The 127,150-nt window shown below is 42.2% G+C and overlaps 1 protein-coding gene and 1 pseudogene across 2 annotated transcripts; one reads left to right on the top strand and one right to left on the bottom strand.

Moving 5' to 3' along the window:
• Window positions 1-10,800: 10,800 nt before the first annotated feature.
• Rgs20 (regulator of G protein signaling 20) lies at window positions 10,801-123,953 on the top strand. Of its 2 annotated transcripts, XM_032906417.1 has the most exons (7): window positions 10,801-11,074; window positions 42,415-42,420; window positions 43,650-43,976; window positions 109,684-109,835; window positions 115,694-115,777; window positions 120,419-120,653; window positions 123,224-123,953. In XM_032906417.1, the coding sequence occupies exons 1-7, from the start codon at window positions 10,907-10,909 to the stop codon at window positions 123,410-123,412; spliced, it is 1,161 nt and encodes a 386-aa protein (XP_032762308.1). In that variant the 5' UTR covers window positions 10,801-10,906; the 3' UTR covers window positions 123,413-123,953. The 2 variants fall into 2 exon arrangements, with proteins under 2 accessions (XP_032762308.1, XP_032762300.1); XM_032906409.1 differs by lacking the exons at window positions 10,801-11,074; window positions 42,415-42,420; window positions 43,650-43,976 and adding an exon at window positions 44,884-45,396.
• On the bottom strand, window positions 18,113-26,980 carry LOC116885519 (annotated as a pseudogene).
• Window positions 123,954-127,150: the final 3,197 nt, after the last annotated feature.

Here is a 127,150-nt window from a genome sequence, read left to right as displayed (position 1 = left end):
AAAAAAAAAAAAAAAAAAACAGTATATTGTTACTTTAAAAAAAAATGAAGCATAAATTCATCGTCTTATGGTGTCTGGGTCAGAAATCCAGAAAAATGGGTATCTCCCACCAGAACTGCTTTAGGCCGGAATGCCTTTATGCTAGAGGCTCAGGAGAATCTGTTCTTCTACCCTCTGTGTTCTAAGTCACTATCACCATCACTGACCATAGCTCAAAAGAGGTATCCAAGTTTCACCTGGATAACCCAAGCAGCTCTCCTGATCCTTAACCTGTTCGTTTCTTCGGCCTTTGGTTCCCCTTTGCCCAGCAAGTTGATAGCTTCACGGGTTTAGTTTCACCGGTTCATTAGGTTAGGACATCATGGGCCCAATTTTCCGTCAGAAATTATGTGGAAGGATACACCCTGATTTAATGTAAGTTGCTGAATAAGAATACAAAGGGCAAGTTGCTAATAGAAAAGAGCCCATATCTTAGACCTTACATAATATGCCTTGTTTTTCTGAAGGAAAACTTTGTTTTTAGCCATATTGGGGATTAGACCCAGAGCCTCCATGAGTGAGACAAGCACTCCACAAACTGCTATTTCCCAACCCTGAAGTAGAACCATGTTACCTCTTTAAAACCAGATAGTTCTGAGCCATGGAAATGCTCTCCTGGTAAACAATGGCATTGTCACCAAATCCAACCATTGAGTTCAATCATCAGACCCACAAGATGGAAGGTGACAACAGGCTCTCTGAAAGTTGTCTGCTGGCATCCACTCACTCAATGTTCAGTGTGCATGCCCACAGCCATACACAATAAGTACATAAATAAAAATTTAATGTAATTTTTTTTTACTGAACACTGCAGCCTGGCGTGGTAGTGCGCACCTGTAATCTTGGAATTGGGGCAGGAGGAAATCTGGCAGATGAAAGCCAACCTGGGCATCACAACATGAACCAGGAGACAAACACATGTTTGTCTCAAAGAGACAAACAAATACTAAGTAATTGTAAGAAAATCTTTAGGCAGCATACTTGAAATTTTTCTTTCAAAATGATATTATGAATTAAGTCCCTTTGCGATGGGGGTTGTCCAGAGATTGAAACAATGCCAAACATACATTCTAGCACTGAGCTACACCCAGCCGAAAGGGTACTGTAAAAACTGTACCCTAAATTGAAGATGTGCTTACCAAGAGAATGCTAGAATTGACCCAATAACCGTGTAGTAAAATAACTCACAACAAATCTACAAGTCTCAAAGCTGTTTGCACTGACTGTCTTGCAAATGTAGTACATGTTTTGTAGGTTCTAGGAGAAGCTCTTAAGATTGAAACTGGGACTTTGAGGGTTACTATTAGAGCACGAGAGAGGGATACTGATATTTGGTACCCAGAAACCACTGAGGATGTCTGGAAGCATGTCAACAGCACCACATAAACAAGTGTCAGCTTGAAATGTCAGCAATAAGCCTGGAGGAAAAGCAACTCAGTAACCTTTTGATCAACCATTACAAATAGAGAAAACTAGGTTCTAGGCTGTGTAGGGGACATGGTCTGGCTATTATAAAGTAACATGAAGTTGTGGCTATTGCACCCCTATTATTTGATGATCCATGTAGAAACTTATCTGTCTCATGAAGTCCCACTAATAAATCATTGATCTTAGTGCCTGTGCTATCAGTGTTCTGTTCGGGAAGTCGTCTCCTGTGCCAATGAGTTCAAAACTATTCCCCACTTCCTCTTCTATCAGATTCCATGTACCTGACCTTATGTTGAGGTCTTTGATCCATTTGGATTTGAGTTTTATGTAGGGTAATACGTATAGATCTATTTACATTTGACTAGCACCATTTGTTGAAAATGCTTTTTTTTTTTTCCAGTGTGTATTTCTGGTTTCTTTATCAAAAATCACATGTTCATGGGTATTGGGTTTATATCTGGGTCTTCAATTCAACTTCATTGATCAACATGTCCACTTTTCTGATAATGCCATTCTCTTTTTATTACCATAGCTCTATAGAACAAATTAGAGATGGTGATATGTCCAGCGGCTGTTTGATTATTCAGGAACTTTTTGTAGCTATACTGGGTTTTTGTGTGTGTGTTTCCATATGAAACTGAAAACTGTCCTTTCAATTTCTGTGAGGAAATGTATTAGGATTCTGATGGAGATTGCACTGGATCTGTAGACCTCTTTAAGTAGAATGATCGTTTTCACTATACATTCTTTTATAGTAGCAAAGAAAAAATAGGAAACAAACTGCAATAGTGACATTGAATTGTCTTGGCAAAATATGGTAGACTAGGCAAACTAATCAAGAAGCAAAAATATGTTTCTCATGCTAGCCTAGAGTGCATACCTGCAGTCCCAGTACTTGGGGAGGGGGGCTGAGACAGGAGGATCTCCAATGCCAGACTCTCCTAATCTACACAGTGAGATCCTGGGGTATGTTTTGGTTTGGTTTTGTTTTGTTTTGTTTTGTTTTTTTAAGGGAGAGGTGAAAATGTGTTAATTTCCTAGAGATCTAGAAAACCAGAAGTCCAAAATTAAATTGAATTCCTGAGTTCTTACTTTTCTCTGTGCCCTGCAAGGTGACGAGAGGGCAGCTCCCTCTTGTCTTGTATGATGAGAGTTAGTTCTTCTATGGGATCAAGCCTTCACCTCTTTTTATTTAACATACTTTAAACTTAATTGCATTCATAAAGGCCCAAATTCACTCACATTAGGGGTCGGGAAGTCAACACATATACTAAGGAAGAGGAAAATAATACAATATCATGTACTAACAGCCAATAGCAAATATTCAAAGCAAATTTAGATACCACTGAAGTTTGACATAGAAGCCAGGTAGGCTGTGTTAAATGAATGAAACAGGTACTTCGCTGAAGTCTATAACCGCATGGCTTTTTGTCTAACTAGATGTTTATATATGGGTATTTATATGTGCACACTGCTCTAAAATGTAGAATGATATCCATTAGAATGTTCTCTTTTTTTACTTCTTTTTTACATTGCTAGACTTGAAAAAAAATAGAGCCACAACTGAGCTACATCCCCGGCCATTTGGAGTGTTTCTTCATATGGGTTAATTCTGGAGATTCAATATGATCTGTTCTTTTTCACTGTTTAAACACTGTTTATAACTCATGCATTTTCGCCAGCAATGAGTACTTTCATTTCCTATGGTTTTTATTTATTCTTCAATGCATATGTATTTTCATCATATTTATCTCCACCTCATTTCACAATCTCAAGAAGGCTTTTCCCCCAACATATCCCACCTACTGTGTGTCTTCTTTACTCAAACTATAACCCTCTGGGCTTTTATTCTTTCTTCCTTTGTAAATTTATTGTATTTTTAATTAAAAGTATAACTGTATGATTCCCCTCCTCCTTCCCATGTTCCTCAGCTTCCTCTTAAATTCATGGGCTCTTTCTCTTTAACCATTAGTTACTTATATTTATGTAAACATACATTCATATATGTGATAATTATTATATAAATACGACCTGCTACACTCACATAATATTGTTTGTACGCGTTAAGTTTTTAGGTCTGACCACTTGGTTTTGGATTGTCAATTAGGAAGCTCATCCCTGGTGAATTCTCACCTCTCTGCAATATTTAATTGTTTATATATCTTCATCTGGGCCACTGCCTAACCTCTACATGGTTAATCCTGAGTTTTTACTTACTACATTCTGTGTTCTATCTTGGTTGCTCTGGACCCAGAGGGCCGCACTCCAGGCTGCACTCTCCCAGCTCCTCCACATGGGGGCCATGCCTCTTTGTCCTGCACTCTTCTCAGACATGGTGTCTCTCCTCTCCTGCACATTCCCGCAGCATGGCTCTTTCTGCCTGGCCCAGCCATTGGCTGCTGGCATCTTTATTTACCAATCAGAACTAACTGGCGGCAGAGTCTTTCAGTGTCTCGCAGGTAGACCTGCAGACTCTCTCTTGAAAACAATTTGGGGAACCCAAATTAACATTAAAATACAGGCAACATTATGACAAGCTCACCTTGCCCATTAAGTAGTCAGTGATTAGTGTAGGGCCCATAACTGGTCAAAGTACCGAGGATAAGTGACAGTTGTGCTCAGTCCTAAATGGGACCTTTATCAACACTCTCTTCTCATCCAAGGCTTAGAGAATATTATGAAAAGGGGGTCATAAAGAATATAAGAGCCAGAGGATAGATTAGAGGGCTATGAAATGCTGCATTCTGTACAGGACATGGCTGTTGGATTCATGAAATCATAGCAACCTGCTTAAGACCTACATGAGAGAGGCCTTTCAACGTTCTAGCACGAATGGGGATGGACACATGAGCCTACCCTAACACTCACCTCCCCTAGCTGAGAAACTGTTGGCAGCTAATGGCTGCTAGGGAAGTGGAGTATATTTTTTTAGCGGTATAGCTACCAGTAAGTTGCCTATGATCCAAAAACAACCCCCCCACACACACACACACATGTACGTGCAAGCAATGTTAATTAAACTCAGTGGGTTCTGTGGCTAGTGAGCTCATGGTTTTTAGAGAGGAGCCTACTTCTGTCATTTTCCTAGTATAACTCTTAACTGTGTTATAAATATTCATCCTTATCCCCACAGATAGGCACAGTTCTTGCTCCTCACCAAAGGAACTTCCTTTTGTAGCATACAGAGATCATTGCAGAAAGCCCTACCTCCAGCCGACATGAAAATAAGTAAATAAACCCTCTGGGAACATCTCAGCAGAAAGATCTTAAGAGTCAGAGAACCAGAAAGTTTGCTGCAAGACTGTGATTTCTAGATAGGACAGGGAAGCTAGACATGAACTTTGAGCAATATGGCTGCTTAAATACAAGCTGAATAATGATAGCATGCCAATCAACTGTTCGAGGCATATCGAAATACAAGGCTAAATATGTGTCTTTCGTCTGGGATCACAAACCACTGAGGCAGTAGCAAACCCACTGGGATCTCATAAAAGTACTCAACGCAACTCACTTCCACAAGGGCTTCTCTGGCCAAGGCTGAGAGCAGCACTAATCTGTGTGTACAGACATAAATATTTAGAAGACAGTTTGACATGATGATTTAGCAGAATCATATGACTAACGTAGCCAAGGGCTTTCGGCCAATCAGATATAAGTTCCCTCCCATGGGTTGAGCCTCAAATCCAATCAAAATGTAGTTTCCTGTATAGCATTCACACCATTAATTCACTACTGTAGATGGTGTGTGTGTGTGTGTGTGTGTGTGTGTTTGCGTGTGTGTTTGCGTGTGTGTTTATGTTTACATACCAGCATGTGCATATGTGTAGATGGGTATATGTACCTGTGAAGGCCAGAGGTCAGCCTTGGTATAATTCCTCAGGAGACATCCCCCTTGGGTATTGTTCTTTTCACTATGGCCTGGGAGTTGCCTTGTTCATGGTGCCTGTTCACAAGCAATAAAACCCTAACTAAAACACCTATTATTAATCTGATATCTATAAAATTGATACGGAGATTGCCCTTTCCATTCCAGATATTCCTAAGGTCTCTCCACATCTTTTTCTATGTCTCTCTGTTTCTACCCTCTGTGTGTGTGTGTGTGTCTGTCTGTCTGTCTGTCTGTTTGCCTGTCTTTCTGTCTGTCTCTGCCTCTTTTTCTATTTCTGTCTTTCAAAAGCTAAGGACCAAACCCAGGGCTTAGCTACCGACTTTTATTACCGAGATTTTATTAACTTTTTCCTACATCAAACAGACCTTTTTCCTTCACTGATTGCTGAGTTTTTCTTTTCCTTTTGATTTGTTATTTCATGGATTGTCCCTGAAATTTCTCCTAAGAGCTGAACCCTGGCTTCACTCCTAGTGGGCATGGATCTGAGGTATCCCCAGCTCCTCATTATGAGGACTTGTCCTTTAAACAACCTATAAGGAGAATTAGATGATTTTAGTATCTTCCTATCTAGCCTCCACAGTTACCATTTTTAGTACTCTTTTTTCTTTTCAATTTATCCAGATCTGGAAATTTGATTATCATTTTCCCTTTGTATTAAAAGACTTCACATTGCAATTCTCATAGTTATGGTCTAATATTGACTAATTTTTGCAGCCTTTGAATGTCTAAAGACTTCTATATTTTGCCTTCATCTTTTAATATTGTTTTCAGAGGGAAACAAGTTCTCGATAACTATTTTTCTTTAAGTCGTGTAGCTTTTGTTTAAGTTCCCTACTCTCTTCCCACTGGCACTGTTTTCATGTGCAGTCCACTCAGCTCCCTAGCGAGTTCATTTCTTATTACTTTTTTTTTTAATTTTCTCTGAGTGTTTTTAAAATTTTCTCTTTGTCACCAGTTTGATTAGTTTTTTGGGATAATGTGTCTTTTCATAGTTTGATATTTCTTAAATTTCAGATTTGTTGAGATTGTCTAGTATAGAAATATTTGGGCCTTTTCTTCAGGGTGTTTTATTCTGTTTTTAATTTCTTCATTTATTCCCGTGTGCCATGACACATATATGAAGGCTAGAAAGCAATTCGTGGAGGTGGGTTCTCTCCTTCAACTACATGGGTCCCCAGGGATGAAGTTCATTTTCAGGCTTGGCAGCAAGCATCTTTGTCTGCTGGACCATCTCATTGGTCCCTTTCTCGAATACTCTGTGAACTCCATCTTCTCCACAGAGACTGACTAGACATACATAGGGATCCCATAATTCACTAATGCTCTGTTGATTTTTCCATTGCTTTTGATTTCCATATTTTGCCTTGGATAGTTTCTTTGGCCGTGTCTTCAAACTCACTGCTTAGCTCCCACGCTCAGCAACTGACTGTTTCGTCTCCAGAATTTTAATTGGGATGGCATTTGTTACAGGATATTTGATTGTTGTACATAAAAAACCTAATCTTTAGGAAAATATGAAAGCTTAAGTAGATGTTGCGTTTATCAGATGTGGTTTTTAGGTGTGTCCTGAAGAGAAGCGGTTTGAGCGAGCCTCTAAAAGACTCCTTAGATAAGAATGCTGAAGAATGGAAAGTTCCTGCTTATTTTAAGGCAAGTTGCTTGGGAGAAGTCTTGGGTTCTTTGCTCTATGAACAGAGGCACAGTCAGCTGGATAGTCTTGAGCTGCCCCTCCGTAAAGATGGAGCCCCCCACCCATAATGGTGACAAGTTTCAGACTGCCAAAGGTGTGGGGAAGGAGCTAGAGACTCCTTTTATAAACAATTGGAACTTTGATCCTGCCCCCTCCCTCCCCTCCCTTCCACCCCCCTCCCCTCTCTCTGCCTAGAACAGCCTTTATGGAAGGAGCTCCAGGTAAGAGATACTGGGCTATCAACAGAGAAGCAGCTGGCAGGACACAGGTGAAACAGTAATCTAGCAAAGAGAGCTAAAGATCCCTCTCAGGTTCAGAGGAGCTCAAAAGAAAGAGAGACTCGCTCCATCAAATGACACAGATAGGAGGAGATTTCTTAAGAGCTGGAAGTTTAGTTGTAGAATCAGTCTTATAAATAGATATTTTATATACAGTTCAGAAAATAAAGTTACCTAGCTGAGCTAGCAGGGGTTTACCCCAGTTTATGCCTCTACTAATTCTATTACCTATGCCTTTTAGGCATCAATTTCAACTGAACAGCTCATCTCTGCTATGGGTTAAATATAGCCCTGCTTGGTGGCATGTCTGGACCTTCTTAGACATCATGTCTGGTGAACACGAGTGATGGGATTTTCACTCTCAATGGATGTTAGGATTGTTATCTCTCTAAATAGTACTGAGTTTCGCTTCTGGACATACTTCTATTACCAAGAGTATGATCTTTTTTTAAAATATTATAATCGTTTTTAAAGATTTATTTATTATATTTATATGAATACAGTGTCGCTGTCTTCAGACACACCAGAAGAAGGCACTAGATCCCATTACAGATGGTTGTGAGCCACCATGTGGTTGCTGGGAATTGAACTCAGGACCTCTGGAAGAGCAGTCAGTGCTCTTAACCACTGAGCCATCTCTCCAGCACCAGAGTATGATCTTTTGTGTATGATCTTTTGTGTCTTACATAAGCTTTGTTAGAAAAAGACCAGGGCAGTGTGTCCTCTATGTTTAGTTTCTCCAATAATGAAGCAAAACTCTTCTGGGTTTTGAGTACCCAGTAAGTTATGGAGTATAAGGCCTTTGAGAACTGCTATGACCTATACCCCAGCCCTTTCTGAGTTCTAAAGATGATTTCCTGTGTTTCTGGGTGGTACACTGATAACGATGAATTGGAACCTATGAAGGTCTTGGGGTTCCCATTCTGGGTAGCTCTTCCTTTCCAGCACTCAGCCTTCTGAGCATCCAATGTCCAAGCATCAACAAGAATTCCTGCTCACCTCTTCACCTTCCACTGTCAGTCCCTTCCCCAAATCCAAACCCAAAACCTTTCTCCCAGCGTGGAGCCAGGATACAAATGGGCCTCAGTGCATTATCTTCTGTCACTTCAAATCACTGCCCTTCAGTGCTGATACTCAATATCTGGGTACCATTTTTGTTTTATAGGTATCATCAAGCCTTTTCCTTGCTTCTAGAGTAGGAAGGAAGGGTTGGGCCACTGTCATTCTGTCTTGACCAGAAGTAGAAACCTGAGTTTAAAAAAAAATCTAAGGGGATTTTTTTTATTATAGGAAAGGCATAAAGTAATTTGGTACTAGCAATGAACTAAAAAAAGAGTTAATTTTAATGTTTTAACAAGTCAAGAAGATAAGGGGTACACATACCTATAATCCCGGTGCTCCAGAGGGGAAGACAGGAGAAGCCAGTGTCCCAAGTAAGCCTTGTTTACATAGTAAACTCAAGGACACCCTGGGATTGGGACTCTGTCCAAACAAGAAAGAAAGAAAAAAAAAAAAAGGGAAGGAAGGAAGGAAGCCAGAAATTCCCCTGCCAAGAGACAGCCAAGAGACAGTCCAAGAGACAACTGACAGATGAGATTTTCTTCTAAATCTACTCAGGATCTTTGCTCTCAGAACAATTCCCTGCAGGCCTTGGTCAGCATCTTCCATTTTCCAGCATCATCTGCACCCTATGTTTAGCGAGAGAACTAATCTCGTCTACTGAGAGTTTAATACTCTGGTTGTTTCGACTGCTAAGAGTCCTGGTGAGTGATTTTACAACAAAGAGCAGATTCAGATGACAAGGATGTGAGCATCCTACTGAGAACCAGTAAAGAGATCCAGCAGGCTCGACCACGGCAACCGCAAGCCCGAGCATGGCGAACATAGCAATAACAGGTTTGCCTTATACCTTAAACCATTCCTAAAGCTAGACCACAAGGTCCAGTCCCTTATTTGACTAGTGAGTCATTCCTAAGACTGATCGCCAAGACCCACTATCAAAACATCATGCTCCAGGAATCAAAATTCATTATTTTGACTACTGTCCTATCAGAACTTACCAACATGTCCTAGCTCAGTCTAATACAGACCTCCCCCCCTTTCCCTCTTATAATCAAAACCTGTAAAGTTATGTGCTGCTGTTTCTATGTGACTTGGATTCAGCTGCTCTTTGCCTCGCTTTATAAAGGATCTCTTTGCATTTGTTTTTATGCTTGGAAATTGGTGTTTGTGTATGGTCTGTGCCTAACCTAGGGTGCAGAGGGGAGCACCCCACAGTACAAGGGTCCCTTCAATCATAAGATGTCAAAGCTATCTATCTGAAGAGAGGATGGAGATTTGAAGCCAACACCTGAAAAGCCAAATATGGAAATCCTTTCTTCCTACAACTTCCATTAATAACTTAGCAGTTATGGCCTGTGGGTTGAATATGAAAGAGGGTGAGATTGAAAGAGATGTTCTTATATTTCCAAATGTTCCTCTGCGCCACCCACGTGAAGTTTCTTTCATAACTCGGTTTGAATTCAAGCCTTGCCTGTTATATGACTATCACACAAAAAGCATGTATATATAATATTGTCTGTTTAAGCAAAATCTGAGTTACTGTTCGCCGCGCGCCCTTAAGTCTACAGCAGCGGAAAGCGAGAAGAGCAGGACATGAAGAACACGCAGTTTGCGAGGAAAGGACTGAGTGGCTCAGGGTTGCGGGCAAGGATAGTACACGAAAGCTGTACGATGGTAACATCCTCTCTCTGACACCATTTAGAATCATGTAGATGGACCCTTGGCATGTCTGAGAGAGAGGCATTCTAAATTGGGCTAACTGAAACGGGAAGACTCATCCTACATGTGGCCGATACTGTAACATGGCCAGGAGTGAAGAGCTAATTATTGTTCAGCCTCAGGACTGACTGCTATTCAGCCAGGTTTTTGGACACAGGCAGGTACAGTCAGTTCGTTGTCTGCCGTTCTCCAGCAATATCCACAGTCAGCCATTCGAGCTTAGCTGCTTCCTAGTCTAAACCTTTAGTGCTTCCCTCCCTGTGGACAAAGCCACCAAGCAGTTCCCTCCCTATACCGACAAAGCACGGAATAGCGGCCACGGAAGAGCAGCAGCATTGCTTCCACGGAGCTCTGGAGGGCTTTGCTTTCATAAAGGCACAAAGGCATGGGCCAAAATCCGAACAGTACTATGAATACAAGGGGGGCTGCCTCAAAGGTTCCCTCAGATGGTTTTCACAACGCATCCATTTGTCATAGGGGCAGCTTGTTCTAACTCGAGACACTGAGCATTACAGCCAAGTGACTTATAAAGAAGAAACTTTCTTACTCACCTACAGAGGGCAGTCTTGGCATACACACTCAGTGGGCAGCTCTATCTGGAACGGAATGCTAAAATAGGTAGATAAGCCACTACTGATCCAGAGAAGGGATCAGCCTTTTACTTTGCTTAGAATAACATTGGAAGAAGGTCCCAGCAGACTCAGACATGGGCCAGCATTAGCCAGCCAAAGAACAGAGACGATACCCGGATGTTGGTAAAACCCGATGACAAGATTCCGGTAGGGCATTTGTTAGTAAAACATGCCCAGCCTTCCCCAAGGAAACCAAGGCTACCTGGAGGAGCATCTTTCCAGGCAGGCTGCGCAGGCACAGTTGCTGCCCCTGATCAGAGCAGAGAAAGATTCCAATTCCAGTATTCCCCAAGACCCAGAAAATAAAGGGGACTCTCAGGCTGTGACTGGTGTCAAGGTAAGATGATCGTCACAATCCCCACTGTCTTTGGCCGGGCAAAGGTTAACCCCTGAAGAATATAAAGCCAGTAGCCAATTTTATCGCAGTAGACTATGGGTGATTTATCAAGAATACTTTTGGAATAATTTACAGAAAACCTAAAAATTTGAAAACTACCTGGTGTCCAGTTTTCTCCACCCTAAACAGCTCTCTTTCACCATTGCTTTTTTTGTTGTTGCTGTGTTTTTGTTTTTTTAATGGTTTGTGGTTGTTCGTTTATTTGCTATGCTTTTGTGCTAGAGACTGAAGCCTTGGCCTCAGGCACACTGAGCGGGCACTCAATCACTGAGCTACGTCCACAGAGTTATGGCTGTTTGTTTTTGGGGTTTTTTTTTTTGTTGTTGTTGTTGTTGTTTTGTTTTTTCTTTTCTTTTTTTCGGAGCTGGTGACTGAACCCAGGGCCTTTTGCACTTGCTAGGCAAGCGCTCTACCACTGAGCTAAATCCCCAACCCCGGCTGTTTGTTTTTTAGGTGATATTTTTTTTTTTTCTTAAGCAGGAAATTTAGCTTCTTTAGCTGTTGCTACTAGTTCTTGAATGTTTTTCTCTGATAGAAATTGTGAAAGAAAATTAGACTTCTTTCTAAAAATATTATTACAAAATAATGAGAAGCTTCTATAGGAACGTGAACATTAAAGACGTTAAATGTGTAGCTTCCTAAAGTGAGCTTCCCAAGTGTGAGTTTCTGACATTGATCATTTCTCCTATCCGGGGTTGTATGTTTCTTGGCAGAATGTACAGTGTGAGATGGCAAATTCTCTTAACTATTAATAAAGCACAACTGTTAATAAAAGGTTACAGTATGGAGAGGAATGGGCTCGTGTCTGTGTTAAAGAAATAATTATCAGAGTTCAGAACTAAATGATGCAAAAGCAGACCACAGAAAACCTGCCCAAGGGAGTCAGTTAGTGCTGGAAGCCACAGTTGTTCCTGAGCCGCGGCCTACATCCTGATACTGATCGTTATATGGAACTCTGCACTTAATTCTCTAGACCTGCCCTGTGATGGTATTTCAACTAATCCGTATGAGCAGAGGAAGGGTTAAAAGAAAATGAAAAATAAGTTTATTGTGAGTCTTTTTTTCTGTGGAAATAACTTTAATTTTCTGATATATGTGAGTACATCGTGAATCTGCCACTCCAATTATTGTCGCCAACTAAGTACAGGACTTTATCTGATCAGCGGCTCATTCTCGAAGTTCTCAGATGAGAGTTTCGTTGTGTCCCTAAAACTGGCCTCAAACTCAAAATCCTACTGTCTTAGTCTCCCAGGTACTGTAGTTAAAAATGTGTGCCACAACCAGCTAAGCATTAAGTCGCCAAATTGAAACTAAAAGGAAAGATGTCATGATTAGGAGATCCTTATGCATTTTGAATATTTTAATTATCAATGCCTCCCTTAACTCCTCCCAGATCCACACCCAGCTCCAGTTTTGTGTCTTCTTTTTCTATTTAATAACCCACCTACTAGGAGATCTTTATTAGCAAATATCTAAAAGCGAATAATATTCAAAAGAGATTTCTACAAGCTAAAAATTGGACATTATTCTTAAAAAATAGACAGCAATGAAAGAGTGTGTGTGTGTGTGTGTGTGTGTGTGTGTGTGTGTGTGTGTTTCCATGTGTATTCAAGGAGATTGGTTAGTTGTAATACCCATCTGATATGAAAACCATCAGTTAGTTATTTAAATAGTGAAGTATTAGCACAATGTATGCACATCCTCCCGTACATTAGTGATCATATCTAAATTATCTATAATAAAAATAATTTAATATACTTATTAAATAATTATAATATATTAAACTAATACAATTTATAATAAAATGATAAAAATATTATTCAAATATTTATTCTTAATTCTTTAGACATAACAAGAAAAAATCTGTACATGTCCAGTATAGATGTGATTTAATATACATTTTTTATAGAATACATATGTGTATAATTCTCAGTGTATGCTTGTTTGAATACAAGTATGCAGATCTGGTGGATATGGAATCCTTAGATAAAGAAAGCCAACTGTGTATGCAGTTGAATATGTGCACAACTTTATATAACTGTATAATACAGACTATAATTTTATATATGTGTGTGTTTTATTAATTTTTAGATGTGTGACAGGTATGCTTTACTTGGAATCACATGAAAATAGAAATTTAAGAATAACCAGGATACCTTCAGACAGCATTCTGGAACCACTGCATTTTGTTGGTCCTGGGTAGTCCAATCTGGTATCTTGACCTTGACTTGTTACCCCAAATAAGCAGGTTCCAGCCTGCACAGCAACCACTGAGAATAGCAGGCAGTGGTCCAGTTTGGATGCTACTATTCCTTTAGGCCCTTTTTATCTTTAGAGAAAACTTTACATACTGCATTTGAATGTACAAATGATACATGTCTCTACCTAACGATTAAAAGTTTGGTGATATGCAATTATTTGGATTCTACAAATCAATGAACTGTTGTTATCTGCAAAACCTTGGACTAGTTGTTAAAAAAAATTAGTAGAGAAAAACAGGCTACCTCTTTCCTGGTGATTTACAGTATATTGCAAAGACAAAAAAACACTGTGATATTATTAGCATTGCTCCAGAGTAATATAGAATACATATGTGATTACATTCTTTCAAATAGGTAGAGAGGTAAAACTATGAAGGATAGGCTATCATCTGTCTTAGTCAGGGGTTTTACTGCTGTGTAGAGACACCACGGCCTCTTAACTCTTTAACTCTTTTAAAGGAAAACATTTCACTGGGTCTGGGTTGCGGTTTCGGAGGTTTAGTCCACTATCATCCTGGAAAGATACATGATGGCATGGAGGTAGATATGGTTTTGGAGAAGGAGCAAAGAGCTCTACATCTTCATCTGCAGGCAGCAGCAGAAGATTGTGAGCCATACTGGGTATAACTTGAGCATAGGAGACCTTAAAGCCTGCCCAACAGTTACTCACTTTCTCAAGCAAGGTCACACCCACTCCAACAAGGCCACATCTCCTAATAGTGCCACTCCCTACAGACCTATAGGGACTATTTGACTATTTTATTTCAAGCCACCACATCATCAATCAGGGTAAAATGACTGCAAAAGTTTTAAGAGAGAGAGAGAGAGAGAGAGAGAGAGAGAGAGAGAGAGAGAGGAAGAAAGGAAGGAAGGAAGGAGAAATATTAAAATGTACATAAATAATCTAAAAATTGATAGAAAAACAGTAAGAATTTGTACAAATAGTAAAAGAGAACATAGGCTAAAATGTGTCTCAATGCCAAGGGATCGTCAATAAAACCCTTCAAAGTTCTTCAAGCTCACCCCTACACCTCAGAAAACTGATCAAAATGGACCACAAGTGACTATATAGAAAACAACTATACATGTATGAGAAAATACAGCATTAAGCAAAGAATACACACACATCAAAAACAGTTTATTTTTTAAAAAGTCAATAAGCTGTACCTTATCAGGATGTTTAAAGCTTGTTCCACAAAAACCCCTATTAAGATTATGAAAGATGAAATTTAAAATGGCAAGAAGAATCTGCTAACCTATTGAATTGGAAACTTTTCTTATTGTGATGACAAAAGCAATTAATACAGATGTATTCTGTCTCTTAGCTTGAGGGGACACAGTCTACCATTGAGGGGAAGGCATGCAACTCCAAAATTACAGGACTGTGCAGCTTGGACTTTTAACATCCTCACATCTTGGCAGAACCAATGGGACATGATGACAGGCTACACACCTTCAAGACCCACCCCTAGTTACCACACTTCTTCTAGTAAACCTTCATCTCTTAAATGTTCAACAACCTTCCAAAACAAGTTTGTCATGTGGGGACCACATATTCAAACACATAAGGCCAAGGAATAGCCTTTCACAAACCACTACCTTGAATCTATTAGAACCCTCATGTCTTAGTTAGGGTTTTACTGCTGTGAACAGACACCATGACCAAGTCAACTCTTATAAGGACAACACTGAATCAGGGCTGGCTTACAGGTTCAGAGGTTCAGTTCACTATCATCAAGGTAGAAGCATGGCAACATCCAGACAGGCATGGTGCAAGAGGAGCTGAGAGTTCTACCTCTTCATCTGAAGGCTGCTGGGAGAAGACTGGTTTCCAGGAAGCTAGGACTAGGGTCCTAAGGGCCGTGCCCACACTTGCTCCAACAAAGCCACACCTATTCCAACAAAGCCACACCTCCAAATAGTGCCACTCCCTGGGCCAAGCATTTTCAACTACCACACCTTGAGTCAAGTAGATTTAAAGGGAAAAAACTCAGAAAAATAAAACAACCTAATTAGAATAGGGGCAAAAGTCATAGATTAGCATATAAAGATGACAGATTAACACAGGTAAAGATATCCAACAGCATCAGCAACAATGAAATTTTAAAACAGTATACAGTATATTAGCAGAATGGAAAAAATAACTATAAAAATATTAGTAGACAAAAAGAATGCCTAAAAAGCCATCAGGAATCAAACTATTAACAATTTACAAAAACAAAATAAAGACACCAAAATCTATAATGCATGGAATTCAGTGTATATACAGTTATAATGAACTTTTCTTACCTAGGATGATGATGGTCCCTCCAAGAGTCAAAGATCACCTAACATGACATGACACATCCACTTTTAAGTTATTGGCCAGGGATGTCTAAAAGACTCCCAAAACATACAGTGTATTGCTGTTGCCCTTACTCACCCTCACCCCCAGCAGAGGAACCTAAGTCCCTATTGCTGGAGACACCATGAACTTCAGAAATGGGAACCAGAAACCCCTACCTGTATCCCCTACCTGAGGACTAGTTTTCATTGTACCAGAAGGAGCCATGCAAGACTCCAAAGGAGGGAAGCAACAAACATTCTTACTCAGCTATGATACCTGTGAACCACATTTACAATTATCATAGCACAATGTTGTGGTAAATATTAAAAATAGGTAACCTTTTATCCCGTCACCAGCACCTGTAGGGCCACATGGCACTGTGGGGACCATCTCAGACCCAAACAGTGCGTGAGCCACTCCAGCATGGCAAGGTATCATGCTGGTCCCTAGAGTTAGTTCCAGCACCGGAGGGCCCTCTGGAACTAACCATAATTTATCTCTGATCAGTATCTCTCCCGGTGGCTCTCTGCTATCCTCCAACTCTCTGGTTCCAGCTACCCAGTAAAATCAGGGCTCTAGAAGTCCAGTGTGGGCTGGCCTATCGCAGCTCCCTGCCACAAACTCTGCTCACACTCCCAATGACTGCCCCCTGGTAATTAAGGTATAAACTCCCAACTGCCCAGTGAAGTCAGGACTCAATAAACTATAACTTATCAATCAGATTTATATGTTAAAATCTCAGTCCACAGTACAACCACTCAATAAACTCACAACCAATTAATATAGATATAAACAGCCCACCAAGATAAGATAAGTTGACCTATAGAAACCCATCCCTTAAGAAATATTCATAACAACCTGTATCTATGTAGAAATACACGGCGAGGATAATTTATGTCTGCCTCCATGTTGGCTCTCCTCTCTCTTCTGTTTCTCCCTCTCCTTCTAAAACGTCTGCCCTCGCCTTCCTTCCTTCTCGTCCAATGACAGGCCTCATTTTATCTTGTGTCTGCCTTCACCTGCATAATGACATTAACCTTCAACAACCCCATGGGTGTAGGAGTGGCACACGTACCTTGACAGTAACTAACAACTCTCTAATTGCACTTAAGACCCATTCAGCAGGAGGATACCATGCCTGGTACTGGAAATCTAGTTAACCGCTGAGTACAAGTGAAGTCATGATGTTGGAAAATCTACAACCACTAATTTACTAAACCAGCACAATCCTTAAGAACAATGTATAACCTTCTGTGTTTGCACACTCACAGATAAGTGTAGTCTCTCTACCCCCTAAAAGAGAAACTTCTCATTGCAACATATGGAGACCATTACAGAAGAGGCACAACCAATCAAAGTACAGAGTTGTGGAACCCAATCCCATTGATACATCTACAAAACACTCCTGCACCTAAGGCTCAGGGAACATTTTGGAAGAGTGGACAGATTGTAAGATCAAGGAGTTTGATATGAGATTGTATCTCTTAGTAATATTAATAGGTTCCTCCATAAAGTCTCATCAACATAATTGTCCAAATGTGAACTCAACAAGGATAGTCTTAGACTCCTATACATAGTTGGTCCTTTGAACCAGAATGTCCTCCATAGGCTCATATGATTGAATGTTTGGTTCCAAGTTGTAAGAACATTTGGGGAGGATTAGGAAGTGTGGCCTTGTTGGATATGGTGTGTCACTGAGGGCGTGCTTTGAAGTTTCCAAAACCAAGACCAGGCTTGGTATCTCTCTGCCTATGGATCAGACTGTAAAGCTCTCAGGTACACAATGCTGGCCGGCTTCTCACCACAATGATCATGGACTAAACCTGTAAGCAAGCCTCCAACTGAATGCTTTCTTATAAAAAACACCTTGGTCATAGTGTCTCTTCACAGAAAGAGAAAAGCAACTAAGACAACATACAAATACAGAGGCATGTAATAACAATTAGTGAAAAAAAGAGGCCATGGATTTGAAGAACAGGAAGGAATATGTGGAATGTCTTGGAAAGTGGAAAGGAAATGGAGAAGTATTGTTATTAAATTATAATCTCAACAAAATAGTAATAACTAGAATATATAAAAGGTGTCACTTTCTAATGTTGCCAAGAATGCAGAGAAACTGAGTCTTTCCCACATGGCTATGAGGACATAATATGGTACAGCCAATATAGAAAGATGAGCATGCCTCTTCCTACATGTTCACTATTGCGAATGTATTCCATAGAGATGAAAATCCACATTCATACATATCTTGTACAACTCTACAGCAGCTTTATTTGTAATATTCCAAAAATCCCTCAAAAATGAATGCAGGGACAGGCTGTGGTACGTCAGGACACACGTCTGAGAATATTGTGAAGCAGCCAGAAGGAATCAACTTTCATTCTCAAACCTTTAAACAAAGGGGATTCATGTCACTGCAATTTCTGCTGTAGTTAACAAGGAGGCCACCCCAGCAGCATCTTACAACCTTTGTTGTAAAGCAGCTCTTACAACCTTTGTTGGATCAATGATTCCTCTTTCCACCGTGTAGCATCATAACCAACTTCTGCAGAACTTTGCCGAATTTCCTCAACAATCGAAGTTCCTTCAACAACTGCATTCTTAGCAATAGTCGTTGCAGACATTTTGGGTGCTCTTTGAGTAATTTCTACACCTATTTTTTATCTTTAATTTCAGGCTTTAATGAGTCCAAGGATAGAATGATCCAAAACAGTGTTTGTATACACATGCGTGCACACACACACGCGTGTGCGCACGCGCGCACACACACACACACACACACACACACACACACACAAACAGTACCTTCTTCACCAGCTGCTCTTGAAGCATTCAGAGTATCCATGACAGTCTTTCTCCTCATTTCCTTCAGCATCACTTGACCCTCCAACCTTCAGCACAGCTGCTCCATCTGAAGCTTTCATCAGCCACTCATAGCTTTTTCTTTTCACACTCACTAGTCGTGACTAACAGTTTGGTGATTTCTTGAATATGGTTTTCAATCTGAGTGTGTCACCTTTGTTTTCAAAAGCATGACATCATCTTTGGAGACAACTTCCTAAGTCATGAGCTTGAACATCTTTTAGGTTTGAATTCCACTCCCTTTCCTTAAGCACAGCACCACCAGGAGTAACAGCCATGTCTTTAGTCTGGTTCTTCCTATTGCCCCCAAACCCTGGACTCTTGGCTGTTATAACCTGAATGCCAACTATTAGCCTATTTAAACCCGCTGAGCTTAGAGCATCTGAGAACGAAGTGCAATGGACTGAGCACTAGAGATATTCTTTTCTTTGAACAGAATATAGGCATCTTGGAATTCACATTTGACTTTTTCATATACTATTGAAATATCAAGAAATATACCCCCTATCAAATTTCACTCCTTCAATAATTTCTAATTCACCATTTGGGAACTTTTCCGTCCTTCATGCTCGTTCTTCCAACCATTTTCATTGCATCACAAATGATGTTTCCAATGTCTTCATCTCCATTTGCTGAAATCATAGCAACCTGCATGATTTCTTCAGGGACTGTCACTGGTCAAGAATCTTTTTGTAAGTTCTACAGTTACAGCATCAAGAGCCAATATCACATCTCTTGAGATTTCCATTGGCTTAGACCCTTTGCTAATCTCCTCAAAGCCCTCCATGACAGAGGAGTAGCAATGGGGCTGCCACTCCCCAGCCTCTTCATTTGTGTTATTGGCAACATCTTGAACAAGTTTGGCTTCTAAATGTGTGTGTCTGTTCTTTATGTTGATTAACTTGAAACAGTGACCCCATCTTTTGTTACTATGGGACTTCTCCAACTCTACTCAGTAATCGCTAGTTCTCTTCTTTGAATGACAGCTACAACATTGGCTGAAAGGTCTACTCCATGAAAGATTAAGGCTCAGGCATCTGCAGCAAATTTTACATCTTTGGCCTAGGAATGCATGCAATGAGGAGCCCGTACCCAGGTCAGTGGGTCAAAGGATAGTTGGTAGTGGAAGTATTTCTGTGAGGTTGTGGTGGGACAAAGTGCAAGAAACCATAAGTGTCAAAAAATGGAAGAAAGCAAGTGTTGATCTACAACTCTAATAAATCTCAAGGAAATGCTTAATGAAAAAAAAAAAAAAAAAAAAAAAACAACAACAACAACAAAAAACGAATCCCCAAAGATCATACTGTATGATTCCACCTACATACCATTCCGGAAATAAAACCATGGTGATGGAGAATAGATTACTTTTTGTTCAACATTAGAAATGAAGAGAAAGTGGTGGCTATAGCTAGAAAGAGGTAAACGGATGGTTTGGTAGGAGCCTTGGAGGGGCACATCCTAATTGTGGTGACTGGCCCACAAGTCTAGGCATGTGATAAAACCTCCCATAGCTACACACGTGCATTCACAAGCATACAAGTGCGTGAAATACATGGGAACTCCGAGTAGCCAATATGAATCGTACCAATGATGATCTCCTGGTTTTGATACCGGACTATAGTTGTGCAATCTCCGTAGGGCTAAACTCAATGTCTACAACACACTGATTTCCTTTTAGCGATTTCCCGTGAGTTTTTACTGGTTGCAGAATGCATGCTAAAATATCGCACAGACAGGTTAGATTGGTGTTACTGACATGCTAATTGCCCACATTTATTATCATGGCACTTCTGGTTGTTCCTTTCATTTGGATTCTTGGCCAACTTCATTAAGTCAGTAGATTGAAGCTGTCAAACAAGGTTTAGACATGAAAAACAAGTTTTGAAATACTGCTGACTACATATGGGATGTTGGAAATCAGCTGAGCAGTGACATGAGTCTGGGTTTTCTGACCATCTCTGTGCTAAACTGATAGTTGCCAGGAGCAATTTAGAAAATGGACTATGACTGGGAAGATGGGTCAATGAGGAAAAGTGCTTGATGTACAAGCATGAAAGCTTGCATTTGAATACCTAGCATATACATAGGAGCAGAACGTGGTTCCATGTGCCTGTGACCTCATCATTAGGTGGCAGAGATGGGCAGATTCCAGGAATTCACTGGCCAGACAGCCTAGCTGAAACAGATGAGCGTCCTGTTCAGTAATAGACCCTGTCTCAGAGGAATGAAGTACAGAGTAGTTGATATCCTCCTTTGGCCTCCATAACACAGGCACCCACTCACTCATGGGCATTCATCACATATATACATACACAACAAAATACTTTCAACATACACAAAAGAAAAAAGCTCTATACCCATTATGTGACACTATTCCTGGAGAAATGCAAGACCCTCAGATAAGAAACAGAGCAAAGTCATGGTATCACCAAAGTCCAATCTGATGGACCAACGAGTTTATTGGGGATACTTATAGAATTATTGATGAAGGGATGCTTACCGAAGCAGGACTAACTCAACAGCAATGGCAGCAAAAGTCCAGCATAGGTGACAGCTTATGAAATCTGGACCCCCTCCAGATTACATCAGGACTTTCAGAAAGCTGAACAGGTTGGAGAGTAAATTTCAGGTATTTCCCTAAGACTTCTGAGATTTTTCTTCCAGGATTCTAAAAAAAAAAAAAAAATTTTTTTTTTAAAAATGTATTTAGTGTATGAGTGTTCTGCTGCATGTACATCTGCGGGCCAGAAGAGGACATCAGATGCTGTAATAGATGGTTGTGAGGGGCCATGTGGTTGCTGGGGATTGAATTTGAGGCCTATGAAGAGCAGCCAGTGGTCTTAGCTGCTGAGACAAATCATTGACCCTTCTTCCAGTATAATAAAGAAACTTCCTTCAGGATTTCCAGGGTCCTTTTCTTTTCTCTTTGCTTTGCTTTGCTTTTTCTTTCTTCCTCATCCCCCTTTACCTCCCCCTCCTCTTCCTCCTCCTCTTTCTCTTTTTCCTTCTCCTTTTCCTCCTGCTCCTTCTCCTCCTCCTCCTCTTCTTTCTAAAGAAGGTCTTACTGTGTAGCACGGAATGGCCTGAAACTCACTGTGTACACCAGAGTAGCCTTGAACTCGTTAAATGTCTGCCTATTTCTGCCTCCTGAGTACTATAAGCAAAGGTGTGGGGTCCCATGCCTGGCCAACTACCAAGATCTTAGAGCCTCGGAGAAAAATGCTAAACAATTGCGAAGCCAGCACTTGCTAAAGCTGGAGGCAGGCAGGAGGTCAAGATCAGCCTTGGCTACTATGAGAGTCAAGGTTATGTTTCAAGTTTTAATTACTGTGTCTAAGAGATCCATGAAGCAAAATTACCTGTAAGCCCCTTGCCCAAGGACAGAATCTTCCTGAGATGCTGGGGGCTATTGTTTTATGGGCGATAATGAGCCATGTTTTCATTCTCCTATACAAGTGTGCCTTACCCAATGGTACAGGATGTACTTGATCACATGTGGGCAGGACGTACATGAGTAGGAACTACATCAGGATGTATGCTTGTCCTTGATTGAATGTAGGCAGGGGACATGTAGGCAGGAAGTATGTCGAGATATATGTTTGCCCCTGATTGGACCTGATGGGAAATGTATGGCCCTATGGGGTTTCCCTTTTAAACGTCTGCAAAATGTGACCTATGGCCACTTTCTGGGAAGCCAGAGTTTATTATCCTGCCAATATCTAATTAAAGCTTGCTTCAAATTTGGCTCAAATTTGAGACAGTAGTCTTATTCTTACCTGAGGGGATTAACACTACATAACTCTGTCTCAAAAGAAGAAAACTAAAATGTGGTCTTATACTTTTAAACACAGCATTCTTTTGTTTGTGTATTTTAAATTATTATTAAATTTATTTATTTGTTTATTCATTTTACATACCAATATCAGATCCCCTTCCTCTCAGTACCCCCTCATGCAGCTATACCCTCCATTTTCCCCTCCCCTTCTTTTTTGAGAAGGGAGATCCATATCTAGCTATCACTAACCCCCTCCACTTCCCCATCGCACCCCATCCTACCCCACCCCACTCCTGGCACATCAAGTCATTGCAGGACTAGGCAAGTCCTCTTCCACTGAGCCCAGACAAAGCAACTCAATTAGGGGAATGGGATCCACAGGAAGGCAGGTAACAGATTCGGGGACAGCCCATTCTCCTGCTGTTGGAGGACCTGCATGAAGACCAAGCTACATATGGAGCACAACACTCTTAGTGAATCTTTCTTCACAAATTAATTACAAATATTCTAACATGACACTACCTTACGAATACTCATCCAGTGTACAGACACACTTCTTCATATTCTTATCTTCATCAGATTTTTTTCTTCATTAGTATCTTTATTTCCTTTCATAACAAAGTATATAAATAGGGTGGGGGTGGGACCAATATATCCTGGGTCAGCAGTCTTCCAGGATAGGAGACATGAGAGAGACATCAGCCAGTCTAGTGAGACTTCAGTATCTGACTATAGATGTCTTCTTTCCCAGTGATGTCAGGGATGAGACAGGAGAGCTGTCTTTTGTTTTTGTTTTTGTTTTTGTTTTTGTTTTTGTTTTTGTTTTCACCTCACTCCAGTGCCAAAGCCTTTCCAGGACTGTGGTCCATCTGTCTTACAGCAATGTGTGATCCTTTGAACAGCTGATTGATAAAATACTTACTTTGAAATTTTAAGCAGTGAGTAGAGAAAAATAAATTTCAAGGACTTTAAAGACAACTACTAAACCATCGTGTTTTGTGTAAGGAAAGTATTAAAGAAAGAAGACAGGAAAACTACCTCAGCAAGAAAGCAATCACTCTTGTGGCATCCAGGAACTCACTGGTGGTTAACACGTTCTTCTTTTTTTTTTTTTTTTTTTTTTTTTTTTTTTTTGGTTCTTTTTTTTCAGAGCTGGGGACCGAACCCAGGGCCTTGCGCTTCCTAGGCAAGCGGCTCTACCACTGAGCCAAATCCCCAACCCCTGTTAACACGTTCTTAATGGATTCAAACTACATTCTACTTCTTGAGAAAATGTGTTAACTAAGCCCACAGTTCTGTCTTTTCTTTCTAAAAGTCTTCTGAAAAGAACTTCACAGCAATTAATTTAAGTCTTCTGTCATTCTTGAAGCCATTTAGAAAGGACTCATTTTGAGTTTTGTCAGATTCTGTCTGCCAGAAGTAGCATGCATGGGTTCAAGTAGTCCAGGACTTACTGTAAGGCCTTTCCGACTGAGGCAGAGGTGGATCTGTTCAACAGGCTGCAGACCCAGGGCCTCGAGCAGTCTGTAACCATGTTTACCTGGTTTTCCTCACATGGGAAGCAAAAACAAAAGCTTAAGAAAAAAATGGCCTTCAGTTATTCACTTTCTAGCTCACAGAACCCAGGACATACCACGAAGAACAAATAAGTCTAGGGAAGAGAAAAAGTGTTGGCCAAAAGGCGCTATGCCTTAGACCAGGGAAATGGGTCTTGTTTTGTTACATAGTAGGTGACTACATTAATAATCATAAATTGTTTGTTTCAAAGTTACTAAAGAGTTTTGAAGATTTTCTATCCCCCCAAAACCATGAGTAGGTAAGATGAAGCATGATAATAAGCTTGGCGATTTAATTATTTACATGTGTTTATGTACCAAAACATTACTCCACACCACCTCATAATTGCACAAAATTGCTATATTTCAATGTAAACTAAAAATAAAAAACAAGGGTTCTAAGGATGGAACAAGTTAAAGTCAAATAATACTTCAGTTGGTCATAAAAAAATTCTTGTTATATCTCTTGCTGTATCCCCAGAGCTATGTAGACAGTTCTTTGAGTGGACGTGATATCCAATGTGCCACCAGCCAATGCCTTTGCTGTAGTAAGTGAACTATTTGAAGCGCACGGCAGATAACGACCTGCACAATGCCGCCTAACATTTCGTAAGTGGTTTTGTCATGAATCAACATGAGATTTCGCCTTTACTGACAAACAACCCAGATGTTAAATCTTGAAGTCAGCTGGTTGCTGTGGTTTGGCTGTGTTCCCCAAACTACATGCTTGATCCACAGGGTGACAGTATTTGGACACAGGTCTTAACAGGAAAGGGTTGGTCATGAGGATGTAGCCATCACCAAGTAATATCCTGTGACAGGAGTGAGTTGATAATTATCACAACAGAGGTTTGTCACAATAGTGTCTTTGGCTCCCCTCTGCCCTCACTTGTTAATGCCCTCTCATCTCTCCACCTTTCACAGCATATAGTACAGCACAGCACAGCACAGCACAGCACAGCACAGCACAGCACAGCACAGCAGGTGCCTGTGCCATGTCCTTGAACTTGCTAGCCTCTGATACAGTGAGCCAAGTAAAGGTCCTTTCTTTTTACATTGTCTAGTCTATAGTACTCTGTGGTAATGCTTTTATATCTGAGTGGGTCAGGAAATGAAACATAGTCAGGGTATCGCCCCACACAGACAGCCTGGGAGGCTATATTGTGCTACAATGACAAACAAGACCTTAGATAACAGATGGAGGTGAATAATCCTATGGCTTCACTCCTATACACCATGGTCAGAACTAGGCCCAGAGCCAATCTAATTGTAGAAGGGACTGGAAATGCAGAGGAGGCCAAGCTACCAGTAGAATACACATAAACATGCACCACACCCTCCAAGGAAACCACCATCAGAATATCTGTAATTCCCATTTGAAATTCTAATTGGGTCACTGTGATGGTAATCTTCACTATCAGTTTGTCTAGACTTAGACTCACCAAAGAGACACATCTTCGTGTTTGTCTGGAGAGGGTTCCAGAAAAGATTAACTGGTTGTGTGATAATATCCTGTGTGCGGAGAGTCCAAACGCGCACACACACACACACACACACACACACACACACACACACACACACACACACACACACACACATGGAAAAGAAAGGAAAGGAAAAGAAAAGAGAAAAGAAAAGATAAGATAAGGCCAGCTGAGTGCCAGCACTCTCTTTTCTCTGCATCCTGGCCCCCTTAGATCCATCTTGGCCACCCCTGCCTGGGGAGACTTCATCATGCCTTCCCCACTGTACCAGACAGCACTGGAAAACTATGAACCGAAACAAAGAAGCCTGGAAATATAATTCCCTGGTAGAGTGCCTGTCTAGAAGCCTTTAGATTCAATTTTACAATAAAATCATTATAAAAACCTTTAAAAAGTGCCCCATGTGATATAGACAAATGTTTACTGGGAACTTAATGAGTAAATTTGATATGGGCTACAGAGAAAACCACTTTCTTTCATTCCGCGAATAAACATAATTCAGATCAAACTTAATTCACTTGGGAGTTTACTTTAAAAAAAATTCTGCAGGATACTTTAGCAGTGAGCCTTGTAGCCCAGGCTGGCCTTGAATTCTCCAAGTCACTAAAAATGTTCTGCTCTTGCTCCTTCAGTTTCCCAAGTGCTGAGATGCCAGATATATGCCACATTCTAGATACGGGATGATTTGTAAAGCAACTTTATTAAAATAACTAGGACAGCAATTTTTAATGGGAGGCAAATATGTTGTCAAATTATATACATAATGAAACCCAAAATCATGGGCAATATCATTGGTTTAATATGGCATTGCTTTTGTACCAAACCATGTTTTTCAATAAAAATATTTTTTGCTTATATGAGTTTTGAATTTGCAACAATAAAGATTTTCAGGATTCATTCTCAACTGACAGACCTATCTAAGGATATTTATTTAAAATAAAACTGCGAATAAACTCAAATCCTACATGTAGAATATGGATGTATTTTTAGTCACCTATTTAAAATGCATGCGGATAGCACGGCAAGGTGGTGCACACCTTCAATCCTGCCACCCGGGAGGCAAGGCAAGTGATCTCTGGGCCTCTGTGGCCACCCTGGTCTATACAACAAGTTTTAGGCCAATGAGGACTGTGGAATGAGACCTTGTATTTAAAAAAAAAAAAAAGTTCATATGACTAGGAGATAAAGATGATGAACACGGTCACAAAAGGCTCGTGGCTCCAGTCCTGAATTCGTGAGTATGTAGACGTGCTCAAAAGACACCAAAAAAGCTCCAATATTCTCAGCTCAGATTCCCAGGAGAGAAAATCTGGCCCAGAGGGAAGTCCCAGTTCAAGTATTCCTTCCCATTTCTACACATTTTGAGATCCTTAAAATTGTCTTGCTCGTATCACACCAAGTTCTGGCTTGGATATTTGGTATCTTTATTTTGATTCCATTGTATATAAGTTTCATAATCGTAACTAAAAGAAAAAACCCATGTCTTCCTTGTCTATCCTGTATTTGGCAGACTGTGTGTCTGGGTCCTCTCCCAACTAAGGCCTAGGGTCATAGACCAGGCATTCCTTACCTCATAGGACATGGATGGGTTATGGAGATTTTGTGTTTGCTTTTCTGTTCTCTTATGGAAGGTAGATCCAGCAGGATACGTAAACACACAAGTACATAGATACATGTCGAACAATGTCGAGCTGTTTTCAGCCCTTATTCAGAACCCTACTCCACTCTACTCAAGTCTCAGCTGCACCTTTCAGAAAAAGTGTGAAGTTGGTATCAAATACTTGAACCTCTCATTCGAGCAATGTGTTATATTTTACTGGTCATAATTTACTTAACTATTTTTACACAACTTCATAGTCTTCACATGTTATTGATAATGTCTGCTACTTCCTCTTTCAGAAGAGAAAGCTTGGTGATCCTGTGGCATCCTTTGCAAGCAGTCTCCACCAAAAGCCAAGTTACAGCTCTGCCTGTCTCGTCTGACAGAAATGAGCTGTCACATATATGAAATCATAAGACAAATCAAAGAGCGGATGCTTCAGGGTGTTAGAAAATTGGGAGTGGGGCAGAGACCGCACTACATTTTCAAGTTCCTCCTCCCCGAATCAAGATCCAACCTCAGTTGCTGCTGTTTGGAACACAGCTCCGAGCATCATGCCAGTGCAATCATGGCTTCCAGGAGCCAGAGCCACTTCGGCCCTTTACTAAAGTTAGGGTTACGGGGAGGAGGGGAGGGTAGCAAATGGCGACACCTGGTGGAAGTTCCGGTATGGTGTGATTCCCCTCTAGTAAAACCCCAAAGTCCATAGTCACTCACTAAAGTCTGATTACTTGAAAACACCTTTTTATTGAGCACCTAAAGAGCTGTATAATTAGCGTCCTCTTGATACAAACTGCAGCAAAGAAGAAAGACTACATGTGGAATAATGTCTTTGAAAGTGCAAAGACTGGGGTTTTTTTCTTATTCAGGTCTAGGTTGGGTTCAATTCCTTGACTCTTGGCTTTATCATCTATAAAAATTAAGGCATTAAGGACACCCACATGTAAACTTTAACGTGTTGTTTTGACAAAGAATCAAACGAGGTAAGTATGTCAAAATGTCGGGGTCGGGGTATGGCTCGGTTGCATAATACTTGCCTAGCGTGCCCGTGGCCCTGGATTACATGGCCAGCCCTGGAGGGGAATCAGCATGGTAATCTTTAAAGATGAAGACTCTTAAAATAGGATGTTTTGACGTTTGTAAGGAACCTGCATCTATATGTCCAGGTTCCCATGAATTCCCAGGAACCCCTGGGAGCCCATGTATGTGTTTTGTAGGCGGTTTCTATCCACCTACTGGTGATAGAAACTGGTGTAGCTGCTGATATTGCTACAAGTGGCTCTCATGCTTAGTAGAAACATAGTAGGAATCCAATCAATATTGATTGATCAATATATTAGTAGGTAAAAAAAATGTTTTCCTGGTTCATCACCATAAGACAGTTTTGTTTTTTCTTGACTTCTTCAAATTAAAATTGTTAAAAAAAAAAAAAAGTCTTCTTTTAGACACTCATGCACCCTAGAAGAAATTGATGTAAGTTATGAATCCTGAGTGGCTCTTAAGATCATTTCAAAACAGTGTAGTCTTCCACTTCACCAAGAAAAACAACCCTTTCAAAATGCTAAGCAAAGCAGTCTAATTCAGTCACATCCAACTCGAAGAAATCAAGGACTGCTTACAAATTTTTCTAGCAGCTGGGCTGGAAGAGGAAGAAAACCAGAGAATACTGAGCCTTTGCATGGCCAAGTAAGGCTTCACAAAGCTCACTTCATTAGAAACTACTGGAAAAACTACAAAGCCCAGACAACCTTTCCGAGCCCCGCTGCAAACTGCCCACTTCGCACACAATGACTTCCTTTGTCCTTGCCATCTTGTTTGTTGATGTTCTGGATCCACAGAACTAAGTGGGGGAGATCTGGCCTGAGACCATGGGGACACAGAGGTGTTAATTTTGGCATCAGGACTTTTCTGAATACCCGTCATGATAAACCGTGGACACGTGAGGCTCGCTCACGCAACTGTGAGAGCAACTATGACTGTGTTATCTAGTCAGATCTCTGATGTGCTGCAATTGAGGAAAAGATGAAATACACGGCTTTTAAAAATCACAGGCATGTTGGGGCACGCCTATAATCCAAGTACTCTTTTTTTTTTTTTTTTTTTTCTTTTTTTTCTTTTTTTCGGAGCTGGGGACCAAACCCAGGGCCTTGCGTTTGCTAGGCAAGCGCTCTACCACTGAGCTAAATCCCCAACCCCAATCCAAGTACTCTTGACGCTGAGGCAGAGGACAGTGAGTGTGATTCCAGGCTGAGTTATGTGGTGAGTCTCTCTCTCTCCTCTCTCTCCTTTCTCTCTCTCTCTTCCTCTTCTCTCTCTCTCTTCCTCTCTCCCTCTCTCTCTCTTGTCTCTCTCTCTTGTCTCTCTCAAACAGAGGGCTAGTAAGATGGCTCAATTAGTGAAATACTTGCTATACAAACATGAGGACCTGTGCTTACATCCCAGTTCCCATGTAAAGAAAAGACACAGTAGGCCCTCTTGGACCATTCCTGTATTCATATCATTGAGAAGTGAAGGCAGAAGGATCCCTAGGACTCACTGGCCAGCCAACCTAGCCAACGGGTGAGTTCCAGACTCAGAGAGAGACTCTGTCTCAAAAATAAGGTAGAGAAGTAACTGTGGAGAGTACTCAGTGCATACACACAAACACATAGAAGTGTGGAACAGTTTTCAGCATAATGTTTATTATTCTGACCAACAATTATCAACTCCATATCACATCATTTCTAAATTCAATCAGTTAATGAACATTCTATACATACATAGTTCAGGACCAGAGCCTCTTTCTTATACATACCTGGACCAAATCCTTGAATAATAATAGGTAAAGAGAAATAAGAGGAAATCAAGGTAGAAGGCACAAAATATTTTTGTTTTTTAAAGACTTATTTTTTTTCTTAAGGGAAAGAATGTATTTATTTATTTCTATTATTTATTTATCTAGTATACATATTTAAATTTTTTATATTTTATAAATTACATATTATATAGAAGATCTATAAAGCATATAAATTATAATTTAGATAAATAATTTTATTTTTTATTTAAAATTTTCTCAATTTTTTTTATCTTTTTTTTATCTTTATTAACTTGAGTGAAATTTATTTACATTTTGATTGTTATTCCCTTTCCCGGTTTCTGGGCCAACATCCCCCTAACCCCTCCCCCTCCCCTTCTATATGGGTGTTCCCCTCTCCATCCTACCCCCATTACCGCCCTCCCCCCAACAATCACCTTCACTGGGGGTTCAGTCTTGGCAGAACCAAGGGCTTCCTCTTCCACTGGTGCTCTTACTAGGCTATTCATTGCTACCTATGAGATTGGAGCCCAGGGTCAGTCCATGTATAGTTAAAGACTTATTTTTAATGCGTTTTATGTGCATGAATGTTCTGCCTTCATGAACATCAGAACAGGGAATCAGATCCTATTATAGAAGGTTATTAGCCACCATGTATGTGATCGCTGGAAATTGAACTCAGGATCTCTGGAAGAGCACTCAAGTGCTTTTAACCATTAAGTGTTCTCTCCAGCCCCTACAAAAAACATTTTTAATAAAATCATACAAAAAATGTTCTCTAACTTATTGAGATATCTATGAGGGTAAAAGATGCATACAGAATACCAAATAGCACCAGAAAAGAAATTCCCCATGATACATAATCAAAATGTACAAAAGAAAGAATATTAAAAGTAGGAAGTGAGAAACACCAAGGTTCATATAACCATTAAGTTACATAACCATTAGAATATCATTCACCATCTCAATGGAGAGTCTGAAAGCCAGAAGAGCCTGGACAGATGTTCTACAAACATTAAGGGACCACAGAAGCCAGCCCAAACTACTATACCCAGCAAAAGTATCAATCACAAAAGACAGAGAAAACAAAATTCCACAATAAAAATAAAGTTAAGCAATTTCTGTTTTCCAATCTACCTCTACAGAAGGCATGTAATGGATATCTTTTTTAAGATTTTATTTATTTTATGTATGTCAGTACACTGTTGCTGTCTTCAGAAGCCAGACGAAGGCGTCAGATCCCATTACAGATGGTTGTGAGCCACCATGTGGTTGCTGGGAATTGAACTCGGGACCTCTGGAAGAGCAGCCAGTGCTCTTAACCACTGAGACATCTCTCCAGCTCCGTAATGGCTACTCTCGGTTACCAACTTGACTACATCTGGAAAAAAAAAATGAAAGGTAGAGCTGTAAGAGATTCTTGCTTAATTTGAAGTAGGAAGATCTACTCCTAACCCAGATCTTCGAGTTAGGAAGATGCACCTTGAATCCAGATCATTTGAGCTGGGAAAACCCACCTCTAACCTGGACCACAGCTTCTGCTGGGATTCTCTACAAGGATACAAAAGAAGGAAGATTTGCTCTGTGTCTGCTTGCTCTCTCACCTTGCTAACAAGTCCATTCCTTCACTGGCACCAGAGCCTACTTCTTCAGGGTTCCAGTGAACACTGAAGCCCAGCCGAGGCATCCAGCCTCATGGACTGAAAAACAAACGGATTCTTAGACTTTCCATTCATAGTCAGACATTGCTAAATTAGCTGGACAGCATCCTGAGTCATTGTAGATGAAAAACTAGGGGTTAGCTTTATCAAAGAGGACACAAAGAATAAATAGTAAGTAAAGTTTCAAAAAGAAGGGATTCCATATCACAACAACAAAATAGCAAGACTTGATAAACACTGCTCATTAACAATTCCCAGTATTAATATTCTCATTTCCCCAATATATACAGACTTACAGAATGGATTAGAAAGTAGATCTATACTGCTGCTTCATCCAAGAAACACACATTGCCATCAATATCTTAGGATAAAAGGATGGAAGCAAATAGACACAAAAAGCAAGCAGGTATATCATTTGAATAGCTGAAAAATAGACTTTGAACCAAAACTAAACAGAATAGATAGAGAAGGACACTACTGAAGGAAAAACCTACCATGAAGATATTAAAATTCTTTTTTTAAAAAAATATTTATTTATGTATATGACTACAGTGTCCATTTCTTCAGACACACCAGAAGAGGACATCAGATCTTATTACAGATGAAGGCATCAGATTCCATTATAGATGGTTGTGAGCCACCATGTGGTTGCTCAGGACCTCTGGAATAGCAGTCAGTGCTCTTAACCATTAAGCTATCTCAGCCCCGATATTAAAATTCTTAACATTCATGTGCCAAACAAAAGATACCCAAGTGCACAAAAGAAACACAAGTATAGCAAAAAAAAAATCACATATGGATCCTTACACACGCATAGTGAGTGGCTTGAATAACCCATTCTCACCAAAAGACAGGTCATTCAGACAAAAACAGATAAAGCTGGAGGTAAATAGCATCATAAACTAATTGGACCTAACAGAACATTCCACCCAAACACTAAACAAAACATACTTTCTTCTCATCAGTCCATGAAACTTTTTCCAAAATTAGACAAACCTTAGGACACAAAGCAAATTCTCAAAAGATATGAGAAAATTAAAATACCCCCTCACCCTGCATCATTTCTGATCACCATGGATTAAAGGTGCTTATTGACAGAGAAAGGAACATAAAGTACACAAACGTGTAGAAACTAAACAACTTACCAATAAATGAAAATTGGGTCAATCCAGAAACTAAGAAGGTAATTAAAAACCATTTAAAATTGAATGGAACTTAAAACACAGCACACGAAAATCAGTGGGACACAATGAAGGTAGTTCTGTGAGGCAAACTCACGTTGCACTAAGTGCTTACAGTAAAAAGAAAGAAAAAACTCCTGGCGAGATCTCATATTAGAACAATACATATGACACCTCTAACAAAGAATAAGAAATAATTTTCAAAAGAGTAGAAAGGAAGAGATAGTCAAACTCAGGGCTAAAGTCATTAAAACAGAAACAAACAATCAAACAAAAGCAACAGAAATCAATGAATCAATGAGTTGGTTCTTAGAGAAAATGAAGAAGACTGACAAACTCATTTGTAATCAGCCATTAAGAAAAATGAATTTTTGAAATTTGCAGGTAAATGAATTGAGCTAAAAAAAATAATCACCCTACGTGAGGTAAACCATACCCCAATACACAAATATTGCATGTTTTCTTTTATGATAGCTTTTAACATTTTTGCTATCTGATATAATCCACGTAACCACAAAGGCTAGGTACCTAGTAAGGGACCACCCTTGCAAGGAAAGGGAAAAACAATTTAGTATTATGGAAAGATAAAGGGGAAACTAGGAGTATTAAATGGAAAGGGTGAAAGGAGAGAAGGATAAAGGAGGGAAAAGGTGGGTGAAGGGACAACTAGCACTGAAGGTCATTAGTTTTTGATGCATACACAAGGTGTATGGATGATGGATTACTATGAGACTGTTGACATCCCAGAGATAGGCCAGGCTTCCCCAGGTGAGGGTGGTATAACCTTTCCTAGGTTTGTAGTGTTTGACAAATTCTTGGGCCTGGTTTCCTTGATATAAATATATATCAGGAAAATACATGAATTCATATATATATAAATATTCAACATGCTCTCCTCTCTTTATTCTCCAGGGGCAATGGCTTTCAATAATGTGTGTGTGTGTGTGTGTGTGTGTGTGTGTGTGTGTGTGAATGTGTGTATACATGTATGTATATATATATGTCTATATGTTTTTCCTGTTCAGTTCATATAGCATTACTTATATGCGTATGCTTAAAACTGACCTGGACAAGGATAAGACCAGTAGACATGCTAATGTGGAGGGGGGAAAGCTCAAGAGACCTCAATCCTAGACAGAACTACATACAGGCCACTAAGGAAAGCTGCGAATGGGAGAAATAGTCTTCTTCAGGATTTGTAAGCCCACTCTTGAACCCTCTTAAACTTTGCTATTGCTATAGCTTCTCCTATTCATTTCATAAACTACACACACACACACACACACACACACACACACACACACACACACACACACACACACACGGGTGGTGGGAAGGGGACTAAAAGTACCTGCATTGACCTTGTCCAGGTTACTAAGTTAGGGAGGACAATCTGGTGACTACTGCCATTATAATTACTGCACTTTGTGAATGTATTGTTATTCAATAAATTCTAACATTGTAAAAAGACTACCATTGCCACTTCACAGGGCCAGTATACTTTCTAGCTGTGTTCTAAATATGCATCCTCATATCCACGGATAAGCATAGCTCTCACTTCTCACCAAAGCAGCTTCTTTTTATTAGCAGACAGAGATTTATAGGAACCCACAACTTAGTAAAATGCATAGTAAACTGACCATGAGATGTCCAGTCCTTTCTGATACATATGCATCGCATCATCAAGAAAGAGAGGGCAGCAAGAAAATATGGTCCAGAGGACTGGGAACGATATCCCCTGTGAGATAATATCCTTTCTATACGAAAGAGAAGCTTCACCTAGGAAATCTCAACAATATGATTGCCTAAACAAGACTTAAAAATTGAAAATACCAATTATTATGGCAATGCGGATGGAAGAATTCTTTTAAGACTTTACCCTTTAGGAGAAGAGATACAGGCAATTAATTAATGGTTGCTGAAAGAGGGAAGAATCACAATCAATCTTCTGCAGTGATGACCCCCCCGATAGGGTAGTCAAACCTGAGGTCATTCTACTTATAATCAGTGATAAATGATTTCAGCGTAAAAATTGCAGAAAGACTCAAACATATCCATCGATGTTTCCTGCATAAGTCAATGTGAACACCTCTTCACTTATTCCCAGACATTTAACATTTTGGATCAGGTCATGATCACCTCAAAAAGTCATTGCAACAGCCTCCTGTCTGGTGTCTTTTCCCCCAAGCATGTCTGTCTCTAAGTAACAGCAGAAGAGAAAAGAGATCCTTCTAAAATACAGTCATGATCACAATTCCTTCCTGATAAGGTGTATCAATGGTTCATTTGTAGCTGCACATCCTTCAGGCTCCGAGGGCTGACACAGTGGGTTTGTGCCTCCTTCACTTTCCCATCACACTCTCTGGAGGAATGGCTTTCAATACTCTTTAGTGCCCGTGACACATTTATACCTCCTTCCTCCCAGGGTTCTACTTTGAGCTCAAATCTCTCTTGGGGAAAACTTCTTGACATTTCCCTTTGCGTGAGTCATAGGCATCTGTAAAACCTGTTGTTCTTAATTTCTTCGTTTTGGCAAGTCACTCAACTGTTCAAGAGAGGACAGAAACTCTAGAAATCAATTTTAATTCCCCATAGGCTGGTATCCACATCATAATGCAAAATGAATTCAGTCTAAATTCAAATATCCCCATATTCTATAAATCTCAACACTGTTTAAAAGTCCCAAGTCCAAATTCTTTTCTGAGACTCATGGCAGTCTCTTAACTGTAACCCCCTATAAAATAAAAATTAAAGAGCAGATCACATACTTACAATATGCAATGGCATATGATATACATTACTGTTCCACAGAAGAGGTGAGGAAATCCTGGACCAACGCAAAATTGAAAGCATCTGTGCAAACGCCAAACTATCCATTTCCATATCAGATGTCACAGTGCCCATCAGATCTCCGACTCCTTCCAGCTTTGTTGACTGCAAAACACTTTTCTCTCTTGGACTGTTCCAAATCCTGTTAGCAGGCCTCTTTGACAGATACCCCATGACTCTAGTATTTTCAACATCTTGGGGTCTTCACTTTTACAGTTTTACACGATGGCCTCTGTGAGCCTCTGTGTAGGGACACCCTGACACATGAATGACTTCAGTGGCTTTCCCTAGCCATGGTGTGAGATTCCACAATGTCTTTCTTGTATCCTTGACTCTAAAGCCAGAACTACAGGGCCATGGCTGCCAAATTCTGCTGCTTACAGGGACTGTTACACAGACCCTCATTCAATTACATCTGTACCAGGTCTCTCTTTTCAATGTCTTCCTTAACTGCTTACGCTTTTCCTTAATCCCTTTTCCTTATTTGGAAGCTTAGCTGGGTGGGCACTTTCCCTGAGTCCCTTTATTCCATTTAGCATCAGACCCTTCTTTAAGCTTTTTATCTCCTTGAGTTCTTGACTTAGCTCCATTAGACTTCCTGGTGCCTCCTTTTATCTTCAAACTGTAGATTTTGTGTTTGTCCTTGCTCAGGCTGCTCCTTTTCCTCATAGATCTTCGTAAGAGTGATCACTAATAAGCCCATGACAGAGTCCATACGAGGCAGTCTGGAAATCTCTTCTGCCAGGGCCATCAATCCAAAACTCTTCAACTTAGCCTCAGGCAGAATTCTTGAACCAAGGCAGGAAGAAGCTACATTGGTCACCAAAATATCAAATAAACAATCTCTAGGCCACTTACAAATATTCTCCTCTAAAAACTCTTGGAGCAAACGTGATAATTTACATTGCTCTCAACACCACTGTGTTCCATGCTCCTATGGTATGATTCATTAAGCCCTTCTTAACTCATTCAACTGTTTTCCTAATCCAGAGTCCTAAAGTCCACAAATTCCACTCCCTGGTACCAATTTCTCTCTTTGTTGGTGTTCTATTGTTGTGAAGAGACACGATGATGGCGGCACCTCTTATAAAGAAAAGCATGTACACTTCAGAGGTTTAGTTCATTATCAATATGGAGGGAAGCCTAGTGGTACACAGGCAGATATGGTGCTGGAGGAGATGAGGATTCAACATTTGAATCACAGGGAGAGAGAGAGAGAGAGAGAGAGAGAGAGAGAGAGAGAGAGAGAGAGAGAGAGAGAACCTGGCTTAAACTTTGAAACCTCAAATCCCACCCTAGTGACACACTTCCTCCAACAAGGCCACATCTCCTAACCCTTTCAAATAGTGCCGCTCCCTAAGCATTCAAATATAGGATCCTATGGGAGCCATTCTTTTTTTTTAATCTTTTTTTTTTAAGATTTTATTGATTTATTTATTTTATGTATGTGAGTACACTGTCACTGTCTTCAGACGCACCAGAGGAAGGTATTACAGATGGTTGTGAGCCACCATGTGGTTGCTAAGAATTGAACTCAGGACCTCTGGAAGAGCAGTCGATGCTCTTAACTGCTGAGCCATCTCTCCAGCCTCTACGGGGCCCATTCTTATTCACTTATTCAAACCATCACACCTTGATATTTTAAAAATAAATGTAGAAAAGTGTAGTAACTTGAAATGCCCTTCTACCCTTCTTACCCAGTCCCTGCTTCTGTCTCAGATATGTTTCTACTTCTTGGTGCTAAAATTTACCCTTCAGTAAATACTAGGAGAGGACATATGCTAGGCAGTGTGTACCTTACAAACACTCTGAATGATGACAGCATACACAAAAGCCAGAGAATCCGAGTGAAAACTCTGAGAGAAGGAGCAGCCATCTTGCTGTACCCTCCCTTTGTCCTCAGTGGTCAGGAGGCTGATGCCTGCAAGAGTGTGTTTGTTCCCTTGCTTCTTTGTATTTTCAAGTCTAGGAATGTATTTGGGACTTGGCACATCCTAGCAAGTGCTCTACCATTGAGTTTATCTCCATCCCCTTGCAGTTTAGAGGTGATTTTGTTCATTGCAATGAAATAGAAACAACATACAACTCACAATATTAGCCACTTAGCTGTGTGATTAGTGGCACTAGGTTCATTTATCATGTTTTGTACACATTACCACTATCTACTTGTAGATCTTTTTTCTTTCCAGGCAGAAATTCTATGACCATCCAACACTAGCTTCATTCTCCCCTCTCTCCAGTCCCTAGGACCCTCTATTCTACTTTCTGTCTCTGTTTCTTCTTGGTAGCTCATACAAATGGATTCTTGCAATATTTGTCTTCCTATATTTCTCTCACTTAGCATAAGATGTTCAAGATTCATCTATATGGTAGCATATGTAACAATCTTGTGCCCTCTCTGGCTGAATAATTTTTATTTATTTGTAGCTAATTTGATCATTAGCTATTTATTGGTCCCTTTGTCAAGGGCCAAGCATTGTTTTCAGAACTTTTAAGAGAGCAATAAACATAAAACAAGGTTCTTACTAACTTCTTTTACAGTACTTAAATATTTATATGTGGATATATGTGAGGGGTGTGTGTGTGTGTATGTGTGTGTGTGTTTTTATTGTAAAATAAAAAAGTTTTATTTTAACTTTAGAAAGTTAAGAACACTGACAAAACTAAAGTCTGGGAAACGTGACAACAGCTTGAAAAATTCAAGAACTGACTGTGCTGTCTTGACTCTGAAATCTGCAGGACAGGACAAGCACGCCACAAACTCAGTCAGGGTTTCTGTGTTGCAATCTGGAGGCCAAATTCCTATTGAGGGAGAACCTGTCCTAGGCCTCTTCTTCTGAGCTCTAGTGTTTGCTAAGAATCTCTGACTTTGCTTGGGCTACAGACACAACATTCTGACCTCTATCTTCATGCCTATACAACATTCTTCCCATGTGCAAAGGTAGGTCCACATTTCCCCCATAAAGAAAGCACTCAGCAGAAAGGCCATCTTTCTCTGGCATGACCTCACCTTGACTAATAACATTTGAAACAACTCTGCTTCCAAACAAGGCCATACCCTGACGTGTCCAATTCAAGCTTTCAGATGTAAATTGGAAAGGGTCAAGTCAGCTGTTAAAACAGCTAGTGATCTGTGAAAACGAGGAGTTATTAGACAGTGAATTTTAATAAGCAACAGCCAGGGGACAGGGTAAGGCTCAATGGTAGAGTGCTTGTATAGCATTAACACGCCTTGTGTTCAGTTTCTAGCATCCAGGATGTAGAGGGAGGAACTGAACATTGAACAAAATAATCAAGTTGTGGAGACTCTTCCTTGAGAAACCCACACCAGTGCTCTTGGGTCTGCCTTTCTCTTTCCTAAGTAAAGCCTCTGATTCTAGTAACAACTGTTTTAAAGTCTGTTAAAAATGCTTCTTTAAATAAACTTCAACTCTGCTTCAAAAAATAATAACCAGGTTGACGATTACTGATCTGATAAAGACTGAGAAGGAGAAGAGGGTTTACTTTTGGATCTTTTCTTCCTCTTCTGATTTCCATTACAAAATAAAGAGTAGACATTTATTGGCAACTGAAAAGTCCAGAGGCAAAGTCCCAGCATTTGCACTGCATCTAATAAGAATCTCCCTGATGCATTATGACTGCAGGGCATCACATGACAGGGTAGAGTAAGTAACTTAGAGAGAACTCGGTTTTGTAAGTCAGCCAATCTAGAAATAGCAGAATGAACATGATCAAACCACAGTAGATATGACAAATACTCAAGCAAAGGCCCACTTTCACTCCTGAGCCCTTTACTTGATGATTCAGATGAGTCCTGCCACCTCTGACAGAACCAGGAAGGAGGAGCTTTGAGTGTCGTTTGCCCCGACTTAAGTGGCTCCTGAGTAGCTGACTTCTGTCCCACTCTACTCTGTCCTTGGCTCCTCCTTTCTCATCATCATTACTTCCATTGTACAGTGTTTCTACAACTTCTCCACACAGGTCTCAGGCATAGTACATGCTAAAAGTCATTAAATAATTAGTCAGAACTAAGTGTGAGCTGTAAAAATATTATTTCAAATCATTGTGCTTCCAGAATGAAAATGTTCTTAGTAAATGCATGTTATTAATAGGTGGGTGGTACTCAAATTAATAATACTCTGTGGTTCTATTAGCCATGTTCTACTTCAGATATCACCTCCTCATTTGCCCAGTTTAGATCACTGCAGGCAAAATCTGCCTTTCTACTTCTCGATTGCTGTCTACTGGATCCTCGGGTCCTAGAAAAAGAATGATGTTGATGTTTTCAATAGCAAAACATTTAAAAATGCAATATGGCTAAGCCACAACAAAATAGTATTTTAAAACATAAGGTTTCAGAGAAAACAGATCAGTTCATAAAATTAAAACTAATCTGTCTCAGCTCTACAGGTGTTCAGCCTGTTTGGGAAAGGGGTGGTTTAATTGGCACTTGGCACTCTGCGTAGTGCTACTGTTTAAATGCAAATGAAGAATCTCAGTTTGCCTGGGAAGCAAGGCTGTGTTATTTACTTTGATTTGAGTGTGTCTTTTCTACTTGTGCAGAAAGTCATTTTGATTGTCTTCAACGGACAATGTGATTAATTAGGGAGGTCGACATTCAATCAGCATAGTGCTGATATAAAGACTTCCAGGAGTGGGGATTGCATGACGAATTCACTTTTTGACTAATGTTACTAACACCTCAGATGGCAGACTGGGAAAGACAGGGCCTCTGCAGTACAGAGGAGTTGAAAGTTGGGGTCTGGGACCAGACAACTGATGGTATTTTCTGTTATAACTTTTCTTAGATCAAATTTTGTGGCTGCATCAATACTCCATGGCTTCCTTTGTCCTTGTTATTGGGGCATCTAGATCATTACTATACCACATCCACCAGACTTATGCCTGGGGTCCCACCCAGGCTTCCAGGGCCAAGAACTGTCTAGGGAGCCTAAATGGTGCATGTCTCCACATGAGCAAATGAGTATAAACTTTGTTTCTGGAATCTGCTAGGTTTTTTTTTCTTCCTGAACACTTCACAGCTCCCTCAAAAGACTCTCTGTGTTGAAGCAGAGGACCGGAACTAAATGCCTAATGAAGCATACCCAAAGAAGGGGCTTGAGAAAGACTGGGAAGACTGGGAATGGGGGAGGAAAAAGGAAGGTCGAGTTTTCACACGGCAGGAGCTGATGATACCAAAGGCGGGGATCTACAAAATTCCCTAAGCTTCTTCAGGCTCCTTGGATGCGGTCCAAATTCTTGAGTCTCGGAAGTGTGCAGGGCGCTGTCAGCATTTTCACTGCATTCTAATTTCCCTGTGTGTGGGCGAGTAGCAATGGCTGAGGCTGGGCACAGTCCGGGTGTAGGTCTCTGGAAAGGAGCCAGTCCTGTTTTAACTCCGTAGCTTCACCCAGTGGCTGGCGTCCTGCACAGGTTGGCGGCGGGTTCTGGGACCGCCGCTGCCAAGTGGCTACTCTGCACCTGGGTGGGGCTCAAAAGCCAGGAGCAGGTGTGGCCCAGACCGGTGGTCCGGGTAGTTGAACCCATAAGAACCCGCCCAGGTCCGGCTCTTCAGTGCAGCCAAGTGTGTTGGCATGAGTTGAACACTCCTCCCCCAACACACAGGCACACGCACATGCACACGCGCGAACACACACACACACACACACACACACACACACACAGATGGAGGGCTACCACTGCCCCCTCCCAGGGCAAGGCGACCCTCGGTCTGTAAGTGAGGTGGCCGATCTGAGTTTTCCAAATGGCTCCCTTGCCCTCCACAAGTGAGCTGTTGGCACATCTCCAGGAACCTCTAGCATTCACAGCTTCCTCTGCTAAACTAAGAGCACCGTGGCAAAGGCAGGTGCGAGGGCCTGTGAACCTGGAGAATGAAAATTCTAAATGGCCCTATTGCCCAAGAAACAGTATTGAAGGAAAACAACACAGTACGTACGCGGAAATGCAAACCCAGATCAACTCTCTCCCGCGCATACAAACGACAGTGACAAAATCAGCCAGGGCTCGGCAGCTTCCCAGAAAAGGCCTCATGAATGAGAATGGGTTGCTAGGTTTCCCTTCCCCCATCTCCACTCCGCGACAATCCCTTCCCACAAGGTTTTCACAGCCTAAAGAAAACAGGCAGGCCGGGTGACTACCAAGTCCGGGAACCTAGCCAGGCCCAGGAGAGCCCGCGGTCGCTCCTGCCGTCAGGACCCTGGAGAGTGCCCGCGCCTCGCCCCTTTGGGACCCGAGCCCAGCTCTCCCTGGTGCTCTCCCCTCCGGAGCCCAAGCCCGGACACACTGTCACTTTTATTCGTGGCTTCCCGCCTCCCCCTTCATTTTTCTTGGCAAGCGCTACTCTTTTATTCACAGACAGATTGAAATGTTTTTGTGTTTTGTTTGAGGGAGGTGTTTGTATTGGCAGTGTTAGGTTCCAGTTTGTAACTACACTAAATGTAAGTGCCCAAGAAGCTAAGACAGGCTTAAAGATGGAAGCCGTGGCCTTCAAAGAGCACTAAGGCGCAGGCTGGCACATACCTCTAAACAGTAAGCTAAGGCCAGAGAATGGAAATCTTAAGACTAGCCTGAGGTACTCAGCAAGGCATTGTCTCAACAGCAGCAACAACAAAACAAACAACAAAATTTTAAAAACAGTAAAAAATGTATTTGAAGAAATTTCTTTTGGCAACTCTACCTCTCCTCCTCCTCCTCCTCCTCCCTCCTCCTCCTCCTCCTCCTCCCTCCTCCTCCTCCCCATCACCTCCTCCGTCTCCTCCTCATCTTGCTTGAGACAGGTTCTGAGATTCCTAGGTAGCTTATGCTGACCTCAAATTCATTAAGTCAAAGATGGCTTTTCCTGCGCCACCCAGTGCTGGGCTTCCTGTCCCTTGGGCACCACCTCCAGTGAGAGATTGCTGTCACATGGACAGTTTGCTGTGCAGAACCTAGAGCTTCATGCAAGGGAAGCAAGACTCTCTCAAACGAGCTTCATTCCCAACCTCGCATTGCATCTTAATTCTCCCACTAAGTTAAACGTTGCTTTGAGTGGTAGGGGGGTGTGTGTGTGTGTGTGTGTGTGTGTGTGTGTGTGTGTGTGTGTGTGTGTGCAAACAAGGTCTATCTGTGCTTTCTACATAGTCCTGGCTGTCCTGGGACTTCCTATGTAAACCAGGATGACCTTGAACTCTCAGAGCTCTGCCTGCCCAAGTGCTGTCATTAAAAGCATGTGCCATCCCTCACTCCCACTCTTTTTAAAGACTAACTTCCTTCTTTAATTTTAGCAAAAGTAGAATAAATTTGGACATTAAAGTGTCACCCCCACAGTTGGGGGTTGTTAGTGAACAGGCTATTTCTAGGACCCTGGGCTCCTGACTACTACACGAAACAGGCCCAAGAATGATAGCTTTTTAACTTTCCAAGAAAAAGAAAAGGCACGTTCACTCTCATCCTTTTCCATGCTTAAGTTTCCTAGGAATACATTTCAGGAAGCAGAAGAACTCTGAAAATAAGATGTACACATGGAGTTCAAAAAAGAGGCCTGCAGTAAGAATGCTTAAGGAAACTGTTTCTCCACTCCACTGAATGCTAAAACCAAATTGGCCACTTCCTCCCCCTCCCCCTCCCCCTCCCCCTCCCCCGCCTCCCAGCGTAAGGTAGGTCTGGCATTGTTCCTGAGAACCATCCAAGTCTTACTTAACAGCTACCCCAGTTTGGTAACCAAGTCTATTTTGACTTCAGGTAGATAGTGGTCTACTGGAGAAGGACGGAGGGAGGAGGAGGATTCTGATGAGGGAAGGTAAGAGGAAAATTTGCAAAAATGAATAGACGATGGCGCCTACTATGTTTAATGTGCACACAGATTACATGGGGGTGTAAGTGTGCAGGTTCTGATGAACTAAACAGAAAGTGGGAAAGGGACACAAATTTTGCATTCCGATGGAACGGCTGGGTACTGACTAATGGCAACAGCTGCTGGTTCAGAGACCACAGCGTTGAGCAATGTAGTTTTAAAGGTGGGAAGAAACTAACCTAGTGCTTTTTCTTTTCGCTTCCACCGACCTTCTCTTGTACCCCCAAAGTAAATTCTCAAAATGCTTCGGCAAAGTCGGAAATAGGTGACTGGACAAGATCGTAATGATGTGCTGGTTTTGTTTCTTTTTTTCCTACACACCCTTCCCGCCGACCGCCCTGCACAGCTCCCAGACTCGCCCAACGCGCCCACTCTACTTCGCCACCTTTCTAGCCTGCTTTCCAGCCACACGAGATTGTTCTTGTGTCTTCTGCGGCGACCCCCTCCCGCGGCTCGCCTGCGACCCTGGGACTTTCCTTCTCAGCCAAGCTCCTGGCATACGGCCTGGCTCTCTCCAGTGCCCCGCCGCCTCCTGTTTCTACTTGTGGCCTCAATGGCACTGCCAGGACGACCTCCGAGGGGTCGTCGTCTGAAGCTGGCAAGTCCGAGCCAGGAGCTCAGAGAAGAGGACGCCTGTACTGGGAAGAGTTCGCCGGAATCTGTGAGTACTGGGGACTCCACCAAACCCACCCTCGGCTTCCGGAGGCCCCCGCCTTTCCCACTCGCTCTAACCCTGACTGACCCAGCCCACCCCGTGCTGGCACCCGGATACTGAAAGGTTGGCGCAGGGCTGGGCACACTGGAGGAAAGGGCACCTGCGGCTCCCGGACACTCCCACCTCCGCGGAGGCACTAGAAGCTATTCTCTCCCAAGCGATTTATTCTGTTTCTACCATCCTAGGAAGCAGGAGGAAGTCCTCTGGCGCCTCCGAGGATCTTTTCCAACTGTAGTTGCAGCTCCCCTTCGAGCCTCCCCAAGCATCCCCGCGCGTTGTCACCGCTCACAGCAGCATTCGCGACCCTATTCCTCTGCCCTTTCCCAGGAAGAGGGAAGAAATGGCATGATGTTATTTTTGTGTCAGGTCACTTTGCTGCTTGAGTTTAGCCCTCCAAGTTCAAGCCCAGTGCCCGGGGGGGGCCTACTCCAAGGGTTACTCCACTAGCCGCGGTGATCCGGACACCTCGCGTCCTCACAGATAGGCGCCAGGTTCTGCTGCTGCGCGGGGCTTCCCCTCCCACCTCTGAGTCTCCAGAGAAAGGGAGAGGAGACTGTAGAAGGACTGCGGTTGGTCAACCGAAGTCCAGGATTAGGTTTTCCTACACTCCATCCTGCCATCCCAGTCACCATCCGACTCTGGCTGGCCCGGACTGAGTAGGACCACTGTCTAGAGTAGGAAAACAGATCTATAGGGAAGCTGCACCGAGAGTGTTGGGGACGGAGGTTAGTGGCGCTAGAGTCAAAAGGGACAGTGGGGATTGCCCTGCAGGGGCGGGCAGTTAGCAGGCGCGACCCGAGGTACAAAGCACCAGCTCCTCTCGCGACCTCTCCCTTACCCCCACGCTGGCCCCCTAGCATCGCTTCATTCACAAGGTCCTAGCATTCATTCATGCGCTCTGGAAACTCCCCCATACACCCCCGCAAGCTAAAGCCAGGGAATAAAGAGAGAGAGCCTTGCATCAAAGCTCGCTCCCGCCGCACCCCCTATTTCGCTGCGATTAGAAGAGAGGAGCCAATATCGGGGCTCCGCTGGCCCGCATTAGGACTAGGGAGTACCCCTAGCCTCCGAGTGCTGCGCGCCGCCGCCAGAAGGAGGCGAGCCGGGGAATTGCCCTGCCCTAGGAAAGCGGGCGCGGGGGCGGAGAGGAGTCACAGGAGGGAAAGGAGGAGGAAGAGAGAAGAGCTCCGGAGCTTAGACCCAGAAACGTAGGAAAGGGCGGGAGGCAGAGAGCCAGCGCGGGCGGAGTAGGAACCGCGCTTACAAGTGTAAGAAAACTAAGGCACACTCTGGACGCATGCGCACGGCCAACGGAGGCCCGAGGGCCGGAGCTTCCCCTTCGGCTAGTCCAGAGGACCCTAACCTGGTAAGTACCTGGCGTCCACCCCCTCTTCCTCTCTGACCCTGGACCCGGCTGTAGAAGGAGCTCGAGGACCTGGGACGCCAATCCCTTCTTGTCCAGTGTTGCAATCCCTGGCTGGCCATCGCCCTCTGGGTTAGTCATTTGTGACGAGTGGATTGTGGGTTCGGGGCATATCATTGTCTGAAGGAGGGCTCCGAACCATCGTGATCAGCTATTATTAGACCCACCAACCAGGTGGTCCCGAGTCCGAGACCGTGGGGGACGAAAAATGTCATTGAGATCTAAAGTGCAGATCAGCCATGCCAACCACTTGGGAAAGCCCGAGCGAGTGGAAGCGCCCCAGCTCTCTTTGAGTTGGGGGAAGGATGCGCCCTGGGCTGAGGACCCGAGGCGGGCAGTTTGAGCGCAGGTGGGAAGGAGGTGACACTCCCGGAACGCACTACCTCCCTTTCAGAGAAGCGCATCACAGGCCGGCTGGTGGAGCTGAAGTAGGTGGTGGAAGTAGGCGCTCAGACCGCACCCCAAGCGCTGAGGGCAGCAGGCACCGGACAACTGAGTAGACAGGACAGTCACTTAAGGGACAGGCGCTGGGGATTGTCCTTACCGAGCCGGAGAGCTAATTCCCACACTCAGAGTGTTTCCGGACGTTGGAACCAGCGGGGGTGCCCAGGCTGCAGCTACTGAAGGTTGGGTAGGAGGCAGAGAGGCTGCGCGGAGGTGAGCGATGGGGAGTCGGGTCTTTGTACACTGGTGCCTTCAGACTTGGGGAAATTGGACTGACAAGGGGCCTTAAGGGAGACAACTCCCTGGGACAAGGGTGGGCTTTTTCGGAGATCTGGGTGTTTGTGGCTATCCCCGCCTACTGTTTCAGGGGAGTGGGTAAGGCCCGGGAAGAGGCATCGCGCGGGGGTGGGGTGGGTGTTTGGGGAGGTGTTTCAATGAGCTGCAGGATTTCCACACATAGGGAGTGGGCGACCGGAGGTGGGCGTTCACGGAGGGGTGTGCGGGCGCTGCGACCTACCCTTTGCGCGCGGATCTGGAGGTGGGGCGCTGGGAGAGGTGGCTCTCTGAGGCTTGGATGGGTCAGGATCTTCCTGGATTCCATAAACAGCAAGGATAACCTGGGCAAGAACAACACACACACACACACACACACACACACACACACACACACACACACACACACACACACAGCCGCTGGTAGACGTGGGATGAAAACGGGTTTGGGGCCGTGTTAAGGCGGGTAAGGGGGTTCTGGCAGGAGCCACTTGCTGCCTCTGCGCCCCCAGGTGGAGAACAGCGCCACAGCGTGAACAAAGTGGTGGTGCAGGAGAGTTTCGGGCCTGTCGGAGAGTGCTGGAAAGAAAATCCCTCTCCCTTCCAGAGGCTGTGGTGAAGGCCACCCTCTGGTGGGTTTCCAAGACTTCACAGCCAGATAGCTGGCTGGAATGGCCTTGGTGGCCAGTTGCTGCTACAGGTTAACACAGCACAATTTCTGAGTTTGTGCTCTGCAAAAACTAGTCAAAGCGCTGGAGAGACAGATGGCTCATGGGTTAAAAGAAAGTATAGCTCTTCTTATAGAAGACATGAGTTGAGCTCCCAGCCCGCTCTCAACAACCTATCACCTTAGTGCTAGGGGATCCAGTATCCTCTTGCCTCAGCAGGCACTTGGCACTTGTGGTGTACCCACATACATGCAGGCACTCATGCATAGACATAAAGTAAAAGAAATATTTCTTTGAAAAGCTATTCATACTGTTATATTGATACAATACTGGCCAAGTGGAGTTCAAAACCCAAAGACATGAGCGTATAAGTATGCGTGCAACACTAGCCCCAGCTCTTCCGAGGCTGGAGAAGAAAATATAGACCTTAAGGCCAAGTGCTACATATTGCCAATCTTCCTCAAAAATAAATAAATAAATAAAAGAATATAAAGCCCGGGAGCATGGGACCTATTTTCAGATGCTGTAAACAGTAAAAAGGGTTTCGTTGTCAAAACCATGAAGCAGTAAATGTTTTCTCTCAATACCTAAATTTAAAAAATAGTTCATTTCTCTATCACTGGACCCTTCCATTGTGGATAATTAAGAAATATTTGCCTACAAGCATCTAACATAATTTAAAGAGAAGTTTTTCTCTTTAAACGAGTTGGGTTTGGTAAGATGTTACAGCAGGTAAAGGCCCTTAGTATGCAAGCCTGAGGGCCTAGATTTAAGCCCAGGCACCCCAAAACACACGTAAAGGTGGAAGGAGATAACTGACTGCACAAAACTCTCCTCTGACCTCAGCATGAACCATGTCTTCAGCACACCTCCAATATTTGGGGATACATAAAAACAAACAAACAAGCACCCAGTAGTAATAAATAAATGTTTTGAAGAGTTGGGTTTCTGGGGGCTGGACATTTATCTCAGTTGGTAGAGCACTTGCCTAAAAGCACAAAGCCCCAGGTTCCAGCCCCAGGTTCCAGCGTCAGCACTGTGTAAACCCCTGTGGTGTCCATGGAGGTAATCCCAGCACACAAGAGGATCAGAAGCTCAAGCCATTCTCCCTTACATAGTTAATTCAGAGCTAGCCTAGGCTACATGAGACCTTGTCTCAAACAGAAAAAGAGTTCCCTTCGTTAAACATGTTTAAAGGATTATATATTAAATCACAGTATTTATAAAAAAGCCAATATTAATATTGAATTAAGGTTCTTGATCTTTTATTTAAGAAAGTTTGGAGACTTGCTATATGAGATAGGCTAACATTTTAAAGAATAATAAACATTTTAAAGAAAACTAAAAAAATATAGGATGATTATAATTAACCTAATTACTTATTCAAAATTCTTTGTTTTACCAGCGAGGAAACATTCAGAGAGTTTAGGATTTCAGCTATTGGTGGTCTGAAGGAAGATTAGAATTCTGACTCTTTCCTTAGAGCTCTGACAAACTACACTGAGGATCTGTGACTCCTTTCACAACCGGGAAGCTCGGGTGTGCATAGAAGGATGAACTATACAGTGTGTGTTAGTTTCAACACCAAGAAAGACAAGGCGTTGTGGCCATGGCAGTTGGTATTATAAAGACACGACCACAAAGGTCTTAGGACAAACTGATACCATACTAGCTTCAGAATTAAGGTCCCAGAAGGGGGATGCATTCAGGTGCATATTCTATTAATACCTTTGAGAAGTTTTATATTAGAAAACAGTTTCAAGCTGTTTTAAAAATCTCTTTCCTACTTGTCTGAAAGTTATTCCCATGAGAAAGTCTTTTAGGAAAGCTTTTAAAATCATACAGGAGAATTTTATTCTTTCAGATCTTGTGAACTGGCAAGTTAAAGAGAAAAATCTTGCCTATCTGAATAAAGGAACTTTGCTAGGGATGTCCAATTCCAGCTCTTAAAATCTTCCTGTGCATCCCTACTTGAGCATTCAAGTCTGTCTTTCTGTGGAGCCATATTCACCGTCTCTGAGGAAGACAGCTTAAGTTAGCAGCCCTCACTGGGACAGCTAAGCAACTAGATGGTGGGAACAGCTGGAGTGCAGGGTTGTGTCTGCCCTCACAGGGTTATTTTAAGAAGCAGGGTGTTTTCTGGGGAAAGTATTTCTAGGAATTGTGCTGCACCCTTGAAGAAGAAGACCATGGTTCTCCCTTGTATGTATGCAGAATGGATGTGTAACCCTTGATTTTGCATCTCAGGATGGTTTTTTTTTTTCTAGAAATATTGGGCATTTAGCAGGGAGTAACTTTCTAGGCTAATCCCAAGCCAGTTCCACAGACATGGATTTTGAAATGATGACATGTGTCAGTCAAGTCAGGTCGAAGTGCGATCGATTATCATGGGAATCACTGTCCAAGGGGAAATCTGAAGGATGGTTCTTCACAGCACCACCAGGTGACTCACAATGCGAGCTTCTATTCAAATAAGCCCAGTGTCATTCAACAGCTAATAGATTCACTCTGAGTCACAGTTTAGCATGCAGCACAATAGGTGTGTGAGTCACTGACTACCAGCACTGTCTGAGATGTCCCCTGAATGTCGTTACCTTGAACGGAGAGTTTGAGTGTTCAGACACAGCTGCAGGGGTCCCAGTACAATTGAGTGGGCACTAGCAGAAGCCATTCATAATCAACTTTGATGGCCCTCCAGACGGAATGTTCAAGGTGATATTCCATTATTAGGAATTTGTGAAAGAGACTACCTAGATTCTAGTCTGCTGGCTTGATTCTATTTGTGCCAGGGATCCTCTGTGAAACATGGGTAAGGTGCTACCTTGTCCCAGCAGTGTTATTTCATCTCAGTTATCTCCCAAGTTATTAAAGCCAACCGACCATCCTGATTTGTAGTTATAAAATCCATTCAAGTCCATGTTACTACATGTACTTAAGACCAAGGCATATGATGCACAATCGCACAGCTATTTGACCTGAGGAGAGCTGGGTGGTGTCCTGTGCTTTTCTGTCTAACAGTGAGGAAGCAAAGGCCTGGGATCTGGCTTGCCTTTTCCTAATGCCCCAGAGTGAACAGCTCAGAGTTAGATCACACGTCTTGCACTGCTACAGCGAGGATAACACCTGGGTGGCACAGTGGGTGTGTGTGTGTGTGTGTGTGTGTGTGTGTGTGTGTGTGTGTGTGTGTGTGTGTGGAATCTACATGTACTTTCAGGCTTGGGATGAACACTGAAGGCCTCAGATATCCATCTGTGATCATAACTAAACTACACCCCAGCTTCAAATATAAAGCACATGTAACTCCTTTAGGGCTGTACGGCCAGATTCAAAGACAGTAGAAATAATCATGTTCCATTCTGACCCTATAAATGACTGGCGGCTGATTATGGGTGGTAGAGAGATTTAATGAAATAGAAGGTTTATTAATTTCAGTAAAAGTTTTGTTGATAATTAGTGATGACGAAAACAAGATAGACTGTTGTTTAAAAGTTCATGTAAGGGTATTCACCTACCAAGCCCAAAGCCCTGAATTTGATTCCCAGCACAGAAAAGAATATGAACATACACATATATTTTCTTTAGTCATCCTATTCCGATTTTTAAACCACAGAATCTAAAGTTTGTGATCCTCCTGACTTGGTGTCCTGAGTATTGAGATTACAGGCCTATAACACTATGCCTGACTTCTTCATCTATCTCTAGTGCTTACAAGAGAAATGTAGATGCACAAGCTGTGCATGTTAGTCTTTTTATGAAGAAAGAGGCTCTCAACTGAAACATAGGCATAGCATCTTCTAATCCCACTTAGGTCAGGGCTCCCAATCTCAGGGCTCCCTGCATTTGGCTGAATAGCTGCTTTCTGTGTAAGATTTTTTTCAGTGAGATACACAACATTATTCCCAACACCTCCCGGTGGGTGTCTGTAAAGACCTCCCTAAGACATGGCAATGCAAAATGTCTCTAGGTATTGACAGGTTCCCCTGGGGGTGGGCAATACATCACCTCTGCTCAAGGTCATAATATAGAATATTTTTCAGTTCCCCACACTTTAGGTGCAGACTTGCTTTTTCTAAGTCTGCATTCCTACAGCTAATCACTTCCATTGACTCTTATGTCAGTTGTGCTGAATTCTGAATTTCACGTGGAAATTCCAAATAATCAACTATGAAAAGTTTATATTCTCTGCATCAGCTTCCTGACTTTATGCCCTGTTCCCGAGATTCACTCATTATCTGGACTGTTACTTATAGTGAGACTTTGACAGACTTGCCAGCTATATAAATAATGGCAGAGTCCTTTGCATATTTTAAAGCTTAGGCCTTAGCAGTCTCCTGACTAATCCTAGCCTATGCTCTGCCACGAGGCCAGGTCTACCTCTCTGCTCCTCTCTGCTCTGCTCCTGTCCATCTGTCTACTTCTGAGTCCATCAGCAAAACTGCTGCCTGTCAATTCTTCTCCCAGAGTCTCTCTGCCCAGAAGGGCCACTTCCCACTTCCTGGCCTGCTACTGGTCATTAGATCTTTATTAAGCCAATCAGATACAATTCTCATTTCCTTAGGCAGGTGAGGAAGGAACAAATATTTACAAAGTATGAAACCTGTGAGGAGCTGTGGAAATAATTATACCAGATCCCACCAGCATTTAGCTCTTTGAGGATACAGAATTAACAATTGAATACACAAAGATACAACTTCACACAATGTATCCCAACAGTTATTTTTCAGTGCTGGGCAGTGCTCCTTTTTATATTGGTCCAATCCACTACTGAAGGGTATTGAAGGTGTTTCTAGTGTGGGCTACTTTGAGTTAACAGCCATATTGAACTTCTTGACCAAGTCTGTTGGCAGAGATGCATCTCTGTTGGCTGTGTGAGCAGGGGCGAAATTGCTAGGACATAGGCCCAGGATATTTAGCTTAGTAGATACTGTCAAACTGTTCCAAACACCAAATCAATTTACTAGCAACATATATCGTGCTTGACAACCTCATTGTACTTGGTGCTGCTTGCCATGTCATGTTGATGGCTGTGCAGTGCCAGCTCTTTGTGGCTTCACTCATCTTCCCTGATAACTAATGTTAACCATCTTTTCATATTTTTTGACCATCTCAGTAATGTAAATTGAAAAATGTTCCTTGAAGTCTTCCTCACTTTTGCATACCAACTGTTAGTATTGTTGTTATTAATTTGTAGGAAGTCTTGGTATATTCCTAATATAGATGTCTTTCAAAAAATGGATGTCTATGTTTGTATGAATATATCTGCTTCTCTAGTCCAAAGTCTTCATATTCTTCCTAAAACAACATGGGAGACATTCTTCACCGAAACAACCCATTCTCTGATATCAACTTCTGAAGTAGTTGCTTTTCTGCTGCTGCGATAAAAATACCACGACCAAAAGCAACTTACAGAAGAGAGAGTTTATTTTGACTTATGGATCCAGGGGTATAAGAATGCATCATGGTAAGGAAGCATGGTAGGAGCAAGAGGCTGAAAGCTGCCTCTTCAAATACAAGCACAAAAACAGAGAGCAAACTGGATGTAGGGCAAAGCTGTGTGCTCTTAAGGCCTGTTCTCAGTGACATGCTTTTTCCAGCAAGACTGCACACCCCCTAAACTTCTACAAACAGGTCTATCAACTAGAAGCCAAGTGTTCTAATTCCCAAGCTTCTGTGACACATTCTTTTTTTTTAATTGGATTTTTTTATTTACATTTCAAATGTTATCCCCTTTCCCAGTTTCCATCCATAAACCCCTCTATCGAATCTCCCCTCCCCCTTCTTCTATGAGGGTGTTCTCTCACCTACCCCTTTTCACCACCCCACCCTGACATTCCATTACACTGGGAGGTTAAGCCTTGGCAGGACCAAGGGCTTCTCTTCCCATTGGTGTCCAACAAGGCCATCCTCTGCTACATATGCAGCTGGAGCCATGTGTCTGTCCATGTGTAGTCTTTGGGTAGTGGATTAGTCCCTGGGAGCTCTGGTTGGTTGGTACTGTTGTTCTTATGGGGTTGCAAGCACTTTCAGCTCTGTCAAACCTTTCTCTAACTCCTCCATTGGGGACCCTGTTCTCAGTTCAATGGTTTGCTGAGATCATTTGCTTCTGTATTTGTCACGCTCTGGCAAAGCCTATCAGGAGACAGCTATATCAGGCTCCTGTCAGCATGCACTTCTTGGCATCAGCAATATTGTCTGGGTTTGGTGACTGTATATGGGCTGGATCCTAGGGTGGGACAGTCTCTGGATGCCCTTACCTTCAGTCTCTGATCCAAACTTTGTCTCCATATCTCCTCCTATTAATATTTTAGTTCCCCCTTATAAGAAGGACTGAAGCATCCACACTTTGGTCTTCCATCTTCTTGAGTTTCATGTGGTCTGTGGATTGTATCTTGGGTACTCTGAGCTTTTGGGCTAACATTCACTTATCAGAGAGTACGTTCATGTGTGTGTGTGTTTTTTTGTGATTGGGTTACCTCACTCAGAATGATATTTTCTAGTTCCTTCCATTTTCATATGAATTTCATGAAGTCATTGTTTTTCATAGCTGAGTAGTATTCCATTGTGTAGATGTACCACATTTTCTGTATCCATTCCTCTGTTAAGGGACATCTGGGTTCTTTCCAGCTTCTGCTATTATAAATAAGGCTGCTATGAACATAGTGGAGCACGTGTCTTTTTTATATGTTGGGGCATCTTTTGGGTGTTTACCCAGGAGTGGTATAGCTGTGTCCTTAGGTAGCACTATGTCCAATTTACTGAAGAACCATGAGACTGATTTCCAGAGTCTGATTACCAGACTGATTACCAGCTTGCAGTCCCACCAACAATGGAGGAGTGTTCCTCTTTCTCCACATCCTTGCCAGCATCTGTTGTCACTTGAGTTTTTTTATCTTAACCATTATGACTGGTGTGAGGTGGTAATCAGGGTTGTTTTGATTTGCATTGCCCTGATGACTAAGGATGTTGAATATGTCTTTAGGTGCTTCTCAGCCATTCGATATTCCTCAGTTGAGAATTCTTTGTTCAGTTCTGTACCTACCCCATTTTTTAAATATGTTTATTTGATTCTCTGGAGTCTAACTTCTCGAGTTCTTTGTATATATTGGATATTAGCCCTCTATCGGATGTAGGAATGATAAAAATCTTTTCCCAACCTGTTGGTTTCCATTTTGTCCTAATGACAGTGTCCTTTGTATTATGGAAGCTTTGCAATTTTATGAGGCCCCATTTGTCGATTCTTGATAAACCATTGGTGTTCTGTTCAGGAAATTTTCCCCAGTGCCCACGTGTTCGAGGCTTTTCCCCACTTTTTTCTTCTATTAGCTTGAGTGTATCTGGTTTTATCTGGAGGTCCTTGATCCTCTTGGACTTGAACTTTTTACAGGGTGATGAGAATGGATCGATCTGCATTCTTCTACATGTTGACCTCCAGTTGAACCAGCACCATTTGCTGAAAATGCTATCTTTTTTTTCTTCACTGGATGGTTTTAGCTACTTTGTCAAAGATCAAGTGACCATAGGTGTGTGGGTTCATTTCTGGGTTTTCAATTCTATTCTATTGATCTACCTTACATTTTAATTCAAACCACCACAATAACTCAGTTGGTAGGGTCCTTTCTGAAGCCTGTAGGAAACCCTGGATTTGGTCCCAGCACCACATAAGCCAGATGGGGTGGCAAAATGCCTGTTATTCCAGTAATTGAGAGCTGGATGTAGGATGATTAGAAATTTATGGTCCCCTCAACTAAGTACCAAGTTCAATGCCAGCATGGACTACATAAAAATAAACAAATGAATAAATCAAAGATTTTTCCTCTTTGCTTTTGGCTTGCCACAGTGGTAACACCACACGTAGGCATCTTTTTTTTTCCACCTCTGCTTTGGCTTCACTGTGCTTCTCGTATCTGTGGATTGATGTCTCTCACCAGCCTTGGAAGTTTTTCACTCAGTACCTCATAGTGGGTTTTGCTTTGCCTTGTTTTGTTTTCTTCAACATCTCTTCAAATTTTCCATTTGTACTACTTTTTCTTCTCTCTTCTGTTTCTGTAATCCAAACTATACATTTAAGATGATTTTCATCCCCTCCCATCATGTCTCTCGCTGTTTTGGTCATGTGTTTCTTTGGTCCTGTGTGTATGTACATGTGCAAGCTTGCTTTAATTTGATTGTCTATTTACCTGTGATTTGATTTCCTATGCCTGTACTCTTTTATTCCTAATATTCTCCAAAACCACATAGCAACTTATTAATTTTAGAATTCATTTTGTTCTATGTTAAATGTAGTGTATCTATTGGATACTTTTATGCAAATAAAAGTTACTTGGTGGAATTAATCTTTTCATCACCCCTGTGCATTTAATTATCTGCTAAGTTTAATATTAAAACTATGCATCTATATCTACTGTTATAAAAAACCTATCAGTTGTGTTCTTTTGTCCCTAGTACTTCTCCCCAGAGGTGTATCTACTATAGGAATAATGGCCCGATGATGCCAGGCCTAACAGATTTCGTGGGCTGAATCTGCTTTCAGCTTTAACAAACCACAGCTTACTTCTGTTCATTCCTGTCTCTTGAGCTTTCATTTGGGCTTTGTTTGGATCCAGAGCCTTTTAAGAAACTTAGTCTTGAAAGATCCCCATTTGATATTAGTGCAGCCATTTCTTAAGAATGAGAATCTTTTAAGCTGGCCCTTGCTTAGCCCCTAGATGTTAGCCAATAGACCAGAAAGTACAGAAAGCACATTCCCACCCTCTTTCTAGGAAACTGCCCGACCATAAGAACAGATGGTATAGAACATATTTACTGCAGGGCAATTACAAGACAGGAAACATCTCTGGGAAGCTAACTGACCACTATAGAAGTAAGATGTCCTTGGTACTGAATGCAGCTGTGCTGACGTAGCTACAGCCTTGTCCTAGGAACTCCAGAAGAGAAACACCTGCCAAGACAGATATCCTTGGTCCTTGTCCTGGGAACCCCAGGATGAGAAAACATATATCAAGTCAGACGTCCCTGGTACTGAAATAGCTTCATTGATGTGGTTACGGCCTTATCCCAGGAATTCCAGGACGAGAAACATCTGCCTAGTTATCCTTGGCACCGAAATAGCTGAGCTAATGAAACTGTGTGACCTTAAATGACTATTTAAGCTTACATTTCTGTTGTTCGAGGCTCTTTACATCCCTCCTGCATGAGGACCGTGTCGAGCCCCAATGCATTGGTATCCCAAAGTAAACCTCTTGTTTTTACATCAAGACTGAGTCCCGTGTGTTCGTGGGGTGGTGATTGTCCTCAGGACTGGAGCGAGAGTCTCCTCTGTCTGAGGGTCTCTCAGTCTCACTTGAGAGGTTTCCAGCTCCAGTCTTCCCTCCAGTCCTCCATGTGACTTCTAGGCTCAGAGGCAAGAAAGACCTCAGGGACGAAGGCAGGCCATTCTGCTTGGGTGACCCTTCAGGCTCGGCAATTTTACTTTGATGAATCCCTGTTGCTTCCGCAGAACACTCAACTTCCTCAGAAGTGGGACGTTAGCTGTTTATTTGGTTTTTCGGGCTGTTGTGTAAGAACAGCAATCATCTTTGACCTCCTGATGCTTTTAAGTTTTTTCTTCTGTCCCGGAGTCACGATACATCTTAATCTTTCTATTATATCACTTGTTTTCCGTGGAACTCGGAAAACGTACACTGCATACCTGTAATATTTACACTATGCAAATATGTCTGTGATTTTAAAATTTAGAGAGACATAATCTTGGCAGCTCTTGAGCTTCAGATTGTACCTCTGTGATCAAAAATACGAGCGCTGGATGAAAGAAAATTGAGCTTCTAATTGGCCTTATTTCCTTGCAAACCTCTGAGTCTGAACACACAGAATGCTCATAACAATTTGCCACAGTGAGCATTCAGACCATGGTTCAAGAAAGGAATTAAAGACTCATTAGTTCTCCAGCACGTACCCATCATCATTTTGGTGTTGGACCATGCATGACTTAAGTATTTGTGCTTAAGTATTTGTGCTTAGACTTAATGCTGCTTGATGAAATGCTTAAACTTCATACCATTTAAACATGATTTTGAAGAAAGCTTTTCAGATATAAAAGTCTGTACCCATGACCAGATATCAAGGAAAGTGTTATTGAATACATTAATGAATTTACATTTTGCCAAATCTTTTGGTCATTTATAAAATTTTAAAATTGCCCGCCTGAACCTGAAGAATTCAGTTAAAATTTAGTAGTGGGGAATTACACTGAAAATAGTCTCTCTCTGCTGTTGTATGACAAAACTTTTCCTGGAGAAATGCAATACACATGTCTCTCACCCCAGAGAGGGAGTCTGTGACGGGCCAAATTATGGGTAACACCAAAGTTCATTTTGGTGACCCGGGAGTTTTAATTGGGCTACTTATAGGAATATGGGTGAGGGGTTGCTTACAGGAGCAGAAATGACTCAAAGACAGTTGCATCACCAAGGCTCACCCCAGCACGAGCGACAGCTCACATAAGCTGGGAACATGGAGCACACTGTACATCCTGCAGACAGTTCAACAGGTTGAGGAGTGTAGCATATAATTTTAAAATGCACTCTTGCTCCTTTCCTGATGCCAGCAATGGCCATCTCACCTAGCTTCACCAAGTCTCTAACAACCTCCCAGTCAGTTCCCTTTCTCTGGTCCACCTGAGTCACTGTGGATGGAAAACACCAGGCAGCCTTTATATTTTAAAACTAGCCAGATAATTCAATGGCTGGGCAAAGAATATCTTGCCCCATCCTCCTTAGCCTCCACTGGCGGCTGCGGAGGCTAAAAACTATTGGTCTGCGAGGGTTACATGTCTGCTACTTCCTATTCACTCCACAACCTGGTTTGATTCAGTCTGAATCCCTCTCCCTCTCTCCTCTTCCTCCTGGGACTTGAAAATCCCACCTTATCCTTGGGCCAGCAATTGGTTTCTGCTGTCTTTATTGACCAGTTAAAATGGGGGAAAGGTTCACATGGAAACCTGAGTACAAGATCGTCCAGGCAGCCCCTCTTGAGGAAGCAGAACTAGCATCAAATTACAAACAGCATCCAGACATCCACAACAGAGGAGTCTCTATTGGTCTAAACCTGTTTTAGGCAGTGTGTCTAGTTTTTGCTATGTAGCTTTGCTTGCCTAAGAATCATTTTTGCAGCTTTTATTGCTAAATCTGGCAGGGTGGCGCCTAGTGAATCTGGTCAGTTTCAGGGACTTCCTAAAGCTCTTTTGAGTTGTTTACCTTTCTGATTAAGGCCTTCTTCTTAGCATGGAATGTTTCAATCTCAGAGAAGACTGTTACACAACATCAGCAAAGCCTACTTGTTACTACTGCTTCGTGTTATAACCCCAGTGGGGTGATTATAAGAAAACAGAATTAAGAAACATGAAGAAAACACTAATTATATTTTCTGTAAATGACTTTTTTTTTGTCATTTACAAAGAAGCATCTGTGGGCTCTGTGAGTTATTTCAACATTATCTCTACTAATGATTTAAATGCAATTAATTTGTATATTCAATTTCCTGTAACCAAGGGTATTTTTATTCTGACTTTATCATTCATTTGCATGTTTGTGTGTGGGGGGTCTAGATACTACTTTGAATCTGAGATGAAAACAGGAACCTGAAGGCAGACAGTAGGTAGAGCTGTCTCAGCTGGAGCAATGACAATGGCTTCTCCTCTGTGTCCCCAAGGCCTGGACACATCACCCTCTTCGTTTCTGCAGCCTGAGCACTCCCTTCATTGTTCTAGCACATTCAAGGAGGCCTGAACTCCATACAACTGTTGGCAGATGTCAAGGGGTCTGTCATAGTTAGGGTTTTACTGCTGCGAAGAGACACCATGACCAAGGCAACTCTTGTAAGGACAACATTTAATTGGGGCTGGCTTACAGGATCAGAGGTTCAGTCCATTATCATCAAGGTGGGAACATGGCAGCATCCAGGCAGACATAGTACAGGAGAAGCTGAGAGTTCTACATCTTCATCTAAAGGCTACTAGGAGAAGACTGGCTTCCAGGCAGCTAAGGTGAGGGTCTTAAGCCCACACGCATAGTGACACACCTACTCCAACAAGACCACAGCTTCTAATAATGCCACTCCCTGGGCCAAGCATATACAAACCATCACAGGGGCCTATTACACACCAATCTGGAATTTAACAGATTTTCACTAGAGCAAAGCTCTGCAAATGATTCACTTTTGGTCCATTGAATAAATTTTAAAGCTATACTGTTCTTTTAGGGAAATGACATTTAAAAAAAGAACAGGAAAAAAAGAATAGAAAAAGAAAACACCATGGTATCATGTCTCAACCCTACAAATAAATTTGGGATATAAAATAAGGAAGTGTGAAAAGAATAACATTGTATAAAATCAAAAGAATTGAAAACAACCAGTTAATCTAAACTAAACAAATCTATGTTGAGTAAATATCTGTCACAGATTAAGTAAAAGACTTTTTTCTTTTCTTCATTTTCTAGTTTCTAGTTTCTAAAGTTATAAAAGCTTGAAAACTGGGGTTGGGGATTTAGCTCAGTGGTAGAGCGCTTGCCTAGCAAGTGCAAGACCCTGGGTTCGGTCCTCAGCTCCAGAAAAAAAGAAAAAAAAAAGAAAAGAAAAAAAGAAAAAGCTTGAAAACTGTAATTACTGGTTTAGAGAATATATTTACTTAATTTATATGAAATCTGTTCCCAAGAATCAAAATACTGTATTTTAAATGAATTTTTGGTTACTATGCCAAGAAAATGTTTCATTATGACATTTTTCATGCGTGTGAGTATCTGTGGCTCTTATAAAGAACCTGGGATGGGTTCACATGGTGATTTGCAACATCTGTAACTCCAGGTCCAGGGAATAGAATGCTCTTTTCTTGTCTTCCTGGGCACACATAGGTAATGCACACACAAAGCAAAACTCCCATTGTCTTAGTCACTGTTCTATTGCTGTGAAGAGACACCATGACCAACGAAGCTTTTAGGAACGAAAATGTTTAATTGAGGCTTGCTTACAGTTTCAGAGCTTTGAGCCATATCATCCGGGTGGGAAGCATGGAGGAATTCAGGTAGGCATAGTGTTGAAGAAATAGCTAGGGGCTTTACATCCTGATCCACAGACAGCAGAAAAAGCAACAGACACTAGCCAGGGCACAGGCTTTTGAAAACTCGAAGCCCACTCACAGTGACACGCCTCCTCCAACAAGGACACGCCTCCCCCAACAAGGACACACCTCCTAATCCTTCCAAACAAGTTCATCGACTGGGGTTTGAACAAACAACTATGTGAGCTATGAGAGCTATTCTCATTCAAAGCACCACACATAAAATAAATCTTAAAATTTATTTGAAAGAAAGGGGGGAACTAAAGCAGAAAGAGAAAATATTGCCCAATAATAAAAAAGAATGAGGACATTTAAATGGATGTATGAAGGAGAAAAAGAGATTATAAACAATTTTTAATATGACAAAGTAAAAGTGACAGTGTAACAAAAAACCAAGCATGAACATATGGTTGAAAAAGAGAAAATAAAGGGGAAAATGGAAAACAATGAAGTGTTGCAACACTTTCTCTAGGTCCTAGAAAATTGGAGACTGACTGGCTTATGGTAGGAGGGGGCAGCTGAACTGTGAACTCTTTCCAATGTCTTTTTCTGCTGTTGAGTCTCTACTGAACAAGTGCTCAGTGCCTACCAGCATTGCTTTCACTCATGGGACCACCGCTGGCCACACTCCACTTCCCAGCGTGTAGGCTGGGCAGGTTGCTTCCCACATGCACTGAGGTTAGGGGAAGCAACATATGTATGGGTAAGCCTGTCTTTCTACTTTCAAAAACCCACTTGCTTTAACTGTGGGGTCACTCCTGCATATTTCCAAACCTCCTCTTCTTGGTCTTTAAAATAGAATCTACTCTGTCTTATCCCGATGCTAATCACCTAATCACACAAGGCAGTTTTCAGTCTTCTCTCTTAGAACCATCACAAAAGGAAAGGATGTTAAATTTAGTTTAACTGGCCGTGAGTCTTTTTACTTACCCTTTGATACAGCTCTTGTGTTCAACTCTTGGGGCCCAGCTGGTGGTTCTATTTTGGGAGATGTTTGACATGTTAAATGGAACTTACCTACAGGAATTAGGCCCCTGGGGGTGGGTCTCTGGGGGTGGGGAGGTACCCTCCAGCAGGTCCTCTCAGTTTACTTACCATCTGCCATGAGGTGAGTGCCACCTACTTTAGCCATCATGATGCTCCTCCTCCTCATGCACCCAGAAGACCAGCAAAATAAATAATTCTCTTTAACTGCATCTCCAGGATTTCACTACAACAAAGGCCATGACAAGATTTTCTTCTTGAACCTCATGTCTTATAAGTGTCTTGTTTCCCTCTCCCTCTCCCTCTCCCTCTCCTTCTCCTCCCTCCCCTTCCCCCTCCCCCTTCCCGTTCCTCTCATACACACTGGCAACAGACAGGCATACAAACTTCTTAAAACAAGGGGGTCCAAAATGAATAACCACTAAACATTTCAATTCTTTTCCATTTCTCATTTTTATTCAGCTTATTTAAGATGTTTTTCTACCTGTTTAGCACTTTATACCTAGGGTGCAGGGCACTAAAGAGTGGTGCATATTTTGGTTCGATGTGTAGAAAATGAAAGTGTCAGGGAACAAAGGCTATTTCCTGTACTCCCTTGGCACATCAAACCAGAACATTCCATTAGCTCAGTCCACAGAGATTGTCTTGGGAACAATAAGGCTGTGGGAGGGTAAGAATACACTGGGGATTTCCATCCTCCAGTTCTGATCAACTGCACATCTGCTGAGGAAAGGACTCTATGGGTACTCATTGGGAGCCATCCAAACCGAACCCAAATCCGTCCGTGACCAGTGTGTACCTGTGGTATGACCAGCATAGCTCTGTGAGGTAGTGATGAACTTCCAAACATGAAGCTGAGATACCCAGATTCAGGTCTTCTTGTTGAATGATTTATAGACCCCAGGGACCTTGTGGAGTTCTTTGAGTCTGAGTTTCTCCAGTGATTAAAAGAAGTGAGGGGGGCGGGGTATCTTAAAATCTCCATAAAATTATCTAAAAATAAGATGTGAGTAAGGTGTCTGTCTTAGAATTCCTTTGCTGTGAGAAAACACTGATCAAAAGCAACTAAGGGAGGAAAGGGTTTATTTGTCATCTGTATCCCAGGACACAGTTCATTGAGGGAAGTCAAGGTAGGAACCTAGAGGCAGGAACTGAACCAGCAGCCACAGAGGAACACAGAAGCTTGCTTAGTCTGCTTTCTTCTACAACCCAGGCCCAACTGCCCAGAGATGGCACCACCTACAGTAATCTAGGCCCTCTGAGATCAATCATTAATCAAGAAGATGCAGTTAGTCCTAGAGTACTGGAGTTTACAACTAACTGACCGTAACCAGATTTCTTTGCTAAGTGTGGTGCCACACACTTTTAATCTCAGCACTCAGGAAGCAGAAGCTGCTCTGTGAGTTTGAGGCCAGTCTGATCTACATAGTGAGTTCTAGGATAGCCAGAGAGACCCTGTCTCACAAAGAAAGAAAGAAAGAAAGAAAGAAAGAAAGAAAGAAAGAAAGAAAGAAAGAAAGAAAGAAAGGAAGGAAGGAAGGAAGGAAGGAAGGAAGGAAGGAAGGAAGGAAGGAAGGAAGAAAGAAAGAAAGAAAGGAAGAAAGGAAGGAAGAAAGGAAGGAAGAAAGGAAGGAAGGAAGAAAGAGGAAGAAGAAGAGGGAAGGAAAGGAAGGAAAGGAAAGGAAAGGAAAGGAAAGGAAAGGAAAGGAAAAGAAAAGAAAGGAAAGGAAGAGAAGAGAAGAGAAAAGAAAAGAAGAGAAAAGAAAAGATATTACCCCCAAAATTTGCCTACAGGCCAACCTGATGGAGATGTTTTGCCAAGTCTTCCCAAATAACCGTAGATTGTGTTAGTGACAGACTCTAACCACAGTATAATACACTTGGTCTTGTAGTCAAAAAAGCGTGTGTATGTGGAGAGTAGTTCATTCATTGGAAATTGCTAGTGGGAAAAACAGAGACTTTGATAAGAAATGTAGATTGATTGTAGTGTCAGGGGTTGCCACTGGAGGCCCTAAATTTTTAATATGCTTTGCATACCATTGTTCTTTCATTAGCACATGCTGTGCCATGAAATATGTGAGGCAGCATAACTATGAAGAAAAAGGTGAATTTAGCTCATAGTTCTCTGGAGGTTCAAGAGCACAGTGCTGGCTGACATTGGTTGAGGTCTGGGGAGGCCTTCTTAGCTGCATTGTGTCACAGTAGAGACACACACGTGTGGAGGAACTACATCATGTATACTGCTTAGTTTTTGTCACCCTGTCACAAACTGTAGTCCCCTGGGAAGAAAGGCTCTCAAATGAGTAATTAGCACCATTAGATTGGCCTGTTGGGGTGTCTCTGGGGGAGGGGGTTCTTAATTTGTGATGCTTGAGGGAAGACCCAGCTCACTGTGGAGGGTGGCATCCCTGCCTAGGTGGGTGATTCAGACTGTAGAAGAAAGCAAGCAGAGCGACTAACAGAGAGTGAGCCAGTAAAGAGTGCTCTTCCGAGGCCTCTGCCTCGCTTCCTGTCTCAAGGTCCTGCCTTGAGGTCCTGCCCTGACTTCCATTAGTGTTGGATTGTAACCTGGGAGTAGTATGGTGAAACAAACCTTTTATTTTTTTTCCACCAAATTGGTTTTCATCCGAATTTTTCACAGCAACAGAAAGCAAGCTGAGACAGAAAGCAGGGGGAAAACTGGACTCTCATAATCTTTTTAAAGACACTGGCCTAGGTGAACGAACCACGGGCCCCTTATTGCATCACATTTGTTCTTGTTTTATGTATGTGTGTGTGCATATTTCTTTTCTTTCCTTGAAAATAGATTATTTTCCTCATATAATATGTTCTGATTACAGTTTTCCATCCTAGTCCTCCCAGTTCCTCCCCACCTCCACCCCCTCTGACTCATCTCCTTTCTGCCTCATATTAGAACCCACAGAAAGCTACCTGCCTCTGCCTCTGGAGTGCAGGGATTAAAGGTGTGCATCAAGATGCTCCGCTGTACTCCGCTTTTTAAATTGGGTTATTTGTTTCCTTAATATCTAGTTTTTTGGGTTCTTTATATATTGTGGGGATTAGCTCTCTGTCAGATGTGTAGTTGGCAAAAACTTGCCATATGTGGTAGCCTGGCCCTTTGTTCAATGGTGGTGTCCTTTGCCATGCAGAAGCCTCTTAGGCTCATTTATCAATGATTAATTATTAGTTATTAATCAGTATATGTAATAAAACATTCTATTCAGAAAGTCTTCTCCTGTGCCAATGAGTTCAAAGCTATTCCCCTCTTTCTCATCTATTAGGTCTGGGTTATCTGGTTTTAGGTTGAAGTCCTTGATCCATTTGGAGTTGAGTTTTGTCCAGGAAAGATAAGCATGAATTTATTTGCATTCTTCTACATGCACCCATCCGGTCTGATCAGCCCCATTTGTTAAAGATATTTTCTTTTATCCAGGATGTATTTCTGGCTTCCTTATTTAAACAACAACCACAGACAGGTGTTCATAAGTGTGCGGGTTTATTTCTGGGGCTTCAATTTGATTCTGTTGATCAATTGTGCCAATACCATGCTGTTTTTATTACTATATCTCTGTAGTACAGCTTGAAATCAGGGATGGCGATACCCCCATCAGTTCTTTAATTATTCAAGATTGTTTTATCTATCCAGGATTTTCCATGGTTTCATATGAAGCTAGCTGAAAGTTGTCTTTTCAAGATCTGTGAAGAATTATGTTGGAATTTTGATGGGGAGTTCATCGAATTTGTAGAATGCTTTTGGTAGAATAACCATATTTTGCTATCTTTAATTTTACCGATCCACGCATGGGAGATCTTTTCATCTTCTGATATCTTATTCAATTTTCTTTCTTCAGTGTCCCATTTCTTAAAGAAGCAGTTACCTCACAATGCTACATCCTGCAGCCAAACTATAAACGATTGCCTCTTAGAGAAAGCAGTCTAAGCCTAGTAACTTTATAAGGTGATTACTTAACTCTGCCACTGTAGCTGGAAATCTGTGGAGAATAAAAACGAGTGAGTGTAGTAGGTTTTCATTATAATAGTGTAGGCAAGAAACAGGTCCCACCTAAGCTAGGGATGGGACAGAAGGGATGGGATGTGCAGACCATATACACACTTTTGAAATATAGCCGCCCGCTGGTCACTGGGTGAGACACAAAAGAGAATCGTTGCAGCTCCTTCCATGTGGGTAGACTGCCACTGTGTGTCTAGCCATGAAGGTAACAGAAGGGGGAGCAGAAAAATGACTCTGGAGTCGGTTTTAGATCCTGATGTCAGTGACCCTCACTGAAGCTCCAGATTCGGGCATCAAGTAGGCAGCTATACATGTTCGAACGATTTCATGCTCTCCCTCCTGTCCCTCCCAGCAAAAATTCAGCTGACCCTGATCTATTACACACATAAAGCTACAGAATGTTACAAGGCTCCGGAATCGTGGATGTGTAGTTCAAACAATATTCCCTTTTACAGAGATAGCATGCTTTCAAACAAGTGGTTGTTCACTTTGTTGTTTTCCCAGTCCAGGCATGAAGGCGCATGCCTTTGCTCTCTGCACTCAAGAGGCAGAGACAGACAGTTCTCTGTGAATTAGAGGCCAGCCTAACGTAAAACGCCAGTCAAGGATACAAAATTAAACCCTGTCTCAAAAAAAGTTTTTTTTTTTCAGAAAGACAGACTACAGGCTTGCGAGAGGGCTTGGTGGTTGAGTATTTCTTCTCCAGTGGAGGACCTGAGCTTAGCTCTCATCACACACTTTAGGCAAGTTACAATTGCCCATAACTCCAGTTCCAAAAGGATCCAATGTCTTCTGACTTCTACAAGCACTACATGCACATGGTGCCCAGACAGATAAGCCACTACACGGACACTTGACAAAAATTAATGCTAAGTTTTTTAAAAGACAACTTTTTCTTGTCTACTTGACACAGCCTTGACTCGGGTAAGAGGAAAGCCTTGGTTAAAGAATTGCCGAGATGCGATTAACTTGCGGACGACATGTCCTGATTACTAATTGATGCGAGTGTCCAGCTTATGGTGGGGCGCACCATCCCTAGGCAAATGGTTCTGAATTGATAAGGAAGCTAGAGCCAAGCATGAGCCTCGGAGCAAGCCAGGGAGGAAGTCACCAAGCCTTGTAACCCCATGGCTGCCACCTTATGCTCCTGCTTGAAGCCCTTTCCTAAATTCCTCAGTGATGGTCTGCGATCTCTGGATTTGCAAGCCAGATAAATGTTTTCTTTCCTGAAGTTGCTTTTTGGTCAGAGTGTTTTACTTTAGCAACAGAAAGGAAACTAAAACGAAGATCAAAATTCTAAGTAAGGACTGGAAATAAAAATCAAAGGTGCCCAAACTTTCCTTTGAGAATCCACAGTTTCAACACTCGAGATTTTTATATTAGCAGGAAAACCTAATGGCTATTAACAAATCCCAAAAGGACTAATGAAGAAGGACCACAGGGAAACAATATACATGGAGATGTTGTACATAAGAGCTCAAACAGCTTTCAGAGGAGCAAATTACAGCCTGGGAGCTCTAAATAGGCTAGTAGTTGATTATTTCTTAGCATCTGTAACAGAATCATGTTTGATGGTAGAACAATCTAATGGTGGAGGTAATGCCAACTTAGAAGAGCCACGCTACTATCCATAGGGATCCCAGAGGGTTTTCTGTGGGGATTAGTACCATTTGTGGTAAAACCAATATAAAGACAGCTAGTTATTAAAGCTTCATGTATATTTTATTGTGATATATTACTATGGAACATAACAAATTTCACAATCCCTCTGCCACAAGTCATGGAGAACTTCTTCTACAGAACAGACAGGTCACCAACATAGTGACCCAAAAAGGTGTCTTCCTGCAGAACAAGCAAGACGACTTGCACGGTGACCAAACAAGGGAGCCTTATTCATGAGCTCCCTTGCTTTGGGCTGTAACTAGGACAGTGACAGAGCTATCATTACAAATGTCGTTCTTTTAAGACAGGTTTTTAAAACTGTAGTTGTTAAGAAATATCATAACCTGGTTGAGGATGTAGCCCCACTAGCGGTCTGCTTGCCTAACATGGACAAAGCCCTAGGCTTAATGCATAGCATTGCACAAACTGCGCTTGATGGTATACGCCTGTAATCCCGCTCTCAGGAGCTGGGGGTGAAAGCAGGAAGAACAGAAGCTGCAAGTCATCATCCTCGGTTAGCTTCTAAGTTCAAGGGCAGCCTGGGATACAGGAGCCCTAGTCTCAAACAAACAAACAAATAGGCAAGCATAACGACCTCCTACGTTGTAAGCCAATTTAAAATGTAAGTCTTTAAAAGAGAGTATTGAGAGAAAACTATTCTGTACATCTGGATAGTGCTACTCCTGAAAGCCCTAAGTTATTAAATAAAAATGCCCAGTATGTGACACCTCCTATGACTTACCAGTGAGGGAGGCTCCAGATGCCCCAAACCAGTACAGACTATTATTCTTCTATAATATGCACCTTGTTTGCAAAACAAGTCAATTTGTCCCGAGCCGGAAGCTTCTTTGTGCCTAGCTTTCATGGTGCTCTAAAGGAACTATACAGGTTGTTCGGGAAGAAAGGTATGGAGAGTCTTATCTAGCTGTGCACCCTGTGAAGTATAATGTCAACCTTGCAAGTAAGATGTATTGACGGGTACAAATGGTGGCTCAACTGTTATGGGAGTAACCACCTGCTTTCTGGTTAGATATGAGACCTGTTCCATGTGGGAATTCATGCCTGCTATTATAAACCTAAAACACTAAGGAACATAAAAGCATATAGTTGAGGCAGTCTTAGGCCTATGAACAAACTTACTACTGTTGTTTAGCTAAATTCTCATCGTACCAGACTGTCTTCTAAATATATGTATATCCATAAATTTACTCCCAGTCTTCATGAGAGAAGCTTGTCTTTGCAATGAATTTAGAAACATATAACTGCTCACAGTGCTAGAAGTAACTGACAGTTGAGTGATAAGACATTTATATCATTCCCTTTAAGCCTCAAGGATCATTGTGGAAGAGGTAATAGAAAAAAATGTAAGAGATAGAAGACAGGGAGAAGGGCTATTGTACTGGCTGGTTTTGTGTCAACTTGACACAAGCTGAAGATATCACAGAGAGAGGAGCCTCAGTTGAGAAAATGCCTCTATGAGACCCAGCTATAAGGCATTTTCTCAACTAGTGATCAAGGGGGAAGGACAAAGGCCATTGTGGGTGGTGCCATCCCTGGGCTGATAGTCTTGGGTTCTATAAGAAAGCAAGCTGAGCAATCCAGGAGAAGCAAGCCAGTTAGCAACACCCCTCCATGGCCTCTGCATCAGTTCCTGCTTTCTGACCTGCTTGAGTTCCAGACCTGACTTCCTTTGGTGATGAACAGTAGTGTGGAAGTGTAAGCTAAATAAACCCTTTCCTCCCCAACTTGCTTCTTGGTCATGATATTTGTGCAAGAAGAGAAATCCTGACAAAGACAGCTATGAAATGCTGTCTTCTGGACATAGGTCAGACAATGTAGTCATGACTTCACAGCTCCTGTGACTACCTACACCAGTCACGACCAAAACTGGGTCTATATAACAGTCAGTCATGGATCAGAGAGAGGCTCACAGGGATCTTATCATTCCTGCTGAACTATTGGCTACTGATGGATTTAAGGAAGCAGTTTTTGTCTTCAGTTGTCTTCTCACTGAGGAGGCCACCAGGCTCCAATGGATAGTTCTAAACTCAATTAACAATATAGATTCTAGATAAACTCAATGAAGACATGAATGTAGGAAAGTGAAGGGGTAATTAGGGTGGGAGGAAGATTGGGGGGAAACCACAGTACATACATGTATAAAATTGTCAAAGAGCAAATTCGATAAAATATGTTTTGCAAAAAGAACTATGAGTCTATGATATATTATTTTAATAATAATGTCCTTATAGAGCTGCAATACCTTTGTGATATCCAGTAAAGTTAATGACTAGTTAGTCTAGAACAATGTCACGGTTAGTTTTGTGTCATGTCACATTCTTTCTCAGACCTTTTGGTATTTTTCTCTATCTCCCCATCTTCTTTTTCACCTAGCAGCTCTGCCCCAGAGAGTTTTCTCCTACTTTCAATCTATTTGCTGCTTCCTTGTGGTGCTGACTTTCTCTATTCCCTATTCCTGCAAACTAGATGTTAGATCCAAAGTTCCAGGACATTTAGGGTCAGCAACTGGCTGAGAAGCTCCATGCTGCATCGACAGGAAGAACATAGTGTCTTCATAGTGCCCTTTTAGTTGCATACAGAGCTTTATTCCCAAGATCTGAGTGAGTGCAGCAACTGGCTGAGAAGCTCCATGCTGCATCGACAGGAAGAACATAGTGTCTTCATAGTGCCCTTTTAGTTGCATACAGAGCTTTATTCCCAAGATCTGAGTGCATCAATTCAGCAGTGACTGAAGGACTGACAGGTCTAAGATGCACTGCAAAGATGGTGGCAATAACCTTCCAGGCTGCCCTTGGAAGCCCTGACCTTCAGTAGGCCTAGGGGAGAGGTTCCACACCCTCCCTTTGTTTTACCATAAGATATCATTCTCTGTTCCCCTGGTTGTAACTCCCTGCAGGCAGGGTTGAGAAAAAGGTGGTAGTGGTGATGATGACACCTACATATTAATTTGGAAAATGCTGTAGGTAAGGACAATATGTCATATCTTGAGAAACATATCTGTGAGTTGCAGATGTGCCTGGCCCCTTGCCCTGAGTACCGAGTAGGCATAGGAACTTGTATAGCAATTACAGAGCTTGGAAGATCTTTATCTTTCTTGTCTTGAAAGGCTGTGCCCCTTGCAGCACTTCAGAACTGGAGAAGACGCTGGCTCTATTGCCTTCATCACCACTCCAAGCACTTTATTAGAAGTGGGGGTTTGGGGAGGATTTAATTTCACACCAAACTTCAATTTTCGTTCTTGGGGTGATATGAACCATGCATAATACATAATAGCCCGTGAACTCTAGATTTACCTAAACTTCAAAACCAGAGATGGAAAGGAAATGCACACACCATGGAAAAGAATCATGCAACATTAATTGCATATATTCATGGTCTTTTTTACTGAATAAAACCTGACGTGTAATTAGTTCTGCTTTATGCACTGTTCTCTCCAAGTGCATTGTGGGTATCCACTTCTACCCTAGTACGTGTAGGAAAGGCTGAATGCCACCACTCTCTAACTGGCAAGCGTGTCAAGTGCTTTTCTCCAAGAAAAGAGCTTATAGTTCCTCATCTTTGCAGACAGAGAAGTAAAGAAAGGGCTAAAATGGCAGTGTGATGCTCAGCAAAAGTATTTCCCACGCATACTTTTTGCCAAATACAAAAATTTAAGAATCTGCTAAATATTAAGAACAGGCCATCATCCTATTCTTGAGGTCTTGAGTTGCATTTCCTTCTGAGTTGGGCCTCTCCTCTCCACCTGAGTGAAAAGAGCAGAAGATGCTCTCAGGTGCTGATGTGAGACACTCTGTGTGTGTGTGTGTGTGTGTGTGTGTGTGTCTTTTGTATGTACATGTCTGTTTACGTGTGTTATCTCTGTGTGTGCATGTGTATTGTCTGTGTTTGTCTGTGTGTATGCCTGTGTGTGTGTCTGTTTACATGTGTTATCTCTGTGTGTGTACACGTGTGTTGTCTCTGTGTATGTCTGTGTGTATGCGTGTGTATTGTCTATGCGTGTGTGTCTGTGTGTGTGTGTGTGTGTGTGTCACAGACAGAAAGACAGAGGCAGAGACAGAGAGGTATGTGGTGTGTGTGTGTGTGTGTGTGTGTGTGTGTGTGTGTACTTGTGTGTGTGCATGTCAGCATTTAGATGTAATTGCTAGTACCGGCACATGTGGAAGCAAGAGATTGGACTCCAGAGTCAGGAAAGACCCACATGGGGTTTTTAATTTAAACAGTTACAGTCTCGGTCATTATCATTTTTTAAAAATAGTTCTTCCATGATGCTTCCTAGTCCTTTGACCACAGGGTCAAAACCATTGCTGGGATAAAGTAAACAAGTAAAATCTTGAAAAGATGTTTAAATGTGGGAAATGAGGCAATCGAGTGTTTAACTTGTGAAGGGTAGGCTGTTAGAGTCCTGACAGGACAGTTCACCCGCTTTTTTGGTCCTGTGAACATCACAGGTGATGGTGACCAGGCAACGAAAGCAACCTAATCTTTGTTAAGCTCATTCCACAATGGTAGCACGTCTTATTCCAGTCTTGCCATTTACACTGAGCTTTTAAAAGAATGCATATGATATGTGACAAAGAAGTGTCTGTGCAGTTGGTACCTTTTATACCTTAATAAAAATAAATGGAAACATCTGCATAAAAGCATCCAAATCAAGTACCCAGAATCCTCCACCATGGGTGTGATGGTTAATTTGACATTGACTTGACACAGGTTAGAGTGATTTGGGAAGAGGGATTCACAGGTTAGGAAATGCCTCCTTAAGTTTTCCCTGTAGGCAAATCCATAGTACATGATTGATGTTGGAGGGCCAAGGACACTGAGTTGTGTCGTCCCTGGAATCATGGTCCTGTTTCTACACAAAAGCAGGCTGAGGAGGATGGAGAGATGGCTCAGCATTCAGAGCTCTGCCTACTCTTTCAGAGGACCTGGATTTAATTCCCAGCACTTGCATGGCAGCTTAAAACAGTTCCAGACTCTGGACACCCTCACACAGATATACACTTAAGCAAAACACCAATGCACATTTTTAATAGGGCAGGCTGAACAAGCCCTAGGGATGACTCCAGTAGTAAGCAGGATTCCTTTATGGTTCCTGCTTCAGTTCCTACCTTTGGGTCCCTTCCTTGAGTTTCTACCCTGACTTTCCTTTGTGATGGATTATAATTGAGACATAAATGGAAATAAATCTTCCCAGCTCTGAGCTGTCTGTTGCCATGCTATCTGTCACAGCAGTAGAAACACCAAGAGCAGTGATCTGACTTTGAACAGCAGAAAGAGCTTTGCCAGGTTCTATGTTTTCTTGAAACAGAGCATACAGCATGCACTCATGTGCATCTTGTTACCGTGTGGTTGCTGGATGCATGGGAATAAGCACTGTGCATGCTGATTATGGCCGAATCGACTGACATCTGCTCAGTATTGTTGATGAGATTCACCCACCTACTAAGATCACTGTAGGTCTCAGCCGTTGGTGCCAAACGCTCGTCTACTGAAGGCTGTACCGCCATTACATTTTGCCCTTCTCCAGACCTTCTCCCATTGGCTTTGTCAGACCCTTGCAGGTCAGTACACTGCAGGCTTTTGAATGTTTTGGTGCAAACCTCCTGGAGAGTTTACTCCAAAGACTGCAGTGGCTATATTATAAGATGTGCATATGGTCAGTTTTAACATATTCTTCGAGTGTGACAAAGTCATTGCACCAATTCATTATAGATTGCTACCAGGAAAGCGAGAGCTCCAATCACCTACTGTCCTTGCTGCCACTGGAGTTTTCCTATTTGAGCCGTTGTGGCTCAGGTGTGGCTGGGTATTCAGGTATGCGTGGGCACCGTACTCTGTGTATTGATGGTTCTCTCTTCACACCAGTGCTGTTTACTGTTGGTCTATACTTACTGCTCTGGAGAATAAGAAAGAGAAAAGACTAACTACGGAAGAAAATGACTGAGTTTGATGTTTTCTTCTGGGTATCAAATGACATATTTTAAAAGATAATTCTCTTCCCTCTAAATCAGAATGAACAGACTGATTTATGAAGCAGACATGTATCAACATTATGCATGTATGAACGGATACCTGTACTTATATAAATACACACATTTGCACACATACCTGGCTCACTTCACCCAGTATTTCAGGTGACTACTACATGAAAGTCCTGACCTACCACCACAAAAGGCAGCACTGCCTCAGTGTTTACATGTATGTCTCTTTTTTATTTTGAACAAAGACTGAGATCCTCACCAGTTACTACAGGAGAAGTTCACACTTAGAGAAATATACCAGAGTGACTAATCTAGAGTACTAGAGACCTAGTCCCAGAGTTTGCTCTCATCCTACTGTGGCTACATTGGTCCCGAGCTAACCACATTCCCCAGGGGCATCTCTATAAACACTACAAGAAACAGAAAAACTGACTGCTTGCTTCCCATAATGTAGCCAGCCCCTTTCAACTCTGGGACTGGGTTAGACCACCCAGCCAACTGGATGCTTCTTCCCTGAATACAGAATCTAAGCAAATCAATGTAGGGGAGACTGTCCTTTCCCCCAGCCCTTACCTTCCGTGATACCCACAATGAAAGGTGCTTCTCAGTCAGCATACACTTGCCCCAAAATCAATAACCTTTCTACATAAGTCCCATTTCTGCTGCTTCAGAGGGAGGAAGACTGAGTACAATGCTCTCAAAGATCAACGTATTTTACATTTTCTTTAATTATTCAAAGAAAGAGCAGAGACAGAATTGTAGAGAAATTCCCATCAAAATCTAGGTCCAAGGCATGGAGCTAAGACAAACACAAAAGACCTCTGAGATATAGAAACATCAGTTGGTTTTCCTGAATTAGAAGTGGAGAAGCTGAAGGTAAGTAACTCTCTCTCTCTCTCTCTCTCTCTCTCTCTCTCTCTCTCTCTCAGTCTCTGTCTCTCTCCCCCCTACCCCCCCCTTTTTTTGAAACAGGGTCTAATTATATAAATCAGGCTAATTTTGAACTCAAGAAGAGCCTGCCTCAGCGAATCCTGAGAGATCACACATACTCGCCACCATGGCTGGCAACTTTTTCTTGAACTACTGGACAATGGTAAAAGAACAATGTCTTTTACCAAGGCAGGAAAAAAGCCTGAGAAAGGGTATTCCAGTGAGATGCTATGTGATTTTACAAAATGATTTTTCCATGTTGTAAGAATCTTGTCCTATTTTTAATATATATGTTAAATTTATGTATATGTATGTATATTTGCAGTGGGTATTCTACGGTTTTCAAAGGAGAGTCCTTCCCTTGATAGGAACCTAAAAAGCTGGTAGACATTCTCACACAAAACATTAAGGTCTACCTGGAACGGTCTTCAGAAGACAGCTGAGGAGCCCCAAGGCTCTCCCTCAGTCCAAAAGTTTAGTAAGTGCTAAATGCCTTCAGAAGTACCCTAGGCTAGCATGTCCCTGAAGACGCTAGCTACCTGCATCCATCACAAGAAATTCCCATAATTCCTGGGATAGAGAAAGCAAGGCGGGGTTCATTCAGTGTTGGCAAGCTCCTTGGTCATGTGATGCTGCTAAGATAAGTAGCCAGTTGCTAGCTCATGCCTAGAACTCGAAAGGTAAAAGGAGGAAAGGAGCTGAGGGCTAACATCAGCTGGGCTTCATGAAACTCTGCCTCAAAACACAAGGTAAAAAAGAAAAGAAAAATTGCACAATTTGTTAATTTCCTCCAGATAATAGTCTTATTTCTGATGTTCCCTCCAAATAACAGCAGGAGATGTCTCATATAATATTTCCTTTGTATGAGCAGAAGAGGAAAGAGAACTGTTACAGCCTTAGAGCTTCCTGTGGCTTCAGACCTGCAGTGACTTACAAATTTGGCGATAGCTATCTAAACAAAAACTGTATAAATTCCCATCTAAGTCCCTGCAATACTGTAGCATGCGTAAGTGGCTTTTCAGAAGCCGGAGACACCATGGAGCAACCATCGGAAAGTGACTGGAACTTAGAGCATCCTTTGATTACTTCGATGTCAGCAGGCTTCTACTTGAGTAACAGTGAGCCAGCCTTTGCTTCATATTGACCCCGAATTATTCAGACAATAAATCCAAAAGGACACCACTTTAAAAAAATCCATTGCAATGTTATTGCATACAGAGGGGCCACTAATACCCACTCATTACCAAGGGCGTCCATCTTGCAGGATAATATGAAGTAAACAGCAAAGCCTTTATTAGCTTTTGTGGTGTGCATCTTCTGAAGCCCATTTCATCTAGATTTTCGTGAATATTCACGAGCTGGAACTAAATGGGCGTGTTAACGGCGATGGTTACCCTGCAGGATAATGTACCAACATCCAATCAAACTTAGAAATCAGTTCATTTCAGCGCCCTTCTAAACAAAGTAGAAACCACTGCTGGTCTGGGGTCGCTTATTTCCCAGCAGCTAATAGCAGGTGGCAGCCTTGGGCTGGCAGAGTGCCTCTTGGCCTGTTGGTGACTTAATTAGCATCAGGTGATCCAGCATTCCGCTGGGAGGATGTGATTCACTGAGCGGCTTTCACCTGTTGCTATTTTGAGAGTCGGCAGCTAAACCCAGAGAGAGCTTAGCATGCAATGTGCCCTGGCAGGTTTATAACCTTTCGTGTGGATTCTTGAATGAGAGAAAAATGTGAAACCCATAAAAGACTTCGTATGGATTGAACTGCCTGGACACCAACATTTTTTTGGACCTTTCCTTGGGCTCTAGAAACTAATGGCCATGCATCTGATGTACCTCCCTCAACCCGTTTCAGTCTCCTGTCCTGGGGCAAGTTGGTTTTTCCTTCCTTTTCTGACTCCTGTTTCTCTGATCAAATGAAAGACAGGGGCTAAGAGAGGTGGCATTGCAGGGTCCTTCCCTCACCCCCAAGAGCACTCAGTTTTAGCCATACATGAAGCTCACGCCCGACCCTCTGCCACTCCATATTTTTCTGCTTTCTTACCTTTCATTCACATCAGGATGTACTAACAATTGTGTTTTCTGTGAGAAAGCACGCTGCACTAAGGGCAAAAACAACAGGAAGGGCCTTCCAAGGACAAAGCAAACCTAGAAGGCAGGAAGACCAACAGGAGGTGAAATTAGGAGTAAATTGGAACATATTGTGCTAAATTACTCAGAAATGTAGCTTCAGAGGACAAGAGAACGGGGGTGTCTTTGAAGGCCACAGGATGGGATGTTCCTGGAATATTCCTGTGCTTCTCACGCAGAGGTACCTCAGTCCCCAGGGCCTCTCTAAGCAGGAAAATTAACGAGGATGGGACCCAGGAGGAATGAAGCCTTGTTTCTAATAGGGAACAGCAACAAACACTGATAATTGGAACCCACTCAAAACCCAGCAGCACTGAGGAAGTGAGGGAAAATGATAGCATCCTGCCCAGGCTCTAGAAAAGTCACCCTCTGACGAGGTGGCAGGAGCCTGTTGGCTTGCAGCTAGAGCTCTTGTTAGAAAACAACAATCCCTGAAAATACAGCTATGAAAGTGAGACGGTTGTTTGGTTTTGCTTCCTAGAAAGGAGAGGTCTTGAGTGTGTGAGCCTCCTGCCTCTGCTCTCATGGCCCCAAGCCAGCTCAGAAGCGGCTTTAAAGAAAGCAGACCCGTGTGGAATGGTAGGAAGCAGAGCTGCAATCAGTGAAAGTCTCACTTGACAAAAATTAAGGGTGACCCACACGACATAGGGCAGTTCTGTGCAAATAAGGGCCAGGAGTGAGTTGTGGCACATGGCCAGAGATGGGAACACAATGTGGGCAGGTTTACAGCAATGTATTTGGAACTCTCACATAGAATTGACACTTTTCCAAGAAAATATGTTTAAAATGTTATAGCTTGGGAGCTATAGTTTAGTGGTAGAATGCTTGCCTACATTCCCAAGGTCTTGGCTTCAGTTCCAATAAACACACACACACACACACACACACACACACACACACACACACACACACACAAACACACACACACACACAGCCAAAACCAACACAACAGAAAGAAACTGTGAGTTCTATCAAAGTTGGAAATCCTTAATTACATGAAAGTATTGTACAGATAAATTGAAAGGATGTTGTTTTAATAACCACTCTCATAGGTAAATATGTAACAGAACAACATAGCGGCAGAAAGATCCCTTTGGACTCAGGTTTCTCACGGCAAGAAAGGTGTAGCTAGGGCTCTTCACCTCTGCAGGGGCCAGAAAGCACAGAATGCAGTCAGACCCAGAAGTGGTCATCACCTTGAAGGCTGCCTCCAACAACCCACTTCTGCTAGATATTATTCTGACTCAAGGGGGGAGGGGGTGGCCCCAAAAGGCAATACTAATTAAGGACTAAATGTTCAAACAAGCCCATAGGTCATTTCACATCTAAATCATAACAAGAATTCAGAAATCCGACCTTAGGAAAAGCATCGGACTGGGAGGAACCCATGGGTTCCACCATATCTTCAAAGAACAGTTGATTCCAATGTCCCACAATACAAAGACTAAACCTTCTAACCGCAGTTTGTCCCAGACAGAAGGAAAAGATTTAATTAAGCTATGGGTGGCCCAAACAATAAAATTCACGAAGAAACATCCTATTCATACAAGCCGCTGAACTCAAAAGATAGCAATTCCTGAACATAGGAATAACTGCTTGGCACACCTTTATTGAGTGCCCCTGTAGGTTACCAGCACAATCCGGTTCCTGCACTGGTACGTTTACACTTCATTCTTACCTCCCGAGTTCTGTGACAAGAGAAGCAGATCTCCAGAGATTGAAAATTTCAGGTGATCTGCCTGGAAACTGGAATTTTAATCACCTTCCTCAAATCCTAATTTTTATCAATGTGTGGTTGATTTTTTAAATTTTATCTTTGTTTACTTTTTATAAATCTGACAGGTAAAATGTGATCCCTGGTTTAAATTGTAATCCTCCACATTCCATAACATTTCTGTATAGATTTTATATCTTATACTTTAATCCTGTATATTTCTTTCTTTTCCATCACTAAAACCTAGGCAAGCCTTTAGAGCATACACTTCGACTCTCTCCAGTGGGTTCATCCTGTTAGGTGCTGGGGATGCCAAGAGCCTCGCAAATCTGGCAAAACTAACCTTCTTTTATAGGTGATTTAATCACACACACACACACACACACACACACACACACACACACACACACACACAAACAGTTGCTGTCCATGTGGGAAATGTAGGGTGAAAATATGACTTGCCCCCTGATTTCCTAGCTTTTGTAGTCATTTGGTTCCCTAAAACCTTCTAGAAATAGTGATGAGATTCATTAGAATTATTCGATGCATTGTTGCTAATGTATACTTTTAAATTTTTTATGTACATATGTATTTAGCTTGTATCTATGTCTATACACCATGTGTATGCCCAGTGCCTTCAGAGAGCAAAAGAGAGCATTCGATCCCCTGGAAGTGGTGCTTATGAGCCATGCTGTGTGTGCCATGACTTGAACCAGGTCCTCCGAAACAGTAGCCAGTGCTCTTAACCACTAGACCATCTCTCCAGACCCAGGAATAATTGTGCTTAGGTTTGCCCATTCTTGATCAGCACCAGCCTTTTTTGTATTATCTATTTTGCATTAGAAGTTTAGCATTGGGTTGGGGATTTAGCTCAGTGGTAGAACGCTTGCCTAGCAAGCTCAAGGCCCTGGGTTCAGTCCCCAGGTCCGAAAAAAAGAAAAAAAAAAAAAAAAGAAGTTTAGCATTTACATACAATGAGTCTGCCCCTTTATTACCTATGGCCACTGGGAGCCATTAAACATGTTTACTATTTATATTAAAACATCTTAAGTATAAAATACTACCCAGCTATTAAAATAAATGCAGCAAAGCTATACAAACCATTAAAGAAGATTTTTGAGTAATTTTGAAAAGAAAAGCAAGCAAGGACTGAGGTGGTAGAGTGTTTGGAGGTGTCAGGTCTACTCTTCACTACCACCAGAACAAAGGTACCATAAATATATCCATGTGTGTTGGAAATAAGTGTGAGGTCAAAGGGAAAAGATCACCACGTTAACTACAGTGTCTCCACAGATTAAATTTTACCTCTCATCAGAACTATGTACTACATTCAAAACGCAGAAGATCAACCACACTGGGGCAGGACGTGGACCTGGTTTTTGTTCTCCATCAAGTGGTGACTGTGTCTTCCCCCATTGGCTGAGGGCCAGCCTCATGGCCTTTCAAGACTGGCTAACTTTAAAAGAACAAGCCTAGAGGCAAAGAAGGGAGGGGCAACTGCCTGCCATCTAAGTCACTTAAGATCAGAGAGCAGCAGGGCACTGTGGAAACAAAAGTACACATGCAAATACTCTAATAACTGCCCTAAATCTGTTTTAAACTGAGGCGAAGTTTTTTTTCTTTTATTGGATTTTTTTTATTTACATTTCAAATGTTATTCCCTTTCCCGGTCTCCCAGATATAAATGCCCTATCCCATCCCCCCTTCTTCTATAAGGGTGTTCTCCCTCCCCATCCACCTCCTCTTCCTGCTCCCCACCACCACATTCCCCTACACTGGGGGTCCAACCTTGGCAGTACCAAGGGCTTCTCCTTCCATTGGTGCCCAACAAGGCCATCATCTGCTACATATGCAGCTGGAGCTATGGGTCTGTCCATGTCTTTGGGTAATGATTTGGTCCCTGGGAGCTCTGGTTGGTTGGGATTGTTGTTCCTATGGGATTGAAAGCCCCTTCATCTCTTTCAATCCTTTCTCTAACTCCTACAACGGGGATCCCATTCTCAGTTCAATGGTTTGCTGCTAAATTTTGCCTCTGTATTTGACATATTCTGACTGAGCCTCTCAGGAGACAGCTATATCAGGCTCCTATCAGCATGCACTTCTTGGCTTCATCAATATTGTCTAGTTTGAGTGGCTGTATATAAATGGGCTGTATACCCAGGTGGGGCAGGCTCTGAATAGCTGTTCCTTCAGTCTCTGCTCTAACATTTGCCTCCATGTCCCCTCCTATGAATATTTTTGTTCCCCCTTCTAAGAAGAAGTGAAGCATCTGCACTTTGGTTATCCTTTTTCTTGAGCTTCATGTTGTCTGTGGATTGTATCTTGGGTAATTCGAGATTTTGGGCTAATAGCCACTTATCAATGAGTGCATACCATGTGTGTTTTTTTGTGATTGGGTTACCTCATTCAGGATGATATTTTCTAGTTCAATCCACTTGCCTATGAATTTCATAAAGTCATTTTTTGATAGCTGAGTAATATTCCATTGTGTAGATATACCACATTTTCTGTAGCCATTCCTCTGTTGAAGGACATCTGGGTTCTTTCCAGCTTCTGGCTATTATAAATAATGCTGCTATGAACATAGTGGAGCACGTGTCTTTGTTGTATGTTGGGGCATCTTTTGGGTATATGCCCAGGAGAGGTATAGCTGGGTCCGCAGGTAGTGGAATGTCCAATTTTTTGAGGAACCTCCAGACTTATTATCAGACTGGTTGTACCAGCTTGCAATCCCACCAACGATGGAGGAGTGTTCCTCTTTCTCCATATCCTTGCCAGCATCTGTTGTCACCTGAGTTTTTGATTTTAGCCATTCTGACTGGTGTGAGGTGAAATCTCAGGGTTGTTTTGATTTGCATTTCTCTAATGATCAAGGATGTTGAACATTTCTTTAAGTGCTTCTCAGCCATTCGATGTTCCTCAGCTGAGACTTTTTTGTTTAGCTCTGTACCCCATTCTTTAATAGAGTTATTTGGCTCTCTGGAATCTAACTTCTTGAGTTCTTTGTATATTTTGGATATTAGCCCTCTATCAGATGTAGGATTGGTAAAGATCTTTTCCCAATCTGTTGGTTGCCATTTTGTCCTAACAACAGTGTCCTTTGCCTTACAGAAGCTTTGTAGTTTTATGAAATCCCATTTGTCGATTCTTGATCTTAGAGCATAAGTCATTGGTGTTTTGTTCAGGAAATTTTCCCCAGTGCCCATGTGTTCGAGGTTCTTCCCCAACCTTTTTCTTCTATTAGGTTTTTTTTTTAAATCTTTTTTTATTGAATATTTTTTATTTACATTTCAAATGTTATCCCCTTTCCCGGGTTTCCCAGACATAACCCCTCAATTCCATCCCCCTCCCCTTCTTCTATAAAAGTGTTCCCCTCCCCAACCAACCCCCCCAACATTCCCCTATACTGGGGGATCCAGCCTTGGCAGGACCAAAGGCTTCTCCTTCCATTGGTGCCCAAAAAGACCATCCTCTGTTACATACGCAGCTGGAGCCACAGAGGCGAATGCTAGCAGCAAACCATTTAACTGAGAAGGGGTCCCCGTTGGAGGAAGTTTTTAGATTTATAAAAATTACTCTGGAAAGATTTACATTAAAACCTTAATGTTACTACTTTTGGGGCTAAAAAAGGCATTAGTAAATGTTTGGGGCAAAAGAATGATTAATGTTAAGCACCATGCATTACATTTGGGATGTTTGAATTCTTGCTCTTTTTTAACTCAAATGTATTTCAGTATTTATTTATTGTACATGCATAGGTGGGGGCAGGGGGTGGTCAGAGAAGACCATGCAGGCGTCAGTTCTTTCCTTCCGCAACATGGGTCCTGGGATTAAACTTAGATCATCAGGCTTGGCAGCAAGTGTGTTTATTAGCTGAGCCATCTCACCAGCCCCAAACCCAAGTTTAAATAGTTTTTTCTTTGAATAGATCTTAAACCTATCAATTTCATCTGGTTTCTGTATTTGAGACAAAACAAATGTCAAAACTTGGCTAGAGTATGAAAGGACAGAAGTTCATGTTAATGTTTATAAAAACTTGAAGTTTCATGGGAAACTAATGTTTGAAAAAGAGAATGATATATAAGAGTATGTATATGGTGGAAGTGAGTAAGTCTATAGAATTGTAATCTCACATATACTTTTGACTAGTTGTGTGACTAGCATCAAGCCCTTTGAACTTCCTTGGCCTAAGGGAGTTCTGCTGTGGTGACACACATTACCAATACTTGAGTTCAATGCCAGCCTGGGCTACAGGTCAAGGTCCTCTCTCAAAGCTGAGCATAACAGTGGATGCCCTTAATTTCAGCACTGAAGAGGCAGAGACAGGTAGATCTCCATGACTTTAGAAAAGCCTGGTCTACAAAGAGTTCTAGGGGGTTGGGGATTTAGCTCAGCGGTAGAGCGCTTGCCTAGCAAACGCAAGGCCCTGGATTCGGTCCCCAGCTCTGAAAAAAAGAAAAGAAAAAAAAAAGAGTTCTAGGACAGCTATGCAGAAAGAGCCTGTTTCAACCCTTGTCCACACCAGAAGAGAAGGACTGTCTTAAAACAATGAAACAAAGGACTCACCTAGACTACAAAAATAATCACTAGACTCTTAAATAAAAGGAACTCTTAGCGCATGAGTGTTTGAAGGTGAATGTGTCTACAATAAGCCAGTGAGCTGGATGAAAACAAACATTTGACAGCTGTGATTGATGACAAAGTTAAAGGCAGGCTGTGTCACATCAGGGAGATGAGTTATGCCTAGTTGATCCTTGGTTTCTTCTTGTGAATGGCGAAGCATCCACAGTCATATTTAAGACTCCTACGAAGGGCAAAGTGAGATAACACATAAAATTTTCTTGTAATCTACAAAAGCATAACATATAAAGTATTATTTCTTTGAATCAGGCTTGAAGGTTGCTCATCAAGTTGAGGCCCTCAAATAATATTAATATTATAAGATTGAAGCAGAGAGAGCTAACTTTAAATATCAAGAACCTTTTGAAACCTCCAAGTCTGAGCCTAGTGACATACCTCCAACAAGGCCATACCTCCTAATCCTTCCCAAACATGTCCACCACCAACTGGGGACCAAGTATTTAAACATATGAGCCTATGGGAGCCATTCTTATTCAAATTATCACATTCCATTCCCTATTCTTCATATACTCTTAGCTATATTGTAATGCAAAATGCAACTTCAAAAATCTCCCTAGTCTTTTACAGTCACAACACTTTTAAAGTTCAAAATTGAGATCTCTTTTGAGCAATCTTTGAGGAATAAGCCAAGAAGCAGTGTCCCTCCATGTTCTCTACTTCAGTTCCTGCTTCTATGTTCCTGGTCAAGTTCCTGAACTGACTTCCCTTCTTGATGTACTCTAATCAGTAAAATTAAATAAACCCTCTTCTCCCCAAGTTGGTTTTATTAAAGTTTTATCAAAGAGAAATCAAACTAGGACAACTGAGGTCTTGGAACATATCCGACCACAGGTTGAAGTTCTGACCCTAATAACTGAATTTCACCAGTTTGGAAATAGGGTCAAGTATAAAATAAAATGAGGCCATGCTAGGTGAAGGTGGGCCTAATTATCCAACAACTATTTCCTTGTAAGAAAACAGTTTTAAAGATATAGACAGATGGGTATGAGGAGACCCTGTATAGAAGAGAAAACAGATTATGTTCATGTTGCCATATACTATCTCATAGAAAACTCATCTATCTATGTGCCAAGCATGCTAGGCAGAAGTGCTACCAACTGAACTACACTTCCAGCTCTGGGATAAGTTGTTTATACAACATTACTTTTCTTCTCATTCTCGCCAAATACCTCATAGGAAGCAAGTTATGGGAGAATTAGTTTATTTGAGCTCACGGGGAGAGGAAAGGGATGATGGTTGAGACTGTGATGGGTAACAAGAACTTGCACAATCAACAAGCAGATGTCAGAACAAGGTCAGGCTATAAGTCATAAGCCTCACCAGTAAGGCTCCACTCTCCCTGATAGGCACTGTGTAAAAGGCTCCACACCTCCCAAAACAGTCCTACCAGCTGGAAACCAAGTGTCCAAAGACAAGAGCCTGCGGGGGACATTTTATATTGAAACTGTAATACACACTGTGAAGTTCACTTTGTGCAGCCATCATGATTATATATGTTTAGAACATTTTCATCAAAGGCAGCTTGTACCTATTAATAGTCCTTCCCACTCAACCACCAACCTGTTCCGGGTCTCTCTAGGTTTCCTTATGGACACCATGTAATTGGTGTTATACAATATGTGCCTCTTAGGGTCTTATCTTTTCATTTAGGACAACATTTTCAAGATTTAGTTATGACTTGAAATGAATTATGTTGTTCCTTTAAACCTCATGACTTAAATTGTTTACATTCATTGAATTGTGTGTGTGCGCACATGTGTCATAATGTGGGGGTTGGGGAAAGGGGTACCAGAGAACAACTTGTAAGAATCAGCTCTCTCCTACTACCTTGTGAGTCCCAGGGATCAAACTCAAGTTGTCAGGCTTGGTTCACAGCAGGCAACCTTACCTGCTGAGTCATCTTACTGGCCCAAACTTCAGCATTTTAAAGTGTACAATATGTAGGTTTTAGTACTATTATAAACTTGTGAAACAGTCATTTTTTTTTTAAATTCCAGAACATTTTCCTGGCCCCAGGAGAAACTCTACATACTCATTAAGTATCGCTCCCAAATTCCACTCCCCCCAGCACCTGGCAACTGATGATTTATTTTCAGCCCCTGTAGATATGCCTAACAAGCACGTCTTGTAAAGACAATTTTGAAATGCAGTCTTTTGTACCTACCTTTAGTCATTGACCATATGTTCTATTGCTTGTAAGAGACACCATGACCAAGGCAGCTAATTTAAAAAAGAGCACTTAATTGGGGGCTTTCTTCCAGTTTTAGAAGGTTAGCATCCATGATCAGCATGGCGGCAGGGTGTGGTACTGGAGGCAAAAATGAGCGCTCACCTCTGATTCAAAAGTTGCAGACATGGGTGGGGAAAACACTGGGCTTGGCATGGACTTTTGAAACCTCAAAGTCCACCTCTAGTGACACCTCCACCAACAAGGCCACGCCCCTAATCCTTCCTAAACAGTCTACCAACTGGGAACCAAACATTCACATTCATAAGCCTGTGGGAACCATCCTTATTCAAACCACCACACCCTATTTTCAGTGTAGCAGTGTCCACTACTTCGTTGCTGTTTACAGATGAGTGCTGTAAATACTGGTAGAATCACACTTGTTGGACCATCAACAGTTGGTAGATATGGGGTTTTCTATGTTTAAGTTCTTGTGAACAATGTGAGCTTTTGTGTACAAGTTTCTGTGTGAGCTTGTTTTCAGTCTCCTTGGGTATGTGTAGGAGTGGGATTGATGGATTATTTAGAAACTCGGTATTTTACACTTTGAGAACCTACCCATCTGTTTTCCAAAGTTGCAAAGGCATTTTACATCCCCACCTGTAATAAATGAGGATTCTAGCTTCAACGCATTCTGATTAACACTAATTATGCTGTCCTTTTTTAATTTTACCCATCCTAGAAAGAAGTGGTATTTTCACTAAGTTTTGTATTCCACTTTGTCAAAGATGATGATGGTAACCTTCTTCCCATGTGTGTATTGGCATAAATATCTTCAACATATTGTTTGGAGAGAGATGTAGTCAAATTCTTTCTTAAAATTGTGTGTGTGTTTATGTGTGTGCACACACGTGTGCGTGCATATGCACAGATCTTTCTATATTCTATGCACAAATTCTTTTTTTTTTTTTTTTTTTTTATTAACTTGAGTATTTCTTATGTACATTTCGAGTGTTATTCCTTTCCGGTTTCGGGCAAACATCCCCCTTCCCCCCTTCCTTATGGGTATTCCTCCCCCCTCCCCCCATTGCCGCCTCCCCCCGACAGTCTAGTTCACTGGGGGTTCAGTCTTAGCAGGACCCAGGGCTTCCCTTCCACTGGTGCTCTTACTAGGATATTCATTGCTACCTACGAGGTCAGAGTCCAGGGTCAGTCCATGTATAGTCTTTAGGTAGTGGCTTAGTCCCTGGAAGCTCTGGTTGCTTGGCATTATTGTACATATGGGGTCTCAAGCCCCTTCAAGCTCTTCCAGTTCTTTCTCTGATTCCTTCAACGGGGGGTCCTGTTCTCAGTTCAGTGGTTTGCTGCTGGCATTCGCCTTGTATTTGCTGTATTCTGGCTGTGTCTCTCAGGATCGATCTACATCCGGCTCCTGTCGGTCTGCACTTTTTGCTTCATCCATCTTGTCTAATTGGGTGGCTCTATATGTATGGGCCACATGTGGGGCAGGCTCTGAATGGGTGTTCCTTCAGTCTCTGTTTTAATCTTTGCCTCTCTCTTCCCTGCCAAGGGTATTCTTGTTCCCCTTTTAAAGAAGGAGTGAAGCCTTCACATTTTGATCATCCGTCTTGAGTTTCATTTGTTCTAGGCAACTAGGGTAATTCAAGCATTTGGGCTAATAGCCACTTATCAGTGAGTGCATACCATGTATGTCTTTCTGTGATTGGGTTAGCTCACTCAGGATGATATTTTCCAGGTCCAACCATTTGCCTACGAATTTCATAAAGTCGTTGTTTTTGATAGCTGAGTAATATTCCATTGTGTAAATGTACCACATTTTCTGTATCCATTCCTCTGTTGAAGGGCATCTGGGTTCTTTCCAGCTTCTGGCTATTATAAATAAGGCTGCGATGAACATAGTGGAGCACGTGTCTTTTTTATATGTTGGGGCATCTTTTGGGTATATGCCCAAGAGAGGTATAGCTGGATCCTCAGGCAGTTCAATGTCCAATTTTCTGAGGAACCTCCAGACTGATTTCCAGAATGGTTGTACCAGTCTGCAATCCCACCAACAATGGAGGAGTGTTCCTCTTTCTCCGCATCCTCGCCAGCATTTGCTGTCACCTGAGTTTTGATATTAGCCATTCTCACTGGTGTGAGGTGAAATCTCAGGGTTGTTTTGATTTGCTATGCACAAATTCTTTACCTGACATATGACTTCTAAATAATTCTCCCACCTGTAGGCTGTTTTTCACACTCTCAGTGATGTCCTTTGAAACCTGAGTTAAATTTTATTAGTCCAACCTATCAAATTTTTCTTTTAAACATTTTTGTTACCTCTTTGTTTGCTCACTTATTCATTTTCTGGAGGGGTCAGCACACATGTGGAAAGCAAAGAACAAGTTATGGTACTTGATTCCCTCGAGGTTTGAATATGCTTGGCCCAGGGAGTGGTACTATTAGGAAGTGTGGCCTTGTTGGAGGAAGTGCGTCACTTTGGGTTCGTCTTTGAGACCCTCCTTTTAGCTGCCTGGAAACTCAGTCTCCTCCCAACTGCCTTCAATTCAAGATGTAGAACTCTTGGCTTCTTTTCCAGCACCTTGTGTGGAACACTGGTGGAACAAGGACACTGTCTTGTTTCTGGCCATGATGAGAATAGACTGAACCTCTGAAGCTGTAAGCCAGCCCCAATTAAATGTTGTTCCTTATAAGAATTGCCGTGGCCATGGTGTCTCTTCACAGCAACAGAACCCCTAACTAACACAACCACCTTCCACCCTAACGATCAAATTGGGCCTTTAGGCTTGACAGTAAGCACCTTTATCCACTGAGCTATCTTCCCATCCCCAAATCTTTTACTATTTGTGCTTTTGGTCCATATCTATTCCTGAGTTTTCTTCTAAATAGTTTTACTTTCCACTCTTGGATTCAGATCCGGTCTGCTTGGGTTAATTTTTGTGCGTGGTGTGAGGAAGGGGTTTGATTTCATTCTTTCGCATGTGTCTGTTCGTTTGTGTTCTCAGCGTTTGTTAAAGACTCTGCCATTGACTTGCTTTTGCCTTTTGTCAATCATCAGTTCACCTTGGGTGCCAGCATTCACCTCTGAACTTGCAGATGATGGTTGTGTCTGCTCTTACTATTACACCGCCTTGATGTCTGTCACCTTGTCAGAAAGATTTGAAATCAGGAAGTGGCCTTCACCAATATTCCTGTTTTTCCAAAGTTTAATTGTTCTGGGTCTCACTTATGTCCATATGAATTTTAGGGTCAACGTGGCAATTTCTAAAAAACAAAAAACAAAACAAAAATAAACAAACAAACAGTTGACTGGGCTTTCTTTTTTGTAAAGATTTATTTGTTTTATGTATGTGAGTAGTATACTGTAGCTGTCTTCAGGCACACCAGCAGAGGGCGTTAGATTCTATTACAGATGGTTGTGAGCTACTATGTGGTTGCTGGAAATTGAATTCAGGACCCCTGGAAGAGCAGTCAGTGCTCTTAATTGCTGAACCATTGCTCCGTCCATGGTTAGACTTTCAATAGGAACTGTATTGCATCTATAAATCAACTTGGAAAATATTTTAATCTTAATATTAAAAATGTCCAGTTTATGACAATGAGATTGTTTCCCATATATTTAGGTCATCATGTTCAGCCATGTTTTGTAATTTTTAGAAGATAAATCTTGTACATTTATTAAACTTGGTCCAGTTATTTTATTCCTTTTCATAGTGTTATAATTCAAATGAATACTACATTATTTATCATATTAATATATTATTTATTACAACATTATATATTGATGTCATAACTGGTTTGCAGAAATAGAACTGCTGTCTTTATTTGTTGTTTCATTTCGGTTTGGATTGGTTCGGTTTGGCTTGGTTTGAGATAAGATCTCCTATAGCTGACTGACCTAGAATTTGCTTTGTATCCCAGGCTGGTCTAGAATTCATAATTCTTCTGATCCATTCTTCTGAGTGTGGGGATTATAGAGACACACCACCACACCTGGCTTTACATATTCACTTTGTACCTTCTAACTTTCCTGAACTTATTAGGGCTTTTATTTTCCCCTAGCAGGCTTCTTAGGACTTCTTATTTAAGACCATGTCACTTGCTTAGTTTCGCTTAGAGGCTGGAAGATGGCTAAGTGGATAAAGTGCTTTCTACACAAACAACTAGAGTTCAAATCCCCAGCACTCCTATTCAGCGAAATCTGTAGCTACAGCAGTGAGGCTGTTGAGGTTACAGATCTCTGGAACTTGCTGACTGGACGGGCTGGCCAATAGTGAGTTTTTGATTCCACGAGAGAACCTGACTCAAAAATGAATGTGGAGAGCTATCCCAACAGGCCTCTCACTTGACCCTCTGGCCTCCATGCATGCACACATATACACGTACTTCATTTCCAATTCCAGTGCCTTTCGTTCATTCTTCTCATCTCAGCACCCTAGATAGAATCCCAATGCTGAGTAAAAGTCATAAGAGTTGATATTCTTTTCCTACTCTAGGTCTTAGAAACAAAGCTGCAGCCTTTCAGTGTTTGAGGGAATAATAATAGTAGTGTTTGTTAATGATCTTGATCACTTTGGTTGTATGCTTTTATCACAAAGTATAAAGAATGTTATTAAATTTGTATTGAAATGATGTTTGTCCTTTATTCTATTAATATAATTCGTGATGTTTTATGTGCACATTAAGTCATGCTTTATTCTTTCTTTCTTTCTTTTTTTTTTTTTTTTTTTTTCTGAGTTGGGGACCGAACCCAGGGCCTTGCGCTTGCTAGGCAAGAGCTCTACCACTGAGCTAAATCCCCAACCCCAAGTCATGCTTTATGATCCATTCCATGTGTCGTTGATTCAGTGTGCTAGGATTCTGATGAAAAGACTTGCAAGGATGTTTATAACAATGACTGTGATGTGTCTGTATCTGGTTTTGGTGTTGATATACTGTTGGTCTCAGAGAATGCACTTGGAATTATTTGTTTTCCTTCCATTTTCTAAAAGCTTTTAACAGATAGATCCTTCTTGCTAACTGTGCACCAGTGACAGCATTTTGGTCTGTGCTTTTCTTTAGGGGAGTTTTCTTTCTTATTTTCATAAATTCAATCTCTTGTTAAACTTATATTCTGGTGGGGGTTTTTGCTGTCTGTTTTTGTGTTATTGATTGTGATTGCTTATAACTCTCCAGAAACTTCCCTTTTGTCTAAGTAGACTGATTTGTTGACCTAGAGTCATTCACAGCATTCCTTTAACCCTTTGTATTTCTATAACATTGGTTGTAATATCTAATCTCTGATTCATGATTTCAATTGAGGCCTCCCCCTTTCATGCTGAAGCCACTCAAGGCTTGCTAGTTTTGTTGGTTTAAACAAAAAATAATCAAATGGTGTTTTCATGATGTAACGGGCCTCCATACAAGTTAGAAACACCAAGGCACCATTCTGACCTAAGAGCCCAGCACGTAGACCCCAATTCCTGCCAAATCGAGAAGAAAGAGCCAAGCCGTCATAGTCCTTTGCTCTGGGGAGGTCCCTAAATGCAGTAACCTTGCATGTTGGCTTCTGTAACTCTCAGTAGTAACTATTCTTGATGAATGGCATGTGCCCACTTGTTTATGGTTTTTGTGCATAAAAATCCAAGAACAGTAAGGCTCATGTCTACCACTCTTTGGGCAAGTGCCCATGTAGCCCCCTGGCTAACAAATAAAACCTTTCTGTTGGCTTCTTGCCTAGGTGGTCTCACCTGCATGGATACAGTTGCCTGGATAATTGCTGGATTGCTCATGTTTGGTTGTTGAAAAACTGTATAACATTTAAACTCCCCCGAGATTTTTCCCTTTGGCTGTGCCCTTGCTCCATCTGCTATATATAATTTTCAAAAACTATAAAATACAGCAAAAGCCACTTGTGGTGGTACATATAGCAGTTAGGAAGCAGAGGCAGGTGGATCTGTATGAGTCTGAGACAAGCATAGTCCATAGATTGAGTTCTAGGACAGCCAGAGCTACAAAGAGACACGTCTGGAAAACAAGCAGGACAGCAACAAAGTATACTCTTTATTAGCATAGCCACTGTAGGGCAAGCTGAATTTTTGCTATTTTCTTTAACTTTCTGTAGTTTGAATCTACAGTGACGCCTGTTTTTATCCTAATTTATATCCTTACCTTTGAGCTAAGCTACTGTTTTGATGCCACACTGATAAGATTGGATTTCCTCCACACTTCCCTTGTATTTTTGTGTATTTTGTGACTGTCTGCTGTTTTACATTCTTTTTGTATAACTCCCTCTCTTAAGTTTATGTGTTATAACTTCTTCTTTTTCTTCTTCCTCCTCCTTTTTTAATTTTTGAACTTTGCATTTTGAAACAGGGCCTCAATTTCTCCTGTTTCAGCCTCAGAATTGCTGCTTCTGCAGACATTGGACACATTCCTTTTCTTCCTCCTCCCTTCCTATCTCTCTCTCTCTCTCTCTCTCTCTCTCTCTTTCTCTCTCTCTCTCCCTCCCTCCCTCCCTCTCGTTCTTCTCTCTTTCTTTCTGGGGCTGGAGAGATGACCCAGTGGTTAAGAGCACTGACTGCTCTTCCAGAGGTCCCGAGTTCAAATTCCCAGCAACCACAGGGTGGCTCACAACCACCTGTAATGGGATCTGATGCCCTCTTTCTGGTGTGTCTGAAGACTGCATTGGTGTAGTCACATAAAATAAATCTTTAAATAAAAATAAAGAATTTCTGGCGTGTGTGTGTGTGTGTGTGTACAGGTACACATGTGTGTGGATATACACCTGTGTGCCAGTGAAAATGAAAGCCAGAGGACAACCTCATATATCATTCCTCAGGGACTGCCCATCTTTTGTTTGTTTTTGAAACATGATTTTCTCATTGACTTGGAACTCACTAAGTAGGGAAGAAGAGCTGGCCAGCAAGCCCCAGGGGTCTGCCTCTCTCCATTTCACCAGCTCTAAAACTACAAACTCAGGATACCGAACCCAGATTGTGCATGCACATGTGCATCCATGCGAGTTTATGATTGCATGCATGCGTGTGTGTGTGCACAAGCCTGTGTGTGTGTGTGTGTGTGTGTGTGTGTGTGTGTGTGTGTGTGTGTGTGTGTGCGAGCGCACATGTGGCTGTGTTCTGGGAAGTGAACTTGGGATCTTAAGCTTGCAGAACCAGCACTTTTTGACTGAGCTATCTTCCTAGTCCCAGCTCACCATATTCTTTAGTGACTTATCTCACCATATTTTATACTAAACTTGATAATGACTTGTAGTGTACGATATCATGAATCAGAATCGACTCGGGAAATTGAAACCTTAAAACTCCCTTCCCACCTTCTCTTTTTGGTGCTGTTATGCTGTATGTATTAACCTTGGGCGGATTTCAATTGAAGCCAAGAAAACGTTATTGTAATTTTAGTTTTTATAGCCCTTTAAAGAAGCAAGGAAAAGAAAGAAGAGTAATAATGGAGGTACAAAGTCTAGCAAAAACAAAAACAAATCAACCTTCTGTCTTCAGGAGGCAGGAGTTAGAGGATCGTGAATTTGAGGCAATTAGGTCTGTATGGAGAGTTCCGTGCCAACCGTGCCCTCTGTATAAAGAGGAGGAAGAGGAGGAAGAGAAAGTAAAAGAGAAGAGTTCAGCCTCTTGGTCACCATTCCTGGGCGTTTTTCCTCCTCTCCTTCTGCTGCTGCTTCATTGCCCTAGGGTCCTGGCTACCTCCCTCCTCCCTGTCAGTGTTGTGTGTCAGCGCTTTATATGTTAGTTCAGCAGTGCAATTTCATGGATACCATTTATCCCATTGCTTTTCTAATCATGTGGAAATAGAAACATATAATCACACTATCTCTTATCTTTATCTAGGTAATTATATGGACTGTAGTTTCTGTGAGAGAGCAATGGATAGATAGATAGATAGATAGGTAGATAGATAGATAGATAGATAGATAGATAGATAGATAGATAATCAATGGATAGACAGACAAATGATAGACAGATGACAGAAAGATGATAGATGATAGATAGACAGATGATACATAATCAATAGATAGACAAACAGATGATAGATGACAGAGAGATGACAGATGATAGATAGATAGATAGGTAGATAGATAGATAGGTAGATAGATAGATAGATAGATAGATAGATAGATAGATAATCAATGGATAGACAGACAGATGATAGACAGATGACAGAAAGATGATAGATGATAGATAGACAGATGATAGATAATCAATAGATAGACAGACAGATGATAGATGACAGAGAGATGACAGATAATAGATAGATAGATGATAGATAGATAGATAGGTAGATAGATAGATAGATAGATAGATAGATAATCAATGGATAGACAGACAAATGATAGACAGATGACAGAAAGATGATAGATGATAGATAGACAGATGATACATAATCAATAGATAGACAAACAGATGATAGATGACAGAGAGATGACAGATGATAGATAGATAGATGATAGATAGATAGATAGATAGATAATCAATGGATAGACAGACAAATGATAGACAGATGACAGAAAGATGATAGATGATAGACAGATGATAGATAATCAATAGATAGACAGACAGATGATAGATGACAGAGAGATGACAGATGATAGATAGATAGATGATAGATAGATAGATAGATAGATAGATAGATAGATAGATAGATAGATAGATGAATAGATATTGAGAGATTTACTGTCTCGTGTCATTTCCTTTGAAAAAATGTCCTTCGTTTTTCCTGTAAGACTTCACTGCTTGAAACAAATACTTTTAACTTACCTGGAAATACATTTGTTTTGACTTCCTTTTTTTAAAGGTAGACTTACTGAACATAGATTTTTAGTTGACAGTTTTACCTTTCATCAATTTGAATATGCTGCCCCACTGTTTCCTGGTATATTGTTTGTGACCCCCAAAAATCAGCTTTTAACCTTCTTATGATTTATTTGTTCATGAGTCCTTTTTTTCTGTTCTTTTCTCTCCTCCCTCTGTTTTGACTTTCATGTACAGTTCATTGTTCCTGTAGGAAATGTATGTTAGTGGTCTTCATGACTATTGGAAATGCAACAGCCATTATTTCTACTGTTTGTTTGTTGAGATGGGGGTCTCACTACGTAGACCAGGCTACCTTGGAAGTTACAGAGATCCACCTGCCTCTGCCTCCAGAGTGCTGGGACTAAAGGTGTGTGCCACCATGTCCAGTCAAATATTCTTTTCTGTCCCGGTATTGAAATTAATTAATTAACCCAGCAAGCTGTAGGTTGCTATCTTTAGAATCTTTCCAGTTCTGCTTGCAATACTGGCTCCTGTCTGGCATCTGGGGACTTGGCTTTCAGTGTTTTTAGTCAACAGTTAGTTCTTCCCTGGAGTATTATACAAGCAATGTGTTGTGTGCTGAACACCTGCCTTCACTTTAGGAGTCTGGAATTTTGTTTGTTAGCCAGAATCTGCCAGAGTTGCACTGGTTTTGGCATAGAAAATTAACATTTCCTTTACTGTGTGTGAGAGCATCCTACCAAGAGCCTGGTGAGAAGGGTTGGGGATTTAGCCCAGGGGTAGGGCGCTTGCCTAGCAAGCGCAAGGCCCTGGGTTCGGTCCCCAGCTCCGGAAAAAAAAAAAAAAAAAGATGGTGCTAAGAGCCTGGTGAGGTAACAGGAGCTGTTAGGGTCAGACACTGGGCTCTTGCAGCTCTAATAAGCCAACAGACCAGTTAAAGAGACAGAACAACAGTAGATATCACTAAGATGAGATTTATTGATACAGATACATTGGCAAGAGGAAAAGGAGGTCTGGCAAACCCCCCGAAGTCCATTTTGAGATGTAAACATTAGGTTTAGGATTAGATGCGAGAGGTCTGCCTAGGTAAGCAGTACTGTCATCACATAGAGCTCTTGATGGGGTTCTCTTTTCTGCTAGCCAGAGAATTAAAGGGCAGGAAAAATCGTGAGTACAGAAGGTAGAAGCACAGGAAATATTGAGTCTGCAGCCAGCAGTGGATAGAAGGAACACGCAGAGAAAGGCACACAGAGAGAAGCATGGGACCCCGGAGACTGAAGCCTCGCCTCTCCTTGAGGGCTGGGGGAGTCATTGAGGGGTCTTCCTCCCCTAATTTAGGGTTTGTCCGTTTGAACAAATAGAAGCCTATCAAGGCTTTCAATTTGGGGGTAAATAGGTTGTAAGCAGGCCTTGAATTCATAGGGCCAGTTCATCAGCAGTTGGTCCCTAGCAGCAGAAGGAAAAGGCACCCCCCTCTTTGTTTTAAGCCATCAGACTTTTATCTCAGGTCAGGAAGGAGCCAGAGGTTTGCCATTCTGGAAGCTCACCATCTTTACTACCCCGGGATGGCACCTCTGTTAGCTTATCAGGGATCTCTCTAACTTTGGTCCCTACGTCCTGCTCAAGGCATACTATCACTCTCACTGCCTAGGTCCACACTCTCCAGCAAGGTGGACTGGCCAATTCATCAGCACTGTGTGGAGTGTCCTGCTGGTAGACAGCCCTGACAGGCACCAGGGCCCCCAGCCTTTTCTTTCTCCCAGTCTGCAAGAAATTCTAATTCCACTGCCTATATTGTCGCAATAGTCTGATAGCCAAAGGAAGGGACACACACGTCTCTTTCGTATGTCACATTCCTGCCAGCTAGGTAACAAAGAACAATTCAGAATTCTGGCCCATGCAATACTGGGCTATGAATGATTAACTGCAACCTCAGCTCATTCTTCCCAACATGCCACACATAGGGGCAGTAGAGACCAGCCATTGTTGTTTCCATCAAGCTTTGTCCATACACAAAAGAAGAGTCTGTAGCTAGAATGGCAAAGTTTATGCTGCCTGTCACCTCAAACACCAATGAGCAGGAACTGCAATTGAATCATTAAGCCATAAAGTATTCAGAAAGGAGACAACCTGGGAAAACAGAATTACCACCCCCAAAAAAAATCTGCCTTTCCCCTCCCCCGTCTGAAACACTTCCAGGAATTGGGCAAAGGCAGCTACTCATTTCAATGACTGCTCTTCTCTGATCAGGTGGTCAGCCTCGTCTTTGAGATTCGTGGGGCTGATGTGTCTCCTTTGGAAGGTGGTCATTCTGCCTTCACACCTTTAAGGGACCAAAATTTCAGAGCAGAAAATGAGGAAGGCTAGAGAGAAAGGGGAAATTTGGGGGACAGAAGATGAAAAAGGAGCCTCCTGGCCAGTCGAAGCCTTTGCCAGCTGCTAGCTGAGAATTCCAGAGACACAGTTACCAAGTGCTTCAGGTCTCCAGGAATCTCGCCTGCAGCCCATGTATGGGCAGAGGGTGTGCACTAACCCACTCTGCAAACTCAGCAACTCCTGGCTTCACCTTATCTGATTTTGATTCTGTCTAAGGCATCTTCAGAGCCACCACACTTATCAAATGAGGATGGGGGGGGGGTGTTTCCTAACAACTGTTTGGTCATCAAGCAGTATATACGGCTGACACTAATGACGAATTGCTTTCTTCCTGAGAAGCTCACACACCACACTAGAATGTCTCTTGCTTTCTACAGCTCATTCATGTTTTATTATTTCTTGTTTTAAATTAATTTATTTATCATGTACATAGCATTCTGCCTGCATGTATGCCTGCAGGCCGGAAGAGGGCACCAAATGGTTATGAGCCACCATGTGTTTGCTAGGAATCGAACTCAGGACCTCTGGAAGAGAGTCATCTCTTAACTTCAGAGGCTCTCAACCCCTGAGCCATCTCTCCAGCCCTCTACAGCTCATTCTTTGAGAAGCCCACACTCATATTCTCTGGGTGGCTGACTGTTCTGAGAACGTCTCTTCCTCTTGGCTCCCACACTTAAGCCTACGTTAAAATATTTTAATAAAACCTCCAACTCTGCTTCATAAACTGTCATCATGTCAGAAGTGAAGCGATGAATCCAGGTGCTGAGTAAAGGTCCGTAAAAGTCTATGGGGACTCACAGGGCTGATGAAGAGACAGTGCTTTGTCTGTCCCTTCACTTCTGACATTTTCTGTGCTATGGGGTTCTCTCACTCACTCCTCCCCAAGTACAGCCTAGGTCAAAGGTTAACTGAGAACAGACAGGATATTAGCAATGTATACTGAGCTTGCAGTACACATGCACCTTTATCTTTTGGAATGTAAGTGCTGTTAACCTTTCTTCCTGTCGCAGACCAACCCTTTCTTGCTGTTGTTGTTGTTGTTGTTGTTGTTGTTGTTGTTGCTGTTGTTGTAGTTGTTGTTGCTGTTGTTACTGCTGTTGTTGTTGCTGTTGTTGCTGCTGCTGTTGCTGTTGTTGCTGTTGCTGTTGTTGCTGTTGCTGTTGTTGTTGCTGTTGCTGTTGCTGTTGTTGTTGCTGTTGCTGTTGTTGTTGTTGCTGTTGTTATTGCTGCTGCTGTTGTTGTTGCTATTGCTGCTGTTGTTGTTATTGCTGCTGTTGTTGTTATTGCTGCTGTTGTCTGTTGTTGTTGCTGTTGCTGTTGTTGTTGTTGCTGTTGTTGTTGTTGCTGTTGTTGTTGTTTCTGTTGTTGTTGTTGCTGCTGTTATTGTTGTTGTTTGAAGCAGGGTCTCATGTAACCCAAACAGGCACTGAACCTACCTTTACTTCTTCCTGCCTTCATTTCCTTAATGCTGGGATTACAGGTGCTCCGCCATGCCTAGATTTTACATGGTACTGGGAATTGAATGAAATCAGGCTTCTTGCATGTTAACTAAGCACTATACTCCCAACTCCCCTCTTTGCATTTAAAAACAGTGAACCCACCTCCAGACCTCATTTGACCTGCACTCACTTTAATTCCATTTACCATCTGGAGCAACGTTCTCCATGCTTCTTACTTGGACTGAAAGCCAAGGAGACCCACTGCTATACCAGCTAATGATTGATATTCCATTGCCTCAGACAGACATTAACTTTATTAACTCAGCCATATGTCTACATTTTTGGCTGGATGCACTGGGTAATCAGAGTAAAACTGGGAACCTCAGCTTGATTAGACTCCCCAGTCCAGCTGAAATATGGATTTAAAAACTTTAGATTTCTAGGCTTTCATGTGTCTATCTACAGCATTTCTCAATAATTTTCTGGATGGATAGTGATATATCGACAGGACACAGGAGCCAGGAGTGGAAGATCTAGGAACAGATTTTTTTTTAAGGTTTATTTGTTTATTTTATGTATATACAAGGGCTCTATCCACCTGTACACCTGGGCAGCTCTGACAAAAAAAAAAAGAAGAGGGCATCAGATCCCATTACAGATGGTTGTGAGCCACCATGTGGTTGCTGGGAATTGAACTCAGGACCTCTGGAAGAGCACCCAGTGCTCTTAAGTGTTAAGCCATCTCTCCAGCCTGTAGAAACAGAATTTTTTTTTTCAAAATCCAATGAAGAGTTTATTTTACACACATAACCCAACACAACTTACTGGGTCACACCTATTTTTTTGGCAATATTTTATTTTATTTTATTTTATTTTATTTTATTAACTTGAGTATTTATTATTTACATTTCGAGTGTTATTCCCTTTCCCGGTTTACGGGACAACATTCCCCTAATCCCTCCCCCTCCCCTTCTTTATGGGTGTTCCTCTCCCCACCCTCCCCCCATTGCCACCCTCCTCCCAACAATCACGTTCACTGGGGGTTCAGTCTTAGCAGGACCAAGGGCTTCCCCTTAGGAACAGAATTTAATCCAACTAACAGCAAAGCCTGTGGCCAAAGAACATGAATCAGAATTCTGGGCAGAATAAGAAAATAACAAGTAATAATAAGAAAATATTAAAAGTAAAATTAAAAGTAAAAACAATAATAATTTTAAAACTGAATAAGACGTGTCAAAAAACAAAGTTACAAAGAGTTGGTGTAAAGATCTTCATTGGAAATCTATATCTGTAATCCTAGACTCATTCTGTGAAATGGAATTAGCATTCCCACCAGACAGAGTAAAGGAGTCAGGTTTACAGATAGGAAAGGGCAAAGAAAAAGAGAAAAAGAGCCCCAAAACAAAATCAGTTAGCTCTATCAAAGTTCCTTCTCCTGTAAAGGCCCACACAGACGGATCGTCTCTTGTGGTCAAAGAATTGACCTAATTGTTAACTTGGCCACCATTCCTCTTTCTCCTGACCCCTCTGAGCAAGAATATCCCAGCTTTCCCATGGTGGGGCAGGGCTTCAGCAGGAGTGAATTGAGATCCATTTGGCCTGTTGGGCCTGCTGTCAGAGCTTGGTTCCAACCATTGAGCAAATGTCAGAGGTCCCTGCCTGGGGCTAGTAACAGAGGGAGTACTTGCAAATCCTCTGAGTACCTGTACTTCCTCCTGGCACATTTTTAGCTGAGACCCTGCTGTGCAAGCAGCCACAGGCTAGCAGAGCCGCGGTGCAACAAAGCTAAAGTAACTCAGAGATGCTACAAGTGGGTTTGTGGTTTGGGTCTTCCTGGGACTTATCCTTTCCAATGGCTTTATATGCTGGTCCAAAGCTGGGAGCACCTCTGGAAGGTAGGATCCTGTTTCTGGGGGTCTTTGAGTCTCTGCCCTTTCAGATGCTTCCCTTCACTGGGACCTCATCTATAATTCAATATCCTCATGAAACAAGAACCTGTGTCTTGCTGGGTGTGATGGCACATGCCACTAGTCCCAGCCCTTGGGAGGCAGAGGCAGGTGAGTTTCTGTGAGTTTGAGGCCAGTCTAGTGTACAAAGTGAGTGCAGACAGCCAGGGCTCTGTTACTCAGAGAAACCCCATCTTAAAAGACAAAAACAAAATTCAAGAGCTGCTTTTCCCTCTATAGCCCTTTATTTTATTCTATTCAGTATATTCTCAGTGTGTGATTTAACAGTGGCAAAATTGAAAACTGTAATAGCTATTGTTGAGTTTTATAAAAAAAGAAAAAGAAGCCAGGGATACACTTGTAGAGGCAAGGTGGGATGTGGGGGTGGGGGTGCCTTTGCAGGCCCATGCTGGGGCATCCCTTCCCCTTGAGGTAATAGTAGCCTCAGGAGGGAAGGAGGGAAGAAGAAAGTGGGGGGGGGACTGGAGAGAGGGGGAAAAGGAGTGGGGAGAGAAGGGACACAGAGAGATGGAGAGAAGAGAGGAAGAAAAGAGAGCAAGAGCAAGAGAGTGAGGAGGGGGCAAGCAGCCCCTTTTATAATGAGTCAGGATACCTGGCTGTTGCCAGGTAACTGTGGGGCAGAGCCTAGATGAAATGCTAACAGCCATCATGAAAATAGCTACTGAAATAAAGCCATCCATCAGAAAGTTCAAAATAACTTTACTGAGCTAATTATAGCGGAATATTCTTCTGACTAGTGACACTACTTTTAATTCAAATTAATAAAAGAATGTAATCGAGACTAAGTGTGGGCTGACTAGAGGGCTCATCAAGTAAAGACACTTGTCTCCCCCTTTTCCCCATGACACATACCCCACATACCTAAATCATATATAGGCATACCATTCATACACACATACATTATATGTACATATATCACACACATATATTATATACAGGCATACCATCTCTCTCACACATACACACGCATACACACGCATACACACGCATACACACACACATACACACACACACACTGCCTCACCTATAGAAGATAAATAATATTTTTTAATTAAGAGTTTGCTCTGGCATTTAGACAAACTTTTGAAATATCCCCTTAAATGTCAGGTTCCTAGGAATTTTCAGACTCTTTTAAAACCTCGGATTATCTCTTAATTGAGATCCGAAATAATAAGACACCATCCGTCATAGTTCCATTTCCCCAGGTTGGTTTTATGTCCAGGTGTCCCTGGAAACACTACAGCTATCAGAGAAACAATCCAAGTGAACAAGAAAGAAGTCTGGCTCAGCACAACTTAGTTAGCAAGTGCTGACATATTGGAGCATTGTACAACTTTGGGAAAAAAAGTTTTCTCATAACAATTTTCACGACAAAGCTTAAGACTCGACATTGAAATTCCTTTGCAAAATACATGTCTTTTGCAAACTATCTGTGAACTCTTCCATAAGACTGGGTTCTATTCACTGAGAAACAACGTTCAGGGTAAAGGTCTGGGCAGGAAGAGCCTGGAATGGCCATCACAGTAGACTCATTTGCAAACTGTGTGGGACATCCTGGAAACAATGCTCAGGAGTCTGGGGAATTTTGAAAATTCTGGCTCTAGATCTCCAGGTTATTAACTATATCAAATCCTAGCTTTCTGGGCAAAAAGAGGTGTTGAAGAGAAAGGCCTAGATGTTTAACTTTTCCAGTGCCCCTTGTGAGCACAAGGACCTCGTGCCTTCTGTAGTTCTGTAACACCATAAGAATAAGTAAATCGTCTGAGATCATCAACACGGAGTTTTCACTCATCCAACTAACGACTCAGATGCTGGACTCCTAGGCTCATGGGCCAGTACGTGAGGGAAGCTGCCTGGAACATGCAGGGTCGCATTCCTAGGAATTTGCTGTCCAGTAGATGGAAAAATGACACCAAGCATACAGGGAAGGAGAAATAGAATACCTGGCAGGTAGCACTGTTTCTGTGAGACTGAGAAAGAATGAAGCGGTGGATAGAGCATTCTTGCAGATATGATGACGCCAAAGGCATACAAAGTTAGTGTGGTTAATGTGGTTTGAATAAGAATGCCCTATAGGTATGCATTTTAGTGCTTAGTCATTAGAGACTAGAGCTCCTTGAAAGGATTAGAAGGATTGGGAGGTGTGACCTCGTTGGAAGAAGTTTGAGTGGGATGGGCTTTCAGGATTCAAAAGCAAGTCCATGCCAGGCCCGGTGCCTCTCTCTCTTCCTGCTGCCTATGGATCCAGAGGTAGAAGTCTCAGGTACCTCTCCAGCGCCATGTCTGCCTGTGTGCCACCACCATGATGATAATGAACAAAAACCCTAAAACTATAAGCAAGTCCTGATTAAATACTTTCTTTAATAAGAGTTGCCTTGGTTATGGTGTCTCTTCACTTAGACAGTTATCTAAGTTATCTGTGGGTTGGTAAAAGGCCTCAGCGGTTAAGAACACTGACTGCTCTTCAGAGATCCAGAGTTCAATTTCCAGCAACCACATGGTGGCTCACGACCATCTAGAAAGGAATCTGATGCCCTCTTCTGGCACCCAGGTAGGTATGCAGACAAAGCATTTCTACATGTAAAAAATATGTTCATAAATAAGTAAATTCCTTTAAAAGTTAAAAGAAGATAGTTAATCAATATCATACAGTAATCTCCAAGACAACAAGCTATTAGTAATCCCCAAAAGAACAAATAGCTTATTAGTAATACCTTATAAATATGTAAAGTTTAATACATGCTATTAAACCTCATATTCACAACTAACTCATTGAAAATATATACTCTTTACCCAAATTATTGACATTAAAATGCAACTCAGCTAAGCATAGTGCCATATACCTGTGATGTAGGAAACTGAGGAAGAAGGGTGATGTGTTCAAGGCCAGCCTAGACCAACAAGAATCTATGATATTAAAAAATATTAATATTAAAAATAAACTAGCAAAAGAGCAAGTACAAAGAAAAAGGCATGGCCTGCAGAGCTGGCTCAGTGGTGAAGAGTGCTTGCCGATCTTCCAGAGGATCTGAGTTCGAATCCTAGCACCCACCTCAGGAGGCTCACAGTTGTACGTAACTCTGACCACAGGTGATCTGACTCCAACTTCTGACCTCTGTTGACTACTGCACACATATGGCAAACATGTGTACACACAAAAAATTAAAAAGTAGAAGAAATTGAATCCCTAGTCAACAAACTACTTCTAGAAGATTCCAATAATTTTACAAACACATTCTACCAAATCTTCAAAGAATAAATAATTGCCTTATAAAAAATGATAGTTAGGTGTTACAGTAAAAAAGAAAAACAATTTCTTTCATCTCACGGTAGTGCTGGCACCATAGGGCCACAGGGCATCTGGGGGAATACGTTCATCTCAGTCAGAAAAGCATCTCACCTGCTAAGCTCCACCCATCTCAAACTGCTGATGGCTACTCTCTGAGCCGGCAGCAACCCAGCTCCCAGGGCAGGTTGTTACTGCGCCAGGTACACATCCCAGTTCTGAGGCGGCTCAGTGCCTCCCGCCACTATACTCTCTTGAACTCAATTAAGTTGCCATGTGAAAGAACATACCACACAATAACCTCTGATCCGATTGATAAGATATAATTTGCTCATCTAGACAGCACACAATCTTGTACACACCCATCCCTTAGAAATATTCATATCAACCTGTATCTATGTACAGAGAAGAATCTTAACATCTGCTACCATGTTCTCCAGCTCCTCCTCCTCCCCTCTCCCTCCCCCCCTCCCTCCGGGGCTTCCTCTCTCCTCTTCTCCCTCCCTCCTCATCCAATGACAGGCCTCATTTTATCTTGTCTGCCTTCACCTGCATAACGACATCAACCTCCAGGTAGGTAGATGGGTAAAGATAGGAGGATCTATAGATCAGTGGAGAGAGGTGGGTAGACAGGTTGGTAGATAGGTGGGTAGATTTTAAAGCGCTTTCATAAAATGTCGCCAAGTCCATTTCAGTCAAATAACAAAAGAATAATACATATTAAAAGCCCTAAAATAGAGTTTTCTTGTTTAAGTACTTATGACTCAACATGAAGAACTGAGTTTGTATGATTTGCTTCACTGTCTAATGAAGAAAATGCTAAAATTTTCTTCTTAAGTCATATGCCTAAATTTAATAAAATTCAAATTTTAAAAACTTTATTAAGGGAAATTTCCGCTAGGTCAATAAGTTTGATAGGGTGCATGTGTTAGACAGTTGTCAGTGTTTGCTGCTTGTCATTGCTGTTGTTCTCCAGGTAAACATCAAACCAAGCGCCCAGTGCCAGCGTTAGGTAAGCACTGTAGGCCTGAGCCTTCCCTAGTCCTGCCGTTCTCTCCTTCGAACACTCACGTCCTTTCACCTCTTCCAGCTTCTGACTTGGCTCTCACACTTCGCCACAAGTCAGCTGGGTATAGTATAAACGACCTCTACACATTTTAGCACGTAGCCGTTGAACAAACTCATGCCCACTCACTGAGAATTTTTGACAAGTGGTTAGCAATTTTATAGAAATAATCTACGTATTCATGTACATTTTTTCTGTACATTTTATTATGTATGATTTAAGGTAAAACAATTGACAGACCATATGTACAAATTCTGGGAAACGTCGTAAGAAGGGCTAATAACACAGGGAGATGAAGTAGGTCCTGATTCTAAAGCAAAACTCCATAGACATAACTGAGACACAAAACACTGAGAAAGTGGGAGAATAAATTAGAAAGCTAATCTTGGGGGTTGGGGATTTAGCTCAGTGGTAGAGCACTTGCCTAGCAAGCGCAAGGCCCTGGGTTCGGTCCCCAGCTCCGGAAAAAAGAATAAAAAAAAAAAAAGAAAGAAAGAAAGCTAATCTTGAGCCGCACCTTTAATCCCAGCCCTTGAGAGGCACAGGCAGGCAGATGTCTATGAGTTTGAGGACATCCTGGCCTACAAAGAAAGTTCCAGGAGAGTCAGGGCTACACAAAGAGACCCTGTCTCAAAAAAGCCACCACCAACAAAATTAATAAATCAAAAAAAATTAAAGAAAGCTAACCTCATAGAGGTAAAAGTGAGTGTAACCACCAGGCAGTATTGAAAATGGAGCAAGAAACTTTAGCATTGTGTGACTGCCCTATACAGTAAGTGAGCTCAGAGAAAGCCGCAGCATCCTGGTTATTTCTGTCAACTTGATATAAAGCTAGACTTATCCAGGAAGACAGATTGTAAATAGAGACAATGTCCCCATAAGATTGTCTCAGGGCCTTTTCTGGCCTCCTCATGAACCAGGCACCCAGGTGATGCACAGACATACATGCTATATATGCTGGCATATGCACATAAATATGTTATATATGTGTCTATATATATATATATATAATACATATTAACTATATATATATACATATATGCATGTATATAACGGGACTTTATCAGACCCACCAGTAGTATAAATAAGACACAGACACTGCTAAGTAAGTTTAAAGTTTAGACCTTTTGCTGGGGCAGCCTCCCAGCTACATTTAAACTTCACCCCACTCTAGCCTATGACTTACTGTGTGGCTAGCCCCATACCTTTCTCTGCACCAGTCTATGTCTGTTCCTCCCTGTGTCCTGCTCTAGGTGCGGATGTCAGGTATCATAATCAATCTGAAGCAAGGCAACCTCTGACCCATCTCCAGGTTTGTCTTTGTAAGGAAGGACAGATATTTACAAAATACAAAACCCGGTGATGGGCCATAGAAATGATAATACCAAAATTCTGCCAGTACTTAGCTCTCTGCTAGTACAGAATCAACAACTGAAAATACAGATATGCCCCTTAATACAATGTGAGAAATGTCATCTGAACAATATATTAAATATATTTTATATTCATATAAGTGAATATATATACATATATATATATATGATCAAGAAAAAGTCAAACGTGCAACAGTATTTCTACTTTCTGGTACTTTCTATATTTTTTCTTATTTTTTAATTAGTTTTTTTAATTTACATTTCAAATGTTATCCCCTTTCCCCGACCCAACCACCTACCCCTTCCTGACTCCCCACCCTGACATTCCCTATACTGGGCAGTCCAGCCTTGGCAGGACCAAGGGTTTCTCCTCCCTTTGGTGCCCAACAAGGCCATCCTCTGCTACATATGCAGCAGAAGCCATAGGTCTGTCCTTGTGTAGCCTTTGGATAGTGGTTTAGTCCCTGGGAGCTCTGGTTGGTTGGTATTGTTGTTCTTTTGGGGTTGCAAACCCCTTCAGCTCCTTCAATCCTTTCTCTACCTCCTCCAACGGGGATCCCGTTCTCAGTTCAATGGTTGGATGTTAGCATTCACCTCTGTATTTGTCATGCTCTGGCAGAGCCTCTCAGGAGAGACAGATCTATCAGCCTCCTGTCAGCATGTACTTCTTGGCATCAGCAATATTGTCTGGATTTGATGACTGAATGTATATAGGATGGATCCCCAGGAGAGGCGGGCTCTGAATGGTCATTCCTTCAAGTCTCTGCTCCAAACTTTGTCTCCATATCTCCTCCTATGAATACATTTGTTCCCTCTTCTAAGAAGGACTGAAGCATCCACATTTTGGTCATCCTTCTTCTTGAGCTTCATGTGGTCTGTGGATTGTATCTTGGGTAATTCAAGCTTTTGGACTAATATCCACTTATCAATGAGTGCATACCATGTGTGTTTTTCTGTGATCAGGTTACCTCACTCAGGGTGATATTTTCTAGTTCCATCCATTTGCCTATGAATTTCATGAAGTCATTGTTTTTAATAGCTGAGTAGTGCTCCATTGTGTAGATTACCACATTTTCTATATTTCTTAATGAGTAAAATGAGACAGATATTCATACCTTTGAAAAAATCAGGAGAGACAAGTGGTACAATCATGTGGAAAATTAGAGTCTCCCAAGGGACTTCTAAAGCCATTAGATCAGCTTGAACAGTACAGTGTTATTAACTTTCTTAAACTCCAAAAACTAGTAAGAAAACACGGAGAGGTAATAGGTAGAACACAAGTGACTTACTGAAGCAACAACACTGTCTGAAAATCATTCAGGAGTAAGTCTATAAAAATGTGCAAGAGCTGTGCAAAGAAAACAAAGAATTTTTTATGAATTGGTATTTCATGTACCAACTAAGTCAATCAGCGTTGTGGATACTAAAGTATGAGGGCCTGTAAACTCTCAGGCATCCCTTTCTCTGCTAGAATCATGAATTAGACCCATGGTGAACCATGATGGTGTTCAGTGCTTCTTGGCAGAAGTTCTGCCTCCTGCCCATGATTCTCATCGATGACGGCTTAGTTTGGGTTTTATTGCTGGGAAGAGACACCATGACCAAGGCAACTCTTATAAAGGAAAACATTTCATTGGGGCCGCCTTACAGTTTCAGAGGTTTAATCGATTATCATCATGGCGGCTTGCAGGCAGACATGGTACTGAAGGAGCTGAGAGTTCTACATCTTGATCCACAGGGAGCAGGAGACTGTGTTCCACAGTGGGTATAGCTCTCGCATAGGAGACCTCAAAGCCCACCCCCTCAGTGACGCACTTCCTCCAACAAGGCCACACCTCCTAATAGTGCCCCTCCCTAAGGGCCAAGCATTCAAGCACATGAGTCTATGGAGGAAGCACATTTATTCAAACCACCACATATAGGATGCAGGCACCCACTTGCCAGTTGGCCTGTACCAAGTGGCTCACCTTTTAGGGGTAACTACTGGGCTCTGGCCTTTTCATCTCCCTCGCAGCCTTCAGTAATCCGAACAATCTGGTCTTTGTTAAAGGTGTCCAAGCAAAGATCTTCCCTGAGCCTCTCCTCTGCTTGCTGATGGTACTCACTGCATCCAGCCTCATCCACCAAGGATGCTACCACCTACTCCATCTTCTCCATGATTACTCTGAACTAAGTCAACCCGATCTCCTCCACACTGTGCCAGGCAATAACCTCAGTTCTCACAGTGGTCGAAACGACTCTGTCTTAGAAAGCAAACAAAGCTATTAAGGCTTTTAAAAAATGAGGCAATAGCAGTGAGTGGCTGGCTAGAGTCCTTTTGGTCACCTACAGGTCAGGGGTAGTGAAGGGAGCTTTTGTTGTACTAAGCTTAGACAGTGTTTGTACCTTTCCATGTTTCACAGGAGCCAGTGCAACAGACAGGCAGAAGCATCAGTAGGCAGAACCCTCCAGTTTTACAGCACACGTGTAGGTCTGGCACCTCAGTATTCTTCAGCTGTTAGTGCTACAGGACCCAGGCCAGGGGTGTCAGGGACCCTTGGTTCCAAAAGCTTGACAGAAATTTTGAACTTTTCTAACTGCCACAGCCTGTAGTTTTTCTTCTCTAGTTCTTATCCTCTTATCCTTCAGTCTCCTCTTCTCTCTCCTCTCATCCTTCCCTCCTTCCTCTTCCTCCGTCTGTTCTCCCTCTTCCTCCTCTCCTCCCCTCCTCCTCTTCTCTCCCTCCTCCTCCTCCTCTTCTTGTTCTTCTTCTGTCCCTCTTATTCATGTACTGGTTGCCATTCTGCAATATCTAACTGCCTCCTGTTGCTATGGCGACTGCTATAGTTGCTGCTTCTGCTCCAGTCTGCAGCTGCTCCTGCAGCTCTCTCCACGTTGGAGCAGTCAGCGTGAGGAGCCTATGTGTTCTCTGGCCCAGCCTGTGGTTGCTCCACATCTGCTGCTTGTCAGGGTGGTGTTCCTGTGTCTCTGCCTCACGTGCCACTGCTCCTCCACTGTTTCTGCTGCCCTTGCTGCCTTCCTTACTATACCAGCTCAGCCTCGGTCTCCCAAAAGTAGGCAAGAAGAGACTGGCTTTTTGTTGCCACAGGGGAGACAGCACAGGGGGGTTTCCTCTGGATCTCTTGGTGAGCTGACCTGCAGGGTTAAATAGTTGCTGGAGAGATAATAGGCACCAGTCACAGCAAATCATTCAAGTACACGAAGGTCTGTTTTTCCAGCAATCAGAACACTGTCCCTTTTGCACCAGTCACAGTAGTCCCTTTGCCTGGCCACCAGGGGCATGCTCCCTGATAGGATTTGTCAGGTTTGTAGTTGCAAACAATCCAGTACCAACTGTTAGAAACCGGTCTCATTGGGGCCGGCCCCTCAAGAGAAGGAGCAAGAAGTTGTGGTTGCTCCCTAGGAGTTTCTTCAAGCAACGTCTTCACAGTTGATTGTATAAGTCTAAGGGTGATTTAGCCAACGACTTGATTGACAGTCCTTGGCTGAGGCGTCCAGGGCACAGTAGAGAGTCTACATCTGTTGAAAAGTCAGAGTGCCTCACCCACCAACGTTTTATTCTTGATTTACAGGAAAATAAATAAGGAAGGAATGCTTAAAATAAGAACATATCAACACTGAATTTAATTTTTACCACGTTCTCTACTGCTTTAGCTGATGCTGAACACCTGCCAAGCATCTCAGAGAAAGGTGCATCCTCCTCATTGTCTCCAAGAGTAGTATCAAAATCGCTTAGAACATGGCTGTCTGGAGAGGTTGGCTCTGAACAAACATCTTTAGGAATTGTGCTGGCTTATCCTTATGCCTCAGTGTGCTGGAGTGAAATAAACCACTGTTGGTCCATGTTTCTGTTGCAATGCCACAGATGAGCTGAGATCCCGATGTCCAGTGTTTCTACCCTGGGGACATTTGAGAATCTTTCTGTCTTGAAACAATCTCTCAGTGGTACCCACAGAACACGATAAAGAATTTGGCAAATATCTCTGCCTCTTCTTTCTGACAAAGATGTCTACACAGGCTGTGAACCTTGACCTACTTGGTCCAGGATAAGGAGTTATGGAGCAGCATCTGGGTATTGTGAATATAAAGGGTCAGGAAGCCGTTTGCTAGTTCTCTTTTTGCTATCCTAAAGCTTACATGCTAAGCTAATTAAAAGAAACCCAGATGCCATTCTCCATAAATAAGGCTTACACAGGAGGAGCATAAGAGTTCAGGGGCAGAACATAGCAAGACCTCATTTATGAATGAATGAATGAATCCAATTTCATATAGGGTTATATCACACTCAAAGGAATAAACAAATCTAGTACTTAATTCTAAATTTTTACTTAAGGGGTGTGTGTGTGTGTGTGTGTGTGTGTGTGTGTGTGTGTGTGTGTGTGTCATGTTTTAGCTTTCAATTAGCTCCATCAAGAACTGAGTGATATCTATCAAAATCAAAATTGAGTATAGCACATTTCTGTTTGTATGCCCACATGTCACTTGATTTTCTAATCTTCAACGACAATAACAAATTCCAGGCTGAAGGTCATAGATCTGTTAGATAGCTTTGAGCCCATGGACAGGTCACTCCAAGAACCGGGCAGGCCCCAGGCTGGCTTTAAATCTGACTTCCTGGGAAATCCCAAGCAATTGCTACAGTGCTATCCTGATAGAGGGAAGATAGAGTTTTTATCAAACACCACACACCTACTGGAGATGCTAATAGGGTGCATGGGTCTGGCTTTAGACCTGAGCCACATACCACCACCTCCTCTCAGTGTTCTTCAGGGGGCCTGGTTAGTGTGGCTGACCCTTTTGGTATAGATTACATCCATCCATCTCTATACTCAGGCTCCCGGGCAATGTGGCTGTACTGTTCCTTGTAACTGATCTGCTGTGGTTCAGTCCAGACAGAACCTGAAGTCGGGAAATGCTTCCATGGTTGTAACTTAACAGTGACCTCTATATACTCATTTATCTCCCTTAGTAAACTCCTTAAGGTCAAACCTGTTCTCCATTTTACTCCTGGAACTTCACACCCTGTTCCATTAACTCTGCTAAATAAGGTATCATCAGAGTCTAAGCACATTTCACCAGTCGGCAAAAACGACTTGGGTGTTATCACGTGGTGTCGTCTCTGTGAGCCAACCACATGAAACCGTGAGTTTAAGACACAAGAGCACTACATCCGGGTCAATCGTTCCTTTTCTTTTGCAGCCTGTGGAATCTGAGCAGACCGAAATGCGGATGCGGCAGATGTGCAGCGGAAGTGAGACGCAGGGCTCTGTCCCAAGCCAGCAGCAGGGCGTGGGCGGCCGAGGCTCCAATGCCTGCTGCTTTTGCTGGTGCTGCTGCTGCAGCTGTTCTTGGTAAAGTTGGGAGCTTTTTGCTAAGGCGCTGACTGGGAGGGGCCCTTTGAATGCAGCCTTTGACGTCCATTAAGTGAGGTTTGATTTGCCTTGTTCTGGATGCTTCCAGAACCATTGTTTGTGATCAAGGAGGGCATTAAACTCCTGATACAGAACCCCGCCGCCACCTGCCCTGTCTTTATTCCCCACACGTTAGGATTACAAGCATGTACCATATTTGGCCTGTTTTAATCAGCTACTGGGTGCCTGTGAAACACATCAATGCATATATACGTAGTAAATGGCCCCATCTAATTGTTGAGAAAGTTACCAACACTTCAAACAAGGCTAGCATAGATCAGCAACTAGAGAACGTGTAAAACGGTTATGAGCATATGGTAACATTAGGGTAGAAACACTGCATAGATGTCTAAAAAGACCTTCGTTTTTATATAACGGCTTTGTGGAGGATTTGGAATTGAAGATGTATCTTTAAAATGAGGGTTATGATGCCTGGATTTTTATCAGCTTTTGCTCTCATGTTGCTAATTTTGTTTTTTTGATAAAGATAAATGACAAACTATGTACTTAAAATGGGCACAGAAATTTTTAAAAAATATATGGTCCACATTGCTTAGTAAGGAGAAATCTAGAAGGACGTGAGAGACACTGAGGCTAGAATGCAAAGTATCCATGTTATTGGCACATAAGGTTAGGCTCAGTGCCAGCCAAACTTGGCATCACTTAAAAATTTCAAGTCTATCGTGATCATCATTGTATGTAGGTGCATTGCTCATACATGATATGTATATGTGGGCTTGTGTGGCACAGCCCACGTATGAAAGTCAAAAAAAAAAAAAACCCTCTGGAGTTGATTCTCTCCTTCCAAACTAAGTTCCCAGCTACAAGAGCCTTCACCCACTGGTATTCAAGCATAGAAGATTTATATATACATTATATACATATTATATACAAATCTACCTTGAAATGAGAAGCAAGGTCAGGCAGGGTGTGTAAAATTATCACACCAGCTACTTGAGAGGTTGAGGCAGGAGGTTTGACCGAGCCCCTGAATACAAGAGATGGAGGCCTTGGGACACATCAAGTCCTCGTCTTATTTACTTACTTATTTACTTTATTTACTTATTTATTTATATCTTCATTTATGAGCATTGGTGTTTTGCCTGCATGTATGTGTGAAGGTTTCAGATCCCCTGGAATTGGAGCTACAGACAGGTATGAGCTGCCATGTGGATGCTGGGAACTAAACCCAAGTCCTCTGGAAAAGCAGCTTGTCCTCTTCACCACAGAGCCATCTCCCCAGCCCCTCAAGTCCTCATCTCGGGAACAAAATAAACTAAGACCCAAGATAAATTCCAAGTGGTTTAAAGGCCAAGAAGAAAATGTAATACAGTGTCTTTATGACTTTGATACTGAAAGGATACTTTCCCTCTCTCCCTCTATCTCTCTCTATCCCTCCCTCCCTCCCTCCCTCCCTCCCTCCTTCCTCCCTCCCTCCATCTTATTATACTCAGGCTGCAGTTCTTTCTCTCCTTTCCTCCCAGGCCTCTCAGGCCTCTACCTCCATTTCCTTTCAGAAAAGGGCAGTCCTCCCCTGGATATCAACCCAACATGGCATCGCATTAGATGCAGTGACCCAGCCCCCTGCTCTGTCCCTGTCAGGAGTCCCACAAGAAGACCTAACTGTACAGCCATAACACATTACAGAGGGCCTAGACCAGTCTCATGCAGGCTTCCTGACTTGGTTCTGTCTCTGTGAGCTCCTATTGACCCAGATTAGTTGATCCAGTGGGTTTTCTTGTAGTGTCCTTGCCCCTCTAGCTTCTACAATAGAGAAAGGTTAGTTTTTGAAAATAAAAACAGTAGCTATAATGAAAAAATCCCCTGGGGCTAGAGAAATTGCTGTTCTTCCAAATGACCCAGCTTCGATTCCCAGCACCTACACGGCAGCTCCTAAATCTCTGTAACTCCAGTTGCAGGGAAAAGCTAGGAAGCCACCATCACACAGACATACAGGTAGGCAAAACAACAATGCACATAACATAAAATAAATAAATTGAAATGTGCTTTAAAAAATAAGATTTTTTAAAAAACAAAAGATTTAAGAGAAGAGGAAGAAGGAGAAGGAGAAGGAGAAGGAGAAGAAGGAGAAGAGGAAGAAGGAGGAGGAGGAGGAGAAGGAGAAGAAGGAGAAGAGGAAGAAGGAGGAGGAGGAGGAGGAGGAGGAAGAGGAGAAGGAGGAGGAGGAGGAGAAATGAAAAGAATCTAATTTGGCATAGCTATAATCCGGGACTTGTGTCACAGCTTTGAGGATATTGAGGCAGACAGTTCCTTGGGGCTCACTGGTCAACCAGCCAGCCTATCTTCAACCAATGAGAGACTCTGTTTCAAAAAAAACAAACCAAACAAACAAAAACCCAAGGTAGGTAGCTCCTAAAGAATGCCACTTCATTTTGTCCTCTGGCCTTCACTTGCACACACATACACACACATGCTCACACACAGAGAGATAGGCAGTAGAAGAAAAAAAGCTAAAACATACTTAGACAATTACAGTGTCCTTAATAAGGAATTCATATCCAGAATATACGAAGAGTTTCAGGACAATATCATCACCAAATGAAAAACAGGCCAATGAAATGATACAGAAAAGATAATCTATATGTGTTCCTGCCATCAAACACGAACATGATATGTGGGACACATCTCTAATACCAACCCCTAGGGAGGCAGAGACAGATCTCCGAGAGTTCAAAGCTAGTCTGACCTACATACAGAATTCCAGAATGGCCATGACTACAGAGAAGCCCTGTCTCAAAAAATAAAAGGCAGGTTGAATATACGCCCTTCTAAATATGTGCCTGAAGACCACCTAATACACCGTGAAGCCCACGCAGGAAGAATGTATCTGTGGGGATTTGCTGTTGCATCAGTGTCCATAAGAAAAATGCAAACTAGTTCCCCAGTTCACACACAGGAAGTCAGTGGATCCATGCCTCATGGTGGCTTTCAACTCATGTGCTACAGTGGGGAAGCAGTTACAGAGCAATGGATGTTGTAAAATGGCAGACAACATCCAAACGCGTGGTGGACGTAGTAGCATCACTACGGACAAGAATGATGAGCAATTTAAGCTTAAAGCTTCTCTCTGAAGAGTAGAAGGAGTGCACAACAAAGTTTGTGGGTTGAGAAGAATTTTCCCCCAAAATTAATGGATTCATAATTCACAATTATCCCTAATTATAATGTCCTGTTTTTACATCAGTGGAAAACAACATAATTTTCCCTGACTTTTTTCCCTCAGCATTCTTTTAAGAGATGTCTGTGTTGGTATACACAGTAGAGCAAAGTTTCTAGAAAAAGAGCTAGCATTATTTATCTAAGCCCAATGATATTTTTCTCAGAATTCTAGTCCTCTAATAAAAAGGGAAGAACTCGAACTTTTATTCTCTAAAATATAAACGTTTTAGCTCTACTGGTGAATTGTTTCTGGAAATAGCCCTTCACCCATGCTTATCTAAGGAACTGTAACTCTCTGGGCCACCAAGAAGCCAAAAGGGGCATTCGAGTGGACGGACTCCTTGCAAAGACGAAGAGGGTCAGTGGGAGCAAGATGAGGACAAGGGATGCTGAGGAGGAAATATGATTAGAATACATTACACGCATGTGCGAAGGGCCAGGATATATAATTAGAATATGCTAATAAAGGTAATGAACTTTGAGTGTTTTTCTGTAAGCTGGAGGGTGTCCCCCTCCTTTCTCACTGTGACAGGCAGCCTCTGCGTCTTATATTGCGTTGCTAAGGTAATACCAAGCACGGTTCTGGCTTGTGTTCTTTACTGTCCTCTGGGGTAACGGCCACAATAGACACCAAGTGAACCACAAGAACGCCCTCTGTGCTTTTCCATTGGAGTGCGCTGTCCCCTTTAAGTTGGGAAAATGTCAAAGTGTGAGTAAACTTTGCATTATTCAGTTCATAGTATAGCTTCCAATTCTCTTTGTAGCCTTGTGTCAGAGTCATAATCCCCTTTTCTCTTTGCTCTTTCAGACCCACTGTGCACTCGTGTGTTCTGCTTACCAAGAAGCCAGGAAGTCAGGGGGGATAAATTCTCCCCCAGATAGGATGCAACTCCAGGGCCTCTCAAGGATTTCTTTGTTTTGTTTTGTTTCATTTTTAAAAACCATTATTTATTGAAATGCTTTAGCTTTAACGTCATAAAAGAAATAACTCAAAAGGATTCCTGAATTTTTAATGATTTTTGCCTTTACAGGAAAATAGGTCTCTCTCTCTCTCTCTCTCTCTCTCTCTCTCTCTCTCTCTCTCTCTCTCTCTCCCCCCCTCTTTTTCTCTCCCCATCCCCTCGCAAAAGCTGAAGTGGCTGATTGCTAAAAGCAGGGAGAAAGGCTGTTTATAAAATAAAGCGTTAAGGAGACACATAGGAAAAATGACCAGAAACACTAGTAGTACCATAGCAAAACAAAAAGACTCAGTCGTGAATGGCAAAAACGTATTTTCAGTGTCAAAGCACGAGCTCAGCAAGCACGAAGCATGAGGCTTGTTCTTCAGTGCCGAAACAATGCTTTACTTTAAGCTGCTGGAATTCTGGAACTTACCAGCTAAAGTCAAGAATAAGACAAGGACATCACAGCTGCTCCCACTGTTTACCATGGTGTTGTGGGCCTCAGCCAAGAGGAAGCACAGAGATAGAGCCTGGAACTTGGAAAAGAAGAGAGAAAATCCTCCCTATGTTTAGATGCTGCAAAAAAACACCTCAAAAGTCCCAAAGATTTATTGTTAAAATGATGAGTGAAGAAGAATATAAAGTCCATGAAAATAACTCATTAGAGCTCGTACCTAAAATACACAAAGCAAATAAAATAAAATATATAAAGCTACCACAGTCAAGAGCACTGGCTTACAGAGGTCCTGGGCTCAGGTCCCAGCATCCACATAGCAGCTCACAAGCAAGGGATCCACCCAATGCCCTCTTCTGACCTCTGCAGACACCAGGCATGTGCTACACAGACACAAATGCAGGCAGAACACCCATGTACGTCAAAAGAAAATCTTTAAGATACATAAAGCCATACATCTTGAGAGTAAAAGATCAACTGATATTTAATGTCAAGGAATAGAAAAGCACAGGTCTTCAGAGAGAACGTGTGACAGCTAGTAATATGGAAAGAGGCTCGGGCCACCAGTCTGTGGTAAAACGCAAATCTAAGTCTCTCAACATTTCATACCCACCAAGCTAACAACTGTGGAGAAAGGATCCCAGACATTCCAGAAGGAGTGTGTACTGATCCAGCTGCCCGGGAAAACAGACTGAGAGTTCCTCAGATGGTAGGAAGGAGTCGTCTGCCTCACAGGGTTGTGTAGAGCATTTTGGTATTTCAACAGTGGGACCTTTTACCCTCTCGCCAGCCCCTACTTCCCCACTGCCTCTGCCTCCCAAATGCTGGTTTTAAAGGTGTGTGTCACCATCCCTGGCTTGTTTTCTTTATTATTAATAAAAATTTATTTCTATTACTTTTATATGTGTGTTCTGCCTGCTTATATGTTACTGTACCACATGTGTGACTGGTGTCCACAAAGGACAGAAGAAAATATCCAATCCCCTGGAACATTGCCTCCATGTGGGTACTGGGAACTGAACCTGGATTTTCTGCAAGAAGTGTTTTAACCACCAGCCATCTCTCCAGTCAGCTTCTGGTTCTCTTAAAAATAACAGTCAGGATCACATTGTTAAACAATGCAATCCTGTCTGAGTATCTAAAATTGCCTTTTAAAATATCCACTTAAGACATATGTCCCTTCAAACATCTTAGTCGACACACAATTGTCTTGTTTCTTACAGCCTCACCGTCAGAAACCAAGAAGACCAGAGACCCCAAAGAGCTGCCCACGAACTCAGAACAGACATTCCAGCGTGTGAAGAAAGGTGAACTCTTGCATTTTCTTAGCTCACAGTGTCACAGAGATGCCCGCATCTCCCTTTTGCTTTTGACATTGTAAGTTTCAACAGAACACAGGCATTTCCCCATAACTACCGTTGAGTAACATCAGGTCTCAGTGTGGCTTCGAATTTCCCCTCCAGAATTCCTTTCCATTTATTTCATAACAGGCAAGAAACGTCGAGCCACTCTTCAGTTCTAATGGTGGATCACAAATGGAAGTTGTTCTTCCTGACAACCCAGTTTCGCATTCCTTTTATTTTTATATTTCTTCCCTTTATTTTATTTCACCTCAAATTTCATATTGATTTATCTTCCTTTAACTATGCTTACATCTGTTCCTTATTTTGATTTATTTACTTATTTTTTGTATACGAGTGTTTTGCTTGCTTGCATGTACGTATGCATGTATGTTTGTATGTATGTATGTTTGTATTATGTACATACACTAGGTGCATGCCCAGTGCCTGTGAATACCAAAAAGGGCTGTTGGGTCTTTTAGGACCAGGATTACAAAAAGCTGTGAGCCACCACGTTGGGTGCTTGGAACCAATCACTAGAGTGTAAGAGTAGCCCGTGCTGAGTGTGGCGTCACCTCTGCAGCCCCGTCATACTTGTTCTTAATGTTACACCTCTATAACCGCACACATTAACAGACATCCAAATGGCGTTGTCTGAATAGCTTTATATTAACTTCTTTATTTTCGTAGCTACAATGACACCCCGCGCAGGTTAAGTAAATTCCCTTTCATCTTTACCTCGTCTGTACTTGCTCAGGTTTTCAAAGTCTAGGACATACAGCAACACGCCCAGCCCCGTATGACTATGTTGGAAGTAGCAGGTGTCTCCCAGGCCCCAGGGCGCCATATCCTGGGCCACGGATCCCAAGCATTAGCACAGGGTGCAGAAAGCTGTATCTGAACCTCCAGCCTTGGCTTAGTAACGGCCGTATTCTACCTCCATTTTGTGTGTGAAGCAGGGTTAATAATAGTTTTTGTAGCTAGCCCAATCAAAGGAAGCCAGGCACTTCTAACAGGGCACTTATAGCCGGTGTAGTTTGGCCTGGCTTCCTTCTAAGTCACACCCAATAATAAACAGAAAGTGATAAAATGACCTGCTTTTTGGTGCAGATGCTCACATCGCTAAGCAGGTGCTTCACTGTGGAGTCATAGCTCTGGGCCTGTAACAGTCTTTTCTCTGACTGAAGGTCTCCTCAGGCACCAGGTACCTTACACTTACATAGATGCACGTGAGGTTACAGGCTGAAGTACTAGTTACTAGTTACACTGACTTAGTTGCATTCACTACATGTGATTCTATTTGTTGCAACTTTTTTGGTAAACATAACATTTGTTGGCAGTTTCTCCACTTTCCACCTAACGGTTACCTAACAACAGCCAGATGTGAGCCTCGCTTGAGTTTAAAGACTGTTTCTTTCTCTTTCAATCGCTCTCTCCCTCACTCTCTTCCTCTCCCCCCCCAATCTACTCCCCCCCTCCATTTACTCCCCCCTGCCCCACCTGCATTGACTGCACTCTCTCTCTCTCTCTCTCTCTCTCTCTCTCTCTCTCTGTCCTCTGTGCCTCTTCCTTTGCCTCTATCCCTTTCCGAGCCCGCACTCTGCTCCTTGGCTCCCTTCCCCCAGTAAACTCCTTTTTGTACTAGGCCTGTTTGTACATGGCTTGATTTTTCAAGGGGACACCTTGGCAGAGCCCGGCTGAGGTGCTCTCTCCCACCACATTTCACCACTGTTTTATAAAACACACCAAACATTGATTTAGTTTAACATTAGATTAAGTATTTGGTCCACAGCCTCCAAATTTGCAAGGATCAATGCTGCCTTCTGCTGACTGTCCTCTTCCCAGGAACAGCAGGCATAGCCTACACTCTCCTCAGCGAGCTGTGCCCTTGGAAGAGTCCCCTTTTCTTGATTAGCATAAATTATGACTTGTGCTTTATCCAGACTAGTATGGCATTGGAGAAACTCCAATGTACAGTCTGATCAGAGTCTGCCTCTACCCTCCATTCTATACTGCTTCTTGACACTCACTTCCACAAAATGGACTCCATAGAGGTGGGGTGGAAAGAGAGAGAGAGAGAGAGAGAGAGAGAGAGAGAGAGAGAGAGAGAGAGAGAGAGAGAGAGAGAGTGAGTCATTACTGAAATGCTAAAGAATTTAGCTTGCTAAGGGTAAAAGAACTCACATATAACTAATGTAATAGTTCCTAAACATGTAACCAAATGTTTCTAGAGTAGAAAAATGCCCAAACCTGTTACCACATGGCTATCCTTAAGGGATGCAGAATTAGACAAACTAATGGCCCATAGTTTATGCTAAAAGGGGTTGCACATCTTGTATAAAAACTATGTTTGGAGATCTGAAAAAAAATTCTCAAGCATACAAAAACATTTATAGCCGTTGACCAAGCTTTTCCTCATAAAGTGTGCTGTTGCTATTCTTGTGGTTGTTTTTTGTTTGTATTATTTAGGTTTGGGACAGTACCAGACATCAAACCCAGAGCCTGTACTTGCTAAGCAATTGTCTACCACTGAGCTCTCATCACAGCCCTTGTAAAAAAAAAAAAAAAAAGTTTTGTTTTGAACTGAGACTCAACTATGTAGAACAGGCTGTCCTCGAACTTACAATCCTTTCTTCCATAGCCTCCTGTGTGCTGAAATTGTATGTGTGCAACATCATCTATGTCTGACCTTTGTAAACTATCTAAATACATTTCCAGGATCATCATTGTGCTCCTGGCCCCAAAACAATTAAAACCAAAGTCAGGAGTTTTAAGAACACACGGTAAAATCTTCTGTCTGATATTTCTAAGGTCACTTCTAATTCTATACTTCCTCAATGAATAAATCATAATACGTTTTAAGAAATGACTACATGAAATTGTAATCATATCAAAGGGATGCTGAGAAAACAATATTGCAAATATAAATATCAATATTTTTAATTTACTTCCTTTTTTCTTTTTCTTTTTTAAGATAGAGTTTCTCTATGTAGCCCTAGCTGTCTAACTGTCTTGCTATCCCCATGTACATCGGGCTGTCCTTGAACTCATTGAGATCCACCTGCACTTGTCTCCTGAGTGCTGAGATTTTAAAAATGCACCATTAAGTGTGGTAAAACCTTAGGATTTAAAAGAAAAGAAACTAATCATTACTGAGCTAAATCCAACTTTTGCACAAGAGGGAGGTACTAACATATAGAACAGAAATTTAGACATACAAAACAAAAAGGTCCTAAGAGTTACCAACTGCTAAACTGGATGAGTAGTTAATAACTTTCTAAATTAATTGTCATTAAAAAGTACCCAAACCTAGGTAACTTAAAACATCAGAAAAATTTTATATCACAGTTCCAAGACCAAAAATCCGAGATCCAGAGTGTCATCAACCCATTTCTTTCTTCTTTTTATTAATTTATTTTTTGATATACAGGTATATGTTTTGCCTGCATGCCTGTCTGTGCACCATATGAGTTCCTGGTGCCCAGCAGGTCAGAGAGAGTACTGGACCCTTTTAAACTGGAGTTGTGGAGGGTTATAAGGCACTACGTAGATACTGGGAATCAAGCCAGGTCTTCTGGAAGAGAAGTCAGTGCTCTTAATGGCTAAGTCGTCTCTCCAGCCCAAAGAACTATTTCTAATTAAGGTTATATTTTTTGGCATTTTGGTGACACAATTCAACCAGTATATTCAGAGTCAACATTGTACCCATAAGGTTTTCTCGACCACTTCCACAAAGCAGTTCAGAAGTATACTGTTCCTCATCTGTATGATATCTAAGAGTTCCCATTACCAGTGATACCAAAAATCTGTACAGAGGCAGAAAGTGAGATCAGAGTCCTAGTCACAGAGCAGGTAAATCTCAGAGACTTGAGGAGGGAAAAACAAGTCACAGAAGACAGTCCGTTGGCCATTTTATAAAAAAAAAAAAATTAAAGCCAAAGAATATATTCTTCAGGAAAATGTACAAATATGGGACTATGAAAAGACAAAATATTAGGGATCACTACTATTTATGCTTTCTCTGATCTCAATACAGTTAAAACCTCAAAGATGGTAGGCCCAAAGTCAAGTCCAGCCCTTCTGTCAGGATGAGTGGCTTCTCCTAGTGAATGATGTCCTAGCGAAGGGCACATTCATTGCTGATCATTTTGTTACGGTCCCCTCGCGGCTTGGATTTATAGCGTGTATATTCTTTTCTCTTTTGCAAATGTTACATGAACCTTAAGTATTTAGTGGCCATTACATGTTCTGGGGGGCCTGTGTGAAGTGTGACTTAGTTCTGTCAAGAATAATTGAGAGGTTTGGGGTCAGGTGGTTGTAGGGTTTTTTTCATTTCTGTAATTTAAAAGTATTGTCAGATGTGCCCGGATGTAAACAAAGTATGGTCGTGAGGTTGGTCGAAAGGTAACAGTGCACTGGGTGTGGGGCCTTTAACACCAGCCAGGCCATCTTGTGTTTCGACAAAGGCTTAAGGAAGTAAAAATGGCGCTCTCCTTCCAAGGGCCAAATGTTTGTGTTTTATACCAGAGATGGAAAACTATTTGACCACAGTCGGATTCACCATCGGTAACGTCTGCCCTCTTCCTTTTCCTTCTGACCACTGCTCAGCCCCATGCCCACTCTGGAAGAAGTCTGTGCCTGGGCCCAATCTTTTGACAACCTAATGGTCACTCCAGCTGGAAGAAATGCATTCCGGGAATTTCTTCGAACAGAATTCAGTGAGGAAAACATGCTCTTCTGGATGGCCTGCGAGGAACTGAAAAGGGAAGCTAATAAAAGCACTATTGAGGAGAAAGCAAGGATAATATATGAAGACTACATTTCTATTCTCTCTCCGAAAGAGGTGCGTGTCCATAGAATATGTCTCCTTAGAGACGTTGCTAAATTGCCTGTGTCTGTGCTTGGCCACCTGCTTCTTGCATGGTCCTGGGCTCTGCCCACTCAATAGCATTCAGAACCATCCAGCAGACCCTGAAAAACTATGAAGTTTTTTTTTTCACTTTTTTCCCTAGAAAATCAATCCATAATCATCCATTTTTCACAGAGGAGCCCTCTGCTCTCACACTGACACTGGGTTTCCTCTGTTTTGTAGTACTAAGGGTGAACCCAGGGCTGCCCACAGGCTGAGTCAGGTTTCTCCAGTCTTCCTGTTGTTTAAAAACACAGCACCATATAAATAAACTATCCCACTAGGTTGAGTAAATTTTTCTCGTGTCTTTCTAGTTACAGCATTGCCGACAGAGTGCTGGAACTGTGAGGTTTCCCTCATAGCATCTTCCAAACGACACACAAAATGCCAGAGGAGTGAGGTGAAGCAGGTTTCCGCCTTTTAGCATTTGTTCCTCCGATCTGCAGCCTTGAGAGTTAGGTTGATTTTTAATTCAGGTGCCTTGTACCACCAATTTCACCATCATTGCCAGCTGCTGCGTTCTGCCAAGACTGCAGTTCATAAAGCAGAGCTTCTCTTCTAGAGTCAGGGACCTCGGGGAGGCAGGAAAACCCGGGAGCATCCCTGGTGTGATCGCCCGGCGTTCTCAGCAAGAGGTTGTATAATAAGTCATGAGGAAGAGAGGATGAAGATGGGCAAAGGATAATGAAAAGGAAATTACCAGAAACACAAGGAAAATGAGAACATCCTAGGGCTAGGGCTAGCTGAGCTGAGGGGGAGAGCGTTGTGGTACATGATCAGTGAACGTGGCAGCAGCCAGTGGTCCTGCACTGCGGGGTACTGTCTGTGCCTTGTTTGAGAACTAAAGAAATTTTTAAGTTTTCTGCAGTAAAAGCTACCAGCTATGGCAGGACTCCCCACTAGACAGTGTTCTGGTTTCCTATGAGAACGTTCTAGTAGACGTCATCAGACAAAGCAGATGAGACGAGGCTGGCCCGGGAAGAGGAAATTCCAGTTATTTCCTCTAAATGCCCTGGTTCAACGGTAAAACGGAGCTGGAAATTACAGGAATTAGATGACGCTAGGCTCAAAAGCATAACCTTGGGGCTGGTACACTTGGACTTCATCCTGAGAGAGTCAACGAACCAGGGCCAGGTACAGTTAGTTGAGTGTCAGGATAGAGTTTGTATGTTAGAAAGAACCCTTTGGCCAAATCAAAGGATGTGTGAGGAGAGGTGAAGGCATTCTCCAGAAGGCCAATGACACAGACCCAGCAACGGGGCACAGCAGAGGGGAAGGAGATAGACCAGTGTGGTGGGGGTAAAGGAGTGCTGCACGCCTAGCATATGAGCCCTGGACACTGAGTTTAAGGCTGTACAGTGAGACTGTCCAGCAAGAGGAGACGGAGAGGAATAGGAAGAAACTGCGGGGTATGGGGGAACAGATAGAAAGAGAAAGAAGATAAGAGATACACAGGGCTCACTAAATTGGGAGTATGGATGACTCCATTGAAGGAGCTTGCTAGTTTTCAAGCACTTTATTTCTCTTTAAAATTTATTTATTTATTCACTTTATATCCCAATATCAGCCTCCCCTCTCCTCCCAGTACCCCCCTCACACAGATCCTCCCCCCATTCCTCGCTCCCCTTCTCAAAGGAGAAGGGGAACCCCCTCTGGGTATCGCCCCTACACTAATCCTCCTCACCCCAGCTTCCCAGGACATCAAGTCACTGCAGAGCCTAGTACATCCTTTCCCACTGAGGTCGGACAAGGTGGTCTAGTCGGGGCAACAGGATGCACAGGCAGGCTGGCAACAGACTCAGACACAGCCCCAGCTCCAGTTGTTGGGGGACCTGCATAATGTCCAAGCTACACTTCTGCTACATATGAAAGCACTTTATTTCTAATAAAAATACTCATAAACCAACAGTCCTAGAAACCACCATCACTTCATGTCCGATGCAAGTTCACCAGTAGGAATTCACACTTACTACAGATAGAGCAGGGATAGAAACCTGGATGTCGCTGGCTCTCAGGCCCTGTGATTTGAGCACTTTCCTTTACAGAGGCCTTCCTGTTAACCTGGACTGGCACTAGAAGCCTACGCCCAGCTTCTAATCGGGCAGAAGCCTGCAGCGCCCAGGCTTTTACCTTCATTAGCAGGGATGAGTCTGTGCACGCTGCCTTCTGTCTTCAAAGGCCATCCTACACGCATTTAAAAGAAGCGAAGCAGTGTGTGGTTTTCTAAAGGGCCAACATTCCTGAGAAGAAATAGTAAGTTGACCCTTCAATATGACCAGCTGAGTCCTCTGGTCTTGGGCAAGCAATCTGCTTCCCTGGCCTTCCAGGAGCCACTGGGGCTCCTGAAGCTCTAGAGTTCCCTTTCATTCACCTGAAAGTTTCTCTCAGCAGTTCAGACCGTTAGGATTCAGACTGTTAGAACACCTTGTTTCCTTGGGGAAGAAAGATAAGATGGGAATCTGGATGGATTTACAATGAGAACTAGCGGCTGCTTCTCTCCACAGGTCAGCCTGGACTCCCGAGTGCGAGAGGTTATCAACAGAAACATGGTGGATCCATCTCAACACATCTTCGATGACGCTCAACTGCAGATCTACACCCTAATGCACAGAGACTCCTATCCCCGCTTCATGAACTCCACAGTCTATAAGGATTTACTTAAGTCCTTAGCTGAGAAAGCAGTTGAAGCATAGGTGGTTTTGAATATATTTATTATTAACAAAACAAGAAAATAACTCATGGATTCCATCTAGCACAGGGAATTTAGAGATAGGATATCTTGTGCTACAGTGATTCTGACTGTTGTAATAACAGATTCTTCCTCCACAAGTTCTCGATTCACAATGGAAACTGCAGCCACCTATAGTGATACTTATCAGACAAGAGGGGGTGGGCATGACTGCCTTAGAAAGATAGTGTGCTCACACTCACAATAACAGTAGCATGTTCTCAGGGGCAGGGCATGCACTAGCCTCTGTTCTGCCTGAAGCATAGATATACAAGGAGCAAATGGTAACACTTTGTTTTGCATGAGTTCAATACTATATTGCTCTCCAAAGAAATGGCATTGAAATCCTTCTCAACTAACCCTTCCCTCAGTCTGAATACTTCACTTGGCACCATGCCAGGTCTGAGAGTCACATCTCACAAAGATGTGACCATTCCTTGTAAAAATGGAAACCTGTTCTCTTTCTCTCTCTCTCTCTCTCTCTCTCTCTCTCTCTCTCTCTCTCTCTCTCTCTCTCTCTCTGCATGCCTGTGTGTGTTCAAGCGTACGTGTGTGCGAGCGTGTGTGTGTGTGTGTGTGTGTGTGTGTGTGTGTGTGTGTGTGTGTATCTGTTTTGGTTGGTGGGACACATCATGCTCTAGGTGGGTCACTCTCAGAGGTTTGGTAAACGAAGCAACGTTTAAAATGAAAAGGTGAGTGTATTGTCAGAACCTGAAGAATAAACTTTGAAGTTCATAGTTTGTCATGTTCACAAATCCTCAAATAAACATATTTTAATTTTTATTGAAAGAAATATGGATATTTTCACTCTGAAAAATGAAATGCAAGCGTTTTCTCTCAACCTTGTATTATCTGGAATTACTGAGGAACATGAATCATGTAGGGATGTATGCAATACATCCTTCACCTTCCAGATGAGCATGCTGTCTTTAGATCCCACTATATTATTTTAATCACAGCAAATAGGATGACTTCATAGTTTACAGGTAAAGTAAAAATGGTCATAGACCTAAGCCATCCTAAACAATCCCATACCTATAACAAATGGGAAATATAACAAACCAGACAGATTTCAGGAGCAGGTTAGACACTTAATCTACAGAGACCACATCAGCTCCACCATTGTACAGAAGTCTTGGCCTCCCCTTTGCCTGGTCCTGCAACAGCCTGACTGACTTTGTTACTCAGCTCAACCCCAAATAAGACTCCTTTCCATCAGTCTCAACAAACCATCTTCCCTCTAACTTTTCATGAAACTTGTCCCTCACCCCTTCCACTGTCTATGAACCCACAAATACACAAGCCCAGCATCCCTCCTCACCTCCTTCAATTCATCTCAAAGAATAATGAGTCTTGTACTTTTCATGGTGCCAGTCCCTTGCATATGCTTCTGATCCCATTTTATCCAACCATTATTTTCCCCGAACAGAGGCCATAACTGCAATTCTCCAATGGGTTACATGCTGATGGTACCTACAATGTACTGTTGTAAGTCCTAAAATGGAGTAAACCCAGCTCAAAGAATTGTAAAGGTTATATAAAGATTTTGGCAGAATTTCCACCAGAGTTTAACCCTATAAAACAAAACTATATCCTGCCAATAGTTACTACAGGTGAAGAAGGTATTTTATTGACTTCAAATGATACAGTGAAGGATATGTGAAGTATCAGGTAATTGTAAGGTATATAAAAGGACACTTGGAGAGATCATTTGTGTAGAGGGACCTGCATGGCCAAATCTATTGTGTGGAGCTAAGTGTGGTTGCACATACCTGCATTCTTGGCACACAGGAAGGTGGAGCGGGATTTTGAGTTTGAAAGTGGGATGAATTATACAGAGAGACTGCATTAACAATTACAGTATGGATTCTAGGGTGGAAGTCAGGTTTTCAGCACAGAAATGATTTAGAATCCCTGGGGAGGTAAAGCATGAAGACTGCTGATAAGCCCTTATGTGAATGGGCAGAGAGGTGAGTCTCAAAGAAGGCTCGGAAGGATTTGCCTTCATATATATAAGAAGAGAGAGGACATGCAGACATGGCATAAGGACAGATGTTTCAAGCAAAGAGAAAGCAGTGTTTCCTAGAAGTAAGGCAACATTCACTTATCTAAGCTTGGTCTGCTCTTCTACACAATCATCCTCCTGGGATCCCTCCCACACTATAGGCTTCCTCCATTTCCCCCATAAGAACAGCCTGTATATGTGACACAGTTGATACTCTCACTAGGCTCCTTTTTCTCTTTCCTTCTCTGACCCAGCACATCTCTCTATATCACTGTTAAAAAGATCCCCCACACAGTCATTGGTGGTGCACACCTTTAATCCCAGAATGCAAGAGGCAGAGGCAGGCAGATCTCTGTGAGTTTGAGGCTATGTCACAACTGAAATGGAAAGGTATCCTAGCAGTTGAAAGCCAACAAATACCCCAGAGGTCCATTGGAGAAGCTGGTGTTCTGTGGGTGAAATCTGGAGGTTGGAAGTCCTTGGGGGAGAGTTTAAGTTTGCATATCTGGAGAGAAACATACCCTGGCAATTGGGAACCAAGGAATACCATAAAGTAACACAGAATAAACCTCACACAAGATATTTATTGGGAGGAAACAACCTAGGTAGGGTGCTCCCTCTGCTTGGGTGAGAAGACAGCACGGAGCTGAACAGTAGGCAAAACTTATTTATATTGGATTTCTTGGAGGTAGCACTTTCCAAGGAGAGGATTGGTGGGGTTTCAATCCTGAGCTTGATGGAGCTCAGGGATTGACAGGTTGTCCTCTTCAAAGATTGGTGGGACTTCTTTTTTTCTTCTAAGGTGGGACCTGGCCACTCTACTGCCTCAGGGTTGGAAATGAAAGTTATAGCTTTCAGAAAAGGATTCTTGGGACCTTGAGGGCTGTCTTGGGGATGCAGATCCTGGCTGCTGGAGTTCCTTGGGCATGGGCTGGCTACTTACCTGCCTTGAGGGTTTACACAGTTTACAAAGGGAGTCCACTAGGGAATGCTTTCCCCACTACTTGGTATGAATAGACAGTAGAGGGCCTGGTCACAGATGTTCCAAGAATCCAGTAGTTGCTTAGTCCATCAGCCTGGATGTCTCAGCTGGTCTTCAGTATACAATGGAATCCTGAAGGAGTTGGTTATAAAGGCAGTGAAGAATAGACTTGTTAGCAAGGTGAAAGCAAGAAGGCAAAGAGCAAAAGTTTCCTTCATCCTGTGTCCTTTTATATAGACTTCCAGCAGAAGGCATGACACAGCTTAAATCTGCATTAAAGATTTGGATTCAAGGTCTGTCTTCCAACCTCAAAGATCTGGATTAGAAGTAGATCTCAAATTAAGCAAAAATTGCTCAAAGGTATAACTTCTATTTTTTAATTTTAGTTAATTTCAGGAGTATAGTCAGTGGACAACCAAGAATAGCCATCACAGGGAGATGTAACATCTATGTATCTATGCAACATCTGTAACAGATGTGCTTGGTAAACCGGAATTACTGCTGAAAATGCACCCTCATGTTATACCATGCACAAACCCCAAGTCAACATGATAAAAGATTCACATATCAAGGCCCCAAACTGTAAATCACCTAGATAAAAATGCAACAGAAATGACCCAGGACCTCAGCATTGGTGGTGGGTTTTGAAGATGGTGCCAAAGCAGAAGCCACAAAAACAAAACTGGAGAAGTGGCAGTACATGAGAATCTAACACT

The sequence above is a fragment of the Rattus rattus genome, chromosome 1 (genome assembly GCF_011064425.1).
Source record: "Rattus rattus isolate New Zealand chromosome 1, Rrattus_CSIRO_v1, whole genome shotgun sequence".
Classification (NCBI taxonomy): Eukaryota; Metazoa; Chordata; class Mammalia; order Rodentia; family Muridae; genus Rattus; species Rattus rattus.
This window is presented reverse-complemented; position numbering and strand designations above follow the sequence as displayed.

Bases quoted from the DNA above. Each gene is read 5' to 3' on its own strand.
- Rgs20 (XM_032906417.1), top strand. From the start codon at position 10,907: ATGCCCAGCCTTCCCCAAGGAAACCAAGGCTACCTGGAGGAGCATCTT. The intron at 109,836-115,693 runs GTAAAGTTGGGA...TGTTTCTTACAG, and splicing joins TGCTGCTGCAGCTGTTCTTG to CCTCACCGTCAGAAACCAAG. The intron at 115,778-120,418 runs GTGAACTCTTGC...ACCACTGCTCAG, and splicing joins ATTCCAGCGTGTGAAGAAAG to CCCCATGCCCACTCTGGAAG.